This window comes from Taudactylus pleione, unplaced genomic scaffold (assembly GCF_031769625.1).
Source record: "Taudactylus pleione unplaced genomic scaffold, aTauple2 ptg000040l, whole genome shotgun sequence".
NCBI classification, from domain to species: domain Eukaryota; kingdom Metazoa; phylum Chordata; class Amphibia; order Anura; family Myobatrachidae; genus Taudactylus; species Taudactylus pleione.
In genome coordinates, this window is record NW_028284442.1 from 34,773,680 (window position 1) to 34,917,858 (window position 144,179).

General features: G+C 43.0%; 3 protein-coding genes across 5 annotated transcripts in view; 1 reads left to right on the forward strand and 2 right to left on the reverse strand.

Moving 5' to 3' along the window:
* Positions 1-21,586: 21,586 nt before the first annotated feature.
* Positions 21,587-79,528, reverse strand: APOO (apolipoprotein O). 2 transcript variants are annotated; one of them, XM_088455379.1, is made up of 9 exons: positions 79,425-79,528; positions 53,912-54,019; positions 52,944-53,063; positions 49,548-49,602; positions 47,144-47,239; positions 46,867-46,958; positions 30,662-30,766; positions 26,916-27,007; positions 21,587-21,775 (listed from the first exon to the last, which is right to left on the reverse strand). In XM_088455379.1, exons 1-8 carry the CDS (start codon positions 79,431-79,433, stop codon positions 26,918-26,920), a joined length of 675 nt encoding a protein of 224 aa, XP_088311505.1. In that variant the 5' UTR covers positions 79,434-79,528; the 3' UTR covers positions 21,587-21,775; positions 26,916-26,917. The 2 variants fall into 2 exon arrangements, with proteins under 2 accessions (XP_088311505.1, XP_088311504.1); XM_088455378.1 differs by lacking the exon at positions 79,425-79,528 and adding an exon at positions 74,844-75,148.
* A 249-nt stretch (positions 79,529-79,777) lies between these two features.
* On the forward strand, positions 79,778-101,203 carry CUNHXorf58 (chromosome unknown CXorf58 homolog). Its single transcript, XM_088455377.1, has 9 exons — positions 79,778-79,851; positions 83,704-83,829; positions 85,819-85,918; positions 86,625-86,719; positions 89,682-89,793; positions 91,790-91,921; positions 95,863-96,092; positions 98,867-99,017; positions 100,397-101,203. Exons 2-9 carry the CDS (start codon positions 83,708-83,710, stop codon positions 100,544-100,546), a joined length of 1,092 nt encoding a protein of 363 aa, XP_088311503.1. The 5' UTR covers positions 79,778-79,851; positions 83,704-83,707; the 3' UTR covers positions 100,547-101,203.
* Positions 101,204-124,704: 23,501 nt separating this feature from the next.
* KLHL15 (kelch like family member 15) overlaps positions 124,705-144,179 on the reverse strand; it is a 22,957-nt gene continuing 3,482 nt past the window's right edge. For both annotated transcript variants that reach the window (XM_088455375.1, XM_088455374.1), the window contains exon 3: positions 124,705-125,851. In XM_088455375.1, coding sequence (XP_088311501.1) covers positions 124,742-125,851 — 1,110 coding nt within the window. In that variant the 3' untranslated portion in view covers positions 124,705-124,741. The remainder of the gene's footprint in view (positions 125,852-144,179) is intronic.

Consider the following 144,179-nt stretch of genomic DNA (forward strand, 5'->3'; position numbering starts at 1 on the left):
TTAATTTCCACTCATTTCCAGTCTATTCTGAATACCTCACACCTCACAATAGTGTTTTTATGTCCAAAAGGTTGCACCGAGGTAGCTGGATGACTATGCTAAGCGACACGAGTGGGCGGCACAAACACGTGACCCATCTAGGCGTGAAACTGCAGTGGCAGACAGGATGGCATTGAAAAACTAGGCCCCAAACTGTACATAATGCAAAGAAAAAAAAGAGGTGCAAGATGGAATTGTCCTTGGGCCCTCCCACCCACCCTTATGTTGTATAAACAGGACATGCACACTTTAACAAACCAATCATTTCAGCGCCAGGGTCTGCCACACAACTGTGGCTGAAATGATTGGTTCGTTTGGGCCCCCACAAAACAAGCTGGCAATTTATCTGTCCCTGCACAAACTGGCTCTACGGAGGCAAGATGTCATCCTCATCCTCCTCATCCACCGATTCCTCACCCTCTTCAGTGTGTACATCCTCACCCTCACAGAGTATTAATTCGTCCCTGCTGGAACCACAGGTCCCTCTGTACGTTCTGGAGGCTGGTCTCCCTGGAAGAGTTGATAATTCATTTTATGAACATCATCTTCTCCACATTTTGTGGAAGCAACCTCCTACGCCTTTCGCTGACAAGGTTCCCGGCTGCACTAAACACTCTTTCGGAGTACACACTGGAGGGGGGGCAACTCAGGTAAAATAGAGCCAGTTTGTACAGGGACCTCCAAATTGCTTCTTTTTCCTGCCAGTACAGGTACGGACTGTCTGACATGCCTACTTGGATGCTGTCACCGATGTAATCCTTTAACAGACAGACGCACGCTTGTCGCTGCTGCTTTGAGGATTCAAGTGCGGCTACAGCCCACACAATTCACAAAGACAGAAAAAAAAAAGAATATTTTTATTGTTTGTGTAGCACACTTTGAGGGTGTCACCACCCTTTAACAGACAGACGCACGCTTGTCGCTGCTGCTTTAAGGATGCAGGTGCGGCTACAGCCCACACATTTCACAAAGACCGAAAAAAAAGAACAATATTTTAATTGTTTGTGTAGCACACTTTGAGGGTGTCACTACCCTTTAACAGACAGATGCACGCTTGTCGCTGCTGCTTTGAGGAATCAAGTGCGGCTACAGCCCACACAATTCACAAAGACAGAAAAAAAAAAGAATATTTTTATTGTTTGTGTAGCACACTTTGAGGGTGTCACCACCCTTTAACAGACAGACGCACGCTTGTCGCTGCTGCTTTGAGGATGCAAGTGCGGCTACATCGCACACAAGTCACAAACACATTAAAAAAATAGTTTTTTATTTTTTGGAGCACTTTGAGAGTTACACCACCCTTTAACAGACAGACGCACGCTTGTCGCTGCTGCTTTAAGGATGCAGGTGCGGCTACAGCCCACACATTTCACAAAGACCGAAAAAAAAATAAAAATATTTTAATTGTTTGTGTAGCACACTTTGAGGGTGTCACCACCCTTTAACAGACAGACGCACGCTTGTCGCTGCTGCTTTAAGGATGCAGGTGCGGCTACAGCCCACACATTTCACAAAGACCAAAAAAAAAAGAACAATATTTTAATTGTTTGTGTAGCACACTTTGAGGGTGTCACCACCCTTTAACAGACAGACGCACGGTTGTCGCTGCTGCTTTAAGGATGCAGGTGCGGCTACAGCCCACACATTTCACAAAGACCAAAAAAAAAAGAACAATATTTTAATTGTTTGTGTAGCACACTTTGAGGGTGTCACCACCCTTTAACAGACAGACGCATGCTTGTCGCTGCTGCTTTAAGGATGCAGGTGCGGCTACAGCCCACACAATTCACAAAGACAGAAAAAAGAAGAATATTTTTATTGTTTGTGTAGCACACTTTGAGGGTGTCACCACCCTTTAACAGACAGACGCACGCTTGTCGCTGCTGCTTTGAGGATGCAAGTGCGGCTACATCGCACACAAGTCACAAACACATTAAAAAAATAGTTTTTTATTTTTTGGAGCACTTTGAGAGTTACACCACCCTTTAACAGACAGACGCACGCTTGTCGCTGCTGCTTTAAGGATGCAGGTGCGGCTACAGCCCACACATTTCACAAAGACCGAAAAAAAAAGAACAATATTTTAATTGTTTGTGTAGCACACTGTGAGGGTGTCACCACCCTTTAACAGACAGACGCACGCTTGTCGCTGCTGCTTTAAGGATGCAGGTGCGGCTACAGCCCACACAATTCACAAAGACAGAAAAAAAAAGAACAATATTTTAATTGTTTGTGTAGCACACTTTGAGGGTGTCACCACCCTTTAACAGACAGACGCACGCTTGTCGCTGCTGCTTTGAGGATGCAGGTGGAATCTAGACGGGATTTGGAACCGAGGACACACTACCTCCATCAATTGTCTAAATCCCACTGCACTAATGTCGGATACCGGACGCACGTCTAACACCAACATAGCAGTCAAGGCCTCAGTTATACGTTTTGCTTCAGGATGACTGCTGTCGTACTTCATCCTCATCGCTAGGGACTGTTGGAGGGTCAATTGTTTAGTAAAAGTAGTGATGTTCCTACTTCCTCTCTGGGATGATGAACAACTCCCAGCAGCAGCAACAGCACTAGGAGGAAGTGGTTCTTGATCTTTCCCTATTTTATTTTTATCGGAGAAAGTTTGGTCCTCCATTTATGTTATATTGATATATATACGTGCGGCTAAAGCGCACACAAACACAGAAAATATTTTTTTATTTTTGCTGGAGAGTAGTGCACTTTGTGGGTTACACCACCCTTTAAGAAATGAGCCAGCCGGCTCTTTACTTATGGGACACAGGCGCACGCTTGGCGCTGCTCCTTTGTTGATGCACGTGCAGCCACAGTGCACACAAGTCACAAACACAGAAAATATATATTTTTTTGGTTTGGAGTGTACTTTGGGGGTTACAGAACCCTTTAACGGTCAAGCCAGCCGGCCCTTTACTTATGACACAGGCGCACGCTTGGCACTACTTTGTTGATGCACGTGCGGCTACTGCGCACACAATTCACAAACACAGAAAATAATTTTTTTTTTGGTTTGGACTGGAGTGTACTTTCGGGGGTTACAGCACCCTTAACAGTCAAGCCAGCCGGCCCTTTACTTATGACACAGGCGCACGCTTGGCACTACTTTGTTGATGCACGTGCGGCTACTGCGCACACAATTCACAAACACAGAAAATAATTTTTTTTTGGTTTGGACTGGAGTGTACTTTCAGGGGTTACAGCACCCTTAACGGTCAAGCCAGCCGGCCCTTTACTTATGACACAGGCGCACGCTTGGCACTACTTTGTTGATGCACATGCGGCTACTGCGCACACAATTCACAAACACAGAAAATAATTTTTTTTTTGGTTTGGACTGGAGTGTACTTTCGGGGGTTACAGCACCCTTAACGGTCAAGCCAGCCGGCCCTTTACTTATGACACAGGCGCACGCTTGGCACTACTTTGTTGATGCACGTGCGGCTACTGCGCACACAATTCACAAACACAGAAAATAATTTTTTTTTGGGTTTGGACTGGAGTGTACTTTCGGGGGTTACAGCACCCTTAACGGTCAAGCCAGCCGGCCCTTTACTTATGACACAGGCGCACGCTTGGCACTACTTTGTTGATGCACGTGCGGCTACTGCGCACACAATTCACAAACACAGAAAATATTTTTTTTTTTGGTTTGGACTGGAGTGTACTTTCGGGGGTTACAGCACCCTTAACGGTCAAGCCAGCCGGCCCTTTACTTATGACACAGGCGCACGCTTGGCACTACTTTGTTGATGCACGTGCGGCTACTGCGCACACAATTCACAAACACAGAAAATATATTATTTTTTTAGCACTTGGGGGGAGCACCCCTGATGGACAGAGCACCCCCTGGACAACACTACAGCACCCCTTTAGGACTGGGACACTGCACAGGACTTTGGAGTGGACACAGCCCCTATGGACAACTGACTGCACAACACAGTCCAGCCAGCCCCTATGGACTTTGAAGTAGTGGACACAGCCCCTATTAACAACAGCAGCACAGCACAACACAGCCAGCCCCTATGGACTTTGAAGTAGTGGACAACAGCAGCACTACACTACACTACACTACACAGCCCTAACTCCCACCCTCCCTCTTCACTGTCCACAGCCGAGTGAGAAAATGGTGCCGACGCGGGTACCTTATATAGGATCCAAAACCCGCGAGACTCGGAAGGCGGGATGATGACGTTTTGCCTCGATTTCAGATCCGAGTCAGGCGGGAAAAGTCGAGCCTGATTCGGATCGGACTCGGATCGGGGGGGTTCGGGGGGGGTTCGGATTTCAGAAATCCGAACCCGCTCACCCCTAATATATATATATATATATATATATATATACACAGTACAGTGGGGCACTCACCAGGCTTAAAAGGAAATTAGTTCAGCTTTATTCGTGTTTACACCTGTTTTCTGTTTGGTGGTTGCCTACACTATCTGCTTTGTTTGCTGTGTCTCTTGAAGAAGGTCACGCAACTGTGACCAAAACATTGAGCTACTATCTATGTAACTACTAGAATAAAGCTGAACTAGTTTCCTTTTAAGCCTGGTGAATACCCCTCTCTACTGTTCTATATTATTGGTGGTCTTGGGACCCCATTCCTTTGGGGGACACCCCAGCAGCTCCTGTGGACAATGTTTGATGAGAGTGCTACCTTTTTTGTAATATATATTTGTCCTTTTATTTATCCCATAAAACCTCTATTTTTGTCCCTTTATTATTTTAGGCAACAGATTTTTTTAGATTTTACTTTGTGTTTTTTTAGCAAGTGCTGAAATGGTCAATTATATAGAGAAATTATAGCACAAAATTAAAAAAGCGCTCTTCAAATATACATCTACTATATATCCGATAAACACCATAGTGCCGAAAACACCTTTGTGTTCCACACAAAAAAAGAAACAAAATAATCACCATATGATTATTTAAATCCAGGGATATAAAAAGTCAGGTGTAAAAGTAAAAAAATTAGTACAAAGATTTATAATCCTAAAGGCAAGTGTAGCCAGGTCCCAGTCCTGATGCCGACTCCTCCATTCCCTGGCTAAGATGGCAGCTGGTTTAACCCTCGTGCAGCTGTGCCATTTCTAAAGGGGCCAATCAGAGCTAGGCTCCAATTTCAAATGTCTTACTGGCACCGTGCTGCTATTTAAATGTATTTAAAAAAAATATATATATATTTTATTGGAGAACCGCATACAGGGCCTGATTCAGACCCGGTCGCAAGCGCTGTGCGCTTGCAACCGTGTCGATGATGGGCCAGTGCGCATGACGGAGTCGGTTCCGTCGTGCGCATGTGCGAGACCTGGATAGCGACGGGCAATCTGTCGCTCCGGGTCTCGTACCAAAGAGGGCGTGCTGTCGATGTTGAGTGACAGCACGCCCCCTTTGGTGGGCGGGCTGGGGGAGTGGCTGAAACAGAGGCGTTACCATGTGAACGCCTCCATTTGAGGGCAGTCCCACTGACATCACGAGTGATGTCAGTGGGAGAGATTTCGGCTCTGTTAGAGCCGAAATCTCTCTGGGGCTTGCGGCAATGAGACCCTACATCAAGGGTCTCGTCGCAAGCCCAATACTCGCGATGGTCTTGACCATCGCGACCATCTTCCTGGCCGCTCGCTATACCTGTGGGTGGTCACCCCCAGCTATGCGAGCGGCCAGGAAGAAAAAAAAAAGACCAGCCCTGATTCAGAGAGAGCGCTCTGTCAGAGCGTCCGGCTCTGAATCAGGGCCACAGTGCCTTGCAAAACGATTCACCCCCCTTGGCTTTTTACCTTTTTTGTTACATTACAACCTGTAATTTATTTATTTTTTTTAATCTGAATTTTATGTGATGGATCTGCACAAAATAGTCTCATTTGGTGAAGTGTAATGAGAAAAATATATATAAAAAAGAATCTTTATAAATAAAATTCTGAAAATTGGCATGTGCATATGTAATCACCCCCTTTGCTATGAAGCCCCTCAAGAGTTCTGGTGCAACCAATTACCTTCAGAAGTCACATAATGGGCGGAATTCAATTCTTTTTAGCCCCTATCACGCCCGACGGAGCTATTCAATTCTTGCTCCTGTCGGGCACGATCAGCTGCCAGCACTACATTTCAGCTCGCAGCCCCAGGGGGATGAGAGCTGAAATATGCGAAAAGTTACATGTTTGGGCGCCCAAACATCACTTTTCGCGATCGCGCCCAGCACTTTGGTCGGGTTTAGCTGCTTTACACGGCTAAACCTGACCTCTATGGGCGCGATCAGCGTGAACATCTTGGACAATTGTATAGCGGCCCGCGATCTCCTGTCACTTTAGACGGGAGATGCATGCCGCGAATACAATTGAATTCCGCCCATTGAGTGAAATGAAGTCCACCTGTGTGAAATCTACAGTAAGTGTCACATGATCTGTCAGTATAAACACACCTTTTCTGAAAGGCCTCAGAGGCTGCAACACCACTAAGTAATAGGCATCACACCATGAATGGCCTAGTTAAAGCCCAGATCTCAATCCAATTGAGAATCTGTGGTCAGACTTGAAGATTGATGTTCACAAGCGGAACCCATCCAACACGAAGGAGCTGGAGCAGTTTTGCCTTGAGGAATGGGCAAAAATCCCAGGGGCAAGATGTGGCAAGCTCATAGAGACTTATCCAAAGCGACTTGCAACTGTAATTGCTGCAAAAAGTGGCTCGACAAAGTACTGACTTTAGGGGGGTGAATAGTTATGCACGCTGAAGTTTTCTGTTATGTTGTCCTAAATGTTGTTTGATTCATAATATAAAAAAAACACAACTTCAAAGTTGTATGCATGTTCTGTGAATGAAATGATGCACACCTTCATACAATCCATTTTAATTCCAGGTTTTGAAGCAACAAAACATGAAAAATGCAAGGGGGGGGGGGGAATAATGACATTCACATGTGACAAGACAAACAAACAAGGAGAGTGAGAGAGTTGCACGCAATTTATCAAATTTAAATGTATTTTTAAATGTTTTCATGTGCCGTTGCACCAGAAAACTGTGTGCCAGCTGTGCCCCAGTATTACAGGACGGTAGGGCTGAGTGGCCGTACAATGGGGGACTGGGCAAGCTAGCTCTCCGTACCCCAGCAAACAGAGCAGCGCCCGCAGCCTGGACTGAGTACAGTAGCTGCGGCACTCAGAAAACAACATGCAGAAGGACCAGGAAAGAAGCTACTGGTGACGCCAGCACTAGTGTTATAAATACAGAAACATGTTTAAATAAAATGTACTAAAATATATTTTCTGTATAGCAGTGCAACCTTGGTATGTAAAGCCTAGTGCTGAACACTTGGCACAGAGTATAATATATTCACTGTAAAAAAGTTTACATGTATTTATATTTAATAAATTATTTCAAATGAAATGCACTTCCCCTTTCCCTGGTGATCTAGTTGGATCTGGAACTCTCTGTGGGCTGCTGGGGCCTCCAGCTCCCCTCCAAGGTAAATGGAATGACTTCTTCTGCAGTCTCAAGCCTGAAAGTTGTATGAGGAGGTGCAGAGAGCGCTGGCCAATACAACCTGCTAATTATTTTACTGGAGCCCCAAAGAGCTCCGAATGGCTGACCAGGAGACTGCTGGCTGGGGATCTTGTCTGCTTGTCCCTGGAGCCCAGATTCAGCCATAGAGGGTAGGAAGATCCCCCTAACAAAATCCCGGAAGTAAGTTTTGGAGGGAATTATCTCCCCCCCCACTCCAGATTTGCCAGTACCTGGGCTGTGATTATATTTTCAGGCGATAGCAGGCACAGAGGAGTGACCCTCCCCAATGTCCATAAGGGACAAGGTTGCATGTGTGCATGCACAAGGAATGCACAGCAAAGGCACTTAGGGCCTGATTCAGAGCCGGACGCTATTTGCGCTCGCTCGTTCAGAAAAAGGGGCTGGCTAAATTGAGCGCTCGCTCTTTGCGGTCTGTTGACGTCTCTATGTCTGAGCGAGCGAACGAAACATGCGCTCGCTATTTTGTAAAGACGCCCCCTGGCCGCTCGCATCCTACGTCATCTCCGCTATTTATTTGATTAATCGAGTACATCGAAAGGCGTCTGAACTGCTCGCAGTGCTTGTGGTTGGATTTTCCTACCGCAATCATGCGAACAGTTCAGGCTAAGAGACAACCAAGTGACGTGGTCGATGACGCTGCTTTGTTAATTATGCACACCCTTAAAACGACCGTTTTGACCGTTTGGCACGCCTGCGTTCGGATCTCCACTCCCCGTTTTCAAGCACCTTCCCCTGTTACCACCCACAAACGCCTCATCCTGTCACTCAAATTAGCAGGCACTCGCTATTTGGCGAGCGCTCAATTTCCGATCGCACTGACTGGTTGGCGCATGCGCATTACGACCCATACGCATGCGCAGTTGTGCGAACATCGCTCGGAGCGAACGAGCGTCCGCTTACGAGCGGCTCTGAATCAGGCCCTTAGTTTGATTGACCCAGGGCAGCACAGATGGTGTAATGGTTAGCGTTACTTCCTCACAGCACTGAGGTCGTGGGTTCAATTCCCACCACGGCCCTAACTGTGTGGAGTTTGTATATTCTCCCTGTGTTTGCGTGGGTTTCCTCCGGGTACTCCGGTTTCCTCCCGTACTCCAAAAATATACTGGTAGGTTAATTGGCTCCCAGCAAAAATTATCCCTAGTGTGTATGTGTGTGTGCATGTGATAGGGAATATAGGCCCTCATTCAGAGCCGCTCGTTAGCGGCAGTACGCTCGTTCCGAGCGATGTTTGCACATCTGCGCATGCGTACGCTTTTTAGTACGCATGCGCGAACCAGTCAGTGCGGCCGAAAATCATTTGTACGCTAAATAGCGAGTGCCTGCTATTTTGAGTGACAGAATGAGGCGTATGTGGGTGGTAACAGGGGAAGGTGCTTTAAAATGGGGAGTGGAGATCCGAACGCAGGCGTGCTTAAAGGTCAAAACGGGCGTTTTATGGGTGTGTATATTTAAAACAGCAGCGTCAATGACCACGTCACTGGGTTATTTTAGAGCCAGAACTGCTCGCAAATTTGTGGTAGCAAACACCAACCACAAGAATAGCGAGCAGTTCATACGCTGGTCGATGTACTCGATTAATCTAATAAATAGCGGACATGACGTATGGTGCGAGCGGCCAGGGGGCGTTTTTAACAAATAAACGAGCATATGTTTTGCTCGTTCGTTCAGACTTAGAGGTGTGAACAGACTGCAATGTGCGTACGGATCATTTGAATAGCCACCCCTTGTTTTTAAACGAACGACCACAAATAGCGAACGGCTCTGAATCAGGCCCATAGATTGTAAGCTCAACTGGGGCAGGGACTGATGTGAGTGCCCAAATATTCTCTGTAAAGTGCTGCGGAATATGTGTGCGCTATATAAATAACTGGTAATAAATAAATAAATTTACCCCCTGTGGTACTGTGTGTAAGAACAGGATAAACAGACGGCCTGTGCTCCTGAAACGTTTGTATCCTTTGAACATCAGGAAGAATTGTACTTCTGTAACATCTGTACAGTATCGCTCTGCCAGCTACCCCACTCAGACTGGTCCATGGTAAAAAACCAGTAGGAATTAGCCGACACTAACCAGGAAGTATTGTCCACACATACTCAGAAGTAAGCGGTTCCAGGTGCCAGTATAGGAGCCTGGGTGAAACGAGCGGTTCCAGGTGCCAATAGCATGAGCCTGGTGGTGCCAGCGAAGTACCCGCCTACTACACAGTGGGAGGAGTCAGTAACAGGCGGTTACTGAAGGAGATAGACAATTCCTAGGAGTGGTGACATAAGGTTACTCAGGGATGAGTAACCACCTTCTATTCTGTGATAGCCTGGCTGAGCGCGGTCATCCGGTCACAGAAAGATAAGATGTTTTCACTTCTGCTTTTTTATAGAAAACCCCAAATACATATTATACTTTACACATTCCACATCTGTAGTAAATAACAAACATTATACATTTGTTCTGCTCTGGAGAAGCATATAACACACTGCACTGCAGAGATGATTCAGTACATGGGAAATGCTAGAATTGAAAATGTAACAACTTTTCTTTTTTTTTTCATGGTCTATTTTACACAGTAATTTGAGGCATCTGGAATTAATCACTTTCACTTCATCACTTTCAAAGGAATAGGTGCATTTTATTGCTCATAGATGTGCAATGGGTTCTCATTGTTGTATACCACTTTTATTTTGCTTCTGCTGTAGTTTGGCCAGGTACTAACAAGAAGTGTTGTGAAAGAGCAGGTTCAACTGAAAAGTACGCAAAGCACAGAACAGCAGTGACGAAGGCAAAGTGTCAAAAGGAAGAAAAAACAAGAGGATATCCCCTTTAGGTTTCATAACATGCCCGATATTTGCTCACCCAGCGATCTAGCATGTCTGTAACTACTGTGCGTGATCAAGCTTATAATCCGGATAAGGAATTTCAGCAAACCATTAAATTGTACTTTATTGTTACAGACCTGTGCATATAATTTACTTATTTGCAAATGTTTCTGTTTGTCTAGATGTAAATGTTATTTTATTGTAATTATATTAGCATAAAATAGTGGCCACTCAGCTTGCAAGGTGAAGTTTGGCCTACTCTTGTTTTACAATCCGTCTAGTTATTGCAAAACTTTATTTTAATGATTAACTTTTATGGCTGTGCTATAACCTTAATTTGTAATTCTGTTACACAAAATGAAAACGTTTTACAACTTGCCATAAATAACAGGTTGAAGGGACATAGCATGTTAAGAGAAAATTATGTTCTAATCGTCAAGTAATCACCTGCTTTACTTTGAGCTGGAATAAAGACTACAAGCAAACTCCTGAAAGAATGTATATTATGCAGGTACAGATGGAGTTGTAAAAGAAAACTGACGTAAATAAAACATATACACAATCAGGGCCGGATTATTGGCAGGACGACAGGGGCAATCGTCCCGGGGCCCCCACACCCTGTCCCCTGCCACTACTACTAAGACCGGCAGAGTACAGCATTTAGCTGTCTCCGCTGCTCCGGCCGGCAAGCAGGCTGTGCAGTGGGGCTGTAAGACAATGCAGGCGTGATTTAAGAGGTTACGCAGCACAGCCCCACGCCAGCCCACCACCTCAACATCTGCGTCTGAAGCCCACGGAGTTGAATAGATAGAAGCCACAGCTGCTGCCTCGGTACTCATTGCTCCTGTGTTATTGCCTCGGCTTGGAGGGTAAATCCGTTAATGTGTTTTTTTTTTTTTTTTTTTTTAAGTGTGTTGCTGCTGGTTGTGGGGTTGGGGGGGCACACTGTGTTATTTGGGGGGGCACACTGTGTGTGTTATTTGTGGGGTTGTTGGGGGCATGTATGTGTGTGTGTGTGTGTATATATATATATGTATATATATATATATATATATATATATATATATAATTTTGGATCACTGATAGGGGCCCCCACGAGTTTGTTGCCCAGGGGCCCCCACAGACCTTAATCCGGCCCTTTACACAATTACTGTAATAAAATTGTAATCCAAAGCAAGTGGAAAGAGTCAGAATGGAATTACCAACTATTTCAACCTATCATTTGCTGCCCTCAAAACAAATATATAATAATCAGTGGCGTAACTAGGGTATTTGGAGCCCAGGGCAAATTTGAAAATGGAGGCCGTCCCCCACTATGTGTGTGCTGCAAAAAATGGGCGTGGTCACAAGGGGTGTGGCCACTGAAAAATGGGGCATGTCAACATGACACACACCCCTTTCTTGTCACTGGGAACATTTCTTTCCATTTGCACCTTAATGCAGTGCCCCTTATACAGTCCCCCCTATGCAGTGCCCCTAGTAGTGGTCCCCCTTATATAGTACCCCCAGTATACAATGCCCTCAGTAGTGGTCCCTCTTATGCAGGTCCCCAGTAGTGCCCCTTATACAGTACCCCCAGTAGTGGTCCCCCTTATGCAGCCCCCGATTAGTTCCCCTTATACAGGACCCCAATAGTGTTCCTCCATATGCAGTGCCCCTTACACAGTTCCCCCTGTAGTAGTCCTCCTTATGCAGCCCACCATTGGTTCCCCTTACAGTGCCCCCAGTAGTTGTCCCCCTTATGCAGGCCCCCAGTAGTTATCCCCAGTATACAGTGCCCCAATAGGAGTCCCTCTTGAAGCAGTGCCCCCAATAGTAGTCCCCCCCAGTAGTAGTCCCCCCCCAATGCAGTGCCCCCAATAGTAGTCCCCCCAATAGGAGTCCCCCTTAATGCAGTGCCCCCTGTAGTAGACCCCAATAGTGGTCCCCCCAAAGCAATGCCCCCAGTTGTATCCCCCCCAGTAGTGGTCCCGTCCCCCCCCCACGAACCAGTGCCCCCGGTAGTAGTCCCCTCCTTAGTAATAGTCCCCCCCTGCAGTAGACCCCAGTAGTGGTCCCCCCCCTTTGGAGCAGTGCCCCCAGTAGTAGTCCCCTCCTTACCCCCCCCCGATAGATACACCCTGAAATTAAGCAATAAATAAAGGAAAGTCAGTCCTCCCGGCGCAGCCATGCTCATTGGCTCATGCTCATTGGCTGCTGATTCACACACACATCGCTGCCGCTTGGCGGTGATGTGTGTGCAGTAGCAGCAGCAGCCAATGAGAGTCGTGTGACTCTCATTGGCTGCTGGTTAACACACACATCGCCGCCAGCGCTGGTGGCGATGTGTCAGCACAGCCTGAGCCCGCCCGCCTCCCACCCTCCTCCTGGCGCTATTGGGCAAGCGCTCAGGGGCAGGGAAGGGGCTCAGCTGTGCAGCACAGGACCGGCGCTGGGAAGCCTAGCGCTGATCCTGTGTAAATGTGTAGCGCTGACCGCACTCACTGCGGTCGGCGCTACACTGGCTAACTAGGGTGGGCCCGTACTGTAGCCAGCGGCGCCCTCCCCCTCGTGCCGCAGGTCCCATGGCGCCCAGGGCACGTGCCCCACTCGCCCTGCCCTAGTTACGCCACTGATAATAATAAAAGGCATTATTTATGCTATGCACAATGGGCCTTACTCAGAGTGAGAGTAAAACTTATTGCAATCGCATCCTGTCATACCGTACCTGGCTAAGAAGAGATTAGTTTGCGACTGGAGGCGTGGCTTTTATGGACAGTCAGGGCAGAAAAGAGCAGGGCTGGACCAGAGTATTGAAGGGGGCGTGGTCAAATAGTGGAGGCTTGGGCATGGACGTCCTCTAAAAATAACCCCTGCACAACAGGCAGATAGAGACTGCTGCTGCTCAGTATGCTTGCTGGATACACACTAGATGATATGTCGTCCAATCCGTCGGATCGGATCGACATATCTGGGACATCAAAATAAAGATACAGTATTTGCAGCTCCCTGCGCTCCACTGGGGTGGTTACCAAGTTTCAAAAAGTATATAGATGAGGGAGTTCCCCAGAATGAATTCCTATAATGTTCCTTTCACAGTCTTTCATATACTCAGATGTTTTGAATAGTAGATATAACACTTCTGGTTCAATATTTCTCACAAAGAAGGGTATAAGAAATGGTATATAGTGAAGTACAGTTTATTGCAACATTAAAACATCCATAAAACACATATAGGAGGCAGCGTACCAGATGTGATGGGGGTGTAGGACAGCACACACCCCAAAATAGCATATTAGGAGGTCTAAACAGTCGCTTCCCGGGATAGGTTCGTGCAATCCTCCTGGTTTTTATTCTGTGGTTGCTGTGCTTTTAACCCCGTCGCCTGACACTCTCACTGCTGCTCCTTAACTCACCAACGCTTTTCTGCTCATATAGAGCCTTAAATACCCTTTAACATACTCCCATTGGTCATTCTTTAGTTCTCTTAATTAAGCTATACAGAGACCCTGTACATGAAAGTGCTTCCAACTATAGCTCATCTTTACTAATGGCTTTTCAATCCGAGCAATCTTACCTTTATCCCAAGTATAAACAAGTATAAAATTATAAGTATATCTGGGACATCGTCTAGTGTGCACCCACTATGTTGCTGATGATGCGTGATCCTGCGGGTCATCAGCTACATCCTCCGTCGGCACTACATGCAGTGCCGACGGGTGATGTTGTTAGCGTGGACCATGCTGCCGAATGCAGCATGGGCCCCGCCGTCGCTCACCACATCAGCAAGTGTGTATGCAATATGTTTATCCCACAGGGATAAACATATTGACACCAATACAGATTTCTGTGACGGCAGCATGCCCTAATACGTGACCAAATAGGTGCTCTGCGTTATTATTATAAAATGCAATAGTGGAAACAGCACCATTGACTTTTATTTGACTTATTTTTAAATGTGTTTTTCATGCTTTTATTAATGTGTGAATAAGAAAATGTGAAAGTCCTAGGTTTTATTTTCAGCTGACTGAATTTCTAATAGCCTATATCCTGGCCTTATAGTCTCATCCAGTGCAGGGTCACATGTAATACACCTTTCCTGCACCGTAGCCCTTCAGGCTGTGGCCACCTTGGATGATACGTTCTGTAGTGTAGCTTTCCATTATGTTATAATAAACAGAAATCTAATACTGTACATGTTATATTAATGTATAATGCTGGGCATACACCGTCAGATAAATGCCTGTCAGACCGACAGTCATTTTATCTGCCAGCCTGTCACCCTGTAGATATCGCGAGTATACATTGGGAGATATCTCACAGTGTATTGGGCGCGATATCTGCACTCCGCCACCCGGGGAGGAGACATTTCCTTGTTCTTTCCTGTGAATGAACAGGGGAAATGTCGGTCAGTCGACCGTGGCTGGGCATACTGTGACTGTCATTTAACCTTACAAGAGATTGCATCGGACGGGGCATGGCCGACCGATCGATATTTTACCCTCGGTTGCTCGCACACAAAGTACAATTATCATGGCGAGCCGCTGATATCGGACAGATCGCCCCGATAATTGTATAGTGTATGCCCAGCATTAGCAATGCTGGCAACATACTGCAATCTGGTCTTTTGGCTCAATCCCTCAATGATCAGAGCTGTCAGAAATGAAGCCACATATGTATGTGAAGTGGATTGGGCTTCATGACCAGATTATATAGTGATAGGGGCTGTGGCGGATCCAGGGGGGGGCGAAAAGGGCGATCGCCCCCCCAGTACACACAGCCGCAATTCCCGAAAGCCCCGCCCAGTAGTCAGCCAGGCAGTCAGATCAGCTGGTGCTGATGCCTGTCAGCAGTGCAGCCGAGTCACGCAGCACCAGCGCGATTTCAGTGACAGACTGTCGCTGGCCTCCATGTCTTCCTTCCGGTCGCCCGCTGAGATTCTGTTACCAGCGGGCGCCCGGTCCCCAGGCTCCCCGCAGCGGCAGCCGGAGGCTGGAGCTCACACACGTGAGCTCCGGCTTCCGGCTCCTGCAGTATGCACTATGGGAGAGACGTCATGACGTCTCTCCCACAGTGTAGAGGAGCAGCCGTGCGGATGGACGGCAGCGGAGGTGGGAGCCGGCCTTAAGGTAAAGTATTAGGTTTTAATTTTTTTTTATTGTGCAAGCGGCTGGGGGCATTACTTAGGGGGAACTTCTACTGGGGGCATTACTTAGGGGGAACTTCTACTGGGGGCACTTCTACTGGGGGCATTACTTAGGAGGCACTACTACTGTGGGCATTACTTAGGAGGCACTACTACTGGGAGCATTACTTAGGGGCACTTCTACTGGGGGCATTACTTAGGAGGCACTACTACTGGGTACATTACTCAGGGGGCATTACTTAGGAGGCACTACTTCTGGGGGCATTACTTAGGAGGCACTTCTACTGGGGGCATTGCTTAGGAGGCACTACTACTGGGGGCATTACTACTGTGGCACTACTACAGAGGGAGCATTACTACTGGGGCATTTATACAGGGGCACTACTACTTGGGGCATTACTACTGAGGCACTACTACAGTTATCATTACTATTGGGGGCACTTCCACAGTGGGCATTACTACTGGGGCACTGCATAAGGGGCACCACTACTGGGTGCACTGCATAAAGGGCACCGTTACTGTGGGCTCTGCATAAGGGGCACTACCACTACTGGGGCACTGCATAAGGGGCACCACTGCTGGGGGCATTGCATAAGGGGCACTACTATGGGCATTGTGTATTAGGGGCACTAATGTGTGTCATAACATGAATAAGGGACACTACTATGTGGTGTAATGTGAATCAGGGGCACTATGTGCGGTGTAATGTGGATAAGATTGTGCATCTGGTGTGTAATATTTCATGTTGGTGCCTATATGTGTGTTTTTTCCTGTGTATTTTTTCAGTACTTGTTGAAAATAGGAGGGGCAGAACTCTAAGTGGGAGGAGTAAATGAATAGAAAGGGGAGGAGTCAGTACTAATTCTTAAACCGCCCCCCCTAAAAGTAAACTCTAGGTCCACCACTGGATAGGGGCCACTTGAGTTTTTGCCCTGCAACATAAAAGTTGATGAGCAGAAGTGAATGGCTTAGGAAGGGCCCACAATTGGCAGCCAATTTTTATTATTTTTCTTTTAAATACCAATTGACTGATCAAAAATGCATAGGGGGCACCATTAACCTGATGTTTGCTTATATAATTACCAATATTACAAACCATAGTCTCCCGGACTAGCCACCACCTACGCACCCCACAAAACCCCCTGCACCTGCACACTTACCAAGTGAAAGTGGGCAGTCCAGGGGGCGATGACGTGATTTCCGCTGGATCGGGTCATTGTAGCCCCTCCCTGCTGCTTTACAAGCTCGGCATTGCATAGCTGGGGCCATGGTGAGATTATCACGCCGCCACGGCCCCTGCTGTGGCGATCTGGCTAACAGAAAGTCGAAAAGTATGGCCTTAGGGTTTCTACATACATACTGGTATCAAAATTACACATTCAACATGCATTCTCAATGCCAGGTTATTGTATTTAAACATGCTCATAAAAAGTGACTGGACCTGTACACTATTTCCGACAAGAAGTCCTTTTGCATGAATTGACGTTGCTTGCAGTGTTCACAAGCCTTAAGGTGCGTACACACTACACGATATGCTCCCTGAGCGATATTGTGTAGTGTGTCCCCGGCAGGCTGTGCTCAATGTCAGCACAGCCGCTGAACGATATCATTAACGATATCGTTCAGCGCCGGGCTCTCTCCCCCATTCCCCAACATGCAGCAACCTGAAGAGGTCGTCAGATTGTGCTGCATGTTCAGGCGATGGACAATGTCGGAAACGACCAGCGGGAGTGCGCATCGCTGGTCGTTTCCGACATAAAAGTGCACGATTTGTGCATGATTACTGAGCGATTGCACGATTACGTTGTCGTAATCGTGCAGTCGCTCAGTGATTTCGCCCAGTGTGAACCCACCATTAATGTTAGGTACAATATAATGGCATTCTATGGGAGAAGTCACTAAGTATATACTACACTGTGCGGAGGCTTTGAGAGCACACTGAATGTTCTGTGAAAAGCAAGGACAAAGTACAAGGTTTGTATTAACCTTTAACAGGTGTTATTTTTCAACATGAGTGTGTTGGAGGCCTTAAACGTGAAAGGCAGTGAATGACTATATAACCATCAAATGAACGTTTCTTGCTGTATTAATCACTTAGATAATCTATAAGCTTTAAAGTACACATGAGAGTGTTCTTAAATTACCTCAATTTATTAATAGTCAGGCAAGTTACAAACTCACTGTGCTGTAATACTTTTAAAAATAATATACACACAGTGGCTTGTAAATGTATTCAACCCCCTAAAAAGTAAACAGATGTGTATTAAAACTGATACTTATATATTGTTCAACAGAATATACTTATTGCAAACCAGTAGGCTTTTAAAGTAAATTTTCAAATGCACAATTCTCTATTTACATGCAGACAATTTACTTATTTTTAATCTATAGCTATATAATAAGCGAGAAAGTGTGTGTCTGTCCTTTATGCACGACCAGAGTTTTGTAGCTAGTTCAACCAAATTTGTCAGGGTGGTGCAGTTTGACCAGGATTAGGTCTTTGCTTAGGTTTGAACTTTGTCAGGGCCACACACTGTCACACAATCCCATAAAACCGAGACACTCTTAAATTACACAGATTCTGGGGCTGAGGAGCTGGCTTCATACACACTGTCACACTCTGGCAGACTCATGAGCAGCTCAGCACTCGATACATTCAGACTGTGGCAGACAGCATAATCAATCCACAGTCTTTGATCCGCCAAGCCCTGACAGGCTGTCCGCTTAGGGTCCCTGCTGTGTGCTGTGAGCCCGTGCACCCTGACCGCCGGGTCCGTGAGGAGGGTGATGTAAAAGCAGCAGCATATAGGGTTTCCAGCCCTCCTTCTGAAGAAACCGGGAGTGTTGTCCCGGAGAAACGTGTTAAGGCTATTGGGCTATATGCTGCTGCTTTTACAAACGGAGACATACAGCTGATCCCTTCTACTCTGGGTCTCCCCACCGCTGAGACATCACACCCGCCAGTGCTTGCTACTACTCACCTTGGTTCCATACACTACGTCTGTTGCTGCACAGACCACGCTGCCGTGTTATCACCCTCCTCACGGCCCCGGCGGTCAGGGTGCACGGGGCCGTGCTCTGTAGACAATTTAGCTCTATCATTGACTCAGTTGCGCACCTATTTTTTCTATATATATATATATATATATATATATATAATCATTCCTTGAAATCCTCTGACTAACATAGGCTATACACACACCAATCCTTCCTCCTGATCAGGAAGCCATTACAGAGGTAACTTACTGGGCTTCTTCCCGCAGCAGCTCCTCGTGTAATCTGGGGGGGCGTAGCTTGTGACTGACAGGCTACGTAGGACCCCAGTGCAGGAGATGACTGGAGGAGAGAGCAGGGATGGCCACCACACTGCCTGCACAGCTCTAAGCAGGCAGACTGACTGATATCACTGACAACCAGATGAGAGAGTCCGCCTCCCCATCCACATAATACTTTAATCGTTGATTCAGTATCATTGAATTCAATTAATAATCTCTCGGCATCATTGAATAAAATTAATAAATCACACTGCAACAACAGGTAGGCACTTCTATTACTTTAATAAGAACAGAAAAATGCTGCTTGCATAAGTATTCAACATAGGCAAACTAGTACTTGGTGCAACCACCTTTTGCTGCAATAACAGTTTTGAGTCTGTGGGGGGTAAGTTAAAGTGTCTACCAGAATTACACTCAGTTTGGGAGTGATTTTTGCCCACTTTTCCTTGCAGATTTGCTGCAGGTTGTACAGATGACGCTGCAATTTTTAAATAGTGCCACAGATCCTCAACTGGATTGAGATCTGGACTTGGCCATTGCAGAACATTCACCTTTTTATTGATCAACTACACCAGTGTTGCTCTGGTCTTGTGCTTGGGATTATTGTCTTGCTGAAAGATGAACTGTCTCCCAAGCATTAGTTTCCCAGCAGACTGGAGCAGGTTGTCTTGCAGTATTTTGCACCATCCATTGGTCCATCACTTTTAACAAGATGCCCAGTCCCTGCTGAGGAAAAGCATCCACACACCATGATGCTGCCACCCCAACACTTCACTGTTTGGATGGTGTTTACGTAGGAATGGGAAGTGATGGTTTGTGCCACACATAGCGTTTTGACTTGGGACTAAAGGATACATTTTTGTCTCATCTGTCCACAAAACCTTACCCTACATTTTAGCTGAGTCACTGATGCTTTCTGGCAAACTCCAGATGTGCTTTCATGTACTTTTTCTTCAGTAATAGCGTTATTTAGCCACCTTACTATACAGGCAGAGCTGTTGATATGACTGACTGGTGCATTGGTCTCAGTCACTGACATGTAGCACCAAGTGGTAGTTGTCCTCTCTATGGCTTCCCTTGCAAGTCTCCTCCTTGTTCTGATGCGGAGTTTAAAAATGCTGTTTGGAATAATCTGTGTCATTTGCAATACAGACAAATCTGCTGACTTTTTAGGGGGATGAATAGTATTGCAGGGTACTGTTTATACAGTCAGCAACAGCAAGTTTAAAAGGAAACTATTCATTTATTATTAAAAACCACTATGGGCCAGATGCAGAGGTGTACGCACTGCCGATGTTGGACGCAGTGGAGTCGCACTGCTCATGTACCCCAATTGTGTTCATGCACAGTCAAGTTATAAGTTCAGGGGCACGCAGAGAGGTATATTGAAAATGTAGTGGGTGTTCCTGGCGGTGACTGGGTGGTGCCTTAGTGCACGCATGGTGAGGGTCTGTCTTATGGGCGTGTCACTGGCGTGTCGGATGAAAGTGGTTGAGTACACAGATGCTGGAACGCTCACATAGGAGGCCATACACCAATGGAGAAACTGCACCAGCCATAAAGCTGCTGCAGGTTTCGATGGTGCGACCAATGGTGGCGTCTAAGGATGCACCAATCAGTGTTACTGCGTGTGAGCTCTGCATAGTGGGAGGGGGAATCTATAGACAATGGGGAGGAAGGCAGACTCCATTGCTGAGGGAATCTGCTACCACTGGTGGGAGGGGCTCATTCTCTAAAGGGGAACTCTGAATACGGGTTGGGGGAGTAATGCCTATGGAAAATATGCTACTACTGGGTGGGTGGTAACTAAAATATATATATATTTTAAATTATTCAATAAAAAAAATTGAGTGTCACTTTTGAAAAGAAAATAATCAGTAAAGTGACTAAAGCACAAGAAGTATCCTTGTGTACTGTACCTAAACCTTCTGCCCTATCAGCCTATCCTTGTGTATTGTACCTAAACCTTCTGCCCTATCAGCCTATCCTTGTGTACTGTACCTAAACCCTCTGCCCTATCAGCCTATCCTTGTGTATTGTACCTAAACCTTCTGCCCTATCACCATATTCTTGTGTATTGTACCTAAACCCTCTGCCCTTTCAGCCTATCCTTGTGTATTGTACCTAAACCCTCTGCCCTATCAGCCTATCCTTGTGTATTGTAACTAAACCCTGTGCCCTTTCAGCTTATCCTTGTATATTGTACCTAAACCCTCTGCCCTATCAGCCTATCCTTGTGTATTGTACCTAAACCCTCTGCCCTTTCAGCTTATCCTTGTGTATTGTACCTAAACCCTCTGCCCTTTCAGCCTATCCTTGTGTATTGTACCTAAACCCTCTGCCATATCAGACTATTGTTGTGTATTGTACCTAAACTCTCTGCCATATCAGCTTATCATTGTCTATTGTACCTAAACTCTCTGCCCTTTCAGCCTATTCTTGTGTATCGCACCTAAACCCTCTGGCATTTCAGCCTAACCTTTCCTAACAACAAATCACAACCACCAACACTTATGCTCACAGACATGTAAAATAAATTTGTGCCAGTTTAGGGCAATAAGTGGCCCTCACCTTTGGCCCCCAGATTCTTCCTGCTTTATTGTCAGATTTGTTATAGCTTGTAACACTAGTTTAAAAGGCCTGCAAACATGTTATTATAGAAAGGTGTCTCTTGCTTTAATAAAGGTAATATGTGGCCCTTTTGAAGGTCAGAGGGCCATCAATGAAGCCCCTGCAGTGTATTATTACACTCATTACCTTTCACTGCATTAGACTATGATACATTAGATTAAAAAGTCAATGAACTTGCAAATAAAACATGTTTATTAACTGATGTATATTTTGTACATAAATAACAGCATCTAGCATTGGGTACTGCATAATTACTCAATGTTTGAGCATATCCTCAGGCAGATCCCCTTCAGGTGCATCAGTGCAAGTTGTGGGATTCCTGAGATGCACTGGAAGCAGCTCCTAAGCGAAGAAGACTCTGTAACAGAGAAATAGATTTGTACTTACAAAACTATTCTGGCAGGCTCCTTACAGAAACCACATACACTGTATACACTACTCTGGGAGGCTCCTTACAGAAACCACATACACTGTACATACACTATTCTGGCAGGCTCCTTACAGAAACCACATACACTGTATACACTATTCTGGGAGGCTCCTTACAGAAACCACATACACTGTACATACACTATTCTGGCAGGCTCCTTACAGAAACCACATACAATGCACATACACTATTCTGGCAGGCTCCTTACAGAAACCACATACAATGCACATACACTATTCTGGGAGGCTACTTACAGAAACCACATACAGCGCACATACAATATTCTGGCAGGCTACTTACAGAAACCACATACAATGCACATGCACTATTCTGGCAGGCTACTTACAGAAACCACATACAGCGCACATACACTATTCTGGCAGGCTACTTACAGAAACCACATACAATGCACATACACTATTCTGGCAGGCTATTTACAGAAACCACATACAATGCACATGCACTATTCTGGCAGGCTACTTACATAAACCACATACAGCGCACATACACTATTCTGGCAGGCTACTTACATAAACCACATACAGCGCACATACACTATTCTGGCAGGCTACTTACAGAAACCACATACAATGCACATACACTATTCTGGCAGGCTACTTACAGAAACCACATACAATGCACATGCACTATTCTGGCAGGCTACTTACAGAAACCACATACAATGCATGAGCATGCATTTCACTTGATGAAGACAAAACTGAAGGAAAAATGCCCCAAGAACAAGCAGAAACTGAAGACATTTGCAGTAGAGGCTTGGCAGAGCATCACCAGGGATGAAATCCAGCGTCTGGTGATGTCTATGCATTCCAGACTTCAGGCTGTAATTGCCTGCTAAGGACTTGCAACAAAGTATTAAAAAGTGAAAGTTAGATTTAGGATTGTTTAGTTTGTCCCATTATTTTTGGCCCCTTAAAAAGTGGGAGGCACATATAGAAACCGTTGTAATTCCTAAACAGTTCACCTGATTTGGATGTAATTACCCTCAAATTAAATCTGAAAGTCTGCAGATAAAGCACATCTTGTTTGTTTCATTTCAAAGCCATTGTGGTGGTGAATAGACCCCAAAATATGAAAATTCTGTCAATGTCCCAATATTTATGCACCTGACTGTACAATGCACATACACTATTCTGACAGACTCCTTACATAAACCACATACAGCGCACATACACTATTCTGCCAGGCTACTTACAAAAACCACCTACACTGCACATACACTATTCTGACAAGCTACTTACATAAACCACATACAGCGCACATACACTATTCTGGCAAGCTACTTGCATAAACCACATACAGCGCACACACAGTACACTATTCTGGCAGGCTACTTACATAAACCACATACACTGCACATACTGTACACTATTCTGGCAAGCTACTTACATAAACCACATACACTGTACATACACTATTCTGGCAAGCTACTTACATAAACCACATACACTGTACATACACTATTCTGGCAAGCTACTTACATAAACCACATACACTGTATATACACTATTCTGGCAAGCTACTTGCATAAACCACATACAGTACACTATTCTGGCAGGCTACTTACATAAACCACATACACTGCACATACTGTACACTATTCTGGCAGGCTACTTACATAAACCACATACATTGTACATACACTATTCTGACAGGCTACTTACATAAACCACATACACTGCACTTACACTATTGTGACAGGCTACTTACAATATTGGCTTTGTTTCCCTATTGTCTAGGGAATATTTTTTGTATAATTGCTTTACTCACTAGTAACATAGCCTAAGCAAATGTTATTTCTAGTCTGTTTTATTACAATAATTCTTTTTTTTTTTTTTTTTTTTTAAGTTCCATAAAAGTTCCTAAAGGTCACCATGAAGAATGTTATCTTTAAGCGAAAAGAATTGCACCAATATTCATATAATGACAGCTATTTATGCAGAATAATATACAACAATAACACCCCAGCTGTTCTCATTCAATCGGTATGATTTATTTATAGAAAAACATACACAGTAGTATGCGTTGTTTTTTCTTTTAAGTGGGTGATCCAGGATTCCTATAATTAATAAAATATACATATATATATTCATACACCTACACGCACAGTATATATTCTGCATAATCAAGCTGGGTGGAGAACATATGTACCAAACTGAGAATAAGCAGAGGATAATATATCCAAGTGACAATGGCTAGTGAAGGTACAGGCAGGTGGCCATCATGTTGCCTAGCAAAGTTCTGTCATCGAAGTTTGATCCCTCATTGCTGCCACCGCTTGTTTAGCGTAGGTCCTATATGTCCACACTTCTTCTACGCCTGTATGATTAGTTATCTGATCCATCTAGAAATGTCTTGTTTGGAAGGGGCATAAGCATAACATGACAGAGGTCCTGCTGAAATTACAAACAACTGTTCTGAACTCCTGAGACTCATTGCTTAGGATAAATATACAGTAGTCACTCTCGCTAAGATCAGAGATATGGACTTTCTTTTCTTTGATAACCACCAGCTGTGGGTAAATAGATAATAAAACAATTTTCTGGTTAATACAGAAATGTAGATATCACCTTTGGTAAAAAAGAAAGTGTGAACAATTTATCCTCATAGGTAGATATTTAGAAGGACTTTCTTGCACCATCAGTGTTGTAACTCTGCAACCCTTCAGGCAGAAGTAATTGCTAATAGTACACTACGTTCAGTGTGATCCATCTCCACAAGACTTCTCTGTATTGGTTCAAATGAAGTATCCATCAGAGCATTAAAGTACTAAATTGAGGTACCATGCGGCTAAACAACCTAATTGAGGGGCAAATTATCTTCACTGTCTGGAAACAAACTAATGATCAATTTACTAAAGCCAATTCTGACACTTGTACTTTGCGTGGGTAAGGCAAGAACCTTTTTACGGAATACAGTTTGTAAAAAACAATGAAGGATATTTGGAATGAGAGCTTTAGCTGGCTTTAATGAAGATAAACAACAGGCTCTAAATTGTCCTCCAAAATCGGTAATACGCTGTAGAAAAGCATCTCTTCCTTGACTGTAAGTGTATTGATTACAGACTCTGATACTCCTTTCACTCTGAGCAGTTACCACTCAATATCCATGCCATTAAATTTAGTTGGTGCACATTTTGGTGAAACACTGCACTGTGAAGCAATAGATATGGAGGAGGAGGTAGAGGCCATGGTTCCTCCTGAAATATCTGCCAAGCCACCGGGAACCACAGATGCTATTGCCAAAATGGAAGTGGCAGTGACTTCTACGTTCTCTTTTTTGATAGTTCCCATCAGGAGAGAGATAAGACATAGGCCAATTGAAACCTCAATGTGACTGAGCACATACTGTATTATATTCTTGGAATTTTGTGCTCAGAGATGAAATTTGGTACTTCTGGTTTGTTGCTACAATGGGGGTGATTCAAATCCATGCAATGTTGAATACCCCAGGAGGGAGCTCCTGAAGTTATTCAATTCAACACAATGTTTGGTAGGGTGGAAGGATTTCTTCTTGCACCCTCCTGGGATGCGAGGAGAAATCCGACAAAAGTGCCGGCTGCGAGGCTGTTTTCCGGCTTAGCACGGCGCTAACACCCGTGCGGCTAACACTTTAGTCGGAAAATGGCGGTTCTCCCGACTAAACACCCAGGTTAAGTCGTCAAAAATACCGGCATTCTCCGGCTTAGCAACGCGCTGACTTGAATAGCTCCCGGAACTCCCTCCCAGGGCTATTCAACATCGCATTGAATTGAATCACGGCCAAAGTTCTTTTGAGTGAGGATAAATCTGTCTATAAGCAGCTATAGTGTGTACCTACAATGTCGCTGATGATGCGCGCTCCCATGGGTCATCAGCGACATCCTCTGTCGACCATACATGCAGGGCCGACAGGAGATCTAGTTAACGAGGGCCATGCTGAATGCAGCATGGCCCCGCCGTGTCTCCATCGCTGCCCGCATTGGCAAATGTGTATGCACTTTCTGATGCTGGCTCCCCCTCTGGTCCCGTCGCTGCCAATGTCTAGCTGCATACATACACATCGTCCAGCATTAGCCTGGGGTTCTGCCACCAGATGAGATACTTCCTTGTAGTTCTTAAAAGGCTGATGTTGTGATCCGATGAACAATATTTCTGATTCCACAAAGACTGCACATGTCATCCTGCGCAAGGAACTGCCCCTCTATGGATGAAAACGTTCCAATCAAAAGTGTAATATTATGAGGAATATGTCCTCTGACAGGAGTTATTTTGTTCTGTATGGAACTTATATGTACCCTCAAAAATGGGTTTGCCATGAGGGAAAGAGGTTTGTCACAATCCAACTTTGTTTCTGCAATAATGTATTGCCTGTATTGTCTGGGCATTTACAATGTTCTGACTCTCCTATAATCAGAATGTTACTGACATATTGCTATATGCGTGTGGAGTGTATCTTCCAATAATCATAGAGCTCTAGCCATGGTGATACTCGATTCCAATATTGATCCTGAAGAGGTATAAAGCTTTGTGAAAGTACTTTTTATCTTCCCATCCACCTGCACAGATTCAAGGAACCCCCTGCCCAATGCAGCATAGCTGAGCAGACCCAAAACATACCCGAGCCTCCTCCATCTTTCTCAGTAGGTTTGGTGTTCTTTTCCTTGAAAGATTCTTTTTTTTGTTTGTCTGAACATAAAGCTGATGCGACTTCTCACTATGACAGATCTGATCGTGTGTATGCACCTTATCACTACAGCACTGTATGTGTTTCTTTACTAGGAGGAGGATAAAACACCTGTATTCACCCTAAACACCCCAGTGTAAAGGCCCCCATACATCAGAGATTGATTGCAGCAATCGTGCAATTTGCAATCGATTGTGTATAAAAATCTTTCCCTTTATCAATCGATTGTTGCAATTCTGCAATCTGCAATCGATTGAAAAAGGGATAGATTTTTATACACAATCGATTGCAAATTGCACGATTGCTGCAATCAATCTCTGATGTATGGGGGCCTTAACACATACAAACACACATGTAGTCAATGATACTTATGGTTAGCGCTCACCTTCAATTTGAGCTTTCAGATGAAGTATCCAGCTGTGATTTTTCCTCAGCTGACAACAGGTCGCTACTTACTGATGGGTCAGAGGTCACAGGCTTTAAAGGAAACAATTATTTTATTAGATCCTCTCTTTCTGCATGTCACACTGTATAATCAAACTCAGGAACCTTTAAGCCCCTTTGTTTAAAACATCTCATGGTGGCTGTTTTTTTCCCCTTGTTTAAGTAATTATTGTTCACACAGGAATACTGCTGCTGCGATAATTGTAAATGGATTTTGGTATAGCATAACTAACTGCTAGCAATAAAGAATTTGTAGCTTTGCTCTAGGAAAGTTACTGTTACAAAGGTGTATATGATTTGGCAGACTGTCTGAATGCATTTGGATGTGGTCTATTCAGGCTCAATGTACCTATCAGCCCTAAATACAATGCAGGATATTAATGTAACATAGGGTCATCTATAATAGTTCTGAATCTCTGAACATGCTTACCATGTGCATCCAACAAAAGGCTACTGCTGATGTAGAGGTAACAATAGAACCCTGCATTTATGCTACCTGATATCCTAAACCATATGTGCTACATAAGGGCCTTTTGCAATGTATATTTTCATGCAGTAAAAAGTCATTTAAAACAGAAGCATACATTTGATGAGTTCATGCGGATTTAGAAGCGTTTTTCAATTTGTTTAACCTTCTGTATTGATGAATTAAGAGAAGTAGATAAATTAAAAATATCAGACTATATAATAATCGGCTAAAGCATGTCCTGAGATAGACATACACAGGGCCTTACTGCCACCACAGAGACAGGACAGACAGAGAGTACAACCCTGCAGTGCCGGCACAGGTATGTATTACAACAGGACGGGGCCAGGGCTGGGGATGAGCATATTACTGATACAAGTATAAACCACAGCAATAATCCTCACATTGCCCTAAAATAGAATAAGCAACATATACAAGTGACTACAATACAAAGTCAATTAGAGGGATTGGGAAGGATTTACAGGGTGGAAAGAGGGGGGAAGCGGTCTATAGAGCCTTTAATCCCAATTTGTCAGGTTTAAAAAAAAAGACTGTCTAGAGTATAGAACTAAGAGACAGATGTAAACCTGAGAGGACCAACATCATGTTAGATCCGGATATCTAGACATCGCCCTTGCCTGTCCATCTGAGCCAACTGTTACCTGCGGTACTCACTGTGAACTCCCAGAATTAAATGTCACATCTTCACAGAGCATGCTTATATTAGAGTAATATCGTGCCCGACCAGGTAACTATAAGAGGGCGACTCTCTAATCTCTAGCCAGGTCACTATGAACTTGGCATAGCTACTGTATGTAGCCCTGACATCAGATATATCATATATATTCAAATCTGATTGCTGTTCTTTCTTTTTGAGTGGGTGGCTAATGTAATAAATCAAAAATGAAACATGAAACTTATCTAGATTTCAGTAAGGGCTTTAACACTTTCCACATCGAAGACTGATAAATGAACTGGAAAGCTTGGAACTGAATTCAACGGTGTTTGAATTGATGCAATACTGATTGTTAAAGTACGACAATTGCAGCAAATTGAATATATTCAGATGTTACAATTAATACGTAGAGCAAAGCTTGTTACAGAAGAGAAGGTGAAGGAAATAACATGCACTGACACTGGACGGCAGCAGGTTTAGGGGATATTTCAAAAACAGTAATTTTACAAAAAAGTAAATGAAGATGCTTAGGACAGACATAAGTCTATGGTAAATCTGACAAAGCAAAGGATCAAATAAGGTCTGTGGGTTTTAAGAACAAAAATGTGTAGACAAGATGGGCTGTGTGGTTCTTATCTGCCATCACATTCTATGCTCTGCATCTGACATATGCACAGATAATACATTCTAAAAGCCTTTTCATAATACTTTCAACAAGCATATCAACAACAGAGGCATATGTTCCGCTAGCTCCTACGGTCTCAGCATTGCCCTCTCCCTATAGATTGTTGAGCTTTGGTGAACCTCATCTGTAGTCTGTTTTGTTTTGTATGTATGATTGGTAGCACAGACTGCCCAGCGCTGCGGCACTTTGTGGTGCCTTATGAAGAAACAATGATGATATACATAATACGCTACAGCAGAGGTTCCCAAACGTGGTCCTCAAGGCTCCCCAACAGTTCAGGTTTTAGAAATAGCCATGGTTGAGCACAGGTGGTTAAATCAAACTGACTGAGGTACTAATCAAGTCACCTGTGCTCCACCAAGGATCTCTCTAAAACCTAAACTGTTGGGGAGCCTTGAGGAACGCATTTGGGAACCTCTACGCTACAGATAAAATGAAAGTACAGGGATGTGAGGGGGAAGTTGGGAGAAACACCTGCAATACAGTTTAGGTTGGCTAATTCTTGGATAACTAAAATGTTTGTCTAAATGTTACTTATGGAAAAAAGACCAACTTCTATATATTGTTTTGAAGCAGAGGTTATTAGCAAAAAGTGAAAGCGTTACTAATGACAAATCAATGTAAGAGTGTATTGTGCCTATACATAAGTAAGCTAGATGCTGCAACAAAAACATATAACCCCAATGTATTATTGCTTTTGACTTTGCTGCCAGTCTGACAAAAGACCACTGGCTCACTGCAGTCAACTAACCAACTCCACTTTAAGGTCACTATGGGGGAGATTCAATTCAACGCGAATTGAATAGTTCCGGAAGCGAGCTCCCGGAGATATTCAATTCAGTGCGCTGCGTGGTCGGAGAATGCCGGTTATCGCGCCTTAACAAGACTATTAGGCGCGGTAACCGACATTCTCTGCCCAAAGTGCAGGGTGCGCGGCTGTTAGCGCCGCGTATGTAGAAAAACAGCCGCGCACCCAGCACTTTGGTTGGATTTCTCTTTGTATCCCCAGGGGGGTGCGAGAAGAAATCATTAGCGCGCCCAAACAGCGCGGTGTATTGATTAGCTTCAGAAGTCCCTCCCGTTGCTATTCAATAGCGAGTTGAATTGAATTCCCCCCATGTAAGGATAATACAGGTCTCAGGAACTGGAATATTTCTCTCTATATCTAATTAAATGAGCTCCAGTCACTTGCAGCATGACCTCGCATGGATGCCTATCAGTGTAGTGTATACAGTGGAGACAGTGTATACAAGTAACACCCCACATTATCAGCTTGTACATTACGGGACTGATTCCGAGTCAGACACGTCTGCTGCTAATTCCCAGTACGGCCGAGGCAGCCTGCTTACTACCTTATATGAGTATCCGCTCTTATATGCAGAGTGTTCGTGCACCTGCATGGGGAAAGCCGGCATACCCACTGTTTTTCCAACCAGAGCCCCATTTATTAGTATTAGGACTTGCACTCACCCCATGCTGGGTGGAAAAGATCCGTATGAAACAGATGTCCCATGTCTGTCCACATGCTATGAATAAGCACGAAGTCAGCTTAGACGCCCACGAGATGGATTAGTTCCGAGCGATCATATGGTCACTGCCTAGTTACCTCCCATTTCATAGACAGAGTGGTCCATTACTGGAAGGATTATCTGTACACACTTGCAATCTACATCTGTGCCCAGCCCATGCGCAGTCTGTGATTTCATTTTACGGTGCATGCGCAGTCTGTAGATCTCCATCCGCATTTCCCTTTACGTCTGACTCAGAACCAGGCCCTATGTGGGGGAACCAGGCCCTATGTGGGGGAACCAGGCCCTTTGTGGAGGAATGCATTTCTGAATTTCCCGATTATACTCTTACCTTTTCACTTTTTTTGGTAGATTTTTTTTTCCCACCATCTTTCCACAAAGATTCTAAAGTTACAAGTCCTTGGAGACTCCAATCATAGAGGACTGTGCCAGTTCCCTTGAAGAAAAAGAGCGGATGATAACATTACTACTTTTTTAGTACAATTTTCTCATAATATTTTATATACAAAGTACAATTAGAAAACTATTTTACAAGATGATTGTATTAGGACATTTAGAAATCTCATTTGCTAGAGATGATTTTTAAAGGATAACAAAAAAATTTTTTTTACTGGGCCCTGCGACGGGATGAATTTCCCATTCATCCCAATGAAGGGCCCAGTAAAACTAATTTTTAGAGAAAATAACACTGGAATGCAAGCTGTTCAGGCCATTACAGACACGGGGGAGCCTGCTGGACAGGGTATGGAGGAAAATAATTTTTCTTATTTTTTTTGTGCATTTATCTTTTTTTTCAATAATAATTTTTTATTGGCTTGCAAAAACAAATACAATTATTACATAGTGTCTACTGAAAAGTAACATTACAAAATATTAAGGTCATTCACAACAGAATGTTTAACAATGATCCACATGTATACAGGAGCTAACGTTTAAAAATTGACACATTGTAACCTAATTACATACCATGTTGTTAATAGGAAACATGTTTTGAGTGTTTGTTTCAACTCTGGGGCTTAGGTCTTTATATATGGTAACCAAATAGAGAAAAACTTTTCTGCCATACCTTCTCTGTTAGTCGATGTATCTGTCCATTCAATGTGAAACAGATATGAGACTCTGGGCAGGAATAGCGTAAGGCTTGGTGTCGTGGGTTCTATCCACTGTGATAAAATTGTTTCCTAGCTGCCCCTGCAATCTTAACCAAGAGCAGTTTATTACTTCTGGTTATATTGTAAGAAGGATCCTTTGGGAATATGCCCCAAAATATCCAGTCCTGTGAAAGAGGAACAGTTATCGCTAGGCTATGTTGAATATAATGGTGAACTTGGTCCCAAAATTCTACTACTTTGGGGCACAGCCAAAGACAATGGTATATGTCCGCCTCTGGCGAATCACATTTATAACAATTGGAGGTATCAAGATTGTCCTAAAAAAATTTGAGTTTGGGAGTGAAGTATGCTCGGTGGAGAATCTTATAGTTCTGCATACGATACAGCAATCAACTGTTTGTTTAGTTTTTGGGTGGCTATTGTTAATTGGGATATACTAAAGTCTGGGAAGGCTTCTCTCCACTTAGCCAACCCTCCCGTAATAGACTCCAAATCTATAACAGAGCGAGTAAAAGTGTAAATGTATGAAGATGAACATTATTCTAAAGGCCTTAGACACAGAGCATTATCCAATCTAAAGTGTTTATCTTCGTCAGACATCAATCGAAGTGTTGTCGCAAGATAGCTTGACATTTGTAAATAAGGAAACAGCGAAATGATTAGGTGAGGGAATTTGGCTTGTAGTTGGCTAAGTGTGTGAGGTTTGGCAGTATCGACATCTCAAAATTGGTGTAGATATTTCAGACCACCTAGGGACCAGTTTTTGATATATTGTGATGATCGGCCTCTAGAAAAAGCAGGGTTATTCATTAACGGGAGAAAGAGGGAATGAAACGGAGAAATTCCCAAGAGTGATCTGAGCTGCCTCCAGGCGCTACAAGTGGAGGAGAGAAGCACGTTATCTCTGATTTGTTTTGGCATCAATGAAGGTTTGGTGTGTAGTAACGCTACTAAATGTATATCTGGGCTAAATGCCTGTTCTAGTGAAAATAAAGAGTAGTTGTTGGCCCCACTGATCCAATCTATAGCAAAGCGGTAATTAGCTGCTATAGAATAAGAAAATAGAATAACTGTGGCATTTGTTAGCCCATATAAACCGCTGCATTTCTTTATTAAGTGTTTGGAGATCTTTTTTTGATACAAGAATGGGTAGCATTTGAATCAAATATAGTATACGGGGAAAGCTAATCATTTTAATGACATGACATCTGCCTATGTATGACAGGGGTAAGGTACTCCATTTACAAAAATCATCTAGTGTTTGTGTTAAAAGTTTTTTGTAGTTCACTGAGTATAAGTTAGAAGGGTGCGGGGTAAACAGTACTCCCAAATATTTCAAAGTGGAGTTAGTCCATTTGACTGGAAAGTTGTTATTCCAGCCCGCAAGAGCATCAGGATAAAATACTAGAAGCTTCTGTTTTGGATGTGTTGACCATAAATCCTGCTATTTTGGTTAAGTCCTGTAGTTTCTCCACTAATAAGGGAATAGCCTGTTTAGGATTATGAAAATACAATAGCAGGTCGTCCGCAAAGGCAGAAACTTTAATTTCATGATCAACCCCACGGATACCTCGCCAAGCAGACAGTTGGTAAAAATGACGAATTAGTGGATCTATTGCTAAATGGAAGAGTATCTGTGATAGTTGGCACCCTTGCCTAGTCCCCCTGTGAAGGGGAAAGCGTCTAGTATTTAATGTATTGATAGTTAAATAAGCAGTTGGGGATTTATACAGTGTTTGAAAAATATGTGTGAATTCGGGGCCAAAACCTTGTAAATTAAAAATGCGAAGAATATGGGGCCAGTTGACCCTATCGAATGGCTTGTCAGCATCACAGCTGATCACTACATTTTGGGCCTGATTCAAACCCACTCGCGAGCGGCTGTCCGCTCGCAAGTGGGTCGATGGTCTGCACTGCGCATGCGCACGACGGAGGGAGCTCCGTCGTGCGCATGCGCGAGACGCGACGAGCGAAGGACTTTCCTTCGCTCGTAGTGTCTGATCAAAGGGGGCGTGCAGTCGATGTTGATTGACAGCACGCCCCCTTTGGTGGGCGTGCCTGCCAGACGGAGGCGTTCCCAAGGGAATGCCTACCGTCAGAAGCCGGCCCCACTTACATCACTAGTGATGTCAGTGGGAGTGATTTTGGCTCTGATAGAGCCAAAATCACTCCTGGCCTTGCGGTTGAGAAACTCAACCGCAGGCTTCTGCTCGTACTGGCGATGGTCGCGATGGCACGCTCGTATATGCTGTGAGTGGTGACCCACAGCAATACGAGCGTCCAGGAGGACGCTCCATATTTATGGAGGTGGGCCCTGATTCAGAGCGAGCGCTCTGGTCAGAGCGTCCGGCTCTGAATCAGGCCCTTTGTTTTTTATTTGCTTGGAAAGTATGTTCCATTGCTGCTATAAGTGTTCTAATATTTATAACAGAATGCCGGCCCTTTATGAACCCAGTTTGTGTTGGGTGAATTAATTTGGCTAGTATTGGTTGCAGGCGTTGTGCTATAAGTTTAGAAAATATTTTTAAGTCTTGGTTGAGGAGTGAGATAGGTCGGTAGGATGCTACAGAAGTGGGGTCTCAACCCAGTTTCGGAAAGATGATAATACGTGCCGTATTAAAGTCGGGAGGTGCTACCCCTCCCTGCATTATAGAATTGTATAAATTAGTTAAATGAGGGTTTACTTGGGGCGATAATATTTTGTAATAGTCAGCACCGAGACCATCTGGACCGGGTGTCTTGCCGGTAGGTAGATAACGAATAATTCCCCTTACTTCTTCCTCTGTGATAGGGACATTTAACTGATCTTGGTCCTCTATTGCAATATGTGGTAGACCTGCCTGGTGTAAGAAATCTGCACCTAAAGCAGGGTCATCTGGGGGAGCAGAATATAAGTTTTCGTAATATCGTAGGAATTCCTCCGCTATCTGGTCTGGGCTCGTTAGAGCGTCTATGTTTGTGGACTTGATTTTAGTTATGTATTTAGGAGTTGCTTTTTGCCGTAACATAGAGGCGAGTAGCTTCACTGATTTATTGCCCCATTTGAAGATTTATGTTTTTGAAAAGATATGTCTATAAGAGCCTTTTCAGAACATAAGGTGTCATAAAAGGTTTTTGCTTCAAGGTATTGTTGTTTCGCATTTTCAGATGGTGTGAGAAGATAAGTAAGAATAAGTGTCTGATAAATTCCTGCTTAACTTTTTATACTCATCTTGCATAGTTTTGCGTTTGTAGGCGTCATGTGCTGTTATATGTCCTCTCAGGACAGGCTTGGAGGCAGCCCAGAAGAGATTAATATCTTGCATATGTTGTGAGTTGTCAGTCATACAGTTGTTAAAGTGTGATTCCGTGCATTTATCTTTTAAAATAGATTGTGAAATGAAATGCAGTTCTCTTGCAGGGCTTTATTGTGTTAGTTAACTGATATACCCTTAGAATGTAAGCTCCTATGAGCAGGGCCCTCTACCCTCTTCTGCTTCTCCTTACTCTACCTTCAACTACTTCTTACTCTCTACCAGGGCACCTAACACTTGGTTGCTTTGCATTGTTGCTTATCTGGGTGTTATGGTCGCAAATGTAGCAATGTATATTATCCATGCCCTGTAATGTATTGTATTGTATTTTACTGTAAGTCACAGTAAATCAATCTATTTATGTACTTTGTAAGGCGCTGCGGAACACTTGTGGCGCTATATAAATAAACGATAATAATAATAATACTGTAAAACTTAAAACTAAAATCTTCAAATATGAACCATGAAGGTAAAATAAATTGTTCAGTGTTAACTGGATATTTCCAGGGGTGTAGCGTGGGTGGAGCTCATGCTCCAGGTGGCGTCTATGATGGGCCTCTGAATTAATTCATGTATCCTCCTTACCAGAGATTTTAATGCCAGGGCCCATCCCCATAGTAAGCACGGAGTAATGTACAGAAGTGCCATAGCCGGCTTAGTGTTGGAAGCCTGTATTGAAGCTAGCAAGGTTGGAAATTACGGTAAAACTCAAAGACCCTGGTAATGTGAAGGTGATACTCTATTTCTTTACCTCCAACTTATGTACTGCTCTGTGCATGACACGGGAGTCAAAAGCAAAATAGGGCAATTAAAAATGTACCACACAGACTATAATATAACGGTGGTATGTTCTTACAAAGTAAAATATTTTCAAACTGTTTATTTTTGTTTCTGGAGCACAGAAAGGTACATTATACATCTTGCCAGCAATACAAATCATGTAAGTAATCGCATTGCATCTGATTAATAAAATGTGATTTGTTACTGAAATTACTGCATAGTTCCCCCATGTGGACTATCCACCCTGCAGTGTGATAATCTGATTGAATAGGCATAAGGGACCAATTGGCGAGCCAATTGGCGAGTCTGAGGATGAACTGAAGAGAAGTTATGTAATGATGATCAGAAAGAAATGGGGAAGTGGGGCGTGGCCACGGCGTCTATGGAGTAGCACACACAGTTATGAGCTCTCCAAACTCCAGATCCTGCATCATCTCCTGCTACAGCGCTCCGGGGATACAGTGACCTGGGCAGGCGTCGGAAGTCCTACAGTAACTGTTGCGCCGGGTTTGGGAGCGTTCTGCAGCCTCCTCAGCCTTGTTGGAGCTGATCTCCTCGGCGGGTGTGATAGCCGCGGCGGGTCACATGGGACACTGGCGGGCTCCGTGTCTCCGCACGGCGCTGCTGCACACAGCCCTGTTTAACTGCCTGGCTCTCCCTAGTGCTGGCTCTGGTGCTGAGTCCTCTCTCCTGCTGAGGGCCCTTGCTGCTGCCCTGATCCCCTGCCTGGGTGCCTCTCTCTCCTGAGTGCTGGGGGTGCTGCTGGCCGCCATTTTGGATTATGTGCTGGATCTGTGATCTCCTCTGATATAAACACAGTGTTGGTGCTCCTGATATTTATTATCTACTTTATATTACTATCCTCCCTCACCTATTTTAAATATGGGGAAAACTCATCATGCTGCTGCAGCAGCGAAGCTGGAGCGTTATTCTCGCTCATCAACGCCGCAGCCCCCGCCTCGTGATGAACAGGATGTCGGATCCCCTCCTGCGTCTCCTATTGCCGATACTGTACCGCAGGACTCCTCTGTGGCCACACTGCAGAGTGTGCTGGATGCTGTCATGGCCAGTGAGAAAAGGCTCGCTGATAAAATTGGCAAAGTGTAGTCTGACCTATCTATAATTCATCACGATCTACAACGTGTCCGGGAGAGAGTGGGAGAGGTGGAAACACGGACCTCTACGCTTGAGGATAAGGTATCTCCGCTAAAAGAGAAAGTGGCTGCTTTGGATTCTCAGATGGCTGTGGTACATAAAAAGATGTCAGCTATGGAGGGGCGCCTTCGGCGCAACAGCGTCAGATTTCTGGGGCTACCAGAAAAAGAGGAAGGCTCGAGCCCTGAGGAATTTCTGGAAAAATGGTTGCTGGAAACATATGGCCAGGAGGTCTTTACTCCACACTTTGCAGTAGAGCGGGCTCACCGTGTGCCGACCAGAGCGCTTCCTCCTGGAGCCCCTCCGCGTACTTTCATTGCCAAATTCCTTCACTATCAGGATCGGGACACTGTGATAAGGCTGGCTCGCACTAAAGGTCCTATGGAATGTAATGGTTCCCGGATTTCGGTGGTCCCTGACTTCTCCGTCGAGGTTCAAAAGGAGAGGGCACAGTTTCTTCCAGTCAAGCGTCGCCTGCGAGATCTTAATCTTCCATACGCCATGCTGTTCCCTTCTAAATTACGAGTGGTTGCGGGTGGTGAAACAAAATTCTTCTTCACCCCGAGAGAGGCTGCTATGTGGCTGGATCGTCGTGTCCCGGCCAGGAGGCCGTTAGTTAATGACTGAACATGGACCATAGCTCCTGATTTGCGTAGCACGTAACTATGCTATATATGTCTACCAATATGGTCAAGTGTTCTTTTTTCAGGTCTTACCAATATTGATCCAGAAATGTTATTTTAGACGTTATGTGAATTTTGTCATTGTATTCCCAGATTTTTTTTTTTTTCCTGCGATTATGCATATGGTTACTCCAATTGTTGTGGGATAGTGCGGATTAATATAATAACCATTTTCTCAAATATTTGAATAATATCTATTCTCCCTAGCCTAATAGTATTTTATTTTAGGTCAGGACAATATTTTGTTCTTATTTTTATCCCCGGGGTGTGAAGTTTTTGGGGGTTCTCTGTGTTTAGGGGTCATTATATATTTTGCCTCACCCTGTATACGGGATAAATTGTTATATGTTCATTTGGTAAACTTAATTTTCTATTGATTACCTGTTGAGGGAAGGGTGCGGGAATAGGTATGCCACAGTTGGGGTTGGGTATACAGAGGGGGGGACAGAAGGGGTAAGGGTTGTAGTTTACCATTTTACTATTTTTTCTTTTTTTTTTCTTTGATTTCTTATGTGGTCACAAATTATCTTATACTGCAATATTGTGGGCTTAACTCAGGGTGTGCTTATATTTTGTGTCTGTGCGGGAATGCCTTATGGATATATATCCTGGGAGGAGATGCTGTACTAGCTAGACTATTATGACGCAAGCTAATATCAATGTTCTCACTTGGAACGTACGAGGTCTTAATGACAAAAAAAAACGTTCCCTAGTGCTGCGACAACTTAAACATTATGGAGCAGATATGGTCTGCCTTATGGAGACACATCTGGTAGGCGGGAAATTGCTCTCCCTTAAAAAGCCGTGGGTGGGGTGTGCTTATCATGCGTCACACACGTCCGCTTCTAGGGGGGTTTCTGTTCTTGTCCACAAATTGGTCCCTTTTGTACTGGAGTCGGTGCAGATTGACCCGGGAGGTCGTTAAGTCTTTTTGAAATCTAGGATTAATAATCTATCACTTTTATTGTTGGCAATATACATACCGCCTCCTTATTCTTCTGCAGTTTTAAAGAAAGTAGCGGAGTTTATGGCCCTATCCCCGGGAGTGGCTACAGTATGTGTTGGGGATTTTAATAATGTTTTGGATCAGGATCTGGATAGAAGGAGTACAACTCAGAAAGGTCTCTCACCGCAAGGCAACAGGTTTTCGGCTTATGTGTCTGGGCTGGGCTTGGTCGATGCGTGGAGGACAAAAAACCCTACTGCAAGGCAGTTTTCCTGCTTTTCATATTCTCATCTCACGTTATGCCCGGATTGACCTGGCGCTGCTCACGTGGGATATGCTGCCTAGAATTAAGTCTGTGCGCTATGAGACCAGGGGAATCTCGGACCATTCTCCATTGACACTTAGCTTAGATCTGGGATGTCAAAGGGGCCAATCATTTTGGAAACTTAATTCATTTTGGTTGACCCACATGGGGGTGGGCTCTGATTTGGAAGAATTGTGGAAGGAATATTTTGAACTTAATCATGCTACAGCCCCAGATCAGATAGTATGGGACACTTTTAAGTCTTTTCTTAGGAGGACTTTGATCAAACGAGTTGCTGATTTATGGTCTTTATACAAAAAAAAGGAATTGGAACTGGAGGCCTCATGCCAATCATTAGAGCTTACTTATCTTGCTGATGGATTACAGTCATCCAGGGTCGCATGGCTGTCTGCACAGAGGGCATGGAATGAATGTTTGACAGATAAGGCTCAATATAAATTTTTATTCAACTCACACTCTAGATATGCCTCAGGTGATAGACCTGGTAGTTATTTGGCCAATCTGGCAAGATTGGAACGTCCTTCAATAACTATAGTAGAGATTGTGGGTCCAGGGGGTGTAATTTATGACCAAACACCAGATATTACACAGGAATTTGTTAGATACTATCAGCAACTGTATAGTTCTGACATATAGTATTGAAGAAACGCGCCATTATCTTATGACTATAGCTCTCCCTAAATTATCTTCTGAGGCTAAAGATTTCCTGGATTCCCCTTTGAATTTGGAGGAAATTGACATAGCTATAAAATCCTTCCCAAACGGCAAGACCCCGGGATTAGACGGGATCCCCTTGGAGTTATATAAAAAACATAGCCAGTTTTATGTGCCCCGCCTACTCGAGCTATTCAATCAATTGTACGAATGTAATTCTCTCCCTCAGTCCATGTCAGAGGCCCTTATAGTTGTGTTACCAAAGCCGGGAAAAAACCCTAAACAGACGGAGTCATACCGGCTTATTTCTCTCCTCCCTACAGACATTAAAATCCTTGCTAAAGTTCTGGCCATTAGGTTAAATCAGGTGATTGCCCAGCTGATACACTCGGATCAGACTGGATTTATGCCTGGAAAGTCAACCTTGCTTAATCTTAGACGCCTATTTACCCAGTTGCAGATCTCACATGAGGACCCCTCTTCTAAAATAATAGTGTCATTAGATGCCGCTAAGGCGTTTGACTCTGTAGAGTGGTCATTCTTATGGGAGACAATGAGTGGCTTCGGGATAGGCTCTGGTTTCATTCAATGGGTTAAATTGCTCCATTCGGCGCCTGTGGCCAGGGTATCGGTCAATGGATTTGTCTCATCCCCTTTTCCTCTCTCAAGGGGTACACGGCAGGGCTGCCCCTTGTCACCCATTTTATTTGCCATGGCCATTGAGCCATTGGCCAGTTTGATTAGGGCTAGTCCTGCTGTTCAAGGATTTTCAATGGGAACTAAATCGGATAAAATAGCATTATATGCTGATGATATCCTGCTCTTTGTCTCAGATTATGACACTTCCATGCCTAATGCTCTTGCAATTATTAATTCTTTTGGAAAGTATTCGGGTCTGTCAATAAATTGGGACAAATCATGTATACTTCCCATTAGAGGAGCGTGTCCTGCTGTCCCTCTTATAACACTCCCATTAAAATGGGTAGATTCATTCAAATATTTAGGTGTATGGATAACTAATGATCCTCATAGTTATGTGTCTTTAAATATTAAGCCACAAATAGAATATTTAAGATCTCGGGTGGATACATGGGGGAAATTGCCATTGATGCTCACTGGCAGAGTAAACCTTGTAAAAATGGTTCTACAACCCAAACTCCTCTATGTGGTGCAACATTCCCCAATTTATCTCCTTCAGAGTGTGTTTAGACAAATAGATGGATTGTTATCCTCCCTGATTTGGGTTAAACGTAGAGCACATATTCAACTGAATACACTTACTAGGTCACGGGATGCTGGGGGACTGGCACTACCCCACTTTAAGTTTTATTAGTATGCGTCACAGTTGGCGCAATTGAGGACATGGATACAGGTTTTGGAGGTAGATGAATTGTCTGCTCTTCTGGTAGGACAGGAATCTAGGGGGCACACTCCACTTCAAATACTACTTAGTAGCAACTTGCGGGATGTTAGAGCTCCACTGGTTAGACAGGCAGTCTTGATTTGGAGACAGGTCACACAGATTTTTCAGGGACAGGGATGGGATCCTGATACTCCCTTACACAATACCAGGGGACTAGAGGAACTGGCTTTACTGCAGGTTAATAAGGCCTGGGAGAAATTGGGGGTGAACGCGTTAGGACGATTATATACGTCTGGGTTGTTTAAGGCGTTTGAACAGCTATAAAGTGAGTTTAATATCCCAAGACAATATTTTTACAGATATCTTCAACTTCGTCATGCCATAGACGCACAATTTGCGGATTCCCCTCCAGTGTTCAGAGATTCCCCTGTTAAAATTTTATTACAAGCTGCTGGATCAGGACACTTAGTGTCTGCTATGTATGCAGCTTTAATGAAAGAATATCATGGTACTGACTTACCATCCATTAGGCAAAAATAGGAAGCTGACCTTGGACTATTGCCAGATGATGTGTGGATAGGAGCACTGGGTAGTCCAAAAATGGCTACTACAACAATTCGGTTTCAACAAATTCAGTTATTCTTGTTACATAGAACATATTTAACACCAGACCGTTTATTTAAATTCGGTGGTAGATCTGATTCAAAATGCCCAAAATGTAATTCCCCTAATGGAAGTTTTTGGCACTTATTATGGCCATGCTCTATTATCAGTTTCTTTTGGGAAGAGGTTAATTGTATATTTGTGTCCACTGGTGTTCCCCGGGATGTGCTAAGCACTCTAGCTGTTATTGGGGAAGATACACTAGATAAATACTTTGCACAATATGTTGTTAATTTATGCATGCTTGCTAAGGTTTGCATAGCTAGAACATGGATGGCCCCTGAAGGTCCAACGATAAGACAATAAATAGCACTGGTAAATGAGACCTTGGCACATGAAAAATTTGTGTATATAGCTAGGAAGGCTGAAAAGAAATTTCATCTTATATGGGGTAGATCGTTGGAATCATCATATGGGCGGAGACTGGGAGAGACTAGACTTGCTGTGATACAGATAACCAATGGGGATAGAGCTGTGTGTAATACTGAGATTCCTCGTACTTAATGTGATTTAGTCAAGGTGATATATATGTGAACAGGGATATATATCTGCATAAAGAAGTTGTGTAAATGCTTCATTCTCGCTAAACAATTTGTATCTAGAGTATATGTCCTGAAAGAGAACCCGTAGTGTAATATGTCCTGATTGATTTATTTTATTGGATATAATCTATGTAAATGACCACACATAGGCCCTCATTCAGAGGCGGTCGGAGGATGCAAGCGGTCGCTCAGAAACTGGGCGGCCGCTTGCATCCTGACCGGCCGCCTCTTTTTCGCTCGTTAGGCTGTGGGTTAACACCCACAGCTCTAACGACCGCTAGGGTGATGGTCGCGATGGTCATTGACCATCGCGACCATCGGGGCTTACGACGAGACCATAGGGAAGGGTCTCACTTGTCGTAAGCCCCGGAGAGCTTCTGGCTCTGTCAGAGCCGGAAGCTCTCCACTGACATCACTAGTGATGTCAGTGGGGCCTCCCCCAAACGGCAGGCGTTCCCATGGGAACGCCTCTGTTTGGGCTGCCACCCCCCCGGCCTGCCTTCCAAACGGGGCGAGCTGTCAATCAACATCGACAGCTCGCCCCCTTTGGAAAGAGACCCGCTACAACCGGCGCTGTCGGTCGTAGCGGGTCTCACAAATGCGCACTAGACAAACATCGAGGCGGCTGTGCGGTCGTAGACCGTACAGCCGCCTCTGAATAAAGCCCATAGACTGTTTATTGTAATGTATAACAATTTTTTTTTTTTTTTTATTAATGTTTATGTTATTGTTTTCTCTTGAAAACAAATAAAAACTATTGAATTAAAAAAAAAGAAAGAAATGGGGAAATATAAATACGATCACCACTATACACTACGGTCTAAGGGTATGGTTTTCACATGTATTGGACAGGACTTTACAATTAGACCGTAGAGATTTCAATCTTGAAAAGTGAGAAGTTCTAATGAGCACGAGTGGTTCTACAACGTATGCTGGCTACCTATTGGAGTTTTCTGTATTTATTATTCTGCTGAATAAACACTGAATAACTTCCTTTTCTTACATTTAGCTAGTACTTCGTGAATACCTAAATCTTGATGATTATCAGATTGGAACGTGTGCCTGATAAGAATATGCCATCTGCCAGTTTCCATATTGAACATTTTGGGTGGTTGGTAGATGATCACCCACATAGAATTTACAGCTTCAACCAGACAATAAAAAACGGGATGGTTGCCAAGGGTTCTCTGCCACACGTGTCGTGATTTCAGGCCAATGTGGTGTATAACGGCCAGACAGAATGACTGCACTGCCATGTGGGTGGTCAGCTTAGTCCTTGGAAATGTCACGAGAATGCTCTGGGACCTGCTGACAATTATACTATATTTACAGTACTTGTGACACAACCTGTTTTCAGTTGTGACAGTGTGAGTCACTGCCTGAAGACTATAGTACATTCCATTTTATGATATACAGAGATAGGAGACGATAACACATTTTGGTCACTCTGTTGTATGAGGGGTTTTGTGAGGACATTAAACACATGTAGGAAATATATACTTGCGGCATTAAACAATGCCAGCTCTAATACAGCTTTATACCACAGTGCTTTCTTAAATACATACTATGTTGCTACATATCTATTCTTTCAATGTTTCTGACACAACAGTTCTGTACATTAACACATCAGCCTAATACTGTACCTGTTTATACTGTAGCAAATGACCGTGTACAAACATTTTATGGTTAAGCAACATGCGCCAATATAGTGATGTTCAAACATTACTCATGATTTAAATAGCTGCAAAAATCAACTTACATCTAAACAAAACAAAATATTCCCTTTCATAAAAACACTAATTCCCTATTAGGTATTGGCACTGACTCAATGCAATATCAAATTGTCAATTAAGCTGAGCAGGAATAAAATACCCATGAACAAAGGGTGCTCTGTTCTAGCGGATGAGACAATTAGTATTTTGTCTGTTAGGATATATTGTACACAAAGTTCTCTTCATTCTAACATCAATGGGCTTTATGAAGCCCACTTGGAGCTGGAATAAGCTATGTATAAATCATGCCAAGACTCTGTCTAACTATTTAATTATGTGGGAAGGTGGCTCATTAATACAGTGGTTACAGTAGGAAGAGTGCTAAAGCACAGGAAAACAAGGTGATAAGCAAATTGAATAAAACAATATATAATACTAAATATGCAAAACATCAAAACCACCCAATTGTAATGGCGAAATGTTACTTCAATACATCTCAACCCAAAACTGCAATTCATGACCGCAAAGTGACTGAGGTTATCATTCCTGGCATAAGTTCAAGTTTGCATGTTCTCCCCACATTTGACTGAGTTTCCCCCAGTTGCTCCAGTTTCCTTCCAACCGGTTACTGGTAGGATTATTGGATTCTGACAAAAATTAACTATTGATAATGTGCTTGTGCTTGTGCTTGTACTACTACTACTACAACTACAACAACAACAACAATCATGAACAGGCACAATGCACTGTTTAGTTCTATAATGACAAATTTCAGGTACCTCTCAGTAATAAAACCAACAAAGTATTTACTCCCATCTACAAAAAGACACAAGAGTAGCAAAACCAGATATTGGGGTAAATGTAATAACTTGCAAACCGCAGGCATCGGCTAATTCCGTGCGAGGCTGCCTGATGTTTTAAAGTAGCAATCAGATAAAAGGTTTTGCCTTTTAAATGATGGTTAAATAACCTGGTGCAACACATGGCCTTCCATAATATATACCTGGTGCAAAACATAGCCTTCCATAGTATACACCTGGTGCAACACATGGCCTTCCATAATATATACCTGGTGCAAAACATAGCCTTCCATAGTATACACCTGGTGCAACACACGGCCTTCCATAATATATACCTGGTGCAACACATGGCCTTCCATAGTATACACCTGGTGCAACACATGGCCTTCCATAATATATACCTGGTGCAAAACATAGCCTTCCATAGTACACACCTGGTGCAACACACGGCCTTCCATAATATATACCTGGTGCAAAACATGGCCTTCCATAATATATACCTGGTGCAAAACATGGCCTTCCATAGTACACACCTGGTGCAACACACGGCCTTCCATAATATATACCTGGTGCAACACATGGCCTTCCATAATACATACCTGGTGCAAAACATGGCCTTCCATAGTATACACCTGGTGCAACACATGGCCTTCCATAATATATACCTGGTGCAAAACATAGCCTTCCATAGTACACACCTGGTGCAACACACGGCCTTCCATAATATATACCTGGTGCAAAACATGGCCTTCCATAGTATACACCTGGTGCAACACACGGCCTTCCATAATATATACCTGGTGCAAAACATGGCCTTCCATAGTATACACCTGGTGCAACACATGGCCTTTCATAATATATACCTGGTGCAAAACATAGCCTTCCATAGTACACACCTGGTGCAACACACGGCCTTCCATAATATATACCTGGTGCAAAACATGGCCTTCCATAGTATACACCTGGTACAACACATGGCCTTCCATAATATATACCTGGTGCAAAACATAGCCTTCCATAATATATACCTGGTGCAAAACATAGCCTTGCATAGTATACACCTGGTGCAACACATGGCCTTCCATAATATATACCTGGTGCAACACATGGCCTTCCATAATATATACCTGGTGCAAAACATAGCCTTCCATAATATATACCTGGTGCAAAACATAGCCTTCCATAATATATACCTGGTGCAACACATGGCCTTCCATAATATATACCTGGTGCAAAACATAGCCTTCCATAGTATACACCTGGTGCAACACACAGCCTTCCATAATATATACCTGGTGCAAAACATGGCCTTCCATAGTATACACATGGTGCAACACATGGCGTTCCATAATATATACCTGGTGCAAAACATAGCCTTCCATAGTATACACCTGGTGCAACGCACGGCCTTCCATAATATATACCTGGTGCAAAACATGGCCTTCCATAGTATACACCTGGTGCAACACATGGCCTTCCACAATATATACCTGGTGCAAAACATAGCCTTCCAGAATATATACCTGGTGCAAAACATGGCCTTCCATAATATATACCTGGTGCAAAACATAGCCTTCCATAATATATACCTGGTGCAACACATGGCCTTCCATAATATACACCTGGTGCAAAACATAGCCTTCCATAATATACACCTGGTGCAACACATGGCCTTCCATAATATATACCTGGTGCAAAACATAGCCTTCCATAGTATACACCTGGTGCAACACATGGCCTTCCATAATATATACCTGGTGCAAAACATAGCCTCACATAATATATACCTGGTGCAACACATGGCCTTCCATAATATATACCTGGTGCAACACATGGCCTTCCATAATATATACCTGGTGCCACACATGGCCTTCCATAATATATACCTGGTGCCACACATGGCCTTCCATAATATATACCTGGTGCCACACATGGCCTTCCATAATATATACCTGGTGCAACACATGGCCTCCCATAATATATACCTGGTGCCACACATGGCCTTCCATAATATATACCTGGTGCAACACATGGCCTCCCATAGTATACACCTGGTGCAACACTGAAGGGGGAGAAACACAGAAATAGAGTGATGTATTTTGTTTTTCCTTAGTAACAAAGTACACAAAAGAAAAATAAATTTAGAACTAACATAAAAGCATATCCAAAGTAGTGGTAATTAATGCTGGTGAAGGAAGGCGGAATATGTATAATAGTGTTACGCTACTTTATCTCTTGCAACACAAAGCATTCTGGAAGATTGTATTCCCTTAACTTAGTGTTCCCAAGTGCCCTGTAGCTATTTATTGCTGCAAGATACTAAAAACATAGCTCCTGTTGCTATGACACATTCACTTTATTGCTAGCAGAATTCCAAGTACATATGGGTTTAGAGACGTTCAATAAAAGGATTAGAGAAAGTTACTATATAGCATATTTGTGTCTGACTGCAGGTTTCTAGGATTAATCTTTTATATATATCTAAAATGAAAAAAAAAAAAAAGTTACCTTTGCAATTGTAGCTGCTTGTTGGGGATAATAGAGAGAGGCTCCAAGTCCCATAAACCCAAGTGGATATACTATTTTCTTTATTCTTGAGCCTGTTGGTAGTCATGATAAATTAATACAACTTAAGAAACACCAGGAATTTTAAAGACAGCTGCATATCCATTCTCAGAAACACTTCACATTTCTAGTCAGTCAGTGTTGTGAGAGTAGTCTGCACCAGTCATTATCAATACCAAGTAAGGTTTTTTATAGTAAGGTTACTAGGACACACACTAACCTCTTGCAAGGAATAATCCAACAACTCCTGCAAAACCAATCAATCCAAGCCTTGGGTAGAATCCTGGTGGAGCATCCCGTAATAATTCATACGTCACTAGAACCAGGAAGAATATATTAGCAGCTTTCTGTTACTTACTTTTCCTTCATTGAACATAAAAATACGAATGTACAAAAATATGTTGCAGGCTGTATCTTTGTTACCAAGCATGCTTGTAGACTATATTCCCTATATTTTACAAAACTTTCCTCTCTTTCTTTTTAAAATATAATGTTACATTCACAATAGATAAAATTGAGGCGTGGCCTTATGCTAGGTCTTATATTTATCATTGTGGGGGCATGGCTTAATCAGGAGGTAGCACAGAAATACTACAAAGCCACACATACAAAGCCACCAAAATATGTGGACCCCCAGGGATCCCTCACTTTAAACAATTGGGGTCCTACCTGACAGATTCTGGGTCCCATCGGAATTAAAACATGTATATGTGTGTGTATATATATATATATATATATATATATATATATATATATATATATATATATACACACACACACACACACACACACACACACACACATGAGAAAACAATATCAAGGCGGCACTCGGAGACCGATGAAAACAATACCCTCACCAGAGGGATTTTGTTGGTGGGTCAACGTTTTGGGGTCTTGTACCCCGAAACGTTGACCCACCAATAAATTCCCTCTGGTGATCGTATTGTTTTCATCAATCTCCGAGTGCCGCCTTGATATGGTTTTCATATTTATTTGGGGGTGCTGTCCCCCTTGGAGGGCACTGGAACAAGTTGGGGCTGCTTGCCCATTTACACTGAGTGGTGGAGTATTGGAGTATTGGACTCTCTCTCTCTCTCTATATATATATATATATACACACACACATACACAGTGCCTTGCAAAAGTATTCACCCCCTTGGCTTTTTACCCTTTTTGTTACTATATAACCTGTAATTTTTTTTATATCTGAATTTTATGTGATGGATCTGCACTAAATAGTCTAATTTGGTGAAGTGAAATGAGAGCAATATACATAAAAAGAATATTTATAAATAAAATTCTGAAAATTGCCATGTGCCTATGTAATCACCCCCTATGCTATGAAGCCCCTCAAAAGTTCTGGTGCAACCAATTACCCTCAGAAGTCACATAATTAGTGAAGTGAAGTCCACCTGTGTGAAATCTAAGTGTCACATGATAGGTTAGTATAAACACACCTTTTCTGAAAGGCCCCAGAGGCTGCAACACCACTAAGCAAGAGGCATCACACCATGTAGTCCAAGGAGCTCTCCAGACAAGTCAGGGACAAAGTTGTTGAGAAGTACAATTCTGGGTTGGGTTATAATAAAATCCAAATCTTTGATGATCCCCCGGAGCACCATCAAATCCATCATCATCAAATGGAAAGAACATGGTATAACAACAAACCTGCCAAGAGAGGGCCGCCCACCAAAACTCACAATCCCTGAACCACTGGACAGGCCTACAGGCAATAATAAAGGTCCGCCTCCCCATGACCAGATATAGGGCAGTTGTAGGAATCTATAAGGCCTATCATAAATTGTCTATATGGAGACAGATAAGTTCTGTGATACACATTAAGAAATAATTTATTATAGGTGCTGGTTGTTAACATGGAGTGAAATTGGGAGGTGGTGGTGTGCCAACCACTGTCTCATGCTGTGACTAAGTTGTGATCAAGGTCCTCCCTCCCAAATTTGTAAAAAAGTGAAATGGTCATTTGTGTAGGATGGGAAACAACCCAGTTAAATGGGTTATGTCAGTTGTTATGCGAGAATTCCCTCACTACCGTGCTAATGTTGTACCTGAAGAAACGCAGTGGGTGTACCCATACAGTTTCATAATTCTCACTGGCCTCAAGGAAGGCCATGGGCCTTCTCGCTTGGACATTGTGCAGATAATGTAATGAATGGACTCCCCCCACTATCTATATTGTGATGGGATAGGATGCAACGCCACTCTGAAAGTCCTTGTTATGTAAAAAAGGAAGGTGGATAGATTTATGGGCATTTAGGGAAGCCTGTCAGGTAGAAACTGTTTTTCCAAGTGCTTGCTGGCATATACGGCTTGGTCCTGTAACCAATCTACTAAAAATCGGAATTGAGTGGCATAATTATATGTGAGAGCTCATCATAAATTACCCTGGTGTGTGTGCAGCTCAGATAGCCAAAATGACATGTAAATATAAACCAAACATTTGACATTGTCAGTAAACAAGTGCATTCATTTTTTGTTGTCCTGTTCTAGAAGATGGGAACAATAAGAATTATCAGTAATTATGCAAAATAGAGACATGATCCATTTTCCGGATCTTTGCTAGAAGTTGTATTACTGAAAAGTGACGTATTCTGTTTATGTAATACCTTTAGTGTGCTCCACAGCAGTCTCCAGTTTAGGCTTGGTCTTCGTATATACATCCTATACAGCATGAGAAAGGCCATCTGTTAATTTATTTACAAAAACAAAACAAAAAAATCTTTTTGCAAAACTTGTCAGTAAAAAAATTATAATATGATGACAAATAATCGGAAATGTGAGAAGGGAATGTACATAATAACTTACCGATTTTTCTTGGCAGATATTAGGTCAAACTACACATTTGCCTACGTTTTCCATGTTTTCAGGGCCATTTTGATGCTGATCAAGTATCTCAATGTCAGTTATGTGCATTTTCTATTCTAATCTTCAATACATATTAAAGCTGCAATTTGTTATTTCAATTATTTCTAAGCCCCTTTCAACCACTGCATGGTGCAATCATATTCTTTGCAACCATACCAGGCTGTGTGTTCCCTGGCAAGGACGCAAACAACGCGACCAGTCACAAAGGCCCACTGGGTGGCTATCAGAAGATAATCTTCCAGCAACCGCCAATTGCATAGGAACCTCCCGGCTCCTCGGCATCCCTGCACCCTAACCCCAGTGTCTGCCTTACAGTCAATCACTGCTGATCGGGGAACCTGGCAGAACCCACAACCGCAGCTGCAGAAAGGAGCAGCTGCTGGGGAAAATGTAGCGGTGATGTCCCGATCATCGCTGGGCTGATATAACGCTGTCCAATATTAAAATTGTTATTATGTTAAGTGTTTTAAAAAAAAATTATAATTTTTTCAACAAAATTGTGTTGGATAAGTTAGAAATAGATGTTCTTAACCTAATTCAGTCATAAAAAACCTGACAATTTCTGAGCGGTTTTTGGAAAAAATATTAGCCAGATAAGTGGTTAAGGTTCTACTTCCATCTTTGTCCATCCCTCTGTTATCACGCACCTCACTCTTTCCCACGGGGAAGATGACACAAACTAACACAAAATAATGTCACATTTCTAAAACGTTATTAATAATTAGTGTAACCAAACTGCATTGAAATCAAGATATGGATTTAAATGACAAGTAATAAATGTTGTGCTTACCTAGTAAAACAATTGGGGACCATGTAGAATATACTGGTCTATACAGAAATGAAGAAAAGGTAGTAATGTCCATAACTACCAGTCTTCTGTTTTTTTCTTTTGACGTGTGCAACAACAACGACAGCTCAAATCTGACCTACTGCATTGGCCAACACTACTTATTCTACATATGTGCCTAGGCAACAAGCATCAGAGAGGTTACCCCAATACTTTTAGTAATGAAGCAACAAATCTACTTGCCTTTGACACCCAAACCCTCATTTTCTTTGATTAGCATACATTCCTGTACAGAATACAGAATTACAACTTTCCGGCCAAACCTGAAAGATTTGAATATACAGATAACATATCTCTTTGTTATGTAACACTTTAGTAATTGTAGCTGTTGCGCAAGTTTGGCTGGGACCATTACTTTTCAGTGACTGACAACCAGTGGTCTGGCAAATAGTAATGTGACTACCCTCTCTACCGTCACATGACATGACATGATGAGAGTCTGAGTCTGTGACTGACAGCCATATTTGTCTGGCCTCCAGAGTGATTCTGAAAAGGAGATAATGAATCGTAGAAAGACAGCAATAAAAAAATGCAGATGTATGATTAGAAAAGGTACTAAACTTGCCATTTAAAGAAATAAAAACAACAAACAAAACACAACCATTCCAATGCAAAACTTCTGCTTTACGTTTGGAAATGTTCTAATTTAATTTGGAGAATTGATTACTTTTCTGTAGGGATGTGCAGGCTCGGATAGGTTCGAGTTTGCACGTGGAGTTCGGATTTTTCCCTCCAAAAAAACGGAACTCAGAACGAGGCAAAACGTCATCTTACATGGACGAACATCATCATTCCTGGTCTTTTGTCCAGGAATGATGATGTTCGTCCATGTAAGATGACGTTTTGCCTCGTTCTGAGTTCCGTTTTTTTGGAGGGAAAAATCCGAACTCCACGTGCAAACTCGAACCTATCCGAGCCTGCACATCCCTACTTTTCTGACATTCTTGTATCTGCGTTTGTTTGGTCTAATGTTTTTCAGTATAACATTGATGTAGTCTTCTGTATCAATATTGAATTTCATTATTTTATTATTTATAGTATTCACATATACTCTGCAAGTTATATTTCCTCTCCTGCCAGTAACTAGTGTTACACTGCTCGCCTCTAATGGGACCCAGAGGGGATTACATGCTGCCCATATGTAATCACGGTGAGCCAATGTTACCAAGGCAAGCTGCACTAGGCCCGTTCCCATGGCACGCTATGAGCTGGCTGACTGATGACATTTCTGGGCATTACAGGGCTGTATACACTAGTCCAATAGTAAATAACCCCCAACATGTTTAAGTTAGCTAAGGCTACTAATGTTGCTTTAAGTCAATTTAAAAACACAAATGCTCTTATTTGCAAATTGAAAATTAAATACAGGAAACATTGAGTGAAGGCACAACAAATATTGATATAGGGAAGAGGAAGAAAGATGTCATTTGAAACAAATTACAATCTCTTCCTCAAACAGAGTGGTGTTAAACCATAACATGCTGTACCCTGCAAAATAAAGCAGCAATCCAACATAGGTGTTTTTTTTTTCTTTCAATAGCAAATACAGTAAATGTTAAGCATGTATGAATGTATTTTTATTTTTGCAAGACCTACACAAAAAAATATGCTAAATGGAATTTAAGAGTGCAAAATGAGTGTCTCCTGTACTGGTAATATAATTTGCTCCTGCATTTTTGTACGCTGACTTTTACTGGCATGGGGAGTGTAACATTTAGCATCTTGTGATGGGAGGAGCAGAAAAAACTATTTTTTTAATGCAATAAAAGGGGTGGGAAACTCTGAAATCACCATCACCCAATTCTTTAAAATGCTAGGACTGTCCACACATCCATTTTATTCATCCTAGAGACAATTCAGGGTAAAACGGCTCTATGGGGGCAATACAATTAAATGCAATGTGGATAGCGTTGGGAATGCGATCTCGGAGCTATTCAATTGGCCGCGCAGTTAACCTGCAACTAGAGGATTTCTGCTCGCACCCTCCTGAGGTACGAGCAGAAATCCAACTAACCTAGTTCCGCCATGCTGGTTACAGGCATAGGGCCTGCACTAATAGCATCGCGGTACTTAAGATGAAGAATGGCGTTTACCGCAACTAAACACCTGGCATTAGGCACCGTAAACTGCATCTCTCGACTTAAGTGCAGAGCGCGATGGGGACAACTGAATAGCTCCGGGCACTCATTCACGGCGCTATTCAACATCGCATTTAATTGAATTGCCCCCTATGTCACTATGCCGGGAAACACTGAGTATGCAGTTGAACATTAAACACGGACATCAGTACCTGACACCAGTCAGTATATGGGGACACAGATCTTCTCAGCCATGAGATCCCCTCCTCCAGCTCCGTCTGTTTCTCTTCAACATATCTGGCTTCTTGAACTGGACTGGAGTAGAGAGAAAGCTGCAAATATTTGAAGACAAAAAAAAACAAAAAACAGTGATGTACAATGTCTGGAACAGACATATATTAGCATGTCAAATAAAAAATAGAAATAAAATGCTTTATTACTAATATTAAATATTAATCACGTATTCATATTAAAATTGCTCGGTTCTCAAATTTACTATCCAAGAAGAAAGTGTATGGAGGAAATCCTTCCTTAAACACAGCACTATCTGCCAATCACCAGCTGAGCCAATATACTAAAGAATGCAAAATCAATGTACAGGAGATCAGTGCTTCGAAAAATCTGCTCATGAAATGTCTCAGTGATGGAATAATGATGGAAATGGCTGCATAGTACTTTAAAGCCATTTCCTTACAGAGATTACTTACACAGGTTGAGTCTCCCATATCCAAATATTCCGAAATATGGAATAATTTTGGCATGACTGAGATAATGAAACCTTCGATTTTTGATGGTTCAATGTACACAAACTTTGTCAAGGGCACAAATTATTAAAAATATTGCATACAATTACCTTCAGGCTGTGTGTATAAGGTGTATATGAAACAAATGAATTTCATTTCTGTACACAAACTTTGCTTGAGCCACAAAATTATTGAAAATATTGTATAAAATTAACTGCAGGCTGTGTGTATAAGGTGTACATAACACATAAATGCATTCTGTGTGTATATTGGGGTCCCATTCCCTAGATATTTCATTATGATATGCATATATTCCAAAATACAGAATATTCTGTTATCCAAAATACCCCTGGTCCCAAGCATTTTGGATATGGGAGACTCAACCTGTATCACCAATGTAATACTTTAACCTGTTCTCTTTAAAAGTTCTCATTTACCTCTTCCACTTTTATCAGTGTTTTGGCAGTCGTCTGTGTATCACTGGCGGCATGTACATGAAGCGTGGTAAAGCTCAGGCTGGCAGGAACCGCCAGGAGTGTCACTGCCTGATGAAGAAAGTGCATGTTCAGTACATAAAGGAGTGACACATTACATTCATAACATTCATAACATAGAACATTAGTCATGCAATACACAAAAACAAGGGCGTTATCCCTTACCATTGTTAAAATACACCAAATGTAATAAGAGTAGTTCTAGTTATCTTCTGAAGCAATGCAACAAACATAAAACAAGGAAAATGTAATATAGACCCTGGCTACGAAAGAGCCAGACTGCGGATAAATTGTACCGGTAAGGTTAATCTTTTCCATAGAGATCTGATTTGTTACTATTCTAGGAAAAAATGTAAAATTGAGCAGTGTCCTAGATTTAGCTGACAAAAGTCGGATTGCCTAAAGCAAGGTGCAATAATCGGGCCGATCAGCCAATTCTCAGCTGGTTGGTCCAATTATTGCAGTTTCACTGGTCCGATGATCGATCACAATCCAGCCAATTCGTCTGCCGGGATCAGGAATGCTGGCGGATCCAACAAAGTGCATTAATAACCACCCCAAAGACATTTATTGTTCAGATAGGAATGATAATTGTGTAGTGCGTATACAGGAAATCCGTTGTTCATAGAATCGATTCAGCTGGGAAACACAAATATCGACGATCGTTCCTCTTATCTGTCTGGGGAATAATTAGCATTACCTGCAATTAAATTACGTTACTGTAGCCATTTGTGAACATTCGTTACTCGCTTAGTACAAAAACCACAAAATGGCTGCAATTAATTACTGGTGGAAATATTCATAGCCACTTATAGAATAAGAGGAAGAATAACCTCTAGGACATCTTACTGTTGAACCATATGCGTCTGTACTGATACATATATATAAAAAAAAATCCATTTACTATTTTGCTTTCATTTCTTTCCAGATAATACTGAAAAGAACACCATCTGTTCCGTCCAGTGCCGCTATTACTAACAGTGTGCAGAGACAATTCATACCGTTCAGAACACATCGTTCATTTCATTTACTACATGAAACCTGCTGAAAGTGCCTATTAAACGTATGTAAACACATGCAATAACTGAGTTTCAATGCATTACAAAACATGTATTAAAACTCATAGGGGTATATCCCACGCCATCATGCGAGTCTGGCCGATGTTTTAAAGTAGCAATCATTTACAAGGCAAATTGTAAGCCGGCCCCATGCTATGTGCATATTCTCCATCAAAGTACGGCCTCGGTTGGTCCTGCAACTTTGTACACTAACAATGTGGAAAACATGCACTGCGCAACTTTAAAGTGACTTAAGACGCAATCACAGATGAAACACATCGACCATTTGCGTTAATATCGTCATGTCAGGTCCATACTTAGGTTAGAAGCCTTAGTTTGACATTAGCGTTTAAAGCTTTTAATTGAATACAAATCTCATTGCTTTTGTTCTTTTATTAAAATTATATACTTATGAATTATTTCATTACAGTCGCCTCAATCTTTCCAGCCTGGAACACGTGCATTTGGAGTTATGTTTCCCCCATTATGCTGCAGCAAGTAAAAATATTCCAGGGACGTGGCTGTAACTGGAATTAACATACCAAGTATGTCCACAGAAACATGCCTGTGTGTGGGAGTTCTTGGCAACCAGGCTGAATCAAAGACAGCAGTGAGTGAAACAAGTTTTTCTTCAGGCATGGTTTGTAGCACAACAAAAAACCGGTTGGCTAGCAACCAGCAGACGAAGATCCCTTGTATCCAGCTCAGATACACAATCCAACTGAAATGCTGGGACCCAATGGCTGCGGTGTCTGCTAGAATGGATACTTTTCTTAACTGTTGTTTCTCTAATAAATAACATTTTTAAACATCACTATTATTCAATGACATGGTACAAATTAATCTGTAAAACTTGAGCAATTTACATTAACTAAAGCAAAGAATGGATTACTTGATCTAGATCGCAGCAACGCGGGTTCCGGACTATAGATAGACGGTAAAAAACGTTGACAATGTCTAGATAGACACCAGATGTTAGACAGTCAGTAGGTTGATTAGGACAAAAGGACGACACACTAAAGGTCAACATGTAGGAAGGTCGACAGGTACAATGGTCGACAGGGTCAGATGGTTGACACAAAAAAAGGTCAACACAATTTTTTTTTTTTTTTTTACGGTTAGGGTTAGGCACTTACCCCGACGTTTAGGGTCAGGCACCAACTCTGATGGTTAGGGTTAGGCTCCAGGAGGGAGGGTTAAGATAAGGCACCAAGGGGAGGGTTAGGGTGAAGATTAGGGCTACAAAAAAAGTGTTGACCATTTTTTTGTGTCAACTTTTTGACCCTGTCGACATTCTTTACATGTCGACCTTAAGTGTGTCGACATTTTGTCCCTGTCGACCTTTTGTTCCAGTCGACCTATTGACTGTCTAACATCTGGTGTCTATCTAGACACTGTTGATCTTTTTACTGTCTATCTATCTGTTAATCCACACCCCAGCAACGCGTGGTCCAGTGCAATTAGGAATGTTGCTTCCTACAACCCTTTTATGAACATGGTTATATTTTTTATGTATATATTTGCACTTTCCAGTTCAGAGATGCACCAGCCTCTTATCTATACGCTTGGTTTGATATTCGTTACCAGGGAAAACTTGTACCAGCCTGCACGTGGTGCAAATAATACGCCTGAAAACGTGTATTTTCGCTTCCATTCAACTCTGCATCACATTCCACAGAGTGTATAAATGGTCTCCGGATGCTTTACTGTTGGCATGATACAGGACTGATGGTAGCGTTCACCTTTCCTTCTCCGGAAAAGCGTTTTTCCAGATGCCCCAAACAATCTGAAAGGGGAATCATCAGAGAAAATAACTTTACCCCAGTCCTCAGCAGTCCAATCCCTGTACCTTTTGATGAAATCAGTCTGTCCCTGATGTTTTTCCTGGAGAGAAGTGGCTTCTTTGCTGCACTTCTTGACACCAGGCCATCCTCCAAAAGTCTTCGCTCTGTGTCATTCCAACAGTAAAGCATACGGAGACCATTCATGTGTGGGGTTGCTTCTCAGCCAAGGGAGTGGGATCACTCACAAGTTTGCCTAAGAACACAGCCATGAATAAAGAATGGTACCAAATATCCTCTAAGAGCAACTTCTCCCAACCATCCAAGAACAGTTTGGTGATGAACAATGCCTTTTCCAGCATGATAGGGCACCTTGCCGTAAGGCAAAAGTGATAACTAAGTGGCTCAGTGAACAAAACATTGAAATTTTGGGTCCATGACCAGGAAACTACCCAGACATTAATCCCATTGAGAATTTGTGGTCAATCCTCAAGAGGCGGGTGGACAAACAAAACCCCACAAATTCTGACAAACTCCAAGCATTGATTAGGCAAGAATGGGTGGCCATCAGTCAGTATGTGGCCCAGAAGTTGATTGACAGCATGCCAGGGCGAATTGCAGAGGTTCTGAAAAAGAAGGGTCAACAATACAAATATTGACTCTCTGCGTAACTGTCAATAAAAGCCTTTGGGGTCTATTTATTAAGCAGTGTTAGGAGACAGAGTGAAAAGTGATAAGGTGCCAGCCAATCAGCTCCCAATTGTCATGTTTCAAACACAGCCTGTGAGATGGCAGTTGGGAGCTGATTGGCTGGCACCTTATCACTTTTCACTCTGTCTCCTAACACTGCTTAGTAAATAGACCTCTTTGACACTTATGAAATTCTTGTAATTTTACTTCAGTATACCATAGTAACATCTGACAAAAAGGTCTAAAAACACTGAAGCAGCAAACTTTGTGAAAACCAATACTTGTGTCATTCTCAAACCTTTTGGCCATGGCTATAGGTGGTGCAGCCACTACGGGACTCAGGTTAAAGGGGGCTCAGCAATTCTGGGTTTCCCCACACTACAATGTCCCAACTCTGCTCTCAAAAGGACAGAGTGGAGGACCGCCTGTTGGCCTGATTCACTACCGCTCGCAACTGCGATTACGCACGCAATTGGCCGATTGTTGCGTTCTGTGTATGCATAGCAGTACACGAATGAGCCACTGCGATTGGGATTGCGATAGCAGCGACTACGCAGACCCATCGCAGAGTGATTGATAGGAAATGCTGTTCGTGGGTGGTGACGGGGGAAGGGGATGGTTGGTGGAACGCAGGCATGCCAGTGCGTGTGAATGCCGTTGCAGGGGCGTGCATAAATTATCCACTGCGATGCCGTACGCAGCCTGAGGACTCATAGCGTGAGTTTAGTAATTTCTGAGTGAGGCCAGACCTTGTGTACTTGTGCGTGAGGCTGCGATGGTATTCGATTGTACAGATGGTCTTGTTAGACATTACGGATGTGTGTAAGGTAAGGGGGGCGTCCCTATGTAGTGATGCGACGGCATGGCGATCGCAATGGATTAGCATACTATCGCAGATGAACTGCGTGCGTAATTGCTATTGCAATCGCAGTTGCGATCCGTAGTGAATCAGGCCCTGTGTTCATTACTTCCAGCTCTGCTCTGTCCGTACTAGCAGAGATCTAACACAGCAGCTGTAGGACTTTGAATAAGAACCAGTGTCAGATGCCCCCTAGTATAGAGAGAGCTAAGCAGTGATTGGCACAGGTGCCAATTTTACATGTAAAATACGGGGGAATGAGAGAGGACTGGGGGGGGGGGGAGCAGGTGAAGGAATGGGGTAACAAGGTGAGGAACAACAGCACCAAATTAATATTGTTAATATGTTTGTAAAATATGGATGTACAGTATAGTAAAAAAAATGTTTTTGAAAAACAATTAGACATATTTCTGTTCACATTTATCCAAGATTGAGGGAGTTTATCTATAGTTATTGTATGTAAATTTAGCAAACCTTTCCCACACAGCTAACAATTATACTTACACATGTGTAAGTTACCTATTTTCACATAATGAATGGCCGGTGGATTAAATTCCATAAGAGCTAAGGTATCAGACGCAGGAGTCTGCCATGTGATCCAAGTCTGTCTAAGCACAAACACTGGGTTCATTCAGCAACACAGGACATACCAGACAGTGCAGGAGAAGTTCAACAGGAACAAAAACATTCTCCCCTTAGGGTTCACCCTTCAAAAGTACCAGCTAAGCAGCTGGCCTGCGGTTATACTGCTGTGTTTCCGGCTCTATTGTCCGTAGTACCAGTCACAGCATGAACTGAGTGTAGTAACAGAATATCAATTCAATGCATATTTCGTCTGATGGCTTCAAACACTTTTGTGGAGCAAACAGCTGAATATTATATACAGATACAGTGTATGAATACAAATAATACTTGCCAACATAAATACACAATTTACTAGCTATAGCTTTTGAGGTGTTAAAACACCATTAAACCCCCAACATTTTAATCAGGGGTGGATGCCGGGCGAACTTGCTCGATATCGAGCAGATTACTATAGGGTCCCGCGATCGTTGGTTGCAGGTCGCTATAGTTGTCGGTGAGTTGGTGGTATGCTGGATGTTCGATATCAAAGATCCAGCACACCAGGGAAAGTGCAGGACGATCAGTCAGCGATATCGTACACCATTAAACCCCCAACATTTTAATCAGGGGTGGATTAGGAGAGAAGGGGGCCCGTGTACAGCTTCCGTGTGGGCCTCTCCTCTATCCGCGGCACATATGCGAGTAGACTCTGGATGCTGGACTGCGGACAGGTATGTATATTAAAGGGGTGTGCGGTGGGCGTTGTGGGCCACCCCGGACCCAGGGGCCCATATGCACTGCACACCCTGCACTCATTATAGATACGCCACTGATTTTAGTTTTCATAGATAAAATCTGAACGTAAAATACAGTATTTGATGTTATTCTGACTTTTGAAAGGCAGCTCTGTCATAAAGTAGAAAGGGAAATTATTTCCCACTACATTGGAAACAGTTGAGTCTGCATCACGTCATTTGGACATTATCATAAATTCATTTAATACAGGACAAAAAGATTAAAATGCCAACCATAACATGTCAGTTATGCTTCGTTCACTTGCCTCTCATGCAATTTGTAACTCAACATCTATACCGCGAGATACCCGCGTGGAGCCCTGGAGCCGGCAGCCGCCGCAGCGGCTGTCCCTGCTGTGGGGATAGGCTAGCACCAGGATGTAGCTGTCGATAATGACAACTACAGCCGGCCGAACGGTCAGACGATCTGACCGTTCATACATAGCCCAGGCTATCGGCGCTGCTATTTTGTAGATAGCAGCGCCGATAATGACAGGGGCGCATAGCGCCCCTGTCATTTACCGCCCAGACCCTCGATCATACATTGGGGAGAAGCGGTAACAGCGCTGATACCGTTTCTAGGCTTCACACATCTTCCCCCAAGTGCCTAAAACTTCACTGATCTGAAGGCACAGGCTGATATGTACCAGTGGGGGGGAGGCAGAGCTCCAACAGAAGAGCACTGAGTCGGAGGACCAACTGTCACACTGCACCTGCACTGACAGTTACTCATTTCCTTCAAGCACATTTTCATATGCCATGCTCTCCAATGTTGGTCTGCAATGTTATGGTGCATACACACGTAGCGATTTAACCCTACTCAGGCGCACCTCTGGGACTCCCAGGTTCAGGCACCTGTTATAAAATCGTCATTAGCACCTCAATAACTAAATTCTAAAGTTCTTAAAGTGATCAGTGACCTTCATTAGGATGTACAAAGAGAGAATATATGGAAATCGCATTCACAAAACCACATTTAACCTTAGAGCAAGTAAAAAAAAATACAAAATTTTAAGAGGCGCAGTGTGCCTAAGAGGCCACCCTGGACAAACCTACATATTTCCGAAAAATACCCACAACCTTTGTAATTTTCATTCATAAAATGAGCAAAATACACAAAATTGTGAGAAAATAAAAAGAAATACGTATCTTCAAAAGTCGGATGAGTTCGGGCGCAATGAGCCTGAGAGGCAAGGAAGGTTACTACTGCACTCCACGCAGGCGGCGGGAAAACTGACTAGGGGGGTTGCAAACAGCACCTAGAGATACTAAGGTACTAGGAGGGGCAGGCCTCTGCGCCCCCTTGTGGCGTAGAGGTGAGCGAGAACAGCTTTGTGGCGTCTCTCAGGCCAGCTGCGCCTGAACCAGGGTTAAATGTGCAATTTGAATGATAACGATATCGTTCAAATCATTCTTTTAAATGGTCCCTACCAACTCACCATCAACCAGCGATGCGCGGGCACGTATGGACGATAGCAATATCGTCCATCGGCCGTGCATGCCGGGCCAACTTGCTCGATATCGAGCAGGTTACTATAGGGACCCGCGATCGTTGATTGCGGGTCGCTATAGTTGTCGCTGAGTTGGTGGTATGCTGGATGTTCGATATCGAAGATCCAGCACACCAGGGAAAGTGCAGGACGATCAGCCAGCGATATCGTATTGCTGGCTGATCGCTACGTGTGTACGCACCATAAGTGGTTAAGGCTGCAGATGCACTTCAAGGTCCATTCTTCAACTCATGCAATGCCAGGTATCAAAGCTAGTGTTCCATAATTATGTAAGGTCAAGAATCTCCACTGTACTAAGCAGTGCCTAATTTCTCTGAAGCATAGAGTATGATGGACACATTAAAGGGGTTGTACAACTTCAGACAAACCAACTTATAATCTACCTCTCAAAAACACCCAAACCAACGAAGTAAATGAAGTTGGGCCAATTCAATCATCTGACGCATTTACTATATAGCCACTGTTCTAGTTGGTTGACCAGCAGCTAGAATGGGAGGATGACCAGCAAACAGTATAAGCTGAGTGTGTTTACCAGTCAACCACCAAACTAGTGGTTTGTTCAGGGACATTGTGGTAGTGGTAAGCCTACTGTATCTATTACATTTGTAATATTGGACCATAACATCATTTAGTCCAGAGTAACATAGTCATTATGGGAAATGGACACTTGCCCTGGCTTAATGACTATCTTACCACCACTTGTCTATTCAAAGCCACATAAAGTTATATATTGCTCTATGCTAGCAGGATTTGCTGAAGGACACACATTTTTTCAATCCATCAGTTCAAAAATATTTTATCAATGTATCCCTACTATGTTTAACCATTTCCACTTGAACTTATTATTGGAATTATCAGTAAAATATCATTGGAACTTTTAAGAATTTGCATTAACCGTACACAAAGATATGAAAAATAAATGAGAACAAGGAGGAAAGGGCAAAAATGACAACAACATTAAGAGAGGGAATCGGCAATAGCAACCGATTCCGCGTATAAATGCCCACTATACAACAGCACAAACTACTGTAAGTGAGAAAAGTATTTAAAGAGGAAACGGAAAAGGAGACGGTAGGAAAGAGAAGAAAAAAAGGTGGGGCTGGGCAGGTGGGGCTGAAGTTTTAGGATTGGCAAAAAAACTATGGAAGACAGTCACCATAAAGGAAAATCTAGAGAAAAGATCACAGGTTCAACACCACAACTGGAGAGGAAACAGGATCCCAAAGCTGTAAACAAGGATCAGGGATTGGACGTGAGGGACAGATAGGATGGAGAACACTTGAGAACTATCCAGTTAAACAAAGCCGACAAACTCTGAATACTTATCTGATGCAGATAGAATAGTGCTGACCATCGTCATATAATCACTTATTGAAGGAGGGATATGAGAGCACCAGTGAACCATAAAACTGGCAGCGTTATTTATATGTTTGAGCTGCAACTTTCATTTCATGGCCAAAGGGATGTCATAGTACGAAAGGAGCCAGAACTCAGGGCTGGAGGGCAAAGGATATCTCAAAATCTATGAAGTCAATGCTATTTTAGCCTAGAAGGGGGTAATAAGAGGATAGTACCACTAAATGTGCAATAATGAGCCCGCGTCATGGGAGCATCTCCAACAGAGAGGGGACACAGGCCCTCATTCAGACCCACTCGCGAGCGGACGCCGCTCGCAAGTCGGTCGATGGTCCGCACTGCGCATGCGCACGACGGAGGGAGCTCCGTCATGCGCATGCGCGAGACACGCCGAGTGAAGGACTTTCCTTCGCTCGGAGTGTCTCATCAAAGGGGGCGTGCTATCGATGTTGACTGACAGCACGCCCCCTTTGGTGGTCGTGCCTGCCAGACGGAGGCGTTCCCAAGGGAACGCCTACCGTCTGAAGCCGGCCCCACTGACATCACTAGTGATGTCAGTGGGAGTGATTTTGGCTCTGATAGAGCCAAAATCACTCCTGCACTTGCGGTTGAAAAACTCAACCGCAGGCTGTTGCTCGCAGTTTCGATGGACGCGATGGTCAAGACCATCGCGACCATCATCCTGCACGCTCGTATATGCTGTGGGTGGTGACCCACAGCTATACGAGCGTCCAGGAGGACGCTCCATATTAATGGAGGTGGGCCCTGATTCAGAGCGAGCGCTCTGGTCAGAGCGTCCAGCTCTGAATCAGGGCCACAGTTAGAATATAACTGTGTATGGTGTAGGAGCAGCGATACCATCTAGTAATCACTTTCTATTGTGTTTCTAGCAGCACAACACTGGATGAGCAAGACTTAACAACCTGAAAGACCTATGGCATACCATTCTCTATCCTCTCAAAGCCAGGTCTCTATCTCACAGTGCCGTATATGAAGGGGGTATCAGTAAAAAGGGCTTGTATAAGGATTATATAATTCCCCCAAATTTAAGAGAGAGTTTATGTGTACTCATGATATCAAATGGAGTTAATCCCGACCCACTACCGAGTTGGAGATAAGTCTAATAGTCCCTCCCCCTCAGGGTGAGTTCAAATTGTAGTTCCACAAAGGACTTAAAAGGTTTTAGTATTAGCAACCAATTGTCCCACTCTGTCCAAGCCCATGGCTGTCCAGGCTGATATCATAGCACCGAAAGCACCATGTCTATGGTATGGCGCTGTGGACTACTTGCGGTGCCTTATAAGTAAAGTTAAATAATAAATAGGGGATTATAAAGAAAGGTAGTAAGTGGTAAAAGGAGACACCCTGTATTGTGCGAACTGACCACCATACATCCAGTGTTGGACCTATAGGGCCATATTCAATTAGCCACCAAAAGTGCCAACTGGAGAAAAGTTTTTGCGGATTTGGAATTTTTCGCCTGTTTTCAAAGTACCTCCGTATTCAATTCCAGGAGTTTTTGCCGAAGCGCAAAAAAAACAGGAGAAAAGTTCTCTCCATATATAGGCAGGTGAATTGGAAGTGCAAAATCTATATTTTGGGGTGCAAATGTTGGGATTTGGTCCAGAACCTTTTGGACACCCCACTAATGACTAATCGGTCTAAAAAAAGTAAATATTTTTTTTTTTAGAAAATTAATAAAGTGTTGGAAAATGGGTAAAAAGTGGGGGGTCTGGTACATTGGGTGGCAATATGGATGGGCCAGGTGTTTTTGGGACTGCACGAGGCTGCAGCAGGTGTATTTTTGGATTTTTTTCAATCTTCACTTTAGAGACATCAAAATATGCTAGTACCCATTTTCATGTATCACAAATTTGATCTCGGTAATTATTTTTCCCAAAAGAAATAGCTTTCTATAATTTTTCAGCACTTATGCATATAGGCATATAACAGCCAATTCTAACACTTTAAGAAAACAAAACACTTTTATTAGGGCTATTAGGACACTTCTATATTGATTTCTAATGTTAGTGCAGCTTTTTCTGGGGTACAGACTGATTTCCCCAAAATCTTAGGAACATTTCGCTTTCTACCGATTTCGCCTGTTTGCCTCTTTTGGAATTGAATACGGAAATAAGCGGGAGTGAGAAGGGAGCAAGTATCACCTAAAAACATGCGAAGGCAGCGAATACATCGCGGCTCAGCTTTTGCGGCTAATTGAACACAGGCCTTAGTCGGATGAGCGGATCTAGGGGTTTTCTGACACCAAGGTAAGCAGTTTTGGGGAGTTGGAGATGAGGCCACCTTCAACTGTACCCACTACTTCATTTCAAAGCCTCTTGTCCAATCCAGAACCTCACTAAGTGCTATTGCTTGATAATAATAATCGGGAATCTGCATTCAGCTTTGCACTTAGTTGAAATGACGAATCAGCCCCTCAATTTGCAAACAGTGGGGGTCACATAAGGCCGACCATATCCAAGAACTATACTGAGGAGTGCACGTAAATAGCAGAAGCGAATGTCAAAAAGTAGCGTTACTTTCTGTTTAAAGCTATAAATATACAGTACTGTACAAAAATTTTAGGCAGGTGTGAAAAACATGCTGCAAAGTGAGAATGCTTTCAAAAATAGAAGTGTTATTAGTTTATTTTTATCAATTAACAAAATGCAAAGTGAATGAACTGAAGAGAAATCTAAATAAAATCAATATTTGGTGTGAGCACCTTTGCCTTCAAAACAGCATCAATTCAGTTTCTGAAGTAACTCGGCAGTCAGGTTATTCCAAACATATTGGAGATCTAACCACAGATCTTCTGTGGATGTAGGCTTCTGTCTCTTTATGTAATCCCAGACAGACTTGTTGATGTTGAGATCAGGGCTCTGTGGGGGCCATGTCATCACTTCCAGGACTCCTTCTTTAAGCTAAATATAGTTCTTAATGACATTGGCTGTATGTTTGGGGTCGTTGTCCTGCTGCAAAAAAACAAATTGGAGCCAGACGCCTCCATGATGGACAAGTACCTGCCTGTATTTTTCAGCATTGAGGACACCATTAATCCTGACCAAATTCCCAACTCCATTTGCTGAAATGCAGCCCCAAACTTGCAAAGAACCTCCACCATGCTTCACTGTTGCCTGCAGACACTCATTATTGTACCATTCTCCTGGCCTTCGGCGAACAAACTGCCTTCTGTTACAGCCAAATATTTAAAATTGTGTGTTAATAGTTTATTTTTATCAATTAACAAAATGCAAAGTGAATGAATAGAAGCAAAATCTAAATCAAATCAATATTTGGTGTGACCACAATTTGCTTTCAAAACAGCATCAATTCTTCTAGGTACACTTGCACACAGTCAGGGATTTTGTAGGATTATAATCAGGTGTATGATTAACCAATCATACCAAATAGGTGATAATGATCATCATTTTCATATGTAGGTTGAAACTCTGTCATTAACTAAAACAAAAACAGCTGTGCAGGAGGCTTAAAATTGGGTGAGGAACAGCCAAACTCTGCTGCAAAGGTGAGGTTGTGGAAGACCGTTTCATGTCACAGGTCATACACAATGGCGAGACTGAGCACAGCAACAAGACACAAGGTAGTTATACTGCATCAGCAAGGTCTCTCCCAGGCAAAGATTTCAAAGCTGACTGGGGTTTCAAGATGTGCTGTTCAAGCTCTTTTGAAGAAGCACAAATAAACAGGCAACGTTGAGGACCATAGACGCAGTGGTCGGACAAGGAAACTTAGTGCATCACATGAAAGGCACATCATGCTTACTTCCCTTCAAAATCGGAAGATGTCCAGCAGTGCAATCAGCTCAAAACCGGCAGAAACCAGTTGGATCCAGGTACATCCATCTACTGTTCGGTGAAACTCTGGCCAGAAGTGGTCTTCATGGAAGAATTGCGGCCAAAAAGCCATACCTTCGTCATGGAAACAAGGCCAAGCGAGTCAACTATGCACAAAAACACAGGAATTGGGGTGCAGAAAAATGGCAGCTGGTGCTCTGGACTGATGAGTCAAAATTTGAAATATTTGGCTGTAACAGAGGCAGTTTGTTCGCCAATGCCTGGAGAGTGGTACAATAAGTGTCTGCAGGCAACAGTGAAGCATGGTGGAGGATCCTTGCAAGGTTGGGGCTGCATTTCAGCAAATGGAGTTGGGAATTTGGTCAGGATTAATGGTGTCCTCAATGCTGATAAAACAGGCAGGTACTTACCCATCATGCAATACCATCAGGGAGACGTCTGATTGACTCCAAATTTATTCTGCAGCAGGACAACGACCCCAAACATACAGCCAATGTCATTAAGAACTATAGTCAGCGTAAAGAAGAACAAGGAGCCCTGGAAGTGATTATATGACCACCACAGAGCCCTGATCTCAACATCAAGTCTGTTTGGGATTACATGAAAAGACAGAAGGATTTGAGCAAGCCTACAGTACATCCACAGAAGATCTGTGGTTAGCTCTCCATAAATTTATGAATTCATATTTTTAGTTTTAAGATTATTTATATATTTTTATTTTATTATTATATTTTTATTCTCCGTCATATTTTTGTCAGAATATTAACTATTTGTATTTTTATATTAATTTATATTAATTAATTAATTTTGTGTATCAGAATGTTCGTTTTATGTATAAATATATTAAATATGATCTGAACTAATTATAGGCTGCAATAAACTGATGTGGTTACAAAAGGTTAAATGAAACTAGTGGGATGCATGAAATGGTCATAGGTTGAAAGGGTTAATTTTGATTAACCAATGAAAGATGAGCCTTCTATTTAAATCGTATCCATATGATGAGGAATTATTCAGCTTGATAAAGGCCATTGCCGAAACGCGTTGCTGCTTACCTCATTGAATCTACTATATCCAGCATCTTGATACCTGCTATTGAAAGTATTGGAGATCATTTGGATTTTCTACACTACAAGTCCTCCCAGCCACTACTGAGACCGGACGCTGTCTTCCACACTAACTTGATTGCCATCACAGCTGCTGGCACAGCGAATCAAGTGGAGACTTCCGACTTGCTTAGTTTGGCATAGCACGGAGGCCGCTCGTTTCCCCTCCGCCGGTGGAGAGAGTGAGACCGCTGCAGGCACTCGAAGGAGACTCAGTCTGCCACTCCACCTGCCACATGTGAAGCATTGAGCCAGAGACGCTCCGTGAGTAAAATCCCCTGTCTGGGGCTCCATTCATTAAAATTCAAGTGGGTCACAACCATCCGAACAGGTGCTATTCCGATCTCCTTTTTTCCCTTATTATTTGCGGGCCAGGACTGTTTCAATTTATGATTCACCTATTTCATCAAGTGCTGGATTTTCTTCAATATCACGGCTATTAATCCGTGTTTAGCAATTGTATACACATGGGACATTGCTACTTCATTACTTTTATTGGATATTTTTATGGTACACACAATTATTAATGTTAATGTATCAGCCTTATACAGTTTAGGCACTTTGAGGTTCATTCATTGTTATTGTCTAGTGTTATATGTATGTATTTGTATCTATTTTTAATAAATTTATGTGTAATCTCATATTGACACAATCGATTGGTGTTTTCTGACAGAGACACACCAGCGCAGTATTTCTTTTCTAGTTCTCCAAGATGTTTGGGACAACCTCCCTGCCGAGTTCCTTCAAAAACTATTTGCAAGTGTACCTATAAGAATCGATGCTGTTTTGAAGGCAAAGGTTGATCACACCAAAAATTGATTTGATTTAGATCTCTCTTCTGTTCATTGATTTTGCATTTTGTTAATTGATATAAATAATCGCTTCTATTTTTGAAAGCATTCTTACTTTGCAGGATTTTTTCCACATCTGCCTAAAACTTTTGCACAATATGGTTACAAGTTGCTCACTTTACTACAAGAATGATAATTCATGTGTTTGACATTTTGTAGAATTTACAAGGCAATCATTAACAGGAAATCACCATGAGACATTATTTTCATTAAACCAGCTTCCCGTGAAAGATCTAATCAAACTTAAATTAGCAGGATTTCCTATGCGTATCCTGTCAAAATATAAGACAGATTCCTTTTATTTAACAAAACCTGTGTACATCAAGATGATGACTGTCAAAGCTCAGACCTTACGTAAATCCTTTTCCCTTACGACATGTGGGAACTAAGCAATAAATAAAGTGGAAACAATGCAACATAGCTATATATATATATATATATATATATATATATATATATATATATATATATATATATATATCCGGCAAATGTCCATAACCAATGGACCAGGCGGCACTCAAACAGACTTGTCAAATGTGCAAAAATGGTTTTATTTAACCAACGTTTCAAAGCCTCAAAGGCTTTTTCCTCAGGGTGTAATATATATATATATTTGCCTACTGGTCCGGCAGTCTAAGTGACCAATTGTAACTGCTGCAGGTGTCCTCACTGCTTAAAATGTAGAGAGTGGATGGTGCGATACTCTTGGCATTATAAACCGACAATACTCCTCTGGATTATGTCATCAACGTTTCAGTGTTTAATAACTGTTGTCAAGATTCTGACGACAGTTATTAAACACTGATGACATAATCCAGAGGAGTATTGTCGGTTTATAATGCCAAGAGTGTCGCACATCCACTGATATACACAGTATATGAGCAATCTAATGTCTGGGAAACACTGCAAACAGTTCCATGCAGTTACATTGGAACAAATGGCTGTCAGCAAGTGCTTGATTGGCGCTAGGCGATCTCCAGCGGTTCCCTCGCCTCCTCAAAGTTATTATGTAATTTGTGGATAATAATTTTGTATTTATGTCTGTTATGTTAATTTGTAAACTAGCCTGTATCTGTTTAAGGTACCTATGTATTTTGTTGTATGCTATCCCTCATGTATGATAATACGGAACCTTTGTTGTGCTACAGAAATAATATGTTATTTTATATTGTGGCACCTATTAGCTAATAATATTTAGAGATAAAAATATATTTGTGAGATTGCTGCTTTAAATAACTATGACATAAAAATACTGTTGCGTGCTAAATTTATGCTGGTTAACTAAAAAAAAAAAAAACCTGCTGATTGCAGTAAGCATTAATACTATATACTGTACTTTACCGCCCTCTGGTGGTTGTAAAGATGACCAAAAATACAAATTTTCATGACAAACTGCAGTGTAAGTAAATCGCTTATGGAGTCATTACTACAATTTCTGCAGTTAATAAATAATAAAATAAATCAATAATATTGTTAACAGTTACATATATAGCACCAGCATATTCCGTTGCGCTTGACAGTTGGAAACAAAATAATAATAAAACAAGATTGTGTAATAACAGAAATACATGGAGGTTAGAGGGCCTTGCTCGCAAGCTTACAATCTATATGGAAATAGGCATTGATGCACAAGTGGTACATATTGCTCCAGCCAGATTGCAGAGGTTCTTGGTAGGCTGTGTGATCCATTCACACAGGAATGGTGGCCTACGGTCAGCATGATGTGAAAGTGAAGAATGAGAAAATATGCAAAGTTATGTGAGATCCGAAGGAGCTGATGTGTTATAGATTGAGAAAAGCAGAGGACCAAATGTTGAGCCCTGCAGTAATCCAATTGATAGAGATAGCGAAGAGGCGGTGGATTCAGTGAAACTAATGCTGGCCGTACACTAGTACGAGCAGCATCTATGCGATTCATCATACGATTCCCCTTGAACTCCCCAGCAGCTCCCTGGCAGTCCCAGCTGCACGATTTGTTGCTTTTTCACACACGTTGTACATACGATCTAACGTACGATCATTCGCCCCTATACAACGGTTCGTGCTACGATAGATCGTGTGCCTCACAAAAAAGCATGCGATCATCATGACGCCGGTCGGACGCACGATGCATCGCATGCACAAATACATGCCACGATCTGCATACGATTACAACGAATAATATGGGCTGCACGCCTGATCATAAGATATGATATAAGAGCGGCAGGGCCGCGCATCGGATCGTAATCCAACCTAAATACTGCACGATTTGCACACAATCCATTGTAAGAGGCGTCTAAAATTGTGCAATCGGCACGAAACCGTGGTAGTGTATGGCCAGCATTACACTAAAAGAGCAGTTTTGATAAGCAGGATGAGAACCAGGAGAGGGCTGTGTCCTGAAGACCTAGGTATTGTAGTGTTTGTATGAGAAGAGAGTGGTCAACGGTGTCAGATGCAGCAGGGAGATCTACAAGAATAAGAAATGAGTAATGACCTTTATACTTAGCAGCGATCAGATCATTCACTACCTTAAGCTGGATACACACTTAGCGATACTTTAAACGTTTTTGCCCGATTTCGATGGATTGGAAATACAAATCGTTGAAATCTTGCAGTGTGTACCCACTATGTCGGGCGATGTGCGCTACCGTGGGGTCGTCAGCCGCATTGTCAGAATGGCCCTTCATGCAGCTCAACCTGATGATGTGGGCTCACGACCCCATGCAGCGGGATGCAGCAGGGGCAGACATATCGGGGGTTGCGGCACCGGATATTCTAATGTGTTTCGGCCACCCAATATGTCAGCCCGTCGGCGAAGGAGTCCCCTGGCGGAATGCTGGGTGCACACATCGTTTAGTGTGTATCCAGCTTTAGTCAGTGCTGTCTCTGTGGAGTGTTGGGAAAGAAAGTCTGACTGAAGTGGGTCCAATAAGTTGTGCGAGGGAAGAAAGTGTGTGAGGCGGGTGTAGGCAAGTCTCTCAAGTAGCTTGGAGGGGAATCAGGGCTGGAAGGGAAATTTGAGAGAGTTTGGGTCAATATTAGGGTGATTCTCTGTGTGATGCACATTCAAGTACGTAAACTGTTTCTATACCACTATTTTTTTTTTCTGGTGTCCATGTCTTAAATACTTTGTTGGTAAAAAAAAATATACACCAGAAAAAATGTCACTGCAGTAAAACCATTCCTCGTGGAATTTTTTAAAAACTCTGCATGATGCACAGGACTCAGAGAGTGATGCTCTGTGTGATGCACAGGACTCAGAGAGTGATGCTCTGTGTGATGCACAGGACTCAGAGAGTGATGCTCTGTGTGATGCTCAGAAAGTCCTGTGCATCATGCAGAGTTTTTCAAAATTCCAGAAGAACGGTTTTACTGCAGTGATATTTTATTTGGTATATATTTTCTACCAGCGATGAAAATACAAAAATTGTGGTATAGAAACAGTTTGTGTACTTGAATGTATGTAAATGTCCTGTGCATCACACAGAGAGTCACCCATTATATGTTTTTCAGAATAGTAGTAATCACTGCATGCTTGAATAATGATGGAAAGATACTGTATCTTGCTAATTTAGTTTATTATTATAACTACTAGCGACTAGCATAAAACATCAGAGAATACGGAGAAATAATTAATTCCCCGGAAACTCCACAAGTGTGCTTATTCACGGTCTGTGCGGTCTGCAGATAAGCCTTCTTGCATGTCTCAGGAATGTCCCTGGTTGCTATCGAACTGATAAACTGGAGTCCAAAGTTTGTTAATAATCCTTCTAGATGTAAAAAGTTTTTTTTTTAAATAAAAGTAATAAATAATTTCTAATGGTAACAGCAAGGCGTTACATTAATGGGGTCAGTGATGACGTGAATTGTGTTACCACGCCACCCAGTTCCACAGCCATAAAAAGTATAAAATACTGAATACAGGACCTTCTTAGAGTCACCTTGCACCATTTGTGTAAGTAAGTTTTAAGACAAATGCATGACTAATGTGGTCACACAAGCTGTTCAGCCAACAACCAGTTGAAGGTAGACACATGAAAAAACAAACTTCCAGTAACAGCTACACTTGGCCAGAAGGATACTATACACAGCAAGTCACAGCTTAACTTTCAACCATGTCAATGAGAACATTCAAAACTGCAAGCAAATCTTCAAGTTAATTAAACCTGAAGATATATATCGACATGCTGTGGAAAGTGACCAATATTATCATGCCTTTCCTGACATGTGGGAGCACAATTGCCTTCTCTAAAACATATACAAATTGCTCGTGGACATTTCCATATTTTTGTGAAAGTCCAGTACACATCCATAGTCCATCACTTTCACCACTAAACTGCACTGTAAGCAGCAGTATGGTACAGCCGATCTTATTTCACGTCCTACCTAAGTACATAACACAATTTTACAAAAAAAAACAAATAATAAGAAGAGGAACCACCCATGTTCAAATCCTTTATCAAGGCAGTCACTAAAAGCTAATGCTGGGCGTACAATACACTATTGTGTCTGATAGGCCAGATTTTTGAACAGTATATTTGCATGACCGACCACAAAACGGTCAGTTGGATATGCCAAATACCCCGGCATGAGCCGAGTGACCAACATTTCCCCTGTTCTTTCACAGGGGAGGAGCATGGAAATGTTTCCTCCCCACGGGAGGTACCCAGATATCGTGGCCGTACACAGTGACTGCTTCAGAGATGGACGCTAATGAGATTGCAGCTGCATTTTGATATATAACTTAAAAAATATGCTAATGTTTGCAAAGATCACCCGATCATAAAGACGCCCACTGCTGTCTTCTAACATGTGTGCAATGACGCACAGCTGTGTATTGGTATAATTGACGTACATCGAGCGTCCATCTTGTCCTTTGGCAGCTGTCCTCGCATGCAGAGGGCTCTCATGCTACGTAGGAGATTGCATGGGCTAATTTATGCCCACCCATGTAAAGGCATTTAAACGGTCAGACACGCCTGCGGTTTTCTGAGCACCTCCTGATACCACGCCCAAACACTGACAAACTGTCAATCACTGTGCCATGTATTCCTATGTGCGTCCTATTCGCAATGCGATCGCAGTGCGCCTTATACACATGCGTGATAACAATCGCTCGATCTGCATACAGAATCGCCATTGCGTTCATCTATGAATCAGGCTCACTGGGACATATCTTATGGCCACGATATCTGCTGGGTTTTTCATCTTGTCAGATAAGATACCTGTCAGTCTGAGACACATTTTATCTCACAATGTATGCCCAGCATTGCTCTAAGTTACTTAGCTATCCTCCTATAGATTACTGTCTCCTCTATGTTGCATCTCTAGAGGGTAAATATTGGCTGCCTAAGGGCCGCAGTTTTTAACATCATATGCATACTCAGTGATCGCACTGAGCGAAAAAAAATTGTGGGTCCCGGGGACCCCTCACTTTAAAAAATCGGGGTCCTTCTTCCCTGTTTCTGGGTCCCATCACATATTATCGGGGGTGAGGGCAGGCAGCAGTTGGGACAGCTCTGGTGGTAGGTAGCAGTTGGGGTAGAGGGCAAGCGGTAGTTGGGTTAGAGCTGGAGGTAAAGACAGGGAGAAGTTGCGGTAGAACTGAGAGTAGAGGGGAGTAGGGGTGGGCAGTGGTGGGGGTGTGTAGGGAGGGAATAAGTGCAGACAGTGGTTGCGACAATATTGCAGGGCGAGGGGGCTAGGGGCAGGCAGGGCTGGGATAGGGAGGGGACAAGGGTAGATAGCAGCTGGCACAGTACTGGGCGGCAAGGAGGGGTTTAGGGGGCTTTCAAACTAGGAGGGTTTTGGCTGAGGCAAGGTGGAGGAGCAGCAGCCTTGTTAGAAAAAGTCAATGGCTGGTGGTGCACAGCCTCAATGTCTGAATAATCCTGGATGACAGTGTGGTTTACGCTCCTGGTGAGGTAAGTGATATAGCGGCCGCTGGCTTATGGATGAGTGAGCTCGGTCTAAACTCAGTCCCCATATAACAGCGCTGTGTTAAAGGGTACAAGCGCAGAGGCTGCAGCGGGAGTGCTGTATCATGCAGCACCCTGACTCCCCCTATATGTGCTTAATGCTAATTATATTAGTGGCAGCTTGTTACATGTTATAGGGTCAGCATGAACCCTGAGTCACATGTATGGTGTCCACAGCAGCTACATGATATGATACACACACACATCATCATACTCATCACTGCAGGTCAGTGAAGAGACTGGTTCAGTGTATTATGTCGACGATAATCATGTTGACAGTGTGTCAACATGAGAATGTTGATAATCCATCTTGCAGTAATCTAACCCTAATGTCAACACTGCCAAGTGTATGTCACAGTAATGTTATGGAGTGGGAATGATAAAGTTTACTATGGAGCAGGCTTTATTATTGTTTATTGATCAGGGCTGATCCTTACATTATGCCATAAGGCTGATCCTACTCTAGTGTGCTGTAAGCTTCAGTGAGCAGAGCCTCAGTGGGAGTGCTATTACCCATCGGTACTTACCACCTCCGGGCGGGCTGTTAGTTTCCATGTACCGGGGTGTGCAGTGTCTTCAGAGTTGCAGCTTGCTTGCAACTTCCGATCCTCCCAAAACTCTGTGTCCTGGCTGATGGAGGAAGGCCTAAGGGTGTCAGCAGACCTGAACATTGATGCAGGAACACAGTAACACTGTCAGCCTGCCCACGCGGCACAGTGAACAGACAGCAGCTGAAATCAAATAGCGGCACAGCTCCAGCTCAGAGATCAGTGAGTGGAGAGAGCCCGGCGGTGTCACGTGACCGGGAGGCGGAGATCTCAGACGACAATTGGCTGATGAAAAGCTCCTGCCCGCGGTCATTGGTAGGGAGACACAGAGGAAACTGCGGCACACACACAGCGCGTCCTACGGGACCCAGGAACTTTAAAGGCGAAATTCAATTCTTTTCATCCCCTATTGCGCCCGACGGAGCTATTCTATTCTTGCTCCTGTCGGGCGCTATCAGCTGTAATGCGCTACATTTCAGCTCGCAGCCCCTGGGGGATGAGAGCTGAAATGTGCGAAAAGTGAAATGTTTGGGCGCCCAAACATCACTTTTCGTGATCGCGCCCAGCACTTTGGTCGGGGTTAGCCGTTTTACGCGGCTAAACCCGACCACTTTGGGTGCGATCAGCGTGAAACACTGGCACAATTGAATAGCGGCCCGCGATCTCCTGTCACTTTAGACGGGAGATGCGGGCCGCGAAATCAATTGAATTCCGCCCTTAAAATCTGTGCCTTAGTGCCTATAGCACGTATTTTGCGAACCCTGTATACTTGCCTACTCTCCCAGGATGGCAGAGAGCCTCCCGAAAATCAAGTGGTGCTCCCGGCACCACGGATGTTTGGGCAAATCTCCCGGTCAACCCGCACCCCTCCGCCGGCATCTGATCCCCCCCTGCCAGCGTCCGCTTCCCCCGTTAAGTTGGCGGTCTGGGGGAGGCGATGACGCGATTCGTGCTGAATCGCATACACGTGGTCCCGCTCTTGGCTGCACAATGCCGGCATTGTGTGGCAGGGGCATGGCCGCCAAGCCGCCCCAAAATTAGCGTTACGCCCCCCTGCCATGCCGATCTGGCTGCCTCCAGTCAGAATGTCGGCAAGTATACATATGATGCCAGGGGGAATGATGTCACAGTGCAAAGAGAAAACACAAAATACATGTTCTAGCTATCAGACACAAAAAGATTGCTAGACAAATACAGGTTCACAACATGACCTATGTTGGCAAAGGGAGGATGTCACAGTGAAAAACAGAGCTCAGAGGAGTATTCCAAAGCCTACCCGCTATGTTTTTTTTAAATGTATAAGAAGAGATGTTCTATAATTACAGGTTGATTTTCTCAACTACAGTTCCAAGATGCTATTATCCAGCAGAGGACAGAGATGTACAGTGTATTATAGAGTGAGTGTATTTACTTCCTAGTTGATCCAGCACTATAATCCGCCATTATTTTTTATCTACTGCTCAAACCCTTGCAGAGCATGGGCATTACCCCTGCCAACCTCTGTACTAAACTGTGCTGGCTTTCACATTTGGACATTAAGCTATGAAAGAAAATACCAAATGAGTTCAAATGAACAAGCTAATACAGGAAACCAGCATATTGGACTCTGCATTTGTAGAGGGGTTTCCTCTCACCCCTGCACGTAGAACCAGCTGCACTGGCTGATGCCCAGCTACTGTATCACCCCCTTCTCCCTGTTGTTTTATCCCTCCATCCCCAACAGTGGGAGACGATTAGAATAGAAATATGACAGACCACAGCAGATTGTTATGTTATATAGACTTGGAAAATGGCAGAGGAGATAACACAGTGACATTATTCTTTACATGGTAATAATTACATTTACAGTAACTATTCCGTCTCCAAGAACAACATGAAAAACTTTTCCCCTGTATGATATACTTTGCACTTGCTGTCCATTGTGTTCATAAATGTAGGACACTAAACTTTATTTAAATCTGTCACGAACATTTAGCACTTCACTATAGGAGGGGGTATCAAAGTTTTAATTATCACCATGAAGGTATTGAGATATCCGGATGTAATTTGATAATCATTGATCCTTATGTGCATGATGTCGTAAATTACAGCTACTTATGTCAACTTGTTTCGTTTCAAGAGCTGGTGGATGTCAGTAACCTGCATGATGGACAACATTGAAGCCCACAGCGTTATTAAGTTCCTCTACTTGAAGCATACTTGCCTACTCTCCCAATTCGGCTGGGAGCCTCCCGAAAATCTTGTGGCGCTCCCAGGCCCCCCGGGAAAAGTAGGCAAGTCTTCTGGCCGCCGACCCCCGCACCATAACCCCCCGCTTGGCCGATCTGGCTGCCCCTCCCGGAGGGGGCTGCCAGAATGTCGGCAAGCATGATTCGAAGGTTAACAGTGCCTGCCAAATCCATGATAAAATGGTGGCTGTTTATGGTGATGAAAGTCCATCATATGACACTTCTGTGAGGTGGAAAAGGAACTTTCAAACTGTACACATGGCCCTCTCAGATGAGCCACGATTCGGGATACCCTCAATCACGGATGATCTTGACACGTTAAAGAAAGTGGAGGCTCTTGTAGTCAAAGACAGACGACTAACCATTGAATGATCATAAAAAAAGAAGTTGGTCTTAAGCCGTTCATCCACTTGCCGATTAAACAGAGCGACTGAACGATTACGACATCGTAATCATTCAATAGCTCATTAAACGTGAATAAATCGGGCAGTATAATGTCGGAAAGGCTGGTCGTTTCTGACATCAATCATTACCTGAACAAGCCGGTCAATCTGCCGATAACGACAGATTGGGTATGTTCGGGGATGAGGGAGGGTGCCTGCACTGAACGACATATCGTTCAGTGTAGGCACCTACAGGATGAGGAACGACTGAACGATTACGATGTCGTAATCGTTCAAGCGTTCCTCAGTTGGCAAGTGGAAATGCGGCATTAGTTATGGAAGTGTGTGGAAGATTAAATAATGAGCAACTGCATATGTCTAAGGTGTCATCACGATGGGTTCCCAGCTTGCTGACCCCATTTCACAAGCAAACTCGATGTGAACTTTCGCAGCAGATGTTGACTCTGTTGGAGCAGGATGAAGAAAATTTCTTTGCATAGTTACATAACTATGGATGAATGCCTGGTCTACCTGTATGATCCGGAGACCTAAGAAATGAGCAAGAAGTGGAAAAACTCCTCCTCCCGCCTACCCCCCTCTCCCAAAAAAAGGCTAAGGTGCAGAAATCTGCAGGGAAGGTCATGCTGACCATTTTTTGGGACCGTCTCAGCTTAATCCTAACCGATTACCTTCTAAAGCAGGGATGGGGAACCTCAGGCTTGGGGGCCATATAAGGCCCGCGGAGTCATTTGGTCTGGCCCTCAGAGCTTTTATCTGCTAGCCTCATCTGGCTAGCAAGGTGTCTTGAATGGCACACTGCAGCCAGAATCTATGCAGCAGTGCCGCCAGGAGCATCCTTAGGATGCTTTAGAAGGTCACACTGCTGTCCTTACAGCTCCCCGAAGCATCCTCAGGATGCTCCGGGCATTGCTGTAGTCACCGGTGATTGTGGCCCCACCCCATGTGACATCACATGAAGGAAGCGTGGCCTGCACCGGGCCCGCAAATAATGTTATATATATCAAAATGGCCCTCGGCAGAATAAAGGTTCCCCACCCCTGTTCTAAAGGGTCAGAATATCACCAGCGCTTACAACTGCCCCGTTCTGCAGAAATTGTGAGATGCTGTGACAGAAAAGCACCAATGTATGACCAGAAGAGGCATTCGTCTCCTAACTGACAATGCACCAGCACATTCCATCCAAGCATTCGCTGTGGAAGCTGATAGGTGTGACAATTAAATTTTGCCCCATCCCCGCTATTCGCCTGATCTCGCACCCAGCGACTTTTTTCTCTTCCCCGAGATGAAGAAGCCACTTCGGGGTAGGCGATTTGACAACACAAATGATGTAATTCTGGAAGTGGAATAGTGGATCTCAAGGCAATCGCAGGACTTCTATAATGATGGGTGACAGAAGGTCAAAAAATGCTGGCAGGGCAACCACGTAGTACAACAAAGTACAACATTTAACTCTCTCTCATTCTGCTCATGCTGATACTTTAAATTTTATGATACCCCCTCGTATATGTATTATATTATTATATATGCGACAAGTCGTGCACTGTGTAATGTTCTAAGGTTATAATGTACATGCAGTTTTATTTCAATTTTGATCATATAAAATGATTAAACTCCTGTAGCTCTGACTGTATAATCCAGAAAGAGGCAGCCTGTGGTTTACTGCCTAATGTAGAACTACAAGTCCCAGCACTACCTATTAGCCAGGCATGCTATGAGTTGTAGTTACACAAGTACAGGAGAGCCACAGGTCCCCCATGCCTGGCAGTGAAGCATTGGTCACTGATCCCTATGTGAGGGTTACTACTTAGCATTATGAAGCCAGCCCAGGCTGCAGCTACACGGTGGTGCCGCCGGGTGCATGTAACCCTCCCGGTACTGGCTGGAGGCGGTGCTCGGCTCCTTCCTTTATACATGCTTTCATGTCTCACCTTGAACATGGCAGCGGAGGGGAGGTCAGGCTGCAGCAGGAAGCCAGGCCACGGTCCCCTTAGCAACGCACAAGCCCTACCCTAGCAACACACCAGCGACGGCGGCTCGCGTGGGACAAACACTTTTACAAGCGCAAGGAATGACTATAAGTACTAATTACAGCGCAGACCCTAACTCATATTGCTGCGAGCTATGCTATCTCCAACGTGCCGCTGACCCTGATCTAACGACAGGTGAGTGACTCTTCTGCACATTCACTGCCATTATAAAGGGGAAGGAGTCCGTGGTTTGGTGCTTTCTACGCCATTTTTGTTTAGGTATGCCCAAATAAGCGCATGACGTGGCTGGGCTGGTTTGCTATGGCAACTGCAGACGCCGGGTTGTGCAAGGCTGTGAGATCATGGTGACTTTTATCAGACTATAGGGGTATATAAAGTTGTGTATCTAATCATATTTTATCTATCTATATTTCACCTATCTATCTATCTATCTATCTATCTATCTATCTATCTATCTATCTATCTATCTATCTATCTATCTGTATCATATCTATCTATCATCTATCTATCTAACTGTATCATATCTATCTATCTATCTATCTATCTATCTATCTATCTATCTATCTATCTATCTATCTATCTGCTATCTATCTGTATCATATCTATCTATCTGTCTACTTCATATCTATCTATCTATCTATCTATCTATCTATCTATCTATCTATCTATCTATCTATCTATCTATCTATCTATCTATTATCTATCTAACTGTATCATATCTATCTATCTATCTATCTATCTATCTATCTATCTATCTATCTATCTATCTATCTATCTATCTATCTATCTATCATTATCTATCTATCTATCTATCACCTTCATATCTATCTATCTATCTATCTATCTATCTATCTATCTATCTATCTATCTATCTATCTATCTATCTATCTATCCAGTTAACTCTTGTCTTAAATCAGTTTTTTCTTTTGTTTCATGTTTGTTGTCTGCCCCATTATTTTGTTGTCTACATAACGGCCTCTCCTGGGTGGTAGGCATCGTTTTTCTCTTTGGGTGTCCGATGTTCTGCATCACCAGCCAGAAACATTTGTGCAGTTCCCCCACCATCATTACAACACAGACAAACATTTTACCCCAGTAGTAAGTGGGTGCTAAAAATGCTAGCAGTTTCCCTGTCCTTCACTTTTTTTGAAGCTAGTTTTCTCAGGTTACGTTGAAAATTTGTAGTGTGGAAACAAAGACCTGCTTCAGCATACAGTACTGTTATTCAGCTGTGAGCAGGACTAACAGTGATTCACTCACTCAGCAGAGGCCCAGGCTTCGCTGCATATATGCAGGCCATAGTTGGGACATTTCCAGTTTGGCCAAGGTCTAGCGTGCCATAAAATGTCCCCTCTGTAAGGAAAAGAGGTGGTACATGACGGGAGGAGCAGTTCAGAGCGCATAATAGGAGACAGACCATTATAGTAGGAGAGACACAATTATGCACACTTGTGGCACTAGTGCCAAAGGTTGCCTATACCTGGTCTATCCTTGACCCCCGCCCCCCTCCCCCTGTCTGCTGCCCCTTGTCTCATTGCTTATGCTTGTGTGGTTACTTTTGCCATTGTTTACCTTTTTTATCTGTCTTTTTTATTTTATTTTTCATTCCCCATTAATTCACTGACTTTGGAAAATGCCCCCTTGTGCCCTATTGAAAACCTGCTATAATGGTACAGTAGGTACATAAACATTCATATCCTGTACAATTGAGCACTAGTGGCACTGCTTCCTAATAAGCTGCATTCATTGCATTGAACATTGGGAGCTTTCAGTGTGTCTAGGTATCAGACACACTATATATTTGAAGCTTGTACCGTATATACTCGAGTATAAGTCGACCCGAATATAAGCCGAGGTACCTACTTTTACCAAAAAAACTGGGAAAACTTACTGACTCGAGTATAAGCCTAGTGTGGCAAATGGCAGCAGCTGGTAGTGCCCCCAGTAGTAATTCCCCCTGGTTGTGCCCCCAGTAGTAATCCCTCCTGGTAGTGCCCCCAGTGGTAATCCCCCCTGGTTGTGCCCCCAGTAGTAATCCCTCCTGGTAGTGCCCCCAGTGGTAATCCCCCCTGGTTGTGCCCCCAGTAGTAATCCCTCCTGGTAGTGCCCCCAGTGGTAATCCCCCCTTTCAGTGCCTCCTGTAGTAATCCCCCCTTTTAGTGCCCCCTGTAGTAATCCCCCCCTGGTAGTGCCCCCTGTAGTAATCCCCCCTTGTAGTTCCCCCAGTGGTAATCCCCCCTTTTAGTGCCCCCTGTAGTAATCGCCCCCTGATAATGCCCTTTGGTAGTGCCCCCTGTAGTAATCACCCCCTGATAATGCCCCCTGGTAGTGCCCCCTGTAGTCATCGCCACCTGGTAGTGCCCCCTGTAGTCCCCCCCCCCCTAGTAGAGAGAGACGTGAAAAGAATAAAAAAAAAATAAACACTTACCTTAAACTCCCGCTCCTGGTCCCGCCGCTGCCCGCTCCTCCGGCCGCTTTGCATGGGAGAGACGTCGTCATGACGACGTGTCTCCCATCACCCACTGCGGGAGCCGGAAGATGGCTCCCGCAGTGGGAGCAGCAGCAGCCGCTGAGAGTCTGACAGACTCTCAGCGGCTGCTGATTACACCAAACACGCAGCTGCCGGCTCCGGCGGCTGTGTGTTTGGCAGTGTGTAGCGCTGACCGAACTCCGTCCGGTCAGCGCTACACTTGACTCGAGTATAAGCCGAGGGGGTACTTTTTCAGCACATTTTTTGTGCTGAAAAACTCGGCTTATACTCGAGTATATACGGTAATTTGTTTTCCTTCATACCTTTTCTAACTATTAACCTATAAATAACTACACTAAGGGCCTGATTCAGACCCACTCGCAAGCGGCTGTCCGCTCGCAAGTGGGTCAATGGTGTGTACTGCGCATGCGCACGACAGCAAGAGCTCCGTCGTGCGCATGCGCCAGATGCGACGAGTGAAGGACTTTCCTTCGCCTGTTGTGTCTGATCAAAGGGGGCGTGCTGTCGATGTTGATTGACAGCACGCCCCCTTTGGTGGGCGTGCCGGGGGCGTGCCTCCCAGACGGGGGCGTTCCCAAGGGAACGCCTACCGTCAGAAGCCGGCCCACTGACATCACTAGTGATGTCAGTGGGAGTGATTTTGGCTCTGATAGAGCCAAAATCACTCCGGGCCTTGCGGTTGAGAAACTCAACCGCAGGCTCCGGCTCGCAGTGGCGATGGTCGCGATGGTCAAGACCATCGCGGCCATCAACCTGCACGCTCGTATAGGCTGTGGGTGGTGACCCACAGCTATACGAGCGTCCAGGAGGACGCTCCATAATTATGGAGGACGGCCCTCATTCAGAGCGTGCGCTCTGCTCAGAGCGTCCGGCTCTGAATGAGGGCCTAAGTACTGAACGTGAAAAAGACATATTACATACTGTTTGACTCTTATTAAATAATGAGACACAGACTAATTTTATTGTATAGGTGACCATTTTTGTATCACTTGAGCAAAGCAGATGTGCTTACAGGAAAGTAAAGTAATTCACATTAATACCAGGAGACAAGAACCCTATATAATTACAATAAGACTCAGCTGAGCAGTTAAATTATAGTAATTTGAGAATTCTCTTGTAATAGGCTGGTCATAGGATTGTCAGCAGGTTCTAAACCAGGCCATTTTGATATTTATAAAATCATTTGCGGGCCCGGTGCAGACCAAGGTCCCTCCGCGTAACGGCACATGAAGGGGGCGGGGCCACAATCGCCGGTGATTACAGGGAGCTGTAAGGGCAGTAGTTTGACCATCTGAAGCGTTCTAAGGAAGCTCCAGGTGCTACTGTTGCATAGATTCTTGTTGCAGGGTGCCATTCTAGGCACCCTGCTAGCCAGCCGAGGCTAGCTGAAAAAAGCTCCTAGCTTTATTGATTTTCGAGTCCCGCCTGCAGTTGCCTTGGCAGGGCTAGATCAAATGATTTTGCATGCCTTATATTATATGACCCACTGGCCGGACGTTCCCCACCCCTGGCCTAAACCATCCACCTGCTGCACCTAGAGTGCCTGGGTCATTGAGGTACACACCAAGGGACTACAATGCCATACCAAACTCGCCACAAGATAGTTTTGCATTTTCCTTGCCTAATGGAAATTACCCCCATTATCTTGGTCTACTTTTTCAACAACTCCTGTTTCTTGAATAAGTCACCACAGAGCAATCTATGTAATTTATTACATTTATTTTGCAGGATTATGTATTTATATGGAATGTCAAGCACATCAATATCCATCAGTCTTCCTGCCAGTGCTTCTATAGAATCGCCCCCGCCAACAAAAGATCATGTTAAAGCTAAGCAATCTCTAATAATACATAAGTGAGTATTCCTTTGATGTCATGTTTCAGTGTATGCAGTGTATTATGACTCCATAATATAAAAACACTGGGTGCATAACATTGACAGTTGTAACTTATTTATATTTAAGTGCATAACATACAGGTTAGTAAGTGCCTGCAGAATAAAGGAACATCCGTAATACCAGATCCTCTAATTGAACAATAGATTTTTTTTTTTTAAATTGCAATATAAATGTCAAAGTACAAAACACATGTAAACTTTAAAACAACATACAAATAGCCTATAATACTGCTTAATTAAAGGGAAAAAAATGTAAAGAAACATATGCATGGGCTTCTCAGATTTACACCTAGTTCTGGCTATAAGAGAGAGATTATTTCGACAAGGGTAGTCTTAACGAAGAAGGAAGTCAGGGCAGGAGCTTCAAGATAGCAAAGGGAATAATCCAGTCAATCCGTCTTGAAGCCATATTTTAGGACAGATAGCTTATATGCAGAAATAGACATTACATTGTAAGGAAGCAGGTAGAGATGTGGATCTTTATTGAGGTTACAATGTGATGATTTTAATGACTATCTCATGGTTATAAGACCAATAGAAATGTGTGGGCATCAGGGATGTATTAAGACAGTTTTGTGCCCCATGGCAAAGTTTTATAAGGGACCGTGGGCGGAATTCAATTGATTACGCGGTCCGGATCACCCGTCTAAAGTGACGGGAGATCGCGGGCCGCTATTCAATTGCTTCCGATTTCGCGCTGATTGCGCCCATAGAGTTCAGGTTTAGCCGCGTAAAGCAGCTAAACCCGAACTAAAGTGCTGGGCGCGAGTGCGAAAAGTGCTGTTTGGGCGCCCAAACAGGTCACTTTTCGCATATTTCTGCTCTCATCCCCCTGGGGCTGCGAGCTGCAATGTAGCGCTGGCAGCTGATCGCGCCTGACAGGAGCAAGAATTGAATAGCTCAGTCAGGCGCGATAGGGGCTGGAATGAATTGAAGTCCGCCCCTTATGTCAAAGGGTGAAAAACAAAACAATCACACATGGACCATGACAGGTGAGATGACCGTACTCTCCAACCAGCTGCTGGCCCTGTAGCAGCTGCACCCCCTGCTACTAAGGTACTTCAGCCTTGTTTGGTCATCCTATAATATAGTTAATAGAGTTAACGTGATTAAATTGTGGGGGGCATTTATAACATCAGGTTGTGATAGGAGTCGTGTAAATAACGTCACACTGTTCTGTATTGAGCTGTGCACCCATCTATGTTAAACACTCCTTCATCAGGGAAGGAGGAGTTTTTGTGCCATTTCCGTGAAACATAAATCAAGGAGACGGTGTACCCTTGTGGGCAGGAGTTGAACACAGTTTATTGAAATGAGCCACGCCAGCTGGGACTAAAAATCAGTCATGGCATTGTAAACGCACAAATTTACATGCTGTGGGCTCTATGCACAATACTGTTGCATAACGGTGGGGATATAAGGGCCTCTGTCTCAGTCACTGCAGCGATTGTATAAAGAAAATGAAAATACAGTGCAAATACTGGTGAGATGAGACATTGTAGTATGGTTTATTGTTCTCTTTAAGTAAAGGAACAATTATGTAAAGGGTATTTGTGAGGTGTGTGAGAGTTAACAAAAAATATATTTATTACAATCTGAAAACTAAATATAAAAACCAAAATTTGGACAGTTATATTGGTGGGTGCACTCTGTGTGCTTTAGGTCCCACCTGCTGGAATCAGTATTTCGGACAAAGCCTTAAAAAGTGATCATTAATTCCTGTGCTCATCCTGCCGCCTCCTTGCATTACTCTGGAAACGCTTCTCATAGGTGTTAATGATCTATTTGACAAGTCCTTTGTTTGATGCTTTCTGCTAGATATAACGCCAACTAAATGGAGCAGTGACGGGGTGATTGCCATTGTGGACAATTCTGTCATGAGACAGATAACACACTGCTTCTGTAAGCTCAGAATTAACATTATGGTTTACTTTTTTTTTTGTCTAGACTTGATATTGGAGTTGCTGCTATCCGCATTCAAAGAGCATGGAGGTGCCACCACAACAGACAGCTTTTTAAGCTCCTTAAACATGCTGCCCGGGCCGCTGTAAGTATAAGTCACTGCAATGCAAAAGCCCATTGTGGTCCTGAATCTGATTTGCATACGACTGAAATGAACTATGGGCCTGATTCAGAGCTGGACGCTCTGACCAGAGCGCTCGCTCTGAATCAGGGCCCTCCTCCATTAAAATGGAGCGTCCTCGTATAGCTGTGGGTCACCACCCACAGCATATACGAGCGTGCAAAAAGATGGTCGCGATGGTCTTGACCATCGCGACCATCGGACTTGCGAGGGAAACCCTGTGGTCGGGTTTCCCAGCCACAAGCCCTGGAGTGATTTTGGCTCTATCAGAGCCAAAATCACTCCCACTGACATCACTAGTGATGTCAGTGGGGCCGGCTTCAGACGGTAGGCGTTCCCTTGGGAACGCCTCCGTCTGGCAGGCACGCCCACCAAAGGGGGCGTGCTGTCAATCAACATCGACAGCACGCCCCCTTTGGTGCGAGACCCCGAGCGATGGAAAGCCCGTCGCTCGCCGGGTCTCGCGCATGTGCGCGACGGAGCTCCCTCCGTCATGCGCATGCGCAGTGGGGAACATCGACCTGCCGCTCGCGAGTGGGTCTGAATGACCCCCTATGTGCTCTATTGGAGGAGCCAAGATTGGGGGTGAGGCCCCTAAAATCCTGGAGGTTGCCCATCAATAATGTAATAGTGATGGCTCAACTTTAATTTTTTAATTAATTATTTATAGGAAACATGTGCAACATATGGGATTCTGAAGAAAGTCAGCCCACTGGAAGCAGAACTGTTAAGAGATCCCAGCATGCGGTGTAAAGTAAGATTCAGGTACACTTTGGTTTGATGAAGCTAACATCACTCTCAAAGCAACAATATCTTGATAAGTTCAGCAATGTTGCATAATAAATGGGCACATCACATTATTATTGAAGGGGTATTATCATAAAAACCTGCATAAAGTGTATACATATTTAACTATAGATTTGAAATGGTTTATTTTGTATGGATAAAACTGTGCACAAAACATATAGGGCCTGATTCAGACCGCTCGCAAGCGGGTCGATGGCCGGGCAGTGCGCACGCGCGAGTCCTGGAGCGGCTGAGAAATTCACTTGCTCCGGGGTTCGCTACAAACGGGGCGGCTGTCGATGTTGATCGACAGCTCGCCCCGTTTTGTAGGCGGGGCGGGGGGGTGGCTTGCCAAACGGAGGCATTCTTGAAGGGACGCCTGCCATTTGGGGGCGGCCCTACTGACATCACGGAAGCTCACTGGGGCTTGCGGCAGATGAGACCCTACTACAAGGGTCTCGTCGCAAGCCCGATGGTCGGGACCATCGCGACCATCACCTGGCCGCTCACTAAAGCTGTGGGTGGTCACCCACGGCATAGCGAGGGCCAGAAGGCCGGTCAATAAAAGAAAAACAAAAACGCCCTTCAGACCTGCAAGCTGCCTCCGGCAGCGTACGGGTCTGAATCAGGGCCTTAGTTCTATCTTATTTATTTATTTTTTAAATACAGTTCAATCAATTATAGAACGTACTGTAGTTGTAATGTTTAAATCTTTTTTACATCTGTCTTTATTTCTTGTTACTATTAATAATAGCGCAAAATGACAGCAGTTGTGTTATTTAGAGTTAGGTTTTTCCATATGTATAGAACAAAAGACATCACAAGTAAAACCTAAAAGCCATGTAAGGCTTTTGTAGGGACACAATGGACCTGACCAGACAGGGATTCCTAAAATATACAACTGACCCTTTTAAATAACACCGAGCACTCTTCCCCTATGCCTCATAGTTCCTCAAGCAGGTAGTGTACAACCACCTCACCTCCTCTCTCTATACTAAATCCTTGACCCACTCCAATCATTCTTTCAGTGTCTGCATTCCACTGAAAGCTGCCCTCACCACGGTCACTGATGACCTCTACACGGCCAAATCCAAAGGCCATTTCTCTATTCTCGTATTCCTCGACCTCACAGCAGCATTCAGTTCTGTTGAATACCTCCTCCTCCTGCGAAGCCTCCACTCTTTCTGGCTCCATGACTTTGATCTCTCCTTGTTCATCTCTTACTTGTCCAACCAGTCTTTCTTGGTATCTACACACACCTCTAACCCTCCACCACTTCAACTTCCCTTTGAGGTACCTCAAGGCTCTGTCCTTGGTACTCCTCCCTCTACACCTGCTCCCTATGAGAACTCATCAGCTCCTTTGGTCTCTGCTACCACCTTTTTGCTGATGATACCAAAATGTACTTATTTTCGCCTGATCTCTCCCCTCTGGACCGCTGCCATGTCACCTCCTGTCTGTAAATTGTCTCCTCCTGTGTCCCACAATGCTTCCGTAAACTCAACATTTCCGAAACTGAAGTCTTCCTCTCTATTTATAACATTGCCCTTTCCATTGTTCCCCAAGACTGTTGTCTGGGGATTATTCTTAACTCTGCTCTTTCCTTCTCCCCCCACATCCAGTCCCTGTCCCAATCCTGTCGTTTCCACTTTCCAAGATCGTCATTTTCTCACTCTGGATGCTACTAAATCTCTTTTTCATGATCTCATAATCTCTCACCTTGACTACTGTAATCTACTCCTCCCTGGCTTTCCCATTTCCCAACTTGTCCTTTCAATCTATCCTTAATTCTGCTGCCTGCCTCATTTTTGTGTCTCGTCACTCTACCTCTGCTGCCCCGCTCTGCCAGTAACTTAACTGGCTCACTGTCCTACTCAGAAGCAAAAAACTTTTCGCTCCCACCCACATAGCCCTAAACCAATGTGCTCCCCCCTATATTACCAGCCTTTTTTCCACTCACACTCCCTCCCACCCGCTTCCCTCTGCCTCCTGTCCTGCTCCCTGATTACCTCCTCCCTCTATCTCCAGGTCTTCTCCCGTGCCGATTCAGACTTGCCTGCATCTTCCCAGTCTTCAGACATGCCCTCCTTAAAGCTAATTTTCTTAACTGAAGCCTAGCACTCCTATTGCCAAGCCTCTGCACTCCCCAACCCTGGTACCCTCACCCTCTTTGTGTCCACCAATAGTCAGATTGTAAACTCTACCGAGCAGGGCCTCTCCCCTCGATTCTCTCTACATAAGTAGTACTCTGCACTGCAATTATGTTATATATATATATATATATATATATATACATATATATATATAAATTAAATGTCCTGACTGACTCATCAACGCCCAGCCCAAACCTCTGGACATAGAAACATGAAATCTTGGGAGTATATGCCTTCCATGACGTAGGTACCCTCTAATGGTGGGTACACACTACACGATATGCTCCCTGAGCGATATCGTGTAGTGTTGTCCCCGGCAGGCTGTGCTCAATGTCGTTCATGACATTGAGCACAGCCGCTGAACGATATCATTAACGATATCATTCAGCGTCAGGCTCTCTCCCCCATTTCCTGACATGCAGCAAGCTGACGAGATCGTCAGGTTGGCCTGTATGTCAGCCCGATGAGCGATGATGGCGAACGACCCGCGGGAACGCGCGTTGTCGTCATCGTTCATCTTTTTGGTGTTCAAAAAATGGACGATAAAGTGGACGACTGAACGATAACGATATCGCTGTGTTGTACGACGCTGTGGAGCCTGTATAGCACCATGTAAATAAACAATAATAATAATAAAAAGACCAAAATTCCTGTCTTCACTAAAAGAAGACAATTTGAAAAGAACGATTGTAATAACCTGATAAAGTTAGCTACTGGCAGATCTTTGCAGTGAGTCTCATCTCAATGACAAACGCAGGGTAATGTAACATAAAGTTTTTCTGTTACAGATTTTCTGGTTATGAGTTCCCACCATTCATTGTCTTTAAGATATTCCACTGTTCAGGTGGCCACGGCAACCGATACATCAGTGGGAAGAGAATAATTAACCCTTCCAGTGAGGTGACGTATAAATTGCCTTCATTTAAGTAAATCAATGCAACTATATTTGCAGTGGTGAAAGAAATGTGGGTGCAGGTGGTGCACCATAGATGTGCATTGGGCGCACTTACTGGGCACGCATACTCAAAAAAGGCCTCTTTGCTGCTATTTTCAGAGCAGATCAATGGGTCCGGGAGGCTACAGTGGCAACGCTGTGCCCCTAAATAAGTTTTGCTATGGGGACGACGATGCACTGTAAATATAATAATTTGCCATGCACTATGTTTACAGTAAAGGCATTAAACCATTACAGCCAAGCAGATCTATGTTGTGCACAACCACACACTACATACAGCCACACACTACTTAGATCTGCTTAGCTGCAATGGTTTAATCTGACAATTACAACTAGCTTCATGTACTTACAATATCAGGCAAATAGCTCCATGCGTAAGGTGTCTGACTGTAGTATGTGAGGTTGTGAGTTCAAGTCCTGGGTATTGCATGCTGAGAAATATGTATTTTAAATATGGTGGGATATAACTGAAGGTGCACATTACTGAGACTGCCTGCCCCCACCCCCAATACTAAATTTTGAGGAGAAAAAAGGAATTAGAGAGTTAGGGACAGGAAATGAGACAAAATTCATCTGCCTTCTCTGAGAAGGGGCTTGGAGCACGCAACTCCTGTGCCCTGCCCCATCTATAATAAGTGCCACTGATCACTACCCAAAGCAGCAAATTGCCTCTTACAGTGAATAAGAAGCAGTTCGCAGGTAGGATTATCGTCGCGCTGAAGGCCTCCTCTGAGCCCAGGCCTGCTACATTAATCACGGCTGTAGCCTCCTGATGGCAGTCCTGCACATTGCAAAATCGAAAAACATTTTTAAAGGGAAGTGTAGTCAGGAAATTCTATGACTGCTGATCACCTGTCCCACAACACAGTTAGTGTTCACTCTAGGTAGGGCGCCAGACCTTGAGAAAGGGCACTCTGGCGCGCGACAAAGGCCATGTGAAAAGGGGGCGTGTCTTTAAGACGCGCCCCCTTTACATCACTGTTGGGGGCATGCCCTGCACTTACGGACATGCCTGGCTGCCCCCCAAGCGCTCATGTGTCTGTGGATAGATGCCTGGCGCACAGTTATTCACCTTATACCCTGAATGAGTCCCCAATGCCTGGTGGTTTGGAATCTCCCAATCTGAAATGAAACTACCACTTAATGTAACGTCACTGTCCCTGCCCCTACTTTTCGCAGTCCAATGATGCCTGGGTGATGTCAGTATAATAATTGTTTATTTATTAAGCGCTGTCATGTTTCGCAGCCCTGTACATTGATATGATCATAGTGCAATCATATTACATACAATGACATGAAGCATATGGTAAACATGATCCTGCCCTGATGAGCATACAACACAAGAGATTTGGGGAACACCTGATACATAAGAAAGCAGTATAACAATTGTAGCGGTTGGACAGGAAAGTGTGTGCTGTTATTACAAGGCAGCAGCATCATCAGCCATCCACAATACTGCAGTCCGTGGTGAAAGCCACTTCTGTGTAGCTACCAGTGGTACACTATGGCTGAGATAGACAGCAAAGGGCAGAGACATGAAACGAGAACCAGTCACTGTAGACACATTACAATAGCCAGCGGATGTCATGCATAACTGCCCCTTACTATTTATAATAACAGACCCATGTCTCGGTTCTGTCTTTAGGTAGTACTACGCACGTACAAACCAAACTTGGCACTCCAGGATTTTTATAGAAATATTTTATCTTAGTTTGTGCAACAACGTTTCTGGGCTGCGCAGAGCCCTGTCCTCACGATGAATATACGTCAATAAGATAAAATATTTCTATAAAAATCCTGGAGTGCCAAGTGTGGTTTGTACGTGCGTAGTACTACCTAAGGACTTGTATACTATATTGACTGTGGCACCCAGGCAAGGAGCTTTCAACAGCAGGAGTGCCAAATTTACATATCATATCATATATATATACTATTTTGCAGGCTGCAACCGACGCTTGCAAGTTGATGGGACACCGTGCATATTACGAGCAATTAATTTGTGATCAACTGGAGTATCAGAAACACAGAATAACAGATGTTGTGGATGTGGCAACATTCAAAGATTACATGCAGGTAAGAAAAAGAGGCCAGAACTTTACATAAAGGTGTTGATATGTGTGCACTATTTGGCGGTGATAAATAGTATACACCAGCGGATTCACCAGATGTACTAAACAGCTCGGGACTTAACCAGTAGTTTTGTTTATTGTAAAGTACCGTATATACTCGAGTATAAGCTGCCCCGAATATAAGCCGAGGTACCTACTTATACCCCAAAAAACTGGGAAAACTTATTGACTCGAGTATAAGCCTAGTGTGGGAAATGGCAGCAGCTGATAGTGCCCCCAGTAGTAATTCCCCCTGGTTGTGCCCCCAGTAGTAATCCCTCCTGGTAGTGCACCCAGTGGTAATCCCCCCTTTCAGTGCCTCCAGTGGTGATCCCCCCCTTTTAGTGCCCCCTGTAGTAATCCCCCCCTGGTAGTGCCCCCTGTAGTAATCCTCCCCTGGTAGTTCCCCCAGTGGTAATCCTCCCTTTTAGTGCCCCTGTAGTAATCGCCCCCTGGTAGTGCCCCCTGTAGTGATCGCCCCCTGTAGTAATCGCCCCCTGGTAGTGCCCCCTGTAGTCCCCGTCCCCCCCCCAGTAGAGAGAGATGTGATAATAATAAAAAAAAAAATCGCTTACCTGAAACTCCCGCTCCTGGTCCCGCCGCTATCCGCTCCTCCGGCTGCTTTGCATGGGAGAGACGTCGTCATGACGACGTGTCTCCCATTACCCACTGCGGGAGCCAGAAGATGGCTCCCGCAGTGGGAGCAGCAGCAGCCTCTGAGAGTCTGACAGACTCTCAGCGGCTGCTGATTACAGCAAACACACAGCTGCCGGCTCCGGCGGCTGTGTGTTTGTGCTGTGTAGCGCTGACCGAACTCCGTCTGGTCAGCGCTACACTTCACTCGAGTATAAGCCGAGGGGGTACTTTTTCAGCACAAAAAATGTGCTGAAACAAGTCGGCTTATACTCGAGTATATACGGTAGTATGTTTGTATAGCCATACTCACAGTTACATACAGTCAGTGTCCTGGATAAAGCAGAATATACAGATTACAGTTTGGTGATTGAATGTGGGTAGTGGTGCATATACAAATAAACAGTTTGGCCCTTTTGTGGTCTCTAGCCAGCATATACTGCATGGTCTCATGGAGCGGTCTGTGTTCCACTGTGGCACTCTTACACAATCTGACAAGATGGATTCACGCATGCGCAGAAGACTAAAAATGGTGGCCATCTTGGTACAGGAAAGATGTTTCCCTAAAGGAAAATCACGCAGTAGCGTACTCCATATTTCAATAAAGGAACTAAACATGTACTTAGTCATGTATGCATATATATTGATTATTTTATACATTGTTTACACCAATGATATGCAACAGACAGCCCTATGGCCTTCCGAGCCTCCACCTAATGCCCCTAGCTACTCCCTGTCCGTCCTTTTCTCTGGTTTCTACACCACGCTTTATCCATGATACCAGAGGCCTTTTCACAAGTGGGGAGTGGTCTGTGTGCAGTGCCCCCCCCTTATACCTGGCTGGCAAGGGCACTATCTTCCTGGCAGGGGCGCCGAGAGGGGGGGGGAGTGGGTACAGATTACCGGGGCCCGGGCCTCCTGAGGGGCCCGGCGCCGCTCCCCCTCCCTCACAGCAGCCCAGCACACAGTGTGTGCTGAGCTGCAGTGGAGACTGCTCGTGGCTGCTGAGCAGCAGCCACAGCAGTCTCCTATGCCTGTGGGGGGGAGCGATCACACTGATCGCGCCCCCCCTGGCTTTGAGCAGGGCTGAGGGGGCCCAGAGCGCCCCCCTCCCCAGCGCGCAGCGCTGCAAATCTTTTTTTTTTTTTCCCGGGAAGGGGGCGTGGCCACGCCTCCCACGATTAGGCCACACCCCCCCTATTACCCGGGCCCGCCGCGGCTCTCAGCAGGCCTGCTTCCTGGTAATGTCTCCAGAAAATTGTTGCATGTGCAGAAGATAGCAAAGACTGCCACAGCACCAGAGTCTTTGCTATGTCCCCTACCAGCACTATCTTTCCAAAGACATTGCCGGAAAGATGGTGCCACCGGCAGCTCAGTAACAATGGAAAAGTTTGTTCTGGGAGCAGGGTGTGCGGCACACGGAATGCGGTCAATATCCCAACTGTCACTGCAAGTGTGTTCTTGGGAATATTTGTGTGCTTTTAGGTAAAAGAATGTTTTTTAAATTTTTGCCTATCTTTATGGACACATTTGGCTCAAGTTAGAATTGCATGTAATCGGATGTGTACAACAAAGATACATACATATTGGTGTAAACTAGAGATGTGCGGTTCGGTTCTCCAGAAATCCAAATCCCAATTTAAAAAAAATCCAGATCCAAAACGAAAACACTTGAGGGTGATTTGCAAAACCAAGACACAAAGATGAATCCAGATCCAAAACCAAAACACGTGGGTCAGCGCACATCTCTAGTGTAAACCTGATGTGTGCACAACTTGCGTCGGTAGTTAGATTTTCATGTAACATAAATTGGGAGGGGGAGCGGGGTTCATTTGTGTGTGCATTTAGTAGGACACGCAGGCTCTCACTTTTGAGGTCTTAAGCTGCATACACACACAGCGATTTTTTGAACGATTATCGTTAACGATATTGTTTATCGTTCAATCGTTGTAAAACTCGTTCACTTTCTGAGTTAAAACGATGAACGATTATCGTTCATGCGCGTTCATGTTTGTAGTTTGTAGCTTGTAGTTTAGTCAGACTGACCAACTGAACGATTTTCATTAAGGGAAAATGCAAAAATCATTTGTAGTTCAAAAAAATCATTCATTACACTATAAAAAATCTGACAGATAATCTGACAGAAAATCGTTCATAAAATCGTTGGTAACAAAATCGTTGTGTGTGTATGCAGCTTAAAGGTGTATACACACACAACGATTTTTTGAACGATTATCGATAATGATATCGTTCAATCGTTGAAAAAAATCGTTCACTTTCTGAGTTAAAACGATGAACGATTATCGTTCATGCGTGTTCACGTTTGTAGTTTGTAGTTCAGTGAGACTGACCAACTCAACGATTTTCAGTAAGGGAATATGCAAAAATCGTTTGTAGTTCAAATAAATCGTTCATTACATTTAGTAAATGAACGATTTTAGTAAACGATTTTCGTTCATTTTTCCCTTGAAAAAATGAACGAAAATCATTTACTAAAATCGTTCATTTACTAAATCGTTGTGTGTGTGTATGCAGCTTCAGGGATAGATTTAAGAAAGATTCTAAACCAGTCAAGTGTGCTTAGCTCTAAATTGGGCTTATGATATAATTCCCAGACATGGTCCTCCGATGTGCAGGACCTGCATCCACTACAAGAAGTGCAGTTTCCAGCTGTGCATTCCATATGACAGGGGATGGGGTGAATCCAGTTTCCTATTTGGAGGAATTGCAGTGCTCTCTGTAAGAGACAGGTTATGGTATTCTGGCATTCCAGCAACCTTTACATTAATGAATGTAACAGTATTTGTTCATATGTCTGTTTTAGGAATTAACATTTTTTTATTATTTATCTTATCTGTTATTTTCCCCAGGACTTTATACCCATTTGTTTATTGCTTTCTTGTTGCCATTACCGCTAATAGGCGGGATGGGGTGAGTGATGACACAGTGCTTAGCATACTGTGATTCGTGTCCCCACCCCCTTTGCGCAATTCATTGTTTTGCATAAAGGGGGCTGGACCATGATGATGTGGTACTCATTGCTCCGCCCCCTACACTGGCCACCAGCATCTCCCCTCTAGGAAATTATGATTTTTAGGACACTGTCATGGTAACAATTCTTTATTTGATGGTTATTAGGCAGCAGTGTAGTTTGTTGCTTTGTGTAGGCCCAGTAGGGTTTGTAATGTTACATCAGCAGAGCCTGCATTAATGAGTCACAGCAAAGGGAAATCATTTGACATAACATTTCATGTGGTCATGTGCTTTTTTTAGTATATAAGTCACCTTGATGAAACGCCAGCACATCGTGGAGGGCGGGATAACTGCTGGAGAAGGCTGTCACTGAAAAATATGCCAAGGACAACGATTATGTATGACATAGTGGACTATGCAGAGTCTGGGACCGTATCTGAGAGACTGAAAGAAGAACTGAAGTTGCTTCTTCAGATACCCCAAACTGAAGATGTGCAGCGTAGACAGCTCAGCACTGTCACACAAATCAGGTTACTAAGCCTTTCCTGTGAGATCTTACATGCTTTTGTTATCCTGTCATTCTGTCTTTAATTTGAGTACATGTACCATCTATAGTAAAGTTAATGAATAAATGTTACTGGACAAAATCAGTTTAAAAAAAAAAAAAAAGTTCTATTGAGCTTCCTTAAGTAACAGGATCTGATTCAGTACAAAACGCAATTGCAATTACAGACGCACATCGAGCAATTGTTTGCCATTGCGCATGCGTATAAGCAACACTGCACGTGCGCAGCGATCGCATTGCGATTACGGACACACAGAGCAATCCATCGCTAAGTGAGTGACAGGCTGTCAGCGTTTGGGGGTGGTGGTCAGGAAAACTCAGGTGTATCGCTACGTCTGAGTGCCGTTCCATGGGCGTGCATAAATGAGCCACTGTGATTGCATACACAGAATGGGAGCTCTCTGCGTGGAAGGAGACTTGCAGTGTCTGCGGCTGGTCAGACCTGGTGTAAATGCTGCATGTCTGGCCGACGTGCATCAATGGTACCGATGTTTACAAAGAAGAGCGACATTGGACGGATATGAGAAAGCAGCCAGTAGTGTGCGTCTTTATTCCAGCTGAACTTTGGCAAACAGCATATTTTCGGTACTGCGTCCCGTGCGAAACCGCAGCTGCGATCGAAATTGTGAACGCTGCTGAATCAGGCCCAGAGTCCAGCATATTAATAACCATTGAATCAACATGAGTATCATCATAGTAATGCTGAGACATAGTATTGGGAAGCATGGGCTTATCTATAATAGGCTCAGGGGGTGAGGTGCACATGGTCCCACACTGCACACCCTGCACCCATAACCTATACTTACCTCTCAGTCGACACTGGTGCAGTTACTGATGCAATCAGCTGGCGCCATTTTCCCGAAGATCTGCGCATGTGCAGTGGACAAATGCCCAATAAAATGACACCTGTGCCGTACATTCTGGCAAGGTGCCAGAGTCTCCTAACCACATGTGTTGACGACAGAGGAGGGTGACCCGCACGGAGACTGCACACAGGCCCACTCTCTCTTAAACCGCAGGCATTGAGAAGCTTGTCTTTCTCAACTTTACAAATGTTGTTCCCCTAAATCTATTTACTCATCTGTAATTAGGAACATACTGAGGTTAAATATTAGTAAACATTGAAGCCAGACTGAACACTGGCCCTTATTCAGGATTGCACGCTGGTGCGCTGCTGAACGCAGATTCCAGATGGTCGGGAATCTGCGCAGGCGCCATACTGCGCACGTGCAGTAGGGGTCCTGCATGATCGCACGCAGACTGTCAGCTGTCGGCTATTGACAGTCTGCTGCCGTTTGTGGGCTGGGAGGGGGCGGCAACAGTCTCCGTTTCCCAAATAGGAGGCATGTTGCCGCCTTTGGGGGGAGGGAAGGGAGGGCTGACAGAGATTTCCTAGCCTCTTTCTCTCATCTGCGGTTGCCAGCTTGCGTGACCCCATGAGTCACTTAGCCGGCCGATGTTCTCGCAGATTATCGACTGCAGTTGATCGACAGCTCGCCCCGTTTTGTAGGCGGGGCGGGGGGTAGCTACACAAACGGAGGCGTTCCTTACGGAACGCCTGCCGTTTTGTGGGCGGCCGGACTGACATCAGCAGTGATGTCAGTGGGGAGCTTCCTGCTCGATCAGAGCAGGAAGCTCCCTGGGGCTTGCGGTTGCCGAGACCCAACCTTAGGGTCTCGTCGCAAGCCCCGATGGTCGCGATGGTCTTGACCATCGCGACCATCACCCTGGTCGGTCGCTAAAGCTGTGGGTGGTAACCCACAGCTTAGCTAGCGACCAGGAGGCCGCACTTAAAAAATCAAGCAGCCGCCCTCATTCAGAGAGAGCGATCGCTTCTTGCGACCACCTCTGAATGAGGGCCATAGACCCTACTACCGGAGAGCTCTATGCAGCCGGAGATAGGAGACAGTAGACAGCCGGGACGAACAGGAGGATCAGCGTAGACTGGGACAGACAGCAGGGATAAGAGCAGGCCAGGCTGTAGAGGAGTCATCAGTGCAGGCCGGTACGGACAGAGGCATAGCAGTCACCGCAGGCGACACTCAGCACATGCACTCCTGTGCATGATATAAACACCGCAATACTATAGGCACGAATCTCCGCCAGAGCTGATGAGGATCTGCTTCCCCCCTCACTGCAAAATCTAGTAGCCATGGCGACCTGACCCCGGGATTTGTCGAGCCCTGATATAATAATTGTTCTGTTTAAAGGTAGAGAACCATGCAGGATGAAACAACAGAGCTTTATCGAACCAAGAATCTCTTAGGGCCTTTAATCCACCCTTGCTAATTTCAATTTAGTGATGCTACGTGCAAAGCGATCACTTAATTTTAGGAGGAAAAGGCTATTTAGGATAACACAGGACTAATTTTTATTTTATTTTTGGGTCCTCATCCATTTTGAGTTATATAAAGATACCTGTGTGCACAGACCGTGCTTTTCTCATAGCGATGCATTATCCAGTGTCAACCAGCATCTCTCTTCTTTCGGTCTTCCAAGGAAGACCGAAAAGAAGCAGCTCAAACAGATTAGAACCGTCCGTACGCACTTAGGGGCAGATAAATAGGCCCCTTAGCCTTAGTGTATTTATTATCCTCACGTTACACAAGAACTGTGTTGTAGAGTTTAAAAGAGTAGATATGGATATATCAAATGCCTGTAACAAATCTGTACACAATTAGGTAGTTTTATAGTTACTATGAAATCTAGGACTTTGTTTCCTTTTGTTATATGATACAGATCCCCTGTGCCGCCTCCATCCTCCGCCATTTCCACCTACCTCTCATCACGTTACTCTACAGCCCCAAGAACCTCATCCCGACGATCAAAAAAGGCTCATCTGAAAGTAGTGAAAATGAAGAGACTTTATGGCCTGGGGAAAGAAGGACAGGTATAAGCAGTGCTGTTATTTTTTTACTCTGGCAATATGCAGCTGGAATATTACCGATAACACTGTGATATCTCTATCTTTGTAAGTAGCAATAACAACAAATTATACTATGTAGACAAAAGTGATTGGACACCTCTGCGCAAGCGAAATGCATACCACAGCACTCGAGTTCCAAATGGCCACTAATGTGGCGGCTTTCGAACGCTTCGTAGGGAAGCCCATGTACTTACAGTTCTACGGAAACAACTATTTTTTATTATCAGCACTACAATGCTACCTGTCATGTTTCCAGGGCAATGCTGGACTAGTATACAGAAAATTCAGTAACCCGGGTGGACTAACCAGCTCAGAGATTTTAACCCCATTGAGAACCTCTGGGACAAATTGGAGTGGCAGGTTCGTTCTAGGCCGACTCAACCTTCTTCAGTGTCACAGTTGGTGGAATGGCAAAACATACCGCTTGCTTTTGTCTAGGAACTTGTGGACAGTTTGCCAAGAAGGATAATTGCAACTAGATATATACACTAGGCGCTGGGAGGTAGGCATTCCCTAATCACCTCTAAGAGCAGCTATGAATGGGTAACCAGCCCATTAAATATAATAAATAGAAAATGTATTCTAATTGTTTTGTGAGATTATTCACCACTATAGCCCTGTGTAAATTATTTCCGTTTTTTTGCCAAGAAGGGTGTTTGCAGTAATCACTGCACGTGGTGGATCAACGGCAATAAAATCTCGTTGATCTAATTGCTATCAGTGTCCAATTACTTTTGTCTACATAGTGTAGTAAATGTAATCCTTTCCTGCTGATGTTTCATGTCACTAGACCAACAGTTCATCAGAATGATAAAGCTGATGGGATCAGGAATTGCTGGCTGCAAAAAGAAACAGAAGTCTATACCAGTATAAGCAATAATAACTGTATAATGTACACAATGTGATCCAGCAATTGGTCACTTATTTTACTAGCAAATAGATTTGTAGTTAAAAATAAAAGATTGTTTCCCCTTCCTCCTGTTTTATGTTAGTTTTTTGCTTTATATTATAATTTTTTTAGCGAGAATTTTTGTTAGACACCCTAGTCTATTACCTAGCTAGGACGTTACAAATGACTTTAATCGGAGTGTAAACGTCCGTTATAACAGTCAGCCATAAAAAAATTTGGGATAGGTCAGGAATAATGGCCAAATTCTCAATCCTCCAAGTATAGATTTTACATTAACACACGTCTGTTAAAAAAGTGATCACTTTCCATCTATGGTTCATGAGAAGAGGCCACTGGGCAGCTGCAGTCTTATGTTAAGCCTAGCATAGACAAAAGTATGTATTTTGCAAGTGAACACATTATTTTGATGGTAACAGTAAATCTAATTGGTTAGGATGACACGGATAACACCACAGACGCCGGCCATCAACCATTCTCAGAGAGAAAAGCTGCATCGAATCAGGTCATGTTTTCTGATGATGACTGGGACGAAGAAGCAGAAAAGCTTTATGCTTGGAGTCAAGGCCTGTGTCTGGATGAATGAGCAATGCCATCCCCTGTTCTTCTGTAAAAACAGGTGTGTGCACACATATGTTCAGCCCACATTTCCCCGTCACTTCAGCCTTATCTCGTTGACCTGTCATTGAACGGAACAGACTAAAGCAAAAACAAAACTTTAAAAAGGGAGCTTTCATCCCTATCTCTACAAGGGCCATTCGCACTGGGGCAACACAAGGTAAATAGTTGACTCAGACTAGACACGGCTTGCAGTATTTTATTCCGTCTATGCTTGAAGCATTCACTCGGTTGACCCTTTGTGTGCGAGTCATAGGGAGCACTGATCCCTCTTGCAAGTTCTATCTGAGCTGCACTCTTTCTTTCAGTGGTATAACATAAGATAGCTCCTGCAATGGGGCAATTCTGGCTCACGCCTGTGTGTAGGAACCCAGTGAATTGATCTTGGAAATAATTTAGGTGAGATTGTTGACTCTCATTTGTTTCAAACACCTTCCCTCTCTGTCATGAAATAATCTTTTCAAGGCTTTGACAAAAGAAATATAGATTACAAAGTGCTAAGTAGGAGGGAACTTACTAATAACACATAATCGAATAATTAAATCAGTAATGGAACATAATTATTTTTCATTTTTGTTAATTAGCATCTACGCTTCAGTTGTTCCTATTTGATTTTCATAATGAAATAGAAGGTCTTTGTATATCATAAATGAATTCATAATAAACTGTTTTAGAAATGTTCTTAATTGTTTTTTTATTTACCTTTTTAAAATAAAAAAGTGCAGGAGGTAATGTTATATTGGTTACACAGCATGTTACAATATAGGACTGAGGCTGTGTGCAAGCCTTGGAGGTTTTTCATGTATGAATATAAAGTGTATTTATAAGCAGAATTTGTCACTTTTTAATTTTTAAATGATTTATTGTTTTCATGTCCTAAGGAATGGACTTATTGCTTTAGTTCCAGATGGGATAAGTATCATACAGGTGTGTTCTCATACATGTAGCCTCAATACACCATGCAGTGCGACTTGCCTGACGTAAGTGAGCCGCCAGGTCCCATGTAACTGTGCTAGCGTCAGATGTATTTTTGGCAAAAGAAATAACGCCCAAGTCACAATGAAATGCGACTAGGACGCACCAGCAAACTGTGCTGATTAATTTGATATTTGACACATGTAAATCTGTGTGTACCTGAGTCTGTATATGAGGCAAAACAGAACTTGGAATGAAAAAAGCTGCAGCCGCTACATTGTAGCACTTGGTATACAGATTCAGGGACTCAGTCACACACAGATATACCGGTGTCTCATATGAAATTATCAGCAGTCTGCTGGTGTGTCCTGGTCGCATCGCGGCTTAAACACATTTTTGGCAAGAAGACACAGAAAAGACGCCCGACGCTAGCAGAGTCTCACGGAACCTGGCGCACCAAGAGGGGCTTTTTGGCTCGACCGCAGCAAAGATGTATAAGGACACATCTGTACCTCTCAACAGCAACTGTTTTGTGGATGCTCACATTTCAAGTAATGCTTTATACAGAGCCTCCAAAAGGTCTGTCAGGCCCATGTATTAGGGGGGGGAGGTGCAACAGTATTTTGTGTATGCCATCTATTACATCCATTTTAATAACTTCCACACACTAGCCAGTGTAAGGTTTTAAATACTTTGTGATAGTATGACAAGACAAAATATCTGGTGAATTTCAGTAGCAGGGGATATGTAATGACAAGCTCACATAGTATACATATCAAGTCTCATACTTGAATAGAGAAGGACGGAGCATTGAACATCAGTCAGTATAATAGAATAGTCAATTCAAAATATATATATTGATGGAATAGAGAGCGCTTCTAATTGATAGATGTAAAATGGTTAAAAGTATATATTCTTTACCTTTATGATCACAAGTTTGAATCCTCTTGAGGTTTATCAAGGTAAATTTATTTCTGACAATAAAATCCAACATGCTTGTATATATATGTAAAATGCAATAAAATGTTCATACAATACACAAATAACCAGCAGATATATATACATTGTTTAAGATATGTATATATATATATATATATATATAATGTGCTGGTTATTTGAATAAAATAAGAGTTGAACGCACGCTACAATATATACAGTCAAGTGGAAAGCAAATGGAACAACATCCGCTTTTACAATAGACTGAGATATCCTATCGACCTCCACTTCCGGGGCTCGGAACGCAGGCTGTGATGACTTTTGATTTCCGGCTCTGCAGTGGAACGCAAGCCATGACGGTTTCCGTTTTATGCGGTGGAATGCAAGCTACTTCCGGTCCCTGCGGTGGAACACAAACCGCGGGAAGTTAAACAGGATGTGGAGCACTACAATTTCTGGATATAGGGCCTGATTCAGAGCCGCTCGTAAGCGGCCGCTCGTTCGCTCCGAGTGATGTTCGCACATCTGCGCATGCGTATGGGTTGTAATGCGCATGCGCCAACCAGTCAGTGCGGTCGGAAATCGTGTGCTCGCAAAATAGCAAGTGCCTGCTAATTTGAGTGACAGGATGAGGCGTTTGTGGGTGGTAACAGGGGAAGGTGCTTGAAAACGGGGAGTGGAGATCCGAACGCAGGCGTGCCAAACGGTCAAAACGGGCGTTTTAAGGGTGTGCATAATTAACAAAGCAGCGTCATCGACCACGTCACTTGGTTGTTTCTTAGCCTGAACTGCTCGAATGATTGCTGTAGGAAAATGCTACCACAAGAATAGCGAGCAGTTCATACGCCTTTCGATGTACTCGATTAATCTAATAAATAGCGGAGATGACGTATGATGCGAGCGGCCAAGGGGCGTGTTTACAAAATAGCGAGCGCATGTTTCGGACGGCGTCAACAGACCGCAAAGAGCGAGCGCTCAATTTAAATAGCCAGCCCCTTTTTCTGAACGAGCGTCCGCAAATAGCGTCCGGCTCTGAATCAGGCCCATAGTCCCTTAAATAGTGGTGGATACAATGGTATGGCACTCTGCACTTGAAAAAGGATCAGAGAAGATCCGAAACACGCTGTGTTGGTGCTGCTATGCTACTCTGAAAGAACCCCCATGTGGAGGAACCTGCTGAAACATCTAAGGCAAAGTTAGGTGGTGTGTAGTGGAACCGGCCTGTTTTACCTAGGACTTGGGACTTGTCCCTATGTTTGCTCACACCACCCACCTCCTATGGTATGATTTTGGGGACTCTTGATTTATGAATGCACTTTATTCATTGCCATTGCACTTTATATATATATGTCCCGGTTATTTGTGTATTTTATGAACATCTCATTTTATTACATTTTACATATATGTACATGTATGTTGGATTTTATTGTCAGAAATAAATTTACCTTGATAAACCTCAAGAGGATTCAAACTTGTAATCATAAAAGGTATAAAAATATATTTTTTAACCATTTTACATCTATCAATTAGAAGCGGCTCTCTATTCCATCAAAATATATTTTTTGAATTGTGTCTTTTGGTTCAGGCGTGTAACTGGTACCTTTGATGGATAAGTAAGCTGCATGCTATTATTGTTCACTGTGCAAATGTTCTTCTACCTCCCTTTTTTTATTGAGTATAATAGAATAGGCCAAAGGTGTAGTGTTTTATTAAAGTTCATGGTCATTCATCCAAAGCCAAAAGGTCAAATATGGGTAAGCAATCAGGAGGAGAGTTACAGGAACGCTGATCTTGAGACGCTGATTTATAAAACAGGCAAATTGTTACCAGTACCTTAGACACCGGTTTGTGCTGGTGTGGGGGAATATTGTGTGGGAAAACCACTCACCTTCTTTTCACATGAACGTGAACATTTTTTAGGGAAAATCTTGCATCTTCAGCAGCCAAGCAGTTGTGCCATTCTAAGCAAGAACTGCGATTTTAGGGTGTAGTCCAGGTATGCCGACAAAAAGGTCTACAGAACATAGGGAATTCCTGGATTTGAGATTGTTACTGTTACAGCCTTTGGGGGCCCTTAGTCTATATCATCAAGGATGCTGACAGCCCTGGGAAAACTGTTGCATGGTATAGTCCCAAGTGTAGCTGTCAGGATCCTTGCTGATACAGTACCTCACTAAAGGTACCCTGATGATGAATTAAGAAGTCCTCATCAGCAAAGAGCACCTTTGCATTTTAATTGGGTCCCCTTGAACACGGTGGTGATAAGCTGGAGTTAAATTGAGGAGGAATGGATCCACTGAAGATGACACACAGGTTCTTTGGCAAAAAAAAAGTTTGCTGACAGTCCAGGTCACCACAAGAATGGTTTTATCCATCTTAATGCTGGTCTATATATGACATTGTTTGGCCTACTATAATATTCCATCACTAGGGGCCTAATTATACACCCCACATGGGGTATAACGAGAAGGAAGCTATATAACTATCCATATCAAACCCACTAAAAGTTTTGCTCTGTCTCCAAACCCTGGTTTTTATATGACTGTATTTGTTTTTTGTTGTTGTAAGTGCAGAATAAATGTTTCCTTTAATTTACTTATCCGCATGTCTAAAACGTTTTCTATTCATATTGTAATTTCCATTCTAGGACAGTGATATTGTGCGTTGTTTATTTGTTTGATATTGTTATTCTGCCTTTTATTGTCTGCTGAAATTGCACTCACCAAAGCGACCAATGATCTGCTCACAGACTCCTCTCCAGATTCATTGTCATAGACCATTGTTGTTTTTAATGCAGTCGAGATCCTGGTCTCCAGCACATCCTTCACTCCCATTTCTCTCCTGGTTCACCGGTTACCTTTCTGAATGCTTTTTTAGTATCTCTATGTCTGGCACGTCTTTCCCTACACTTCTGCCAGTTTGAAATCCTTCAAGCTCCACTTCTCGGTCCTCTGCTTTTCTCTTTATACTTTTCTTGGTGCACCAACACACTTCATCCTCCACCGCCACCTGTGTGCAGAGGACATTCAAATCTCCTACCCTGCTCTCTCTTTGTTGTATTCCATGCCCGCACCTCGCATCCTTCTAACTGTTGCCTCCAGAACTTTTCCTGTGGTGCTCCCCACTTACAGAAGTCCCTACCCCACCAGATCAGTGTCTCACCCAACTTTCAGTCTTTCAGGTTCCCTTCACTATAGCATATCGTACCTCAACCAGGCATTACTCATTCTGGGAACTACTAGTTGCTATCCATTTTAACTAGTTCTATCTCAGCTCTGCCCTCTCCCTTAAGGGCTTAATTGTTATCAAATATTTGCGGCATATTCCCCACAAAACACACGTTTTCAGGGGATACTTGCAAATATTTAGTATTACCCCAATGTACGAAGGAGGGTCTGCAGCATAACTCTATCTGCTGTGGTCCCTCATTTACTACAGCAGCCGCAATCCCCATAGGTTACGATGCCGCCATCTGAAGATGGCATTGTGCTGCTGTAGCCTATGAGCTACACTTCGTAAAATTTACCTGGAGAGGGTTCCTCCAGAACCCTCAACAGCAATGACTGCCGCACATGTGTGATCAGTAGACCATGCATGCGCTAGAGTCCCGGCACAGTGAGCTCCGGATCCCCAGTCCCTGCATGTGCTATATAATACATATGGGCGATATAATCGCATCCTACCCAGATCACATTGCAAATGCGATTATTGATAAATGCGCTTTTTACTTTTGTAATTATGTCTTTGTTATATGTATATTTATAATATTTTTGCATGATTTGTTATACCGGCTGTCAGGCAGAGGTTTGTAGGACCTTATAAACAAACAGTGCTGATTATGGCATATGGGCACCAGAAAAAACTACAGACTACAAAAGAGGCAAAAAACTATTTGTAATGTGCTTGAAGCTTAAAAAAATTTATTTACAACTTTTTATACACAACTGTACATGGTTTCTATAATAACTATTATTAAGATATATTATACACATCCAAAACAAGTTTAAAAACATAAAACATTTATAAAAATAGCCCTAGAGTTTCTCAGTGTAACATTTCCAGCAAACATGGCTTCGTGGCTTAGTTGGTGGTTTAAAATGGCTTAGAAAATGTTGTTTAACAGGATTTTTTCGTAATCAGTATATAGCTATATATTCAAAGCCTGATCATAAAGTATCACCTAGGAACATATGTTCTCTTTCTATAAATTCTACTACTTTCCTTCTGGGAAAGACCATTTACACATTGGCCTAATTTTGAGTCAGACTTGTGTCTTTTGCCGCTGTTGCGTCTGTGACTTTATGCTAATGCTGCTACAAAGCACTTCCTGGTGTACATCCGTGCGTGTGAATGTGCAAGGACTGAGACAATCACTTGCAGCATCTATAGGTGCTGCATTACCTTCTAGTGCGTCTTTAGACCATCATCACGTACCATCCAAACTTGCACAAGCCCCAAACATTTTCTCTGTCTGGGTATGGCCTTCCACATGAGCGGCTATGAATCTCTGTACGCTACTGCATCCTACTGCTTTCCCATAGGACGCAACATCTCCAAGCATCAGCGCCCCACCTCATCCAGGAATGGCCCTTAAATATCTCCCAATGTGCGTTTAAACATATTCTGCGACTGTACAAACAAAAAATCAGGATGCACGTGCAGTATCATTCAAGCGTACGCATAGGGGGTAATTCAATTAGGCCCATTAATGTTTTGCAGAAAATGAACAGGACTAATTGAATCCCTCCATTTTTTTTTTGCGCAATTCGATTACATCGGGTTTTTTTGTATAAAAAAAACGCGATTCACCCAAAAACACACAGAATCTGTGAAAGCAGCCGCGAAAACGGGGTCATTATCAGGGATTTTTTTTCACCTGCCTGAGGCAGGTAACATATAACTGCTGTCTTTGGGGCTAATTGAATTGCTCCCAGGTGATAAGTTAGCTAATTGAATTCCACCCATAGACTAAAAAAATTGCCGCTGCATCCCACTCAGAATCAGGCCCATTTGGAGCTTATAGTAGTCCTCTAGGGCAATACCAGACATTGCTAATAATTTTTCAGAAGTAAAACACAATCTGGATAAACCTAAATATTGTAAATTGACTACTGAGTTTCTTCAGAGTTTGAGTAATATATATAATAAGTATTCAGTGAAAACGCAATCTATACATTTTGCACATACTTACATTCTGTATAATTAATAGCCGGATATGGGTGATAATAGTTTATAAATATCCAGTGTATATTATATTTTAAATATTTGACATGCTATGTTTTCATCCATTTCTGGATCTGAGCAGCTTTTGCGATTCAGGGAAAAATACAAACACATGAAAATTATCTAAAGGTTTAAAGTAAAGATGAAAAATCTAACAAAACTACATATTCTACCTGCAAAGTTTCCGCCGAAGAAAACAATTAAAGGATTATTTATCTGGTTTTCCAATAAAGTTATTGACACAATTAGTAATTTTTTGGCTCTGTACACTTCTCCCACCACTGACAAAGAGTTGGCAGAAATATGAATACACAAAGCTGGTGATGGTACTGGTGTGTAGTGTGTAAAGCATTATAGCTATCCTTTATTCACAGGAAGAACAGGGCATACAGATGTGGCCTCTTATACCTAGCATCTTAGCGCCATATTGTGAATGTAGGACCAATAACAAATCTTTAATCTCTTGGTGGCAACTTCTAATCGGCTCTCCTGCTTAAACCAATCCCCGCCATCTCATTGGAAGTTGGAACTAAAGTCCCAGTAGGAGTGCAGCTTTAAAGGTAATATTTTATATAGTATTTTGGGGGGAAATTCAGTTAGCAAAATCAACACGATGTGCCATTCGAGAATGACACATCGCACCTGCCAACATTATAAGTTTTCCCATGTACCCCCATAGAGGTGCAAGAGAAAATTTGTGATGTCAGCACTATCGTAAAAGTGTGCAGTCGGGCATCAGTACTTCCCAATGAACCAAATTCCCCCCTTTAAAAGGTTGACTTCAATTCAGCCTTAATTAATGTACAATGAAAATAAGTGGGTAAAAACAGGAGCAGAACATGGCATGGCAGATCATAATGGGAGGTATGGCATTATAAACTGTAAAATAGAGTGATCAGCCATAACATTTAAACCACTGACAGGTGAAGGGAATAACATTGAATATCTTGTTACAATGGCACCTGTCAAAGCGTGGGATATATTAGACAGAAAGTGAACACTCTTGAAGTTGATGTGTTAAAAGCAGGAAAAATGGGCGTTAGGATCTGAGAGAGTTTGACAAGGGCCAAATTGTGATGGGTCAGAGCATCCCCAAAATGCCATGTCTTGTGGTGTGTTCCCGATGTGCAGTGCTTACCAACAGTGGTCAAAGAAAGGACAACTGGTGAACTGGCGACAGGGTAATGGGCACCCAAGGCTCATTGATTCACCTGGGGAGTGAAGGCTAGCCTGTCTCGTTCTACCCCACAGAAGAGCTACTGTAGCACAAATTGCTGAAAAAGTTAATGCTGGCTATGATAGGTGTGAGAACACACAGTGCATCACAGCTTTCTGCATATGGGGCTGCGTAGTTGTACACCAGTCAGAGGTTGGCCAAGTGCATGAGTGTTAATTACCTCGGGAAGAAATGGCACCAGGATGCACTATAGGAAGAAGCCAAGCCGGCGGAGGCAGTGTGATGCTCTGGGCAATGTTCTGCTGGGAAACCTTGGGTACTGGCACTCATGTGGATGTTACTTTGACACGTACCATCTAACTAAACATTAGACAAGTATACCCCTTCATGACAATGGTATTCCCTAATGGCAGTGGCCTCTTCCATCAGGATAATGCACCTTGCCACACTGCAAACATTGTTCAGGAATGGTTTGAGGATCATGACGTAGAGTTCATGGTGTTGACTTGGCCTCCAAATGCCCCAGATCTCAATCTTATGAGCATCTGTAGGATGTGATTAAAAAAACATGTCCAAGCCATGGAGGCCCCACCTCCCAACTTACTGGATCTCTTGCTAACGTCTTGGTGCCAGATACAACAGAACACATTCAGAGGTCTTGTGGAGTCCATGCCTCTGTGGGTCAGAGCTGTTTTGGCGGCATAAGGGGGACCTACACAATAGTTATGGCTGATCAGTGTATAATCAATGCCATATGAACACATAATGAGGAAGTAATTTCTCCGGTTATAACCGATACCGATTTAAAACAAAAACCGCTAAGTACAATTACTAAAGAGTTTTTAGAGCAATAGATTAAGGCACACTTACTTTCCCAGTGTAAATTTGTGAAATGTATCATAAGTGAAAAAAAATATATATATTGCAAAACTGTACCTAAACATGCAAAAAAAAAACACTTGAATTCAAGAGAGAAATGAAAAAACCCTGATGTTCAACAACAACCACCACAAAGTAATACAAAGAAAACGAGAATAGGCATAATTGTAGTACAAATCACTGAAGGTTGAAGTGTATTCTTAACTATTACAGTAAGAAAATATAAAAAGTTACCATCTGAGATGTGTTGTTGGAAGACTAACCGCTTTAATAATAAGAAACATAAATAAAAGCAAAAGCAGCAGACTTTCAGTTATGAATCTTTAAAAATTAAGTAGAAAAGGGATATAAAACGGATTAACATTGTCATAGAGAATGGTCTTTTCATAGGAAATGAAAGTACCTAGTAAAGTCGTAATTTTGTTTTTCATTTTTTTAAGTTTACACTTCGGTATTTGTTTAATAGAACAGGAAGTGAGATATGTCATTGTAATATACAATATGTGTGGAGGCATTTTGTTAATCTACACTTATACTTGCAGAAATAAAACACAAGTGTCCGAACAGATTATGGAGAACTGAATGTTGAGCTTTAAAAAAAATTCCAAAAAAACACATATTTGGTCCATATATTGCTAGGAAATACATCATGGGGTATTTGTTACAGTTTGTGAGTTGCAGTTAGCGGCGAGATGTTGGTGACTTAGCCACTATATTTAAAGGGTCAAAAATGTAAACAGCAAATACAACCTCTGCGATCTATGCAGGGCCATAACTAGGATGTGCAAGTGGTGCCGTTGCCCTGGACGCAAGGCAGAATGGGTGGCACAGTTGTTGCCCTTTTGGCAGCTGCATTTGGTTTACAAGGTGCCTCGAAAGGCACCCGCAGCCTGGACATCCATCTAGAGCCGCCTGGTATGTGCCAGCACTCACTTTCTTTGGCCTCCCAGTTCACATGCAGACATTAACCGGTCTCTCACAGTTTGGTCTCACTGCAACAGGATATATAATCTCGCTCCATCTCCCTCTCCATTAATCCCAGTTTGGTATAACTCAGAATTCTCACCTGGACTTCTTCCCTCTGGTTTTGCTTACTGGCTCCGCTGTCAGGTCTGCTTTATTAATGACTTATTACTCAGGGATGCTCTTCTCCTTCTTTCACCAAAACTTCAATATTCCCTCCTCATTTCATCAATTTCTACAAATTCTGCATTTTTCAATCCTCGGTGACCCAACTCTCTGCAAGGCTTCTAATCCTATTTGCACAACAGTTCAGAGGCTCTGCATCCAGGCCCTCATCACTTCCCTCAACCACCCAGCTCTCATGAATACTGCTTCCATAAAGCCTCTTCATGAGAAAAATTGGGAGTTAGATCTGGGCAAAGCGTTAGACGCAGAAGATATGGTCGAGGGTTACCAAGTCTTTCATATGTCTTTGCACCAAAGAAAATGAATATAAACTACTCTTTCGTTGGTATCTTGTTCTAACAATACTGCACAAAATGTACCCTTACTCTTATTCCCTTTGCTGGAGAAATTTTTAAATGACAGGTTTTTATTGATACTTGGTGGGAATGCCCAGCCTTGCAGAGATTCTGGCCAGAGGTACACACTCTTGCTGTTACCTTAAGTGAAATCTCTTTCCATTCCATTTTAAATATTTCTTGCTACCTCTTCTACTGCTGAATGTTTTTGTGTGTTAAAAAAAAATTGTTTGCCATATCATGAGTACAGCCACCTGTCTGCTGGTGAAATCGGTATGAATTACCGTCGGACCCCTAGCCGGCGGTTCAAATCCTGACAGCACCTGGCCGACTGAGGAAGAAATCCTGATCGTCCCTAGATAAGTATTCACTAACCTAATCTACCCCCTAACCCTCCTTTAGGGTGCCTAACCCTAACCCCCCTTTCCCACCGCTTAAACCTAAGTCCCCCGGGGGGGTGCCTAACCCTAACCTCCCGGGGGGTGCCTAGTCCCACCCGGGAGACCTAACCCTCTCCCCCCCCCCCCGCAGCTGTCCCCTGCGGCGCCCAGCATCCGCTCGATCGGGATGCCGGTACGTTGGTCAAATGATAGGCGTCTAGATTTAGACGCCTGTCATTCATCCCTAGTCGGGATAACAATGTCTGGAAGCCGGCAGTCAGCATTCCGTCCCCCGGCTTCCTGAACGTATACCCTCCTGGCCGAGGCTTGGAAATCTAAAACTTTCAGAGGACAAGCATACTACAGGGCTCCTCGCTGTCGTTTCATAAGATTCGGGATCCCTGGACTCTCCACCATGGTATTCCTTCTCCTCTTCTATAGATCTGCATTCATCTATGTTAGGTTCAGTGGGCTTTTCTGTACTTCTGTTGTGCATTGCTCATGAGGTACATCCCCCCCCATCCCTATTCTATCTCATGTGTTCTGCATGCATTAAACGTTTCAGACATCTCTATCTCCGTTATATCACTGACTTATGTGTAGTTCTATGGGTGATGTTCTCTTTTTGGGTTGTTCCATATTACGCAGTCTCACTCAACACTGGTTTTTGTACTGTTTGATGCCTTTAATAAATCATATGGCTCTAAGCTATAGGATGGAATTTCCTTCAATCTATAGTCCTTGGTTTAGGACAGAGGTTCCCAAACTCTGCCATTACAGTCCTTGTTTTAAGGCTATCTATGCTTGAGCACAAGTGATATAATTAGTACCTCAGTCAATTTGATTTAACGATCTGGACTCAAGCATGATATCCATAACAAAAAAAACAATATCTTGGTTCATGAGTAATTGATAAACCACTTTTGGCAGAAATGTAGAGTTAGACAAAAGAATGATCTTATCTTTGTGTAGGACAGTGTTTCTCAAACTCGGCTTGCAAGCCCAGGACACTGCGTTGACCCCACACAGGTCATCAAGCAGGTGCACAGGTGTATTCATTACTCACTGACACATTTTAAAAGATCCAGAGGTAGTTAATTATTTCACTTGTGATTCTGTGAGACCTGGAAAACATGCACTGTTTGGGGTCCTGAGGACAGAGTTTGAGAACCTGTGATGTAGGATAACACATGACTCTTCTGCACATAAATTTGAAAGTACTTACTGCCAATCCCTTAGTAAGAACATCTTGAAGGAAGTCCGGTATTGAATTTATGGATGAATTGCTATGCCCTATGTTCCTTTCAGTGTGTTACCTCTTATCCAAACCTCAATACTTGTAGTATGATTTAATTGTAGATTTCTTCCTTGGATTGAGAAGCATGGAAATTACATTTCCTGAAAATCCCAGGCGTTTTAAGAGCCCCCACTCAACAGCCAGGCTGTCAGATCTGGTTGATGTGGAAGGAACCATGGGCCTGATTCAGCAAGGATATTGCAATTATGTCCTTGCAATAATGCAAATGCAGCAGATGTATGACACCCCCTGCTGCATTTGTGATCCCAACACTGTGACAGAGGTCACAGGCTGGGATCACCATTGTGACCTTCGATGGTTATGGTCACGATGGTTGCCGGTGCCGGGCCTCCGGCCAGCTGAGTAAGCCTCAGCTTACTCAGACTGGCCTGCTTGCGAGCCCAGGACACTGAGTTGATCAACAGAGATCCTGGGCTAGCCACTCCTGGAAAACAAGGTGTATGGCCCTGCACCGCCCCTTAAATGCCTCAAGGGTTTGCTTGTGGCTATGCAGGACCCATTCTGCACACTCACAGAATGGGTCCTGCGCACGCGCAGATTCTCAATAATCGTGAATCTGCGATAAGCAGTGATCTTGCGTTCACTGCCGCATCAGACCCCATGACTTTTATAATACTAGTAGCAATGCCTGTGAGAACAATGCTGCATGTGGCCAAATATCTTGGTTCATTTTTATACCTACGTCGTTTTTTCCCCGTTATTATAGCAAGGGGTGGACACATTGGCCCTGATTCAGACCCGCTCGCTGCCGCAGTCAGCTCGCAGGGTCTGTGGGCATTTTTTCTTTTGTCTCCAGGCCTCTCGCAGCTTGTGCGAGCGGGCTGGAGCCCTTCACGATTACCGCGACCATTGGGCATGCAACAAGAGCCTGGGGTAGGGTCTCGGCTGCCGCAAGCCCGAGTGGTAGAGCAGGAAGTCCACTACTGACATCAGTAGTGATATCAGTAGGTCCTCCCACAAACACCAGGCATTGCTAAGGGTACGCCTGCGTTTGTGCAGCCACCCCCCCCCTACAAAACGGGGCGAGCTGTCACACCATCGCCAGCCGTCCCGTCCTGTAGCGAGCCCCGTAGCGACTGAAGTTCAGTCGCTTGGCGGGGCTCGCGCATATGCGCGCCGGACGCGGCGCATGCGCAGCGGCCAAGCAGCGAGCCGTTTACGAGCGGCTTTGAATCAGGCCCATAGTCCAGATTGAGCTGCCACTTTATTGAAAAAGCACCCACAGCTTCTGCTCCTTTGTGTACCTGACAAAATACCTCATCACTTTGACATCCTCTGATGTTGCCATCAGGTCTATTTGCAGAAGACCTCAGTAATATATATTTGCCCTATACTCACTCTGCTGGTGTAACATATAGCAACTGTAGAAATCTGCCCTGACTTCACGACTTCTGAACTGCCAATATTACTGCAAGATTGCATTCTGTCCAGTTGTAAAGGAACGTATTTAGGATACCGGAAGGCGCTATCCCGCCCACCGATATCCCGACAGCCACATCCCAATATGGGACTAAAGATAGGCGTTGGGATTTCGACGCCTATCATTAGCCCCACTACAAAATCCCGACACCCGGCTTACAGAACGTTAGGAACCCCCGGGAGGAATTGGGGTTAAGCACCTAAACCCCCCCCCCCCCCCCGGGAGGGTTAGGGTGGAGAAAGGGGGGGCTAGGGTTATGACACCTCTCCCAGGAGGGTTAGGTTTAGGGTGCAGGGAGGGGAGGGGTTATGTGTAGGCACTAACGGGCAAAGTTAGAGTTAGGCACTAAGGGGTAGGTTAGGGTTAGGCACCCCTAAGGAGGGTTAGGGGGGGGGGAGGGAGAGGGGATGCTGCCGTCTGTATTAATTACATACCGATTCTGTTGTAAAGGACGGGATGGAGTTGGGATCCTGCACACTGAATGGCGACACTCACAAGCCCGGCAACAGAATCTTGGCTGCTGCTCTCCCGAAGGTAAGTTTTAGGGTTAGGTTTAGGCACTAGGGAGAGGGTTAGGCTTAGGCACTAGGGGGAGGGTTAGGCTGCAGGAAAGGTGGGTTAGGGATGGGGTTGAATTACTTAACTGCAGGTGTCAGTATTTCAACTACCGGGATTCCGGCGCCAGGATCACATACCCAACCCGTAAAGGACATACTTCTCTCATTATATTGTGACTCTTATTCATGCCTCCTTGATGATTGATATAGGACAACTATTCTCTGCTTTTCTGAATAGAGTAAAGCTTGGCAATCAACAATTTCATTCAGATTTTTTTTTAAATTAAAACACGATTTTCATCTCCTGTGTGTTTGAGTACAAGTTGTTATATCTTCTTGCCCCTGACCTTGTCCGAGAAGATGTTTTGCAGCACACTGTCTGTGTGTGATGCCAATGTATTCAGTATCTTCAATTTGTCGGATTGTTGTTTTTTTTTTTCCTTATTACCAGTATAGGGCTTTTACAGCTTTTCCTAAAGGGAGTGTCATGTAAAGCATCTAAGGGCTATTGCAGAAGTATTTAAAGCAATGTTTGTTTGATTTTGAAAAGTATTTCTTTCTTATGAAGCAGGCAGTTGGTCCATGAAATGCGTCAAACCCCACGGATTTCATTTGTAGCTCAAACTGCCTTTCTCTACCAAACAATAATACAGAACCATTATTGTCAACAAAAGAACGGTTTATGTTTGAGCTATACTACTTATTTGCTCTACCACTAAAGTCAGTGGATTACTGAAACCATTTTTTACTGGACTAGACTACATCATTGAGTACAAGGAGAACAGCTCTGTGACTATGCCATTTTAATTTCCCTCTCCGATACACCTGTGCTCAACAGAATCTTCTTTGCCATTAAATAAACCTGCAAGTCGCCACACGTCCAGAAATCCTGGCACCCACCAGGATTGTTGGAGGCTGTACAAAGTAATCAACCTTCCCGCTAGGCTGTTACAGCAGGGAACCACAGCCTGCCCCATTTCTAAAGGGCAGAAAGCACCCTGCCCTCTGGCGCGGCACCCTGCGTGTTCTGTCCCCTCTCGCGGGCTGCAGTTTCCCACAGGTGGGGAAAACGGCAGTGCAGCGGTCACCGCCGGTGAATGGATGCCGGGAGCATAATTGCGCAATTTTTTTAAAATCAGTTTTAATTTCCACAAATGGGATCCTAGGTTGAATCACCTGCATTTTATTTGGTATACGGGCTGCCAGGAAAACAAGGTCTGTCCTCCTAGAACTGCTGCTTTGAAGAAGCAGAACATATTAGCCATAGGTAACACAACCGATTTTAAATTCATGTTTGAATTTGCATATGTAGGTTTTTTTTGCTTCCAAGTAAACCATCTCCTAAAGCCAGTTTAATTAGGCTGATTTCAAACTACTTAGCTGCTGTCCTCTAGTACAGCAATAGGGCTGGTATACTTTTAGCTGCAATTCCTATCCTTGTAATATCAATGGGGTATATTTATGAAATAGTGGCTTTGATCTCAAAATTTAAGGTAGCACTAATATTAAGTGTACAAAGCCTGGCGTGTTTTCCATTTAATATTAGTGCTGCTGTATTGCCATGTCTCATAGCAACTTGTCTACTTACTCTTGAGTATCATTATACAGATCATCCACCCAAAATCTGGGAGTAAAGACACTTAAATTGCTGTACTTATGGAAACAGGTAATTTCTTCAAATATTTCAGCATTATTCTTTCCATAGGATCTATAAGTGAACCACTAATGGTATAGCAGTTTTTACCGACAAACAAGCTACTGCAGTATCCACTCTGGGAGTAGTTCCAGTGTCCTCAATCTTTTGAAAGGGAAACCATGTCTAATCTCTTAAAATTAGCTTGTTCTTTCTCCAACTAATTCCATTCCTTAGCCAGCATATGATTGACCATTTTATGTACTATAAATACTCTGGATTATTGTCTTTTCTGCAAAAATGGATGTATCCTTATGCCAGAGGTTCCCAAACGTGGTCCTCAAGGCTTCCCAGCAGTTCAGGTGTTAAGGCGGTTATCCACTACAGGTTTACAGAGCGAATGAACGATAACTACATCGTTATTGTTCAATCGCTAGTTAATCAGGCACAAATCAGGCAGCTTAATGTCAAAAACGACCAGCGATGCGCGCTCCCGCTGGTCATTTCTGACATGATCATCGCCCAAACATGCTGGTCAATCTGCCGATAACGACAGATTAGCAATTAGATTAGGGATGAGGGACGGTGCCTACACTTACCGACTGATCGTTTAGTGTAGGCACAGCACAGACTGTGAAACGACTGCACAATTACAATGTCGTAATCGTGCAGTCGTTACATAGTCTGCTAATGAATACGCACCTTTAAAGAGATCCATTGTTGTGGAAAGGTGGTTAAATCAAATGGACTGAGGTACTAATTAAGTCACCTGTGCTCAATCATGGATCTCTCTAAATCCTGAACTGTTGGGGAGCCTTTAGGATGACGTTTGGGAACCTCTACTTTATGCTTATTGTTTTATTAATGCATCTACTACTTTGAGGGTAAATGTTCTGGGTTCTTAATCTCTCCTCCCTCTTGATCAGATTGGTCGTCTCATGAATCAATAAGCCCCTCTGAGAAAACTTTACACTATCCAGCTCTATACCTATTTCCAGTTAATTCTTTATATTTTCTGTATGTAGCACTTGACTAACTTTCTTAAGGATACAGGCCATCATTTGCCCGTAATCATTAGGTAATACCTAATTGCAAACAAGTGTCTGGCTAGCTTTATTTCCTTTCCTACATGCTCAGTAAGAGTACTAAAAAATGAAGACAAAAAAAAGCCTGGTATCTATCAGGTGTGGATTAACAGATAGACAGTAAAAAGGTTGATAGCGTCTAGATAGACACCAGATATTAGACAGTCAATAGGTCAAATGGGGCAAAAGATCGACATGGAAGACGGTCAACAGGTACAATTGGTCGACACGAAAATGGTCAACTATATATTTTTTTTAGCCCTAATCTTCACCCTAAACCTCCCTCCTGGTGCCTTTCCCTAACAGTCAGGGTAAGTGCCTAACCCCTGGTGCCTAACCCTAACCAGCAGGGGTTAGTGCCTAACCCTCCAGGAGTGTCTAACCCAAACAAAAAAATTGTGTCAACCTTTTGACCCTGTCAACCATTTGTACCTGTTGACCTTTAGTGTGACAACGAGAACTGTCCCCAAGACCCAACCTTTGTCCTAATGGGCATGCCCACTGGAATCAATGCTGGGATGATCCAGATTCTGTACAGTACACTAAGTTTACTCCTAAACTCTCCCTGCCATGCTCATAAGGGACAGGAAAAAAGAGACGGAAAAGAGCAGTCACACTATATACTCTTCATGGGGTGGAGATGTTCCAGTTTTTCAGTCTTAATTCTGCTTAACCCTTACATCAGGACTGCCATGAAGTCGGATAAAGTAAATGGCATATTCTTGAATGTGGAGAAGACAGGACTGTGAAAGACTGGCACACACCAGAGCCCAAGACCTCGTTACTGGGTCTGGCAGTCTTGCTCAGAGTCTACTGCAGTGCCCCCAAGTCACTTTTCTGAAACTTGGCTGGTGTTTTCCTCCCAGCAATACGACCATTCCAGACTATGGGCACTGCCATCTTGGACTGTGTCATATGATCCGCTCAGCCTATCAGCCCCTAGAACACCCTATTTGTACCAGTAAGTACTGGCAGTTCATTGACAGTACAAACTTCTCTGAGGATCTAGCACTTTGGCTCTAGGTACTGTATTGCTTTCAGCATTCTATTTGTCTGTTCTGGAAAAATGCTCCAGCATTGCTTCACAACATTCTGCTCCACTATAATCCAGCAAAATGCTCCAGTATTGCTTTACAGCATTCTGTCCTAGTACATCCTGGAAACATGATTCAGCTATGCTTCAAGCACCCAGTTCTAGTATATTCCTGCAGCCTGCTTCAGTTATGATTCCAGTACCCAAGCCCAGTATATCGCTGCAGTCTGCTTCAGTTGAGGTTCCAGCACCTAATTCCAGTATAATCTGCAGTCGGTTTCCAGATATCCCAGCATACTGCTCCAGTATATGACTGGAAATCTGCACTCATCTATCCTCCAGCTATTGACAAATACTGGTAACCTGCTACAGCCATGGGCTATCCTGCATCTGGTCTCAGTATCTGTCCTTCTAACATCCTCTGCAGCATCAGTCTCACGCTACAACTACCAGTGGCCTGCATGAAAACTAGCTTTAGTAGACCATCCAGCTTCATTCACACTCCAGCACATGCAGCTATGCCAAAGGGTACCAACCTCCTAGTGCCATGACAGACTGGAAGAAGAAACTAAAGCAAGGTGCAGAGTCAAGTGACACACCGAGGAAGCTAGTTTAGGAGTTTGAGGAAATTGTGGTATTATTACATGTTAAAGATATTTGAGGGGAGATGCTGACTCTGGTAAGGTAAGCTCTATTTTTTGACATTGAGCTTGTAGCTACAGCAGAGACACAGCTAGTTACACAAGACAGTACAAAAGAGGAGAAGTAGTGAATTTGGGTCTCATCAACACAGAGGTGGTATTAGGAGGCCCAATGAAAACATTTGTTCACAAAGAGGTGCACAATGAGATAAGCAGGTGTCAGAGAAGAGAGCCTTGTGGTAACCCTACAGATAGCGTGAGTGGAGGAAAGGATGGCAAATGTAGAGCTACTAAAGAAAAGGGTTGATAGGGAGAAAGTAAATCAGGAAAGAACTGTGTCACAAAGACCAATGGAGAGAGTGATGTGCAGGCGTGGGTGATAAAGTGTGTCAGGAGTAAGCAGCGAATCCTTTGGATGAGTAAAAGACTCTTACAGTTGGCAGATGTAGATCACGGATTACTTTTTTGAATGCAATTTTTGTGAAAGATTGGGGCCGGAAGCACGATTCCAGGGAGCAGAGAAGGAAGAGAGAATGGAAATGTAGGTTACACACATCACTGCAGTAGTTGGTATCGGATGCATAGATTGTTGAGTGAGACTTGACCACAGTAGTGTAATTACACTTGTAAACTTATGCCAAGGACCTCAAAGATATTTTTTTCTGAAGAACAGGATCATAGAGGGTAATAAGTGGCGTGGATGTTGGTATAGTAAGGAGGTTTGGGTTTATTCTGAACTGGGCCAATTTTGTCACTGGCTTCCTACCTTAGCATAAGGATGGTGCTGCATTCCAATGGGATGGATGCAGCTGCGCTAGATGGGAAAGATGGTTAGACGTCTGGTGCAGATTTTGGAAGGTAATGTGTAATAAGAAATGACAAGTCTTCTTAACAAAATAGGTAAACTAGAACTAATGGGGAGGACTAAGATAGAATGGCTGTAACTGAAACATTGATGGAGGAGACTAATGCCAGAGCAGTGAATATGATAGACTATGAGGTATACAGGCGTGTACCTCAGTCACGCATTTAACCTTAAATCATGGCAAACAGCCCCATTTGTGCTCCACAGACTTTGCAATTTAGACGTACAATGCGCAGCGCCAGAGACTTTCCACAATACATGCATCTTACTGGCATCACTAATATGACAGAAGTACAATGCACAGGTAGCCTGAATACTGACGCCGACATTTCACGTAGCTTCAGTTTCCGAATAAGTTGCTAATCTGGGTAAAAAGGCAAAAGACAGAGGTCTGATACGAGTGACTAGCGCCATGCCCCATATTGTGATTTTATACCAGTTCCTTTGTGACAAAAATACTAATCCTAAATACCTACTATAAGCAAATATGCGTAATTTCTGAAAACATTACGAAATTACAGGCATGTGGCGGAGCGCCTAACTTGTGCCATGTGTCTCGTGCTATATAGCGCAAAAAATTCTAGGTGTACGAAGACGCCTCTGTAGGTTTGAATTTCCTACAACCTGCGTTTTTGCCTTTAAACAAATTGGCACTTTAAAATGCATGAAAATCCCAGGAAATCAACAGTTTCTGACATCACCAGGGTTTGCACCAACAATCATTCCACGGTCAGTCATTTAGATCATATTTCTTCTCCATTCTGGTGTTTAATCTGTATGCATCGAGCCACATGATTAGCGGATTAGCTATTCACCTTCAGTGTTCTCCCCAGGCTGTTTGTTGTGGGCGCAACGCCAGGCATAAAACAGCTGCCACCCAGCAATGCGCCCCCCCCCCCCCCCAATGCCACGTCCCCTGCCCGGCACTCTCCCCAATCCCAATACCACGTCCCCTGCCTGGCACTCTCCCCCGTTCCAATGCCACGACCCCTGACCAGCACATCCCACCACCCTAATGCGCTGCGCCCCGTTGGGAATAAGGACACGGCGCTTTGGGGCGGGGGGGGGGGGGGGTTAGAGTACCGGGCAAGGGAAGTGGCATTGGGGTGGGAGGAAATGCTGGGTAGGGGGAGCGGCATTGGGGCAGGGGACACGGCATTGAGGTGGGAAGAAGTGCCGGGTTGTCCATCACAGTGGTGGGGTGGTGTCAGCTGGAGGGCAGAGATCGCCCCCCCTGTATATAAGCACGGGCGCGCTGTTCATGGGGGGGAACAGTCGCCTCAACACATTAAAGAGAGTAGTCCTGCGCAGAGCCGTAACTAGACTTTTTGGTGCCCTGTGCCAGAGAGAGCATTGGTGCCCCTCCCCCCATTTTTTAAACAGGGACTTAAGATAGTACATCTGAAAAAGGGGAATGGCCTCATGGGGGAAGGACCAGGGAAGAGATAGGGGAGGCCAGGAGATGCTGGGGATAAAAAGAAGAGACCGCTACAAGTGACAATGATTAAAACAGGAAAATTGACAGGCCCAAACAGCACCCCCTGTGCCATGGCACAGGTCGCACCACCCTAGTTACGGCCCTGGTCCTGCGTCCACTCTGTGTAGGAGCTGAAAAAAAAAAAAAATCTGTGGGGACAGTATCCGTGTACCCTGCAAGTGGGGACCTACAGACTTTGATTATGAAAAAGCTGCAGATGACTGGGCCTCTAAGATGAAGAGGATAATTAATATATAAAATGTCATCAAGTTTATGGAGGTCAGAATTTTAAAACATTTTATTATTGCGAAGGCCCCCCTCCCAGGATTGCCTACCCTCCCGATTTGGTCGGGAGCCTCCTGAATATCGGGTGCCGCCCCCAGCCCCCCAGAAAGGCAGGCAAGCCTCCCAGCCCCCCACAGAGTAAATATAGAAACCCCGCAGCAGGGGGGGGGGGGGGGCGGTGACGCGATTTACGCTGAATCGCACCATTGTGGCCCCGCCCCCTGCGTCAACGCCGTTTATAAGTCATTGTCTGGCCAAGCCCACCGCTGTAAGCAGACATTCAGCTCTCTCCCGGAAGGTAGGAGCTGAATGTCGGCAGGTATGCCCCTACCCGGCTACTACTTTATGTCACCCAGCTGGAAAAATGTTCTGGGGAGAACACTGACATTAATGAGCAGGTAAGCCTAAAAAGTGTGGCCGCTGAGTATACTCTAGTCTATGTAGATGACTGGCTGAGGTAAAGGGATTAAACATATTTAGATTGGGCAAAAGTTATTAGCAGGGTGCCAGCAGGATTGTTATTGGACCCTGACCCTATCATTTTATAAAAAAAATAAAATAAACATACACACACAGTGTGTATAATAAATAGTGTGTATAATACATATATTATACACACTATCTTCTATAAACTCTAGAAAGTAAAGTATCTGTTTGCAGAAGACACAGCTTTGTATAGATGAAAAGTTATAATGAATTAAATATTCAATGTCTACAAATATCAGTAAGGACAAATATTTGCCTGACAAGCTTGTCACACCTACAGGTGACATGGGAAAATCCTGTGACTGGAGAACAACCAATTTAATGAATATAGAAAAGACTCTGAGGGTGGTTCAGCTGTTAAATTCACTCCTGAGGCTGGTAGCAATAGTGGAATCCCTGGATCGATTTAAAAATGGATTTGATGCCTCTTACAGGCAGCGTTGCTAGAGTTCTAAATCAAATTAAGCATTAAAGGAACTAAAACAGATAATCAAAATTGAGGTTATGCAATGTCCAGTGAGCACAAAGAAGAGTAATTTTTAAATGAAAAATCTCTCTTACCCAGGATACCTTAAATCCCAAACAATAAAGTGTGGAAAAAAAATAAAAAAGATACATAACAGAAAGGGTCTGGCAACGGCATCTTTAGTAAACTGTAAATATTTAATTATTATTTTTAACATTGCTAAAGAGATAATTTATCCAGAAAATGAACCCCACAGCTGCATGCTGTAGACTCAGATAGGACATCTAGGTCTATGTATACACCTGAAGCAGCAAATTCAGCATCATAAGGCCAGGCCTCTGGATAGCGGGTACAGTATGTGATATCAGTGTAGTACCAACCCATTACGATAAAAATTCTACTTGATAGCGTTAATACATATGTTGTTGTCCTTTAACGCAAAATGTATCTGGCTCCGTGCTCTCTATTTGCATGCAGCTCTCCATCTCCAGCAGTTCCCTGCTAACTTGTTAAAGTACAGAAGATATAAAGCAGCTGGAGGAAGTATAACTTTAGAGTGAGCACTTTATAAGCCTATTACAACAGTCCATTAACTAGATTCAGATATATCTTAAAAAGTTATCAGCAGATTTGACCCTGAGCTCCCTGTCATTAAGTGTGACAATGTTAAAAAAACACATTGCAAAAAGAAAAAAGAAAAAGGCATTTCCAAAACCACCTATAAACAATGAGAATCACTGCAGCTGTCATTCCATCCTTCTCTAAACACCCTGTGTGCTAAGCTTTCTGCACCCAAAAGATAATATGCTCTTCTATTTTGTTCACGGACATCGCTTAAGAGGACTACCTACATCAAGTAAGCAATTGTCCTATTCACAAATCCATATGCAGGTTAAAATTTTACTTTATCCGGAATTAAAAAAAAAAACATTTCATGGCTGTATTTTACTTTGAGCGTTCATACAATACAACTGTTGTTTTTAGGTTTAGTGGCCCTTTTAAAACAGAAAGAAAATACCAAATAAAGCAGTGTGAATTACATTACACCAAGTGCATCTGCCCCAGTTGTAAAATAAATACAAAATATATAAAAACACCTGTGTTCAACAAGCTTTAACCCACAGTCATCAGTACAATAATGCATATTTATATTTTTGTAATTTAAAGAAATAGATATCAGCGAGGCTTAATAAGAAGTATATAAAAGTTTCCATTTTTTTTTTCCTTTCCGTTTAAGGTTTCTGCAAACCTTCAAAAAGAGTCTTTGTGCTGTGCCCAAGTCGCAATTTATGACAAAGTTTGTAAGTGATCAGTTCTGCTGAAGTTTTATAGAATTCATTTATAGATCACATACTGAATAGGTTTAAAAGTATTGCAGCTATAATATTGGAGGTAGCAGGAGGCCTGAGTCATGCAGATATTTAAAGATGAAAGATTTGCAGAGGAAAGGAGAATTTAACATAGAAGTTAATATCAATAAACCTGCAGAATCTTTTAAATATTTTATAATAAGCCGACCCCGATATAGAACATTAGTTTTAATCCACATGTCATGAGATCATTGCAGATTGGGGATTTAAAACAACAAAAAAAAACAAAACAAAAAATAAAAACTCAGATTATCATTCAAATAAGAGAACAAAAAGAAAATAAATAATTTTTTTAAAAATGTAAAACCTTACTCACATCACATTGACACTTTATGCAAGATTCAGGCGCCAGACCCATTACTAATTTTAGGCAATTTCTTTTGAAAACATAGGACTGCTTCCCGTTTCACTGAAAGCATTTAATAATTACCTTACACAAAGCAAAAAGTGGGTATAAGATCTGAATTGCTTAAAAGACGTAAAAAAAGTAAAAATAAAATGCTAACAGGAGTTTATTTTGAGATTGCTAATGTTTAAGTGCACCGTTTCACGTGCTCTAAAACATATTCTGGAAAATGTAGACTGCATACTTGTAAGCCATCCAGCTTGCAAGGCATTCTGGGATATTCATCCTCCTTCCATTTGTTTTCCTCCGGATCAAACGTCAGAATAGAGTCGCTGTAGTGGCCGTTGTAACACAGACCACCGAGCACCATGATTTGTTTGTCCAGCACAGCCACGCCGTGGCCACTCCTGCCAATGGGCATCGACGCCAAGATCGTCCATTGATCCATTTCAGGATCGTAAACTTCTGTGGAGGGGCATCCTTGGGATTCAAAAGATGCTCTTAATATAACACACACACCACCAAACACATACAGTTTGCCATTGTAGGATAACATCTTGTGAAAGCATCTAGCGTAGTTCATTTTGCACTTGTTCTCCCAACAGTTTGAGAGCACCTGTGTTCTTCTGGTCCTCTGTTCCACAGTCCCTTCTTTACTTGGGTCAAAAACACAAACCTGCTTAGAAGTTGAAGACGACGTAATCCCACCAGTGATGAACAATTTATTGTTGAGAACTGTACCCTCATGACCATACTTGTTTACTGGATAAGGATCCACAAATTCCCATTTGTTTTCTATGATATCGTAACGCTCTGTAGAAAAAAAGGTCTCATCTCTAGTCCTCCCAGCTACAGCATAAATATACCGCCCAATAACACCTACTGCAAACTCTGACCGAGGAACGGACATATCAGACATTCGCACCCAGCTGTTTTGTCGTGGGTCATATCTGAAGACTTTGGACGAAGCATGAAATTCTCCATCTGGGCCCAGTTCTTCTCCTCCAAGTAAGAAAACAAAGTTGTTGACAATAGCAAGGCAGTCAGGTCGCAGAGGTACAAGAGGACCTTCTAGCTCCCACCATACCCGCGGTTTGTGCAAAAGGAGGATTTTGCTGTTGACCATGCTATGTCCAATCATCCCTCGGAATACTGCAGTCTGAGGTTTAGCAGAGCGAATGTGATTGGATTTCATTTCGATTAAGGGTTGTTCACTTACATTGTGAAAGTAATTTAGTGCCTGCTCAACCTCATGCCTCAGCTGACGCGAGTATCGGTAAAATTCAGATGTTTTCACCTGTGAACAGAACAGAAAATATGTAAAAAAAAATATATATAAATAATAATAGATAAGATCTATGGTAAACTAAATGTCATTTTATATGCAATGCCCACGTTCTACAAAATGGGCCAGTAGACTAGTTTACAATACACTGTTCCTGGTGATGACCTCTTTTCTTAATTCTGGACAAATGAATACAACTATAGTAATAAGAAAAGTGCTAATAACATTAAACTGTATACAAGAAATGATTGACCACCACAAACACACAAAGATCCTGGTAGTTCTCAGTGACACCAGTAGGAAAGAAGTGTTGATTTTAAACCTAAGCCACTATGCATGTGGAATATGCAGTCTGAGACCTTCTACACTGCTTTATCTGCCAACAAACAGGGCTACCTCCATGTCTAATCATTTTACTTAGGCTGTGTAACCTGGGTTATATACAAAAACTAGTTCCCTAAATATTTGTAGAAAATAAAATAAATAAATAGAGTGAGCCTATATTTGTCTTAACTCAATAGCAGCAGCAACCACACATATTCTAGATACAAACACAGAACGTAAAATGTCTGATGTAATTACTCTTCTTAACAAAATAAAATATGTAAAATTGTACATGTAGGCCAATACTGAGAGCGTTTATTCAAATACAGCATTAGTGCCAACAAAAGCATCAATGAGTATTTCAACCTCCTGTTTTATGCATGTCTCTACTAGGGATTCCAATCCTGGGACCATTTTTGAAATTCCTGCTTTCCACCCCCTCCCCCCTTCTGTCTTTCCCAAGCCCTCTCCTCTGTCCTCTGTGCTGTCCATCCCTCTTACTCCCCTCAGTCTTCCCTGCTATCCACCCCCCTTCCTTCCCTTACCCCCACTGTCCATCCCACTTCTTCCCCCTGGTCCCCTTTCTGTCCTTGCCCCAACACTCTTCTGTCCTTCCTACTATCCACAACTCCACACTCCCTCTTTCTCCCTGCTGTCCACAACTCTACACACTCTGTCCCCTCTGCTGTTCACCACAGTGGCAGGGATTGGTATCTGCTATTTATTATGGTTGCAGAATAATGGCATAACTTAGTCCCAGCATAACAATATACAGTAGGTAACCACATCCGCTATAAAAGGAGTTTGTTTTTGGTATCTGATCACAGCTGTATTAGTATCCGGTGTTTGCACAAGAAATTAAACATTGGCATAACTTTATGCAGTGCTTCATGGTTTCTCAAAGTGCAGTTAGCATTATAGGACTTACTATATGGAACAACCACTGGATAAATCTTTCCCAAATGCAATTATAGCCACGAATATTAAAACTAGAAAGATATATTGCATGGTCATACACAATATAAGCACAGACATACGACAGGAGCAAGAGCAATGAAAGGCATCTAATGGTTCCCGTATTTAATGGAACAAAATACCAATGTCTACAGTATCTCAGTTAAGTTTCTGCCCTATAAATAACATTGGTGACGATGCCCAGTTTTACCAGTCAGGTGGCATCCCCAATTGGAGGCTATGGGCCATGTTTAGCATCAACCTGGAGACTATGGTAGACCATTAGTGTGTGCAGGTATACAAATCAATATTACATAAAAATAATGTGACCATTTACCACCCTGCTGCTAACATTTTATTTGTTATCTAGTGCTTAGAAAACATACAGGCTGCATGTTCATGAATATTTGTGTAGCTCACAAAAACAGCTACACTTATTGAGGAAATTACCTGTAAACTTGAAAATTAAAATGAACTTTTTCTTAAAATACTTCATGGCAAGAAATAGAGACAAGAAATTAAAAAAATAGAAATACAAAAATAAAATTTTGGCAACTCTGAAAAACGTACCAAGTTGTCCTGAAAAACAGACAGTAGTGGTAGGAATATTGGGCTAACATAGCATTTGTAGGAAAATAACTTAATGGCAAATATTTGGCTTTCAAACTCCATGGTAGCCATCACAAATGGGAAATACCGGTGTAGATTTATTATTATTATCGTTTATTTATATGGCGCCACAATTGTTCTGCAGCGCCTTATAAAGTACATAAACAAATAGATTGATTTACAGTGACTTACAGTACAGTACAATACATTACAGGACATGGATAATATACATTGCTACATTCACGACCATAACACCCAGATAAGCAACAATGCAAAGCAATCAAGTGTTAGGTGCCCTGGTAGAGAGTAAGAAGTAGATGAAGGTAAAGTAAGGAGATGCACAAGAGGGTAGAGGGCCCTGCTCATAGGAGCTTACATTCTAAGGATTTATAAAAAATAGTACAAGTAATTTGTAACAAAAGAGATTGACCGCATCCACACTGAACAGCCGCACAAAATCACACACATAGAAGATAATAGGCTCGATGCAGAACTGACCCAACATAGTGTTTCTGGAGCCAAATGCCTCTACCCATGCGCTCCTTTTCATAGTTATAATCAGGTAGAACTTACATAAAAGTATATAATTTGTGCAAATGATACAACTGGATAGAGGCTTATTTAGGCTCCCGTCCAATTCTACAAATCTTGAGGTTACGTTGGCATGCCTATACCAAACTGTGCACAGTCACAGATCTTTTTCGCACTTTGGGTCACAAGTGGACACGTATGATCCTACATCACACGTTCTTGCATATGCAGCGCAAAAACACACAATATGCTTTAAAACATGTGTATGCACAACTTCGCATCAGCCCCCATGTCTGGTAAAGATATGAATAAGTCCAGGAGGTTACCACTGCCCTTAACCTAATCCGTTCCAATTGTAAGCCTGTACAATTACATCAATCTTGCAAGAGTATTTTTGGATCAAGCACGTCATTGAGATCCTACAGAAAGGACAAAAAGATATATGGGAAAAAAAGCAGCTTATTGGTATACTATGTGTGCAAATGTAAGCTGCCTATGGGGTGGAGACCTTGGAAGTGGTTCCCACACTTCCAAACAATTCGACATATACAACACAATTAGGAAACTTCTCCATTGGCGCTATCTAATCCAGCTGATATTTCGTCCCTTGATACAGTATGACAGATGTCCTCCTCGTATTTTCAAAAGGAACTTAATCTGATTATTTAAAGGTATACCTAAAAAAAATAAAATGCATACGGTGCAGTAATGTCTCATACAATGGGAAGATGTGATGATATTCCTATACCAAGTAAACAAATCATGGGCTAAATGCAAGCCAGCGCTGCTGTGGGAATACAGGAGTGTATGTCCGTATTTTTACAGCTTGGTTTAGCCTTTAACATGCTTGCTGCTTTAAAAATATGGGCATACTTGCATGTATTCCCACAGCAGCACCGGCTCGCAGTCTATTACATTTAGCTCCATATGTGCAACACCTCCATGTGTCAATCTTCAACCAGTCCCCCTTATGGAAATGCAGAACGGCACCACAAAGAGAAGAATAATAATAATAATAATCTTTGTCCTCCCTCCTCTTGGCTCTGTGTATAACCAAAACAAAGGATACATTGCATAGTGTAATACTTTAATATAAAATATTATCATCAACAAATATATATATATATATATATATATATACAAAAAGGTTAAAATGACAATCAATGTGGATGCATCCTCACAGTAGTAAGGTAAAGCAATTACTGGCTCCCTTGGATAAATGGGCATGTAATAGTTCAGGACACCACGAAGTCCCAGGTCACCTCCTGGCTCAGCCTCAGTTCTCCACCCGATCTCCGCCACCACTACAAGGCAGTCCACTTGGTGAAGGAATGACATCACATCTTCCCATTGTATTAGAAGTTACTGCACCATATGCATTTTATTTCTTTTGGAGGGATTCCTTTGGAGAATCAGATAAAATGCTTTTGAAAATATGAGGGTGCTTGTCACACTATCAGGAACGCAACAATTTCTTAAAAATGTTTTAGACATATACGCCGGGAAATAAATTTGGAAGTGGAGACGGTGGGACTTGCCAAGTGGCATTCCACATTCCCTAACATACCCCTATCCACCATTCTAAAATCTTTTGTTAGACTTAATAAGCAATTCATTCCGGCTTCATACGCTGAAATGCAATATAAATTATTGCATCGCGCCTATTTCACACCCAAATTAAGACTCATCACAGGTACTTGTTTTAAATGTGGTCAACCTGGTGCGGATCTAATGCATTGTATGTGGCACTGTGCGGAGGTACAGAGGTTCTGGTCCTTAGTACACACATATATATCCACCAAGTTGGGAATTATTTTTGAACTAACACCCGAGTGGGCTATGTGGGATATTGTACCATCATCTGGGTCGTCCTGTCACCCTGGGGGTGCCCGTCTATTACTAGCAAAGATTGCAGCAGCTGCGAAAAAAACAATATTATCTCAATGGATATCCACTGACACTTTAACGCTCAGTCTTTTACAACCTAGAATTACATACCTATCTAATATGGATTGGCTAGAACTATCCCTTAATAAAGACAAGGAAGCAGAGAAGTTCTTTAATATTTGGCTTCCATATGTTCACACATTAACACCTCAGGTTAAAGACACGCTTCGAGCTGCAGTTCAACTTACAGCCTGGTATAATGAAGAAACCTTGTCTTCAGGTGAACCACCATTTTAATTCCTGTATTGATACGTTCCTCATGGATCCATTGTATTGCACATTACTGTTGTGGTCCTATTGATGTCTTGTCATTTTCTGACCAACATGTTATATTGTTTATTGCGGTTTTACAATAAAAATGTTTTAAAAAAAATATATATATATATGTTTTAGACAGCGCCAGTAGGGAGGTTTCCTAATTGTGTTGTATAGGACAAAGTTAATCTTCCTTAACTCATTTTGGAAAGGTACACAGACATTGCCCTAACCAGATCCATAGCTGGTCAATGTTTTTCTTTTTTGTTGGTTGTAGACAATAAGAAGGCAAATTTTCTGATATCAAAAGTAGAAACTTAAAAGAATAAAAGTAAATAAATTACATTATAGGAGTATATAGGTCACACACTGGACGGGCAGTCATAACTGCGACCAAAAACACCAAACACTGAAAGGGATCAGATGCTCAAATGTCCAATGTGATATTATGAAGAAAATCCGGAATTTGTAGAATCGTAGCCAGTCAGGATGAACAAATTTTGCATAATAGAATGAATGTCTAATCCATAAGTAAATAGTGGCATAATTTTAATTTTCTAGCTTTTAGCAAGTACATCAATTTCTTTTTCAGAGACTTCCTTGCTTAATGGCCATGCAATGTCAACACACTCAAATACAAGGCATTTGGATTAAGTTGTAAAATTGATCCGCAATGGCAGATGTCAAAATAGTTCCAGTAGAATTCCCAAAGTCCATGGAAACTGGTGGTGGGGCTAAAATGGAAGCACGGATATGACTTCCACTGCTTTGCTCTCTAACATCCTTGATCTTGCTTGGGTAACGAAAGGAAAAGGAGGGAACACATACCCTCATTAGAAGTTCCATTTAAAATCAACACCATCTATTGTTTTTGTTCTGGTGCCCTGTGATGGAAATAAAATGGAGTTACCTTGTTGTTTGAGGTTGTGGCTATAAAGTCTATTACTGTACTAAAATTTTTTTTTACCTGGATGGACTTGGTTTCGACAGAATCTGTTATGTTGTTATCTTTGCCTGCTACAATGAATGCAGAGAGGGATTTCAAATTATTTACTGTCCATGTCGTAACTGATACTACCCAATTAGGATTCTGCTTTTGGTGACACCTTGAAGGTTTAAGACGACAACTATTGTCCAGTTCTTTGTGTAGAGAAGATGAAAATGCTAAATCGCACGCCACACTGGCCTCATTTCCAGAATATTTGTGTGCAGGCAATTTTCATTCGTTGCCAAACGCCTAGTATCACTTCTGAAAGTATGAGGGCTCCCAGCCTTTAACGCTGGAGTCTGATGTGCACAATCCAGTCTAGTTCTGAGAGGGAAGCACCCTGATCTCTTAGACTTCCAATTGTCCAAAAAAAATCTCTGGGATAGAGGCAGGATGAAAGAATGAGTACTAGATTGAGACACTGGATTGAAATCCCACAGATCGATTATGTCAAGTTCTCTCATATGCCACCTTGCCCAAGAAAGAATGCCTATAGTGGATGGGAACAGTTTCTTACTGGCAGCAATACCGGAGACTGAAGCAGATAAACTAGATGCTTTGGACAAAGATTCTGTCTCTTTTGCAGTGTTTACTTTTAGCCCCGAAGAATTGTAATGAAGGAAGTAGATGGCTCTTTACTATTCTAATTATTTAATCATGTACTTGAAAAAAAAGTAATTGTTTGGACTCTTCTGTGTGCCAACTTTACGATTACAAGAACATTTTCAAGACAGGCCATACCAAGAGCGGGCACCAGAGTGCTTTGGTGAAGGTCCTTGGAGAGCCAGACAGTGCAAATGGCAGCCAAGCACAAATAATTTGACAAAATGATAAGAAAGTGGACATACACACCTTATAGAACTATTCGCGTAAGGCTCCTTTCTTTATGGCCTGGACAATGGACAGTACAGTTTCCATGTGGAAATATTTGGCATAAATTGACTGACATACCTCAGATTCAGAATTATTCAAAAGCTCCCTGATGCTTTTTGTCAATCAGGAAAATCTTGGAATAAAAACATGAGCCATCTGTGTCACTTGTTCAGGACAAATTAATTTCAAGAGAGCTTGTAGACTGTTCTAAAATACCTCCTATAGTCACTGGAGAGGATTAACTCAGGTTTTCACTAAAATACTTCCTCTAGGTAAAGAGTGAAATTCCATTTGATGCCCTTGGTTGATGATGTGGTGAACCCATTGAGCTTAAGGGGGTGATCATCAATGTCTCTAAATATATTGAAATCCTGCCACTCACAGGATTCCATGTAAGATGGTATAGACAAGTCATTGCCATTTCATCTTGGATGTCATTTCGCCACCTCAAACTTAATATTTCCAAATCAGAATTATTTATATTTACACCGGCCAATAGTAGTTAACAACCTAATATCTCTATCATTGTTGATAACTCGACAATCCACCCTACCCCACAAGCTCGCTGCCTAGGTGTCATCCTTGACTCGGAACGGTCCTTTGTTTCCCACATTCAATCTGTCTCAAAATAATGCTACATAAATCTAAAAAAAACAACCAAAATTCGACCATATCTTACACATTACACTGCAAAAACTCTAATCCATGCACTCATTCTTTTCCGCATTGAAATTTCCCAAAAACTGGCTGCTGGCTCTCACCACTATAATCCATTATGAATGCAGCTGCGAGGCTGACCTTCCTCACCAAACATGCATTAACTGCTGTTCCACTCTGTCAGTCCCTCCATTTATTACCGGTTTTACACCGTATTCCATACAATATACTTTTACTTACACATAAGGCTATTAACCAAACCACACCAACATAAATCTCTTCACTCATATCAAAATATCTCCCAACCTGACCTCTCTGCTCAGCACAAGATCTGTGTCTCTCATCCACATGCATTACTTGCTCCCATTAATGGTTACAGGACTTTCTTCGGGATGCACCTACGCTATGGAATGCCCTTCCTCGCACAATAATACTTTCCTCTAGTCTCCAACCTTTCAAGCGTTCCCTGAAAACTCACCTCTTCAGACAAGCTCATCAGATTCCAGAACCACCCACGTAACCTTCCATATCTAATTACATCCCCTCTCACAGTCCACACATAACTTCACATTTTTCTTTCTTTCACATCCTCCTGACTTTTGGCCAACATCCTCTGTGTGACTGGCAGCCCACCAAGAACCTCTGCAATCTGGCTGGACCAATATCCAATATGTAGCACCTATCCTTGTGTATCAATGCCTATTTCCCTATAGATTGTAAGCTTGCGAGCAGGGCCTTCCTACCTCTGTGTCTGTCTGTTATTACCCAGTTTTGTTCTATTAATGTTTCCAATTGTGAAGTGCAACAAAATATGTTGCGCTATATAAGAAACTTATTAAACAATTGCTAGAGCTTTGGCCATGACTTACCATCTTTCTTCTTGAAGGATCAAAAAGGTGTAGATTTACAAAATCTTCTAAAAAAATGAAAAGTGGAGGTGATGCCATAGCAGCCAATCAGATTTTAGCTATCATTTCTCTATTGCATTCTAATAAATGATCACCTGATTCTATAGGCAACACTTCCAATTTTCATTCTTAGAGTCTTTAGTAAACCTACCCAAAAAGACTATTTAAATATAGTTCCACCAAATTGCTGATAATACTGCATTCCTGGCTGATAGCGCTGTGATTCAGACATGTTGTCGCAAAGATGATGAAGGAAAACTTCTATTTCTCTTATCTTGCAATAAAGTATAATGTTCATTTCCAAAGATTTCTTGTATCTTCAAGTCCAGTTATTCCCCCGCCAAAAAACAAACCAACCAAAAACAGAAGTTTAGTTAAACGATTCTGGGTCTGCCACCGACTGCAGCTACCATAGAGCTGCCATTTGGTTACTACTCTGCTAGAGACACTTCTGAATGAGAAAGTCCATCCAGTAAAGCTTCACAATCAATTCCTACTTGCATCATTCAGTACTTCTAAATAAAACACACGGTACTTATTTTCTCTTGCGTGTCCTTATGAAGGATCTCTGCCCATAGTTTAAGTGCTCTGGAGACTGAATCCAGTCACATTGTACTTAGGTACAGTTCTTGAAAATCATGAAGTTTGCTAAAGCAGCTTTCCATTTTCCTATCTGCAAGATTCTTTAATGGACCTCCATCTTTTAATACAATGTCTACCAAAGCTAGTCCTTATACACACCAACAGTTCATGTTTTCTTAAATCATGCCCAGGTTACTCATTCTACTTCGCTGTAAATATTTAATCCTACCTATTTCCACAGACAGAAGTCTTTCAAACATGAGCAACATATGAAATCCTTTTCTGATTGAATATTTTTCTTTGTAGACCAGCTGGTTATGGCTGCATCAATTTTTGTCATAGTCATTTAACACTATTTACAAACTACTTCCTCCTCAAAGTGATAAGTACACGTTATGGGATATATTATATAAGACGTCGCTTCTTGGCGGGTTGGAGCTGAAGAAGTGGCCGAGGCTGACATTTCATCTTTCCCAATGGTTTTGTTGATATGTTTAGGTAAAACATTCATAACTTTAGGATTCAATCCTGGCTCACTGCATGACTCACAAGAGAATCCACCTGCAGGACCTATATCCACTCTTATTGCTCTGGGTCTCCTCTAACATGTATATTAATGAAGGTCTGCAGTGACATCTCCCAGGAAATTAATTGTTTAATTTTTCAGGAGGCAGAGTTGAGATACAAGCCAAACACAAAGGTCCCACATAATAATTAGATAAAGGGGTTGGGTATGGGAGCCCAGCGGCCGGGATGCCGCCGGTCTTAATACCGAACGTGGCATCCGGTGAGAATCCCGACTACTTTACGTAAGTAACCTAACACTAACCCCTACCTCATACTTATCCCTAACCTCCTCTCCCAGTGCATAAACCTAACTTCCACGCTCCAAAAACCTAACCCTCCCCTCTTAGTGCCTAACACTATCCCTCCCCCTAAACCCCAATACTTACTTTCGGTATGCCGGCGCCGGTAGTTTGACAGTCGGCATCCCGCACTCCAGATGCAGACTACATCCCAGATAAAGCTTCATAACATGTTGCGTGCACGCACACACACACACACACACACGAGTTTAACTAGTTCTCTTCCCTTCCAAGAGTACAGAGAAGAGAAATATTGTGAACAAACCTGTGCTACAACTAACTTTCCCATGAAGCACTCATAGGAAGGGGCTTACCTAGGAAGGAAGTGCCCCCACTAAATACATTCCAAGGGTGTTTCTTTTTTCCTGTCTACTCAGCTAAGGCGTTAATTACTTTTTCATATTTTATGGTGTCGTCAGAAAATGGGTTAACTAAATTAGAACTTAAATTATATTCCTTGAAATACAACAGGGTAGCCACCTTGAATGGGTTACCACTTTAGCCAGCTGAGTAGAAACTCCTGGGAGGTATACAGCCCACCTCCTTGTTTCCTTCTGTGTCTTTGAGAAACTTTCCAAACTGCCCTACAAAATCAGACAACACTGGTGGGAATATCTTTCCTTGTAGAGTGTTTCAAGGAAAACGTATATAATGTTAATAATGATCATTTCCTTTTCATACTCCATGGCAGCTATCACAAATGGGACATGTCCAAGCATATATTAAAGCATGAAAAAAAAAAAACAACAACAACAACAACCCAGCAACAAGATTTGAAGCCTTTTCCTCCCAATCTGAGCATCCACAGAATCTCACATCCAGAATATAATGTAGATAAGGGAAGAAGAGATGCCCTACATAAATCATCTGTGTGAGCCTGAGTGCAGCATGCCCAGGATGGTAACAGCCCCTGTGGAATGAGCCTTTATTACTTCTAGCACCTTACCAGGGTTCCCCTTGTAAGCCTGCATAATGACACTCTTGAACAAATACAGTGGGGCAAAAAAGTATTTGGACAGCCACCGATTGTGCAAGTTGTTGCACTTTAAAAGATGAGAGAGGTCTGTAATTTCCTTTATAGGTAAACTTTAACTGTGAGACCGAATCAGAACAAAAAAATTCGGGAAATCACATTGTATGATTTTTAAACAATTTATTTGTATATTCTTGTGGAAAAATAATATTTGGACAATCAAAAAGTTAAACTCAATACTTTGTAAAGTAACCTCGGTTGGCAATTAGAGGTCAAACTTTTCCTGTAGTTCTTGACCAGGTTTGCACACACTGCAGCAGGCATTTTGGCCCACTCTTCAATGCAGATCTTCTCTAGAGGTGTCATGTTTTGGGGCTGTCACCGGGCAACATGGACTTTCAATTCCCTCCACAGATTTTCTTTTGGGTTGAGGTCTGGAGACTGGCTAGGCCAATCTAGGACCTTGAAATGCTTCTTACGGAGCCACTCCTTAGTTGCCCGGGTGGTGTGTTTGGGGGTCATTGTCATGCTGGAAAACCCAGCCACGTTGCATCTTCAATGCCCTTACTGAGGGAAGGAGGTTTTTCCCCCAAAATGTCACGATACATGTCCCCATTCAGCCGCTCCGTAATACGGATCAGTCGTCCTGTCCCTTTGTAGAAAAGCATCCCCAAAGCATGAGGTTTCCACCCCCATGCTTCACAGTGGGTATGGTGTTTTGGGATGCCACTCATCATTCTTCTCCCTCCAAACACGGCATGTGGAGTTTATACCAAAAAGTTCTATTTTGGTCTCATCTGACCACATGACATTCTCCCAATCCTCCTCTGGATCATCCAGATGGTCACAGGCAAACTTTAGACGGCCCTGAACATGTGCTGGCTTAAGCAGGGGGACCTCTCGGGTGCTGCAGGATTTGAATCCATGATGACGTAGTGTGTTACTAATGGTAACCTTTGTGACTGTGGTCCCAGCTCTCTTGAGGTCATTGACCAGGTCACCCCGTGTAGTTCTGGGCTGATCCCTCACCGTTCTCAAGACCATTGATACCACACGAGGTGAGATCTTGCATGGAGTCCCTTGTTGAGGGAGATTGTCAGTGATCTTGTATTTCTTCCATTTTTTAATAATTGCGCCAACAGTTGATCTCTTCTCACCAAGCTGCTTGCCTATTGTCGAGTAGCTCATCCCAGCCTTTTTTGCCCCACTGTATATGATCAGTCTTCTTGAACTCTTTGTTCTGGAGAAGTAAATAACTTTAGGCCAGGATATTAAAAAGGTTCTTTATAAAAGAAAAAAAAAAAAGAAAAAAAAAAAAAAGTGATTCACAAATTCCTGATTCATAGGAAAAGAACAAACTAACTTTGGTAAGAATCAGGTATTAATCTGCAGTCCCACTTTAAGCACATAGGGATCCACACCCCTGATTATGTCGCAGGTATTGCAATGAAAACGGTTAGGCTCGAATGTTAGGCTATTTAATATTGCTTTATATCATCATAGCCAGAGCTTGGAATTGAACAGCATTGTTACTATGGAAGGACCGATAAAACGCACAACACACTACTAACCGGGGAGACGGATTTCGTGGCGTAAGGAAAGTTTACAGGACTGTATACCGCACTATACTAGCGACAAGACACCAACGGGACCATACAATCTGGTGTTATATGCTCGTTATATATTCTTTGGTGGGACCGGTTGTTCCATGAGAGCTACAAATCGCCACTAATCTGGAACTCTTGCCGAAGTAGAAGCGAAAACACGTGCATCAACGCTGCTGACACACAACCATTATTGCCTCTATTGCTTAAACCTCGGCTGCTCTAAATTGAATTACATAATACATCCACAAGGAATAATGTTTGTCTGGTCTACAACATAGTTGCTAATATGAACGTCTGGACATTGAGATTTCAAACTTTTTTGATAATATCAGCTTGATGGAATTCAGTCTTCATATGGTACGTGGCAATATAAATCAACCCATATAGTCGCTTGTGAGATGTTGTGAATATGAAGCAAATTTTTAAGCTGGGTACACACTATACCAGACCTGGCTAACCTGTGGCTCTCCTGCCATTGTGAAACTAAAAGTCCCAGCATGCCCAGATACAGTATTGCCATTAGAGAATGCGAAAACTGTGGCAGGGCATGCTGGGATGTGTAGTTTCACAACAGATGGAGAGCCACAGGTTAGCCAGGTCTGCACTATACGATGTGTGACCCAGCAACGGTGCAATGCAATGTAACGACATATAAAGTGCACCGTACAGAGGGCCTGATTCAGAGCCGGACGCTATTTGCGAACGGTCGTTCAGAAAAAGGGTCCGGCTATTTAAATTGAGCGCTCGCTCTTTGCGGTCTGTTGACGCCTCTATGTCTGAGTGACCGAACGAAACATGCACTAGCTATTTTGTAAAGACGCCCCCTGGCCGTTCGCATCATACGTCATCTCCGCTATTTATTAGATTAATCGAGTACATCGAAAGGCGTCTGAACTGCTCGCAGTGCTTGTGGTAGATTTTACTTCAGGCTAAAAGACAACCAAGTGACGTGGTCGATGACGCTGCTTTGTTAATTATGCACACCCATTAAATGCCCGTTTTGACCGTTTGGCACGCCTGCGTTCGGATCTCCACTCCCCGTTTTCAAGCACCTTCCTGTTACCACCCACAAACGCCTCATTCAGTCACTCAAATTAGCAGGCCCTCGCTGTTTTGCGAGCACACGATTTCCGACCACAATGACTGGTTGGCGCATGCGCATTACAACCCATACGCATATGTGCGAACATCGCTCGGAGCGAGCGGCCGCTTACGAGCGGCTCTGAATCAGGCCCAGACTGCACAATCTGGTGTAACTGCAGCACAATGTTCATTGTATGTACAACACAATGTCATTCTATGCAGAAAAGCAGATAGGACGATGCAGTGAATGACTGTGCGGGTGTACACACTTTGCAGGAGTACAATATATTGTTCCAATCCGGGCTATATATATCGTATAGTGTGAACCTAGCTTTAAATGTAGAAAAAAAAAAACAATATTTTATATGAGTTTTTTTTTTTTTTACTTAAATTAAAAAAAAAAATGTAATATAAAAGTTTTTTGCTGGAATAATTGTATACACACACCAACATCTAAAATATCTCTCCCACACAAATAGCAAATAAAGGAAAGGAGTCACACTATACTTTTACTGTCTCTGCTGACTATGGTGTAAACCCAGTTGTGAAGGTTGACATGAAGTTTGAAAAGGAATTCCCCCCCCCCCCCCCCAATAAATAACCGCTTAGTGATAAGCAACATAATACATTTCAGGAGCCATACATTACCCTTACTCACAGTAGATAGTTAAACTACAATTAACCAAAGGAAGCAACATCTATCTGTAATAACATATCAGCAGGCCTTTTTAACAAGTGTTACAAGCTATTAATAAATACATTTGGCAAAGCAGGAAGGAGCCTTGGGGCCGCATGCTACCCTAAAAATTGTGAAATTTTATTTTAATAATTATCTTTCATTAACAAGGGTGCCACATCGCTGTGCAGTATCAGTCAGTGGGGAAAACCAGCTGTACATAAAGCAAGGAGATTAAATAAAAAGTACACACAACAAAGCAGTTCACATCCCTGCTGCGTCTTTGGACGCATTTGGAAATTAATCTAAGGGCAGGAGGGGTCTAAGGTTAACAAAGCATCCTGCCGGCATTGCAGACTCAGCATCGGATCATCTGTGAGGCCATCAGCCATCTGACTAACCCTGAGATTACTCAGATTGGCCATCGCAGCTCAGTAGCCAGGCCAGGAAGTCTGTGTTAGAAGAAACACACCTTGGCCTCGCCACTACCAGAAAAAGGAAAACTTAACCATGTGTTCCGGAACGGAGGCCAGCACTGCCCCAAGCATCTATGCAACCGCATCACCCTTATCTGTGTGTTTGGTTATATAGCCATCATAATTATACGCGCTCTTGACAAACTCACTAAGCATACATGTGGTTACCCCATTGCCACACAGTTACGTCCATTCAAGCAGACGCACTCTGAATTACTGATAGAGGTGTACGTTCAGCTACAGAGCATGCAATAAGAAATGCAAGACTCTGAAATGGCCCAATGTCATATGTGAGGCAAGTATTCAAGCAGATACATGCACAGGCCTACGCTCCGTCTATCAAGAAAGTTCTACAATAAAGCATTCGCAATCATAATCTGTCCATCTAAGGTCTATGTTCTTGCTCATGTTCAATTTATAAATATAGAGCAAACAGATTTTGATTGTATTAGTTCTCAAACTAGACACTCATTGGGAGGGTGGAACGTAAAGCTGGGTATATATTAAGCTATACTGTACGATGTATCATTCTGACGCAGATCGGAAGAATATATCGAATGGATCATGCAGCGTGTATATCCGTTTGCACGTGCACAATGATGGTTCATCGCATCATCCCAATTGCCGTGTTGCACAGCAGATGGGACGACCAAATGCTGCTACATGAGGCATGGAACGTCACATCACGTCGTCGTACACCGCATAGTCAACTGGGTACTCATCATAGAGTGTACCCAGCTTAAGGTTTATAACAGTAACCTCCAGGGGATATGTAATATAATAGTAAACGATTGATCCAAAATCACTGTCATTTATTACAGTTCTGTATGTGAACGAGCTCATTAGGATAATTCTTAAAAGCCATTTATAGATTTTTACATTTAATCTGCTAATTCTGTCCTGTGCACTTTATAATCAGACACTTTTCTGTTCATTCTCAGCCCTAACTAATGGCGCATACACACGGTCAGATTTGTCAGATGAACGATTTGAATGATCTGAACGATTTGACGAACGCTTTGAACTATGAACGATTTTTGACTGCATTAAAATGACTGAAATCGCCAAATCCGACTGCAAACACATCAGATGTCAGATATCGTTATCTGACCATCGGGAACTCGCATCGTTCAGACATGTCGGATATGTCAGATTTTCCTTCAGATATGAACGATTTTTTAAATTTTTATTCTGAAGAAAAGATCTGAAGAAAAATCTGACCGTGTGTATGCACCATTAGTTGCGCTGAAATGTTTAAGTTAGGTATCTGCTGCCTGCGAGAGTATGGCTTCAGCTGCACACTCAATGCAGACATCAGCACACAAATGCCGCCACATTGCAAGAAGTTATACTAGTGTTCATTCTAGCACCCTGCACCTGTCACAACCCATGCAGTTCCTCTTTCCTGCCTTGGGTGTCGCTCTCTGCTCTGGTGCTTCTAGCACACTCAGGTAATGCAACACACTGCTGAGATACAGACAAGAGTGTGCAAGAGGCACCAGAGCAGAGAGCGACACCCCAGGCAGGAAAGAGGAACTGCACAGGGTTGTGACATGTGCAGGGTGCTAGAATGAACACTAAAGGTGCCCATCCACTAGACTATTAAGTTGAGCGACTGAACGATAACGATTGTTCAATTGTTTGCAAAAATATCTAAAATGACCAGCGATGCGCGCGCCCGCTGGTCGTTTAGACATCTATCATCGTGGAAACATGCTGGTCAACCTGATTACATCAGGTTGAGCATGTTTGCAGATAATTGATGAGCCTGCACTGAACGACTGCTCGTTCAGTGTAGGCTCATCACAGACTGACAAACGACTGCAGTCGTTTTCATGTCTGCTAGTGGATGGGCACATTAACACATTTTATAAACACCACTGGTAGGGATCCACGGTTCATGTAAGCTACAAGATAACAATGCACTATAGCAGAGATAAGGACCCAGTTCACACAACAGTACATGATCACAAAGGTCATGGTATTGAACTAGCCAAATAAATCTACAGGAAAAGAGTTACAAACTTTTAAAGTTTTCCAATAGTTCTAAATGTAAATGCTGATAGATTGTACTAATGCTTACACATCTTTGCTGCAGTTGTGCCAAAAAGCCCCTCTCGGAGTGCCAGGTAACAGGAAACTCTGCTAGCACAAGGCGTTTTTTTTTTTGCCGAACATGAGTTTAAGTCGCAATGCGATGTGACTAGAACGCAACAGCAAACTATGCTGATCAATTTGTTAGTATACAGATTCAGAGACTCATGAGACACCTGTATATCTGTGTGCGACTAAGTGCTACAATGTAACGGCCGCAGCTTTTTTCATTCCAAGTTCCATTGTGGTTCGTACACAGACATACAAGTGTCACATAAGAAGTTATTCAGCAGAGTCTGTGGGACACCTGAAACCTAACTAGGTAAATAGAAAAAAATTATGAAATAAATCAGCTATGTCTAAGGACAAATTTAGATCTTTATAATTGGTAAAAATAATAAAAAAAATTCAATATACAAACATCATTGGCCAATGAAACACATAAAAAATGTACAATGTACTATAATAAGTAGCCAATCAATGTCAATAACCATAACAGCAGCATGGAACACCTGCTACAACACTAAACCAGTATACATATATTTGGTGGTCCCTTTTTGCAGTGCCGGTGGCTTTATTCCTGGTATACGTATTCAGCAGAGTCTGCTGGTGCCTCCTAGTTCCATTGCAATTTAGATACGCTTTCTGCAAAAAAAAAAAAAGGAAAAGAAAAAAAAGACATCTGATGCTAGCAGATTTACATGGGACCTGGCAGCTCACTCATGCCAAGCAAATCACACTGCGTGGCATATTGAGCCTAGATATATGCGGACACATCTGTATAAAGCATTACCTATATCAAGAGTACACAATTAGGTACAGTATAAATTGTTTCGGTCTACACACAATTTCTTAGCACTTTTGCAGCACACGGTACAAATAAAGATGATTAGGTTTTAGCAGATGAAATATCTGTCAGTGCAGAATAGAGAAGCAAATACTTGGAAGATATTTGCAAACCTCTTATTGAAAAGAACTAGTATTTTAGGTCGTCAAAAAATAGTGATGACTACATTTTGTGATATATGCATGACAGAGGAGCGCCTGTTTTATTAAAAGCTGTATATATTTATTTGTAACATCTTTTTAAACCATTTCCAAAGTTCTGTCAGTTTGCTTCCCCTAGCGCTATTTGTGGCACGTTGCCCAGGTAACGATCAGTATGTAGCGAATTTGACAATGTGAAGCCGCTATCCCTCCACCATGTTTCAGGTAGGGGAGGACACAACTTTATTTAATACTAAAGAAAGATAAACAGAACAGTTTACTGCAGTGTTGGTTTCTGCCCAATTGCTTCAGTTGCTTAGAAAATTAAAATTTGGGACAAAAACTGCCCAAGCAGATTCGATGTGGGACAAAAACTGCCCAAGCAGATTTGATATGTGGTTTACAGTTAAACAGAATTGACAAATCTCCAGCTAGGTGGCTTAGGGAAGAACCGACCACCAAAATACAGTCTACTTGAATTTCAGGTGTTTGTTCTTTCTGTGGCAACTTTTTGAAGAATTGGACCAAGCACTAATGGTGAGATATTACAGACAGCTGGCACAATACGCAGTAGAAGACTCACCTAAAACATTTAATGCTGGGAATTTTGGTAAGGGTGATAATAACAAACATAAGTACAGAAATGACTTTGGTGGAAAAGACTAGCCAGGTCATTGGAAAGAAAAACAAAACTAACAAACAAAAGAAACCATAAAAGGTGAAAGACGTTACAGTAACAGAAAAAAATAAAAAAAATGGTAGTTTTAAGGCGGGTATCCACTTCTAGATATACAAACGAGAGCACGATTACGACATTGCTGTTGTGCTCTCGTTTGTATATCTAGTGATGTGCCTAGACTGAACGTTCACTCGTTCAGTCCAGGCACATCCCTCAACCCCGCACATGCTGAACCTGACGAGATCGTCAGGTTGACCAGCATGTACGGGCG

What these genes read in the sequence shown, in the direction of transcription:
- APOO (XM_088455378.1), bottom strand. Translation starts at nt 74,987, where the DNA reads ATGTTCAGGTCTGCTGACACCCTTAGGCCTTCCTCCATCAGCCAGGAC. An exon ending in TGCTGTGGAGCACACTAAAG is followed by an intron (nt 47,240 to 49,547) that starts GTATTACATAAA and finishes TCCTGGTTCTAG; the next exon opens with TGACGTATGAATTATTACGG. An exon ending in TGGATTATTCCTTGCAAGAG is followed by an intron (nt 46,959 to 47,143) that starts GTTAGTGTGTGT and finishes GACTACCAACAG; the next exon opens with GCTCAAGAATAAAGAAAATA.
- CUNHXorf58 (XM_088455377.1), top strand. Translation starts at nt 83,708, where the DNA reads ATGTATTTATATGGAATGTCAAGCACATCAATATCCATCAGTCTTCCT. An exon ending in CAATCTCTAATAATACATAA is followed by an intron (nt 83,830 to 85,818) that starts GTGAGTATTCCT and finishes TTTTTTGTCTAG; the next exon opens with ACTTGATATTGGAGTTGCTG. An exon ending in CATTCAAAGATTACATGCAG is followed by an intron (nt 91,922 to 95,862) that starts GTAAGAAAAAGA and finishes TGCTTTTTTTAG; the next exon opens with TATATAAGTCACCTTGATGA.